Source organism: Thamnophis elegans, chromosome 16 (assembly GCF_009769535.1).
Source record: "Thamnophis elegans isolate rThaEle1 chromosome 16, rThaEle1.pri, whole genome shotgun sequence".
NCBI lineage: Eukaryota > Metazoa > Chordata > Lepidosauria > Squamata > Colubridae > Thamnophis > Thamnophis elegans.
In genome coordinates, this window is record NC_045556.1 from 22908827 (window position 1) to 23050761 (window position 141935).

General features: G+C 44.6%; 1 protein-coding gene across 1 annotated transcript; it reads left to right on the forward strand.

Moving 5' to 3' along the window:
* The first annotated feature begins 9055 nt into the window (after positions 1-9055).
* SMAD6 (SMAD family member 6) lies at positions 9056-66155 on the forward strand. The gene is made up of 4 exons (XM_032233351.1): positions 9056-10541; positions 20148-20204; positions 25662-25739; positions 65223-66155. The coding sequence occupies exons 1-4, from the start codon at positions 9824-9826 to the stop codon at positions 65765-65767; spliced, it is 1398 nt and encodes a 465-aa protein (XP_032089242.1). The 5' UTR covers positions 9056-9823; the 3' UTR covers positions 65768-66155.
* The last annotated feature ends 75780 nt before the right edge of the window (positions 66156-141935 follow it).

The following is a 141935-nucleotide window of genomic DNA, read 5'->3' on the forward strand; positions in this document are numbered from 1 at the left end:
GTGTCTTTTCAAATAGTAGCATCTTGACTCCTGCAACAGTGTTTGACACAGGCCACCCTTCAAGAGTGCCTGGAAATTGCCCCCAGGGGAATATACAGGTAATCCTTGCACTGGAAAATCTGCAGAGATTCTCAATTCCTTAGGGCAGTGGTCTCCAACCTTGGCAACTTTAAGCCCGGTGGAAAGCTGCCTGGGGAATTCTGGGAGTTGAAGTCTGCCAGGCTTAAAGTTGCCAAGGTTGGAGACCCCTGCTTAGGGGACACAAAGAGGATGCTACCGACCTTCGGTGCACAGCATGCTGGCAGGGGAATTCTGGGAGCTGAAGTCCACAAGACTTAAATTCACTGAGCTTCAGAAACACTATTCTAGGTTACAGGATGTAGGGAGAAGTTATGATCCTCAGACCATTCGGAGAGTTTGCCCAAGGCTGCAACCGCACCACCCACCCTAGCAGAGAGCTCATGAAGAGTAAGGAAAGGTAGAAGGGAAAAGAGGGAGATGGATGGATAAACTCAATTGCAGCTGTGATGGGGGCATAGCTGGGAAACAGTTGGGAGATGAATCCGCCTGGGACAGGTGTATCTTTGTGGTCACTGACTTGCAAAAATGAGTCAGTGGCTTTTGTTTTTAATGAATGAGAGAGTTGGAAGGGACCTTAGAGGTCTTCTAGTCCAGCCCCCTGCTCAAGCTGAAGACGTATGCCTTTCCAGACAAGTGGCTGTCCAGTTCCTTCTTAAAAGCCTCCAGTGATGGAGCACCACAAGTTCTGGAGGGAAGCTTCAGGGGTCACCAACCTTTCAGACCTCAGGGACCACTACATTCATAATTTTAAATCCCACGGACCACTAATATGATTTTTTTAAAAAAGATAAACAATATTTACTGCAATATAAAAATGCAATGTTCTAAATTTTGGGAAGTTTCTCCTTAATTCCAGGCTGCTTCTTTCCTCGATTAGTTTCCATCCATTGTTCCTTGTCCTGCCTTCAGGTGTATAAAGTGGGCCCCCGCTTCTTTGGGGCAGCCCCTCAAATATTGAAAGACGGCTATCATGTCTCCCCTACTCCTTTTTTTCACTAGACTGTCCAGACCCAATTCCTGCAACGGCTCTTCATATGTTTTTTCTTTTGGTTGATCCTGTTGGAGATCTGCTCTCTAGACTCTAGATGAGTGTTTCTCAACCTTGACAACTTGAAGAAGTCCGGACATCTTCAAGTTACCAAGGTTGAGATAGATAGCAATAGCAATAGCAATAGCAGTTAGACTTATATACCGCTTCATAGGGCTTTCAGCCCTCTCTAAGCGGTTTACAGAGTCAGCATGTCGCCCCCAACAATCCGGGTCCTCATTTTACCCACCTCGGAAGGATGGAAGGCTGAGTCAACCCTGAGCCGGTGAGATTTGAACAGCCGAACTGCCGAACTAGCAGTCAGCTGAAGTAGCCTACAGTACAGCACTCTAACCACTGCGCCACCTCGGATAGATCATAGAGTAACGTTATTGCCACTTTGAATGTACACTAATTGGCATACATTAAAATGAAATTTTGTTGCATGCAGCTCTCCAAGGGTCACCGCCTGCAATATACACTACATAAACAGGATAAAATAAATAAATAGAAAATTATGCCTATGCCCAAATATATGAAACAGAGAAACACCACAGTCTAAGCGCTTTTATATATGCTCAGAGACTCTAACCCCTCTGCCTTTCGGGAGCCAACAGCCACAGGGCCCTGGGTTGTCTGGAGCAGGGGTCTCCAACCTTGGCAACTTTAAGACTTGTGGACTTCAATTCCCAGAATTCCTCAGCTGGCTGAAGAATTCTGGGAGTTGAAGTCCACAAGTCTTAAAGTTGCCAAGGTTGGAGACCCCTGGTCTGGAGGAAAGGGCATTCATAACCCTCCTTTGGGGATGTCACTTTGGGGCAGGGGTCTCTAACCTTGGCAACTTTAAGCCTGGAGGACTTCAACTCCCAGAATTTCCCTAACCAACTGGCTGGGGAATTCTGGGAGTTGAAGTCCTCAGGATTAAAATTGCCAAGGTTGAAGACCCCTGCTTTATCGGAGGCGGGCATACAAACCCAACCCTCCCTCCAGCCTTGCACAGTCGCTCAGCAGCCCAGCCAGGCTTGGAAGCCCAGCGCAGCTCTCGCGAGCAACTCCCGCCGGCTGCGGCTGCGCCTCCATTCAAAAGCCCGGCGGCTGGTTGCGCAATCGCTAGGGGCGGGGCGCCAGGATGCCTTTCTTTCATTCAGGAGCAATCCGCCTCCGCGAGGAGGAGTCTACTGGAACTCCCAAGCCAATCAGCACACACGAGGGGCGGGTCGGTCTCCTTCCGAAGGCCAATCGGAGCTTCCGGAACCTGAACTTTTGCTACCCTGAACAAGTTAATCAATCCCGGGGGCGTGGCCCAGCTTCTCGGACTTGGGCGGGGCGGTGGGGGGGAAAGAGGAGAATGTTAACTCTTGGCGCGCCGGAGGGATTTTTTTTAATTTGCAGAATTTATTTTCCGCTTTTTCTACGAGAGCTCAAGGCGGCTTCTGCAGAGGGCGAAATAGGGGGTCAAGTTTCAAAATGCAAAAGAATAGTTAAATAAGCACACGCACACGCACACACTTTTTAATGCAACCACACAGAAGCAACTTGAAATGGGTGTTTCTTTATTCTTTTGATTATCCAAGCCTGCTCACCTCAGGTCTCCTATCTAAGAACTACACTAACAATTTAGTATAAAAAGGTAAAGATTCCTCATGCATATATGTGTTAGCCGCTCCTGACTCTAGGGGGCAGTACTCATCTCCTTTCAAAGCCGAAGAATCAGCGCTGTCCCAAGACGTCTCTGTGGTCATGTGGCCGGCAGGACTCAAGGCTAAAGGCACACAGTACGCTGTTCCCTTCCCACCAAAGGTGGTCCCTATTTTTCTACTTGCATTTTTTTACGTGCTTTCAAACTGCTAGGTTGGCAGAAGCTGGGACAAGTAACAGGAGGTCACTCCGTTACGTGGCGCTAGGAAGTCGAACCGCCGAACTTCTGACCTTTCTGATCGACAAGCTCAGTCTCTTAGCCACTGTATCCTAAATATATACTAAATACCTATTTATTATAGTATAGCCTTTATTGTCGTTGTACATCATGTATACAACGAAATTGATTTTAGCCTTACTGGTGCAATCCATGACAAAACATGCAAACAACATAAATAGTATAAAGAATAATCCCTATGCAAGTAATTCAGGGGAGAAAAGAAAGAAAAACAAAATGATTTCCCTCACTTTAAGAGATCAATTAAGTCTGTCTGACCAAGGAGGGAGCATTTCAAGAATGACACGGTCAAGGACCCTCCAGACAGTGCTTGTCTGACACTCTTAGCAAACTGAAGGGGTGTGGAGTCTGATTCCCAGAATTCCCTAGCTGGCTGAGTCAAAAATCCACACATCTTAAAAAGTTGAGAGGTTGAGAAACATGTTTTGCAGCACCTCCCCAAAAGCCACCAATTAAAATCTGAATTTCACTGGCATTAACTGCAGGAGAGCTCCTTACAGGGAGTCCTTACAGGGGCTTATGACGATTGGGACCAGTATTCCATTGCTAGGCAAGGAGGTTGTTAAGGGAATTATGCCCAATTTTGTGAACTTTTTTACCAATGATTTTTAAACAAATTACTGGTTTTGTTAAGGGAATCAAACTCCCCCCTCCCCTCTTTACTCATTAAACGCCTGCTGGGAAGGTTGCAAATGGTGATCAAGTGCCCCAGGCAACCGTCATAAGTACATGCCAGTTGCCAAGCTACTGAATTTTGATCATGTGACCATGGAGATAGTCATAAGGGTGAGGAGTGGTTGTCAAGTTTTTTCATTGCTGTTGCAACTTTGTTAAATGAATGGTTGTTAATCAAGGATTATGTGTTTTTGTGAACAGTGAAGATTGCTATTAAACTATCTTGCCAAAACCTGTTTCAATCCCCCCATTTCACTCTACATTTACACATACATATAATAAATACTGAGGAAGAATCTGGGATAAAATCAAACATTTTGTTCTTGGAGGAAAAGATTCCACGGTCATTTGGCTAGTCACGTATAAGTGCTTTAGGCAAGGGGTTGGACTAGAAGATCTCCAAGGTCTCTTCCAGCCCTGTGATTTTATTATTTACTGTCCCATTAAGCATTTGTTTGGTTTTAGCTGCACACAATTAGTGCATGTGGGAATTGCACCTGTTGCAACTGACTCAGCATTCATGGTTAAACAAGCTACATCTTAGTACAAGGGGCACATCTTATTTATTTTTGCACATTGCACTAAACGTTTGGGTTTTATGACCCTACTCTGTGAACCTAATCAATTGTGGTTGCTTGCAAAATCATGGTAAAGCAGACCTGGTTAGAAATAAGGATTAGAAATTTATATTACGAGTACTGTATTTTTTCAGGGTTCAAGATAATTTAGTAACAGTAAAGTGACTTGATACTTCTCTGTAATTTTGGACCCAATTTGGTTAGATTTGAGTTTCCATCCAAATAAGAGATTTTTAAACATACAGACCCACACAGAGAGAACACTTAAACACACTATTCCACCAAGAGAAACAACTCCCAAACCACGCAAGATCCAAAATTTGCATGTTAGGTTATTTTAAAATCCGTCTCTCTGTATTCCTGTCTGTGGGCAACCAGAGGGCCCTTTTCAGCCCTGCTTTCCAAGGTCAGACGCTTCCAAGCTGTTGCTTCCTTATTAAGTCAGGCCTGGTGTCACCACCTTTGTTGACAGTGCAGAGTTTGTAATGAGATGTTATGGAGGCTATAAAAAAACAGCCAGCTGAGCTGAAACAGAGAGAATGTCTGCAAAGATTATAGGCTGCGCCTGCCATGGGGTGAAGAATCAGGACAGGAGTGTCAGAATTTCCAAGAGATCTTGGGATCTTTTGCAGAAAAAGAAGACTCCTCCAGTCTGGTGAGCCTGAGATTAGAAATGTCACTCCTTTAAAACCAAGCAACTGTACAGATAGTCCTCAATTTGCAACAGTTCATTTCGTGACCATTCAAAGTTGTAACGGCACGGAAAAAAAGTTACTTATGACTGTTTTTTACACGGCTGTTGCAGCATCCCTATGGCCAGGTGATCAAAATTCAGACACTGAGCAACTGACTCCTATTTATGACGGTTGCGGTGTCCCCACGTCACGTGATCACATTTTGTGACCTTCTGACGCACAAAGTCAATGGGGGAAAGCCAGATTCACTTAGCGACTATGTTATGAACTTAACATTTGCAGTGATTCACTTAAATGAAGAAGAAGCTGAAGAAGCTTCTTGGATAAGAAGTGAAGCATCTTCACAGAAAAACAAGAAAGTCCAGTTGCCTCTTGAAAAAGCACCTTTGGGAATCTCCCGCTTTGGAGAAAGATCTGAATCTCCTCCAGGCTGACCTTTGTAAGGGAATTCTGGGGGGAAAGCCTGGAGTGAGTTCAGGGCAAGGGTGGGCAACTACGGCCCCTTTACAACCTGTGGACTTCAACTCCCAGAATGGCTGGCTCAGGAATTTTATACAATACAATACAATACAATAGGAGAGTTGGAAGGGACCTTTGAGGTCCTCTAGTCCAACCCCCTGCCTAGACAAGAAACCCTATACCGTTTCAGACAAATGGCTATCCAACATATTCTTAAAGACTTCCAGTGTTGGGGCATTCACAACTTGTGGAGGCAAGCTGTTCCACTGATTTTGGGACTTGAAGCCTACATGTTGTAAAGGAGTTGTATTTTTTCCCCCTAAGGCAGCTGGAATGTATTTCCTTGAGAAGTTTCGCTTCTCACCCAGGAAGCTCCGTAGGTTGTGACTGCGCTCCAGACAGAACTGGTGAAGTTTCCTGGATGAGAAGCGAAACATCTTCCTCCTCCTTTTCTTCAGAGTAAAAAAGAACAGCCTACTTGCCTTTTGAAAAAGCACCTTTCAGACAACTATGACTTGGATGACTGAGAATCTCCCTAGACCAGGAGTGTGCAAACTGGGGAACTTTAAGACTTGTGGGCTTCAACTTCCAGAATTCCTCAGCCAGCCATGCTGGCTGGGAAATTCTGGGAGTTGAAGCCCACAAGTTTTAAAGTTCCTCAGTTTGGACACCCCTGCCCTAGTCATAAAGTAGCCATGAGCTGCCCACCTCAGCCCAGGATGTTTACAAAATGTATTTTGTGGATCATCGGAGTTGGGTGAGAGAACTTGTCCGCTTCCATGAGAGACCAAGGGCAGAAACAACAAGGATTCACTTTAAGAAAGCTGCTTACTACTATGAGTAGAGCTTTGTCTCTTGAAGGTTTTTTTTTTTGCAGAGCCTAAAAAAGTTTTAAAACCCTCCTGCAGAATGACCAAACGCTTAGGATGCAAAGTACGTGTCCCTCTAGATTAGAACTTGGATGTTCCTGACTCATGCTTTTCACTGGAAGAAGTTACGCCATGTTAGGGAGGGTGTGTAACCTCCCCCAATTTGGATCCATCCAGATGTGCTACCTGGAGGGCAGCTGGTTGGGGAAAACTGGACAGAGGTGTTAAACAGGCCTAACCCTAAACTCTGGAGCCAATGGAGTATATCCTTTGTTGTTTTTACCCTTCAGTTATTCCTATCTGGCAGGACTACTTGGAGATTAAACTTGAGAAAGCGAATTCCAACAGTATATCACAGAAGTGAGTACACCCCCTCACATTTTGTAAATATTTAAGTATATCTTTTCATATCACAACACTGAAGAAATGACACTTGGCTACAATGTAAAGTAGTGAGTATACATGATCACTTAGGGGTGTACTCCCTTTTGTTGCCAGCGGTTTAGACATTAATGGCTGTGTGTTGCGTTATTTAGAAGGGACAGCCCATTTACACTGTTATACAAGCTGAATACTCACTACTATACATTGTAGCCAAGTGTCTTCACAACAAGTGTCTTCAGTCTTGTCACATGAAAAGATATACTTAAATATTTACAAAATCTGAGAGGGTGTACTTCTGTGAAATACTGTGATATTTACACAGAGAGGGGGGGGGAGAGGGAGAGGGAGAAGGGGAGACTTTAAAAATGCTGGCCAGGGAATTCTGAAAGCTGAAATACACCTCATAAAGTTGTCAAATTTGAAAAAGACTGACTTGCAACAATGCAAATTCTTGTATGCACAATGAAACCCAAATGAAAGCAGATTCCTTGAAGGTGGAATGATAAATAGCAGTTAATTATGTTTATGAACAGGGAATATGTTGCTAATTCTGTAACGCATCATGCAACGTTCCAGAGAGCAACAGCAATTTTTCTCCCAAGTCTCCCCTTACTCCAATATCATTTCCCCACCCGCCCTCCATTGTAACTCGGTTCAAACAAAAGGAAAACTCCAATTGCTGTTGCTTGCAGGTTTAACTTGTTGTTCAACGAATCCATTCTAAAGGTTGCACAATACAGCAAATGGACTACGTGGGCTGGATTCATGCTATGCGATAAGCCAGAAACTAACCAACATTAAAACTTGCCTAAATGAATATTATACATGAATGCAAGAATTAGGTTTGCAACAAAACTGGTTGATGTGTGAATACAGGCTCTCTGACTCTAGAAAATGGGGTTCAAGGGGCTATCTCCATGTTGAACTTCACAAGTTGCTGATTTTTTTTACTCTGGTTCCACCTGCCTAAACTGGGAATCAGAAGCCTTGTGTCACAAGGTGGTTGTGAACTGGAATAGCTGTGGCTATTGGTATGTGTATGTGGGGTGTGTGAGAATGAGCCCCAAGCTCCTGCAAACAAATTGCAAGATGCACATGCAAGAAACATCTCTTAGGAACTACACACCTACAGTTTTGAGGCTAATCTGAAGGGCTGCCTATTCCCACAGACTGTGCGACCTGGTTGGTCCACATTTACTCCAGAGTGATTCCCTGTGAGATTTCCATTCAGTGGGGAAAGTGGGTTTCTGTTTGGGGCCAGGAGGTGTGTCCTCGACTCTGCTTCAAAAGTGGAAATAAAGTTTTATCCCACCCTGAGTGGGATCCCCCATAATGTCATCACCTATTTGCCCCCTTCTAAAAAGTGTTTTCAACTCCCCGAGTCTAGGCTGCAGCTCTGGGATTTCCTGGTTGTCTCCCACCTCAATAACCACCGCATTGGACTCTTTTCTGATCAGCACGGCTTGCTAGCTAAAGAAGCTGACTGGTCATTTCTTCTTCCAAGGCAACCCACCTTGCAGGATTGTTGTGAGCATCAAAAGACGGGACCCTAACTACTTCTGGGATCTTGGGGGGGGAGAGAGTTAGGCCACAAACAGCTGAAAAAAATGGGGTTGTTCAAATTCCTGCCTCGACTTCCCTTATTGCCCCTCCAGTGACCAGTCACACACACACACCTGCAGGACTCAGGACCATGCTGGTGCTCTGAGTAAGTCCGGCAAAACACCAGAAGGCCGTATAAGAAGATGGAAACTAATCAAGGGGAGAAGCAACCTGGAAGTAAGGAGAAATTTCCTAACACAGAGAGCAATTAACTAGTGGAGCAGTTTACCACTAGAAGTTGTGGGTGCTCCATCTTGGAGGCTTTAAAAAAGAAAGTGGACAATCACTTGTCTGAAATGGTATAGGATCTCCTGCTTGACCAGGGGGCTGGACTAGAAGACCCCCACGGCCCCTTCCAGCTCTCTTATTCTGTTAACCAATAGTGCAACGGCTTGCCTCCAGAAGTCACGGGTGCTCCGCCAGGGAAAGTTTTCCAGAAGGGAACTGGACAAACCCCCTTTTTCTGGAACGGTGCATGGTCTCCTGACTGAGCAGGGTGGGGTGGGGGGTGGGGTTGGACTAGAAGACCTCCGAGACCCCTTCCAACTCTTCCCATCCCGCCTCCCTGCCCTTCGCCGCTGGGGCGCCTTCCCCGGGGCCGGAGGACCAAGCGGGCTGCCTTGGGCCGAAGCGACGGGAGGCGTTTTCCTTTAAGAGGGAAGAAACCCGAGCGCTTGTTTGCGCAACCCTCCCGCGCCGCCAAAGTGTCTAGACTGGCACATGATGGGAGGGAGCCAATGACTCCGCGCTCGCCGAGGGGGCCCCGAGCGCTCCGTGCGGGAGAACAAAAAAGGCAGCGCCAGCGAGGACGGCCAGGCTCGGCGCCGCGATCGCCCGCCCGCCTCTCCCGCTCGCGTCTCCGGGGAAGCCCCGCGGCCCAAAGTAGCCGCAGCAGCAGCCGCAGCAGCAGCGCCGGCGCCGCCCCGCCGGGCTCCACTCCGCGCGTGGACGGGACCACTCCGGCCCCGGGACGGGGATCGCTGCTGCGGCCGAGACAGCTATGCCGGGCTCCTCCGGCCCGCCTCCGAGCCCGGGAGGCGGCCTGCTGCTGCCGTTGCTGCTCCCTGGCCAAGTCCGTCCAACTTCGTGAGCTGTGCGGGCGGCCGAGGAAGAGCCCGTCGTCGAGGGAGCCGAGCGGGAGCGCAGACGCCGCGTGGAGGCGGGTGGCCTCCGGGCAGGAGCCGTCTCGGGCTCGGCGTCTTCCCGCAGAGAGAGCCGAGGGGGCGGGCGGCGGCGACTCCGGCCGGCGGGCGCTTTGCCTGCCCCTCCCGCGCCGTCGGCCTTCGGGGCTGCCGCTCTATGCCGTTGCTGCGTTTCCTGATGCGGCAGCGCGGCTGCCGACCCTCGGCGAGTGGCTGGACCGGCCGTGCGAGCCCTTGGTCCGGGCGCCGACGCCGGCGACGCCGCGGCGGTAGCAGCAGCAGCAGCAGCCTCAGCCCCCGCTGGCTCCCCTGCATGCGGCGCCCGTCCGGGAGGGTCTGACCCGGAGCCAGCGAAGGGCAGCCCGGGCGAAGCGCATGTTCAGGTCCAAACGGGCAGGGCTTGTGCGGCGCCTTTGGAGAAGCCGGGTGCTCCCCGACGGCGGCGGCGGAGGAGGATCGGGCGGAGGAGATGCGGGGAGCAGCAGCCTCAGGAAGAACGAGGAGGCCGGCGGCAGCGAGGGGAGGCGCCCGGTGACCTGCGGAGGCGCCGTCGAGGAGCCGGCCGCTCCGGAGGGCTCCATGATGCGCGGAGACGGCGACCCCCTACCGGAGGAGGCCGAGGAAGCGGCGGCGCAGGAGGCCGGGGGCGGCGGCCAGAAGGAAGGAGGCTTGTGGGCTCAGGAGAGCGACGGCCGGACGGTGAGCTGCTGCCTCTTCAAGGAGCGGGGCTTGGACGGCGCCGCCTGCCCCGACGGCCGCTCCCGCCTGACGCTGCTAGAGCAGGAGCTGAAGAGCGTCACTTACTCGCTCCTGAAGCGCCTCAAGGAGCGCTCCCTCGACAGTCTGCTGGAGGCCGTCGAGTCCCGCGGAGGGATGCCCAGCGGCTGCGTCCTGGTCTCCCGGGCCGAGCTGGAAGGACGTCTGGGCGGCCAGGCGGCCCCGCCGCAGCTGCTCCTGGGCAAACTCTTCCGATGGCCGGACCTCCAGTGCCCTGCCGAGCTGAAGCCGCTGTGCGAGTGCCGGAGCTTCGGCCTCCCCGAAGGGCCCACCGTCTGCTGCAACCCCTACCACTTCAGCCGTCTGTGCGGGCCAGGTAAGGCGAGACTGCCTTTCCCAACCTGTTTGTTTGTGTGTGTGTGTGTGTGTGTTTGTTTGTTTGTTTGTTCCTTGGACGGGTCGGCTGCACTCGCCCATGGGAAGGGGTAGAGCTCGGGTTGTGGGTCGGCATTCCTTAGGGTGAAGTTGTGATGCTGCCTGGCCAGACTAAACAACTCTTGCTGGGAGCAGCCACCTCTGCTTTCCCAACAGAAGGGCTGTTGTGTCGGAAAGCAGGACTGGACAGATTCTGCCTGAACTTAGTCAACAACTGAGCTCCATTGTAGGGGTCCAACCTTGGGCACTTTAAGCCTGGCGGACTTCAACTCCCAGAATTCCCCAGCCAGCGTGGAATTGTGGAAAATGAATTCCTCATACCTTAAGGTTGCCATATTTGGGTGGGTGGGTGGGTGGGGGAATGGTCTAAGACAGGGGTCTCCAATCTTGGCCACTTTAAGCCTGGCAGACTTCAACTCCCCAGGCTGGGGAATTCTGGGAGTTGAAGTCCTCCAGGCTTAAAGAGGCTAAGGTTGGAGACCCCTGCTCAAATGTGTGTCAGAGCCCTTCCAGGGATACACTGAAAAAGTTATGAGTCCCACAAAAAGCCATTTGAGGAAATACAAGTAAGGGCAGCAAAACCTCTGGAGACTCAGCTGCCGATAGGCCTGTCTGGACTCTGTTGGGCCATAACACCCCCTCCCCTCATTCCTCAATTATTTGTGCTGTTTAACATCCATCCCCCTTTTGGCTCTGGGCTGGCTCCAAACCAGAAGGGGACTGACTCACCCCACCGGGGAGGGGAGAGGGTGGTCTGGAAGCAAATGTCTCCCTCACCTCCTCTTGCACTCTGAACCAGAAGGAGAGACCCCCCCCTTCCCTCGGTAGCCCCACCTCCCTGGTCTCCAGACCCACCCACTTTGGGAATGCAGACCCCAACAGGCCTGGACAGGAGGAAGATTCTGCAGTCCTGCCTTGAGGGGGCCCCAAGTACGTGGGTGATGTGGGGGGGGTTTGCCCACAACATGATTTCCCTCTTGGGTGGATGAAGGGATGCAGTGTTGGAGCTTCAGCCCAAACCCTTGATAATGAGCTGGGCACCTGACCCGGTAGGGATTTCATTGTGTTCTGAAAGTTGACAAAGTGCCTCTTTTGAGGTCCTTGTGTGTCTTAATAACCTCAAAGCATCTGCTGAGGATTCTTCCTGGAAGCCTTTGAGCTTCTTCACCATCTTCCTTGTGGCATTTGGCAGCTTCCTTTTCTATCCTTCCTTCAGCTGGAAATGTTAGCTTAAATTTACTGTTGCCCACTGGGTGAAAATGAGAAGTTATGGTTTCTGGCAAGTGGCATTTAAGCATAGTAGTTTTGGAAATCTCTTGTAAAGACTCCGAGATGCCTGGAGCAATATGCCTATCTTCTCAAATTCCCTTTAAAGAGGATTTTCGGGGGCAAATGCATTCCTTCAGAAAACATTTGCCCTGACAGCCCCCTTGGGTGGCACCATCTGAGTCCTGAGTTCAATTTTGCACCCAACAAAGACTTCTTCATATGTCACTTTGAGAACTGGAACATCCAGGGGTGCCTTGCCGGTGGAAACTTCCATCCTTCCCTGCAGGCGGATAACTTCTCCTTTGCCAAGCATGCTGGAAGCATTCAACCCCATAACATTTGTCTGCTGTCATCTTCTGGTACTATTGGTGGCATTATACAGGTTCTCCTCAACTTCCAACCGTTCCTTTAATGACCATCCAAAGTTACTCCTGAGAAAAGTGACTTGTGACAGTTTTTCACACTTAATGATCATTGCAACATCCCTATGGCCACAGGATCAAAATCCAGACACTTGGCCACTAGTTCAGCTTTATGACGGTTGCTGTGTCCCAGGGTCACGTGATCCACTTTTGTGGCCTTCTAAAAATCAAAAGTCAGTGGGGTAGCCAAATTCACTTAACGACCGTGTTATGAATTTAACAACGGAAGTGATTCACTTAACAAGAGAGGTTGTAAAAATGGGATGAAATTCATTTAACAACTGTCTCGTTGAGCAATAGAAATTCTGGGCTCTGGTGGTCGTAAGTCGAGGATTACCCGTGCCTGTGGTTTCTTTTAAGCAAGGTTTGTTGAATGATGATATTTTATATGTCTATATATTATTTTTTTGACTTTCAAAAAACTGTTGTAGGTGAGATGGGCAGCCGTGCAAATGAAATCCGTAAATAAACCAAGATCCAGTTTTACCCTTTGAACTAAGCTTGGAAAAGGCAGATTTTAAGAAACCACATTGTGGCTTGATCCTAACATGCAGCCATGGTTTGGATGTGTGGAAAATCCCGTATCTAGAGAACTTTGAAACCCCAAATCCCAAACCTGTGATCTTCTCAAGGCTTTCAACACTCTGAGAGTCACCGAATTCTTGTGAAATCAAGAACGAACATGCATAATCCCAAACAGAGTCCTTAGTCATGACACTGCTTGTGGCAACTGTTTGGTTTTATTCCTTCACTGAACTGAGGTCCTGCCTTTTCCCTAAGTTTATTTCCCCCAACAACAGTCTTGTGAGACGGATTAAGGGGAAATGATATGATTGGCCTCAAGTCACCTACCTGAGTTTCTGGGTCTAAGGTTGATGACCTAAGTCCCAGGTCAATGTTTCTCAACTTTGGCCAACTTGAGGATGGGTGAACTTCAACTCCCAGAATTCCTCAGCCAGCATAATTGGCTCAGTGTAATGAGCATAGTTGGCTGGGGAATTCTGGGAATTGAAGTTCATCTTCAAGTTGCCAAGGTTGAGAAACACTGTCCCAGGTCATTACCATCCCAGCAACTGACAGCATCTTCATAGCATTGCTCAGCCACTGTTGGTGATACAAAGGTGTCTACAATGAAACCAGCTGGCCAAGGTTGAGAAACTGCTCCAGAAGATTCTCTAAAGTCACTAGTACATGAATGATCTTCATCCAAGAATTGCAGCAGTGCTAAACTTGACTCTTTGGCTGTGCTTTGCTATTAAGACTGGATAATGTTTGTGTACATTTTTTAGGAACTGAGCACCAATTTGTGTTGTGTTAAAGAAATCACCCCCAAATCTGCCATGTTCACACCTGAAGAACATGAGGGCCCTAAGAGGTCTATGCAGTCTGCATCTCTCCTGAAGTTGCCACCCAATTGATATTTTTAATGTGAGATAAGAACATTGCTCAGTGTAATGAGAATTTAATTGCAAAAAATAGTTTTACCAAGCCTCTTCAGTTTTTGGAATGCATCTTAACTCTTCCCCCATGGGGAGGAGAGGGAAGGGAGGACGGAAAGATGGAGAAAGGGGAGGGAATGGGAAGGAAGGAAGGAGAGAAGGAAGGAGAGGGGAGGCAGAGAGGAAGGATGGAGAAGGGGGAGGGAATGGGAAGGAAGGAAGGAAGGAGGGAAGGAAGGAGAGGGTAGGCAGAGAGGAAGGATAAGTGGGAGGGAATAGGAAGGAAGGAAGATGTTATTGGTACCATCCAAAAAGTCCTACAGCAAATGGAATACAGTATCTTTCTATTCTCTGTGTGAGCTCAGGGAGTGATTTTGGATGGATATTTCATCCTGTAGATTTTTTATCTGAAGTATGGCAGAATCTGATTTGCTTTCTCATTTGCTGTTTCTGGCTATTAAAACATCATCATCATCAATTTGGATAAATATTTGGAGCCTGCAAACATTGCCTGAAACCCACCTCCCTCCCCAAAACGATTAGGTGTAATTCTGTTCTAGCTCTCCCCAAATAGGGGAAGCACTTTTCCTTCCAGCTCCTCTTTCTGTTCTGTTTTTTTTTTTTTTTTTTGCTTCTGGATTCATGAATTCTGCTTCCATCAAGAATTTTGACATTGTTTTGTGCAGGGCCCAGAACACACAGTTTATGCTGGGAAGTCTTTAACAGCTGAGGGGGGGATTCCATTCCGTCCCCCTCTGGCTGCAGACAATACTTTACATGAGGACCAACAACCTGGAGCTTTGCAGATGTTGCTGAACCACAATTGCTGGGATCCCTCCTCACTGGTCCAGCTGGTCTGGCCCCTGTGCCTCTGACTCAGCACCCCTTGGGTGGCCACCCCTCCCCCTCTCCCCTTTTGCACAATCCACAGGCTTTGAATCTGGTGGAACCTGGTGGGTGAAGTGTGACCATCTCCCCGATGAACTTTGCTGGCCAACTCTTTAACAGAATAACAGGGTTGGAAGAGGGACCTTGGAGGTCTTCCAGTCCAACCCCCTCCCCCCCCACGCAGGAGACCTGGAAGTGGCTGTCAGTCTCTTTTGAAAAGCCTCCAGTGATGGTGGAGCCATTACACCTTCTACTGGTAAATTGCCCTCCCTGTGAGGAAGTTTCTCCTTAATTCCAGGTTGCTTCTCTCCTTGATTAGTTCAGTCAATCAATCAACCAATCAAACAAACAAAACAAAGAATCAGAATGGAGCTGGAAGGGACCTTGAAGGTCTTCTAGTCCAAACCCCTTTATCAAGCAGGAGATACTATACCATTTCAGGCCAATGGCTCCCAAGTGTCTTTTTAACAGCCTCCAGTGATGAAGCACCCACAATTTCTGAAGGCAACTTCTGTTCCACTGGTTAATTGTTCTCCCTGTTAGAAAGTTTCTCCCTTAATTCCAGGTTGCTTCTTCTTGATCAGTTTCCATCTGTTACTTCTTGTCTTGCCTTCAGCTGCTTTGGAGAATAGGTTGCCCCCCCCACCCTCTTCTTGGTGGCAGCCCTTCAAATATTGGAACTCAACCATTATATCATGCATAGTCCTGCTTTTTATCAGACCAGACACACCCTGTTCCTGCAACCGTTCCTCATGTGTTTTATCCTCCAGCCATCATGTCTGTTGCGGGGTCCATGCATGAAATGGACTTTGAGCCTTTGAACGATCCATTGAAATGCAAAGTAAAGAATTGTGTTTATTTGCATTTGACTTAAAGGATGGTCAGTGCCGATGGTCCCCTCCCTGGAAACCTTTTTTTCCCCAAATTCCTGAAGGAAAAGAATCCAAAACCTGCAGCCACGGCTGGATTCCAGCCAGCAAAGAGTTAACTTTTCTACCAGGGTCTGGTATTAACAGCAAGAAAGCAACCGATTTCCCGAGAAGAGGGTGAGGGGAAAGTTTTGCGGGAATGGGATCTGTTAGATTCCAGGCTGGCTGGGTAAGAGGAGACCCATAATAAAGGGCCGGAAGCCAGAAGGATCGCAGCTCCTACTTATGTGCAATTAGATTCTTTTCTTGGTGCTGAACAACAACAACAACAAAAATCTTGTTTGGCTTGCTTGGCTGAAAGTTTCTGCAGGGCCTTGCAGAAGGGGCAAGTCAAATGAGGGAGGGGAAAGCAGAAGGCAATTTTTGCAAAAAGGTGCTTTCCCCTTTTCCTGATTTGGGTCACCCTGGGAACAGCTCCCCCCCCCTCCCCAGGAGCCCCTGCACAGGCGGCTGAAGCAGAATAGCTGCTGCTCACTGGAGCAGGGCTAAATCCGAGGGAGGGGAAGGGGAGGCAGGCTGCGCTTTTCTGAATCCCTTCCTTGCTTTGGCAACAAGGAGTCCTTAACCTGGATTGGCAGGTTTTCAAAAGGTGGCATCAGAGAGAGAATCAGTAAATGAGAATAATGCTGGAAGGGACCTTAGAGGTCTTCTAGTCCAGCCCCCTACTCAAGCAGGAGAACCTGTAGCACTTCAGTTAAGTGATTGTCTAGACTCTTCTTCAAAACCTCCAGTGATGGAGTGCCCACAATTTCTGGAGGCAAGCTGTTCCACTGGTTAATTGTCCTCACTGTTAGAAAGTTTCTCCTTGATTTAAGGTTAGTTCTCCGACAAGTTTCCATCCATTGTTTCTTGTCCGGCCTTCTGGTGCTTTGGATAATAATTTGCCCCTCTCTTCTTTGTGGCAGCCCCTCAAATATTGGAAGACTGATATCACGTCACCCCTAATTTTTATTTTCTTTAGACTAGCCAAACTCAAATCCCGCAAAGATTCTTCCTATGTTTTAGTCTCCAGGCCCTTGATCATCTTAGTTGTTCTTCTCTGAACTTTTTCCAAAGTCTCAACATCTTTTTTGTAACATGGTGACCAAAACTGGTTGCAGGATTCCAGGTGTGGCCTAACTAAGGATGTATAAAGTGGTACTAATACTTCTCGTGGTTTTTATTCCATGCCTCTGTTTAAAAAATAAAGAATTAGTTTTTTTGGCTGTTCCCAAACCCTTGATGGCAGCTTGAGTTTGAGAGACGGATGTCCCTTGCTTTTTTCTCAGCCTTTTCAAACTTTTTAAAACTTTGGAGAATAACTCGCGGAAAACACATACACAAACCCCGTGGTAAAATTGTAGCCTGTCTTGCTTTGCTTTCTTTCTTACCTGTGGCAATTGTATCCCCAAAATTACAGGTAGTCCTAGACTTGAAATAGTTGGTTTAGTGACTATTCAAGGTTACAGTGGCACTTTTAAAAAGTGACTTATGACCATTTTCCCCACTTAACGACTGTTGCAGCATCCCATGGTCATGTGATCAAAATGCACTTGGCAACTGACTCGTATTTATGACAACTGCGGTGTCCCGGGGTCAGGTGATGATCCCTTTTTGCGATCTTCCGACAAGCAAAGTCAATAGGGAAGGCAGATTCACTTAACAACTGTGTTATTAATTTAACAATGGCAGTGATTCACTTAACAACCATGTTATTAACAACTGCAGTGATTCACTTAACAACTGTGTTATTAATTTAACAACAGCAGTGATTCACTTAACAAGGGTCGGCAAGAAAGGTTGTAAAAATGGGACAAAATTCATTTAACAACTTTCTCATTTAGTAGCAGAAATTTTGGGTTCGATTGTAGTTGTAAGGCGAGAACTACCTGTGCTCTTTTATTATTATTATTATACTTTATTCATTAAACATGAATCTCAGCCAACTGAACATTCAAAAATGCATCACAAGTACCATTGACTGGTGCTAATGGTTGATAGGGGTTGCTGCCAGCGTCCTAGGTATCAACCAAGGACCTTCTCAAAATATAAGATGTTCTGAGTAGCACAGTTTTTTGCAGTTCTGCTGGTGTTATTGCAGGAAGCTGCAATTTGTTGTTGTATCTTGTAAAATTCTTCTTCTTCTTCTTCTTCTTCTTCTTCTTATTATTATTATTATTATTATTATTATTATTACAACAACAACAACAACAACAACAACAACAACAAGGATGTCCAACCGTGGCAACTTCCAAGACCTGTGGGCTTCAACTCCCAGAATCCCCCTGGTTGGGGAAGTTGAAGTTCACCGGTCTTAAAAGTTGCCAAGATTGGAAATCCCTGGATTATAACCAAAGGGAAGAAAAGAGGGGCTTTTTTTTGTGGTGGTGGGGAGGTAGAGGAAAATAACTGGTTTCTTCAGGCAAAAACAGATGGAGAGAAACCCCACGTAGGCAAATCCCCCCCCCCTTTTCTCTTCTTTTGGCCTGGTGTTTATTATCCCCCTTTCAGTGGAGATCATTTTCAGGTTGTGCTTAGAAAGAAATCTTCCCCCTTCCTTTCTTTCTGAAGGAGTTTCTCCTCCGCCCCCCCCCTAAACCCACTATTTAGGTGAAGAAGTGGTGATAATATGCAGTTTGCATTTGGCTGGCGCCAGCTTGACTGGCCCTTCTATCTGACCGCCTGTCTTAAAGCAACAGCGCCTCTTATTTTTAAAAGCGGATCTTTATGGCAAGCGAGGGTTTTTTGTGTTTTTTTTTTTTTAAATTAAAAAAACCTCCTTTTGCAAACGTGTTTTTCAAACTTGCCAAACCTGTACGGGAGAAGAAGAACCAGCTACCTGAGCCTGAATGTCTTGGGTTTTTTATGATTTTTTTCTCTTGCTCCAGTAATATAATGCAATTAGATGTGGAACTGAGTAAGAATCCAGGAAAATGTTCCTTGGATGCAGCTTGGGATGGCCTCCATCTCATACGCATGTTAGCGAAAGGGGCATGGAGCTGCTTTCTGTCTCCCTTTTTTTTAATGTCATTTAAAGAGGGGAGGATGGACCCTCGGAGACCCTAACATCGCTATTAGCTATTTTCCTTTTTCTTGGTGCTGCAGTCGAATTAGGAGATGAGTTTTTCCTTCATTTTACAATTTGTTTGTTTTGCAATACCAATTTTCCCCCTGTTATGCTCTGAATTCAGTCTTTTGTATCTTTCCTATCGGGAGTGATGGAATTCTGTCCATTAACTATTTACTGGGACATCAAATACCGTCTTCCTTGTAATAGAGGCACAGAAATTTAAAAGAGGAAAGGTTTGGGTGTCTTGAGCATGGCTGGACATATCCGGAGGAAGTTTGGCTTTTGCCAAAAAAGTGACAGTATCGTTAGGAATTTTTCAGCTCCAGAGTTAAACCAGTTTTGTTTGGTAGCCAGTTTTGACTCTTTTAGTTCCCTGCTGAGATCTCGGCTGGTGTTTACCCAATGCAAAATAATATGTGGTTTGCTGAATTAACTCAGTCAGGCAAATTTTTAAAACACCTGAACCATCCATCAAACCTTCTGGTTGGATTTGCACAACACGCTGATCCTTTAACCCAGTGGATTTTAGGCTGTGTGTTGTGCAAAAGCCAGCTCTTTTGTTGTACTCCTTTGAATTAGCTCAAGGTTTTGGGAACCCCTGGACCATAATTAAAGTCCCTTTGAGGTCTTGAAAGGAGGGGAAATGGCACTTACTGGATTCACACGTTGTCCTAAAAACCAGGATTCCATTTATTTGGTCTGGATTTAGTGCATTGTCCAAACAAAGACTCTGTCTCTAATGAACCAGGCCTTAGTATGGCATGTGAATATGCCATTATTTGGTTGAAAACTGTCCTGGCATTAAGAGGCTCTGCATTCTTGTATTGCTGGAACTAATAGAATAGAATAACAGAGTTGTGAGGGACTTTGGAGGTCTTCTAGTCCAACCCACTGCCTAGACAGGAAAACTGTGAGGAAGATACTTTGAGTTCAAGCAAAAGATGGTAGTTTTCCAGGGGGACAAAGTTCTAAATTTGGGGGCTGCCTCTCCAACTGACATGGAGAAAACTAACTATAGGTAGTCCTTGACTTCCAACAGCTCATTTAGTGACTGTTCAAAGTTTACAATGAAAAAAAAAGATCACGTGATTACCTTTTAAGACTTTCTGACAAGCAAAATTAATGGGAAGCCGGGTTCACTTCACAACCAAGTTACTAACTGAACACCTGCAGTGGTTCACTTCTGGGAGTTGAAGCCCAGACACATCTTCAAACAACCAAGGTTGAGAAAACTATGCTAAGAAAGTCTTAGCGTTCCTAGGAAACGCCGACCCATAGACTACCCTATCCCTATTTAGTCACATGTTGGGTCAGCCAAGCAAGGGAACTTTGATGGAGGGTTATTTGTGGACCATGGAAGTCTTCTACTCATAAGAATTGCATGCATCTAAGCCCTGAAGCTTGGCAAAGGAAGTTGAGTTGGTTATTCTACTTTTTGTCAATTGAAGTATCTTTTCATACAATATCCTATCCTTTGTTAACTACAAGTGACTTCGTTGAGATAGAAACCAACTTTGATGATAGTTCATTTGCCTCCTTTTTCTTTTTCAGAATCGCCACCCCCTCCTTATTCCCGGCTGTCTCCAAAGGATGAGCAAAAGCCATTGAGTAAGTATGTTCTCCACCCAGACTTCCCTCCTGCAGTTTTCTAAGCATTAGTAAGAGTGGCCCACTTGTGATATTCACAACTGGAGATCTGTATTTTTATTCTTTTCCAAATGGAAGATGGCCACTTTTGACTTTTCTCTGTGTGTGTAATGCAAGGTGATAGCAATAGCACTCAGACTTATATACTGCTTCACAGTGCTTCACAGCCCCTCTATGTGGTTTACAGAGTCAGCCTCTTGTCCCCAACAATCTGGGTCCTCATTTTACCGACCCTGGAAGGACGGAAGTCTCAGTCAACCTTGAGCTTGGTGAGATTCGAACTGCCAAATTGCAGTCAGTGGGCAGTCAGCAGAAGTAGCCTACAGTACTGCACTCTAACCACTGCGCCACCATGGCTCATAATGTAGACATCAAACAGAATAGCAGAGTTGTAAGGGACCTTGGAGGACTTCTGGTCCAGCCCCCTGCTCCAGTAGGAGACCCTAGACAGGTGGTTCTCAATCTTCCCAATGCCACAACCCTTTAATACAGTTCCACATGTTGTGGTGACCCCCAACCATAAAATTGGTATCTCGGTTCCCAAGACCATAAAAAATATGTGTTTTCCGATGGTCTTAGGTGACCCCTGTGAAAGGATTGTTTGATCCCCAAAGGGGTCCCGACCCACAGGTTGAGAACCACTGCCCTAGACCGTTTCAAACAAATGGCTGTCCAATCTCTTTTTGAAAGCCTCCAGTGATGAAGCACCTACAACTTCTGAAGGCAACTTCTGTTCCACTGGTTAATTGTCCTCACTGTTAGGAAGTTTCTCCTTAATTCCAAGTTGCTTCTCTCCTTGATTAGTTTCCACCCATGGTTTCTTGTCCTGCATTTTTGGTGCTTTGGAGAAAAGTTTGACCTCCTCCCCTCTCCCCATCTTGAATGGCTTGTACAGTGAAGTAAATGGAAGGCTTGGTAGAGTGCTGATATGGATTATGCAAAGGATAGAGAACTATCCTTGGATGAAACTCAGTGTTACACATTGCAGAGTGAGTAAGAAGATTCTTCCATCTGGTGCTTACACGAGTCCTGGCGCAGGTAGAATTATCCAAGCCAACATAGCAAAGGTGGTTTCAAGAAAGGAGGTTTTGTTTCAGCGTTAGAAGAGGCTCAGGCAACACAGGCAGTCCTTGACTTGCAACTATTCATTTAGTGACCATTCAGAATTTCAGTGGCATTGAAAAAAGTGACTTACAGCCATTTTTCGCACTAGGACTATTGCAGCGTTCCCATGATCAGAATTCGGTTGATTGGCAACTGGCGTGTATTTATGATGGTCACAGGTTCCCTTTTTGTGACCTTCTGACAAGCAAAGTCAAGGGGGAAGCCTGATTCACTTAACAACCGGGTTACTAACTTAATGACTGCAGCGATTCCTTTAACAACTGTGGCATGAAAGGTTGTAAAATGGGGCAAAACTCACTTAACAGTGGTCTTGCTGAGCAATGGAAATTTTGGGCTCAATTGTAGTAATAAGTCAAGGACTACCTGTATACCTTTTACCCAGAAGCTCAAGACCAGAGAGAGCAAGAGAGAGAAGGAGGGAGGGAGGAATAACTTGCTAAGCCATGGTTTAGCCAACTGGTTTACCGAATGAACTGCAATTGGTTGTGTTCACACAGCACACAGAATTAGGTGTGGGTGGGTGTTTTTCTGAAGCAAGGGCCTTTAAATAGTGTGTCTGAAAATTAATGGCTGAGACCAGGAGAGTGAAGTTTACGGTAAACTACTATGAAGCTGGAATTACGGCAGGCACTTAGTGTCCCAATGAAAGGATGTAAGTTGTAGAATATTGATATTGTCATGAACATTTCATTATTTCTCCTCATGGCAATTCTGATGGTGCAATTAAACTTCATCTGGTTTTTATGTGTATCACTGTAGAAGCCAGACAAAATGTCAGTTGCCCTCTTATGACTGCTACCTTGATGTTTTTTGACCATCCCAATGGACATCTCTATACTTTTGCGGTTCTACTCCCCCGCCCCCCCAGGCTTTAAGATGCAGGAAAGGAGAAAAGACGAAGGGAGAATTTGAATTTGAATTTCCTTTATTTGTATGCCGCCCTTTTCCCTGGGGGGACTCAGGGTGGCTCACAATTCAAAAAGGGAGGGGGGGAAAGACAAACAGTATTCCAATATGGAAACAATACAACATATTAAAAGAGAGCACAACAGTCACACAATTTGGGTGGGGTTGGAATCTTAACCCCAGGCCAGCCGGGACAGCCAGATCTTCAAAGCGGCGCGGAAGGATTGGAGGGTGGTGAGGGTCCGAATCTCCACGGGGAGTTCCAGAGGGTCGGAGCAGCCACCAAGAAGGCTCTCCTCCGGGTAGTTGCCAGTTTGCACTGGCTAGTAGTTGGAATTCGGAGGAGGCCTAATCGATGCGATCGTATCGGTCTAGTGGAGGTAATTGGCAGTAGGTGGTCTCTCTGATGGTGCATCAGTTGAGGGGACAAATGCAGGAAGTGCCTTGGAGAAATGGTGGCAACCTTATTTTAAATGTTGTCCTGCAAGAGGAATTCCATTTCTCCCCCGGCGACTCTTCTGTTTTGTTTTCTTAAGCATCAAAGAAAACGTGGTCAAAGAAACAAAGGATAAAAATGTGACCTACTTAAAAATTGATATGCGCCAAAGACAGTAGCCTTCTAAAATATATATCAGAAAAAAGGACTAGGGGTGACGCTATGGAAGTCTTCCAATATTTGAGGAGCTGCTATGAAAAAAAGGAGGGGGGGGCAGCCTATTCTCCAGAGCACCAGAAGGCAGGACGAGAAGCAACGGCTAGAAATGTCTATAGAGATTCTTTATAGACTTTTAGCTACGCAATTTGGGTTGAAGGCCCTTTGAATGGTGTGGGGAGAGGAATAGATTACCAGAGGAAAAAACTGCAGACTAGAAGATTCAGGAGCTCCACTCAGGTAACCCCGAGGACACAGAAAAACCTTCATGTGGCCTCAAGGACCCTCTAAAAGGAGTATAAATCCTTCCCTTTCCCACCATCCTCAGAGCTGAAGAAGCTTCTTGGATGAGAAGTAAAAAGCAAGAAAGCCCAATTGCCTCCTGAAAAAGCACCTTTGGGGCTGCTGTGTTTGTAATTGCTGCAAAGAAAAAGTTGTTCAAGGAAAAAACAAGAAAATGGATAGAAACGCATCAAGGAGAGAAGCAGCCTGGAATCAAGGAGAAACTTTTTAACAGGGAGAACAATCAACCAGTGGAACAGAGATTGCCTTCAGAGGTTGTGGGTGCTCCATCACGGGAGGCTTTCAAGAAGAGACTGGGCAGCCCTGAAGAAGGATTAGCAGTGGCATGATAGCAGTGTCCTAGTACTTGAGGGGCTGCCACAAAGAAGAAAGGGCCAACCTATTTTCCAAAGCACCAGAAGGCAGGACAAGACGCAACGGATGGAAACTAATCAAGAAGAGAAGCAACCTAGACGTAAGTAGATGATGAGAACAATCAATCAGTGGAACAGAAGTTGCCTTCGGTGCTCCATTGTTGGAGGCTTTTAAGAAGATACCAGACAGCCACCAGGCAGGTCTCCTGGTTGAGAGGGGGTTGGACTAGAAAACCTCCAAGGTTCCTTCCAGCTCTGGTGATTAGTTCTGTATTTTATTGAAGCACTTAACCCTTTGCATCAATAGAAAGCCTTGCCTCTGCCATCGGCTCTTTGCATGGAAGAATTTTCAGGGGTGGGTGGGAATTAAGTTGGATTCAAGCAAAATGATGCCCAAGGAAGACAGACCCTGAGTGCTCTGGAGTTTTTTTGGTCCTTCCCCAGGAAGAAGGAGGACGCATTCATTCATGGGTTGCACTGATTCTTTGGCTGGAAAAATGTGACTCTTCCGGACTGCATGGAATTTTGTTTGTACAATTTTGCAGATAAATTTTTATTTGCAAAATAAGAAATCAACTACAGATAGCCTTCGACTTGCAATGGTTTATTTAGTGGTCGTTCAAAGTTATGACGACACGGAAAAAGTGACTGAAGGCCATTTTGTTTGTTTACAACTGCTGCAGTATCCCTGTGATCACGTGATCAAAATTCAGACGCTTGGAAACTGTCATGTACTTATAATGTTGCAATGTCCTGGGGTCATGTGATCCCCTTTTGTGACTTTATGACAAGCAAAGTCAATGGGGAAGCCAGAAGCCAGATTCACTTAACAACCGGGTTACTAACTTGACAGCTGCAGTGACTCACTTCACAACTCTGGCAAGAAAAGTCATAAAATGGGGCAAAACTCACTTAACAATTGTCCCGCTTAGCATCATAAATTTGGGGGTCAATTATGGTCCTCAGTTGAGTATTGTGTCCACCCTGGATAATAATGGTATTCTTGGTAGACAGGAAACTCTGAGTTCATGTAATGGAACTTTGCTTTTTCAACCAGCAGGATTGAGAAGAAAAGTGAAAACCAGCAAAATAATTAATTGATTTTGGACCCGGCTTTTGGAGCACATTTTTAAATAAAGTGGCACAAGTGAAGGAGAGAGAGAGAGAGAGGGAGACACTTAACAAAAGACTTTTAACTTGTTAAAACAAAGTTTTCTTGGTCTCTGGCGGGGAGGAAGGAAGGAAGGAAACAAGAATAAACAGCTTCAAGAATTTTAATAGCGATAATTAAGTTATAGTAACAATGAGGAGTTTGGTGTAACCTTAGCTATGGCGCTCCAAGTTCCTACTTGTTCAATCCACTCAACCCTGGTTATTTTGGAGGTCCAAATCCTGCCAGTGTTTGTGCATTTGGAAAAGAGAACTCCTGCTCTTCATTTGTATTCGCCGTTGGCGTCTCTTGGTTAGGTTAAGAGAAAACTTTTGGTGACTAATTAGTAGGAACTCTTGACTTCAGAAATTGTGGGTGCTCCATCACTGGAGGTGTTCAAGAATAGCAATAGCAATAGCAGTTAGACTTATATACCCCTTCATAGGGCTTTCAGCCCTCTCTAAGCGGTTTACAGAGTCAGCATGTCGCCCCCAACAATCCGGGTCCTCACTTTACCCACCTCGGAAGGATGGAAGGCTGAGTCAACTCTGAGCCAGTGAGATTTGAACAGCCGAACTGCAGAACTGCAGTCAGCTGAAGTAGCCTGCACTGCTGCATTTAACCACTGCGCCGCCTTGGCTCATTCAGAAGAGTCACTTGTCTGAAATAGTATAGGTTCTCCTGCTTGAGCAGGGGGCTGGACTAGAAAACCTCCAAGGTCCATCCCAGCTTGTTCTATTCTATTCTATTCTATTTTCTGCTTCCAAGTAGATAAGTCACATGAGTGCTCCCTCCCACAGCTGTGAAAGCCCCTTTGGGAAAGTGAATGAGAACCGTTGCGCAGCCCTTGTGGGAATGCTTCTTGGGATGGTAAAATTATTGGCCCGCTAGGAAATAACACGTGCCTCTTTTTTCCCTCTGCTTCCCAGACCTTTCAAATTCCACGTTGTCCTACACTGAAACGGAGGCTACAAATTCACCCAATGTCATCGCTGGAGACTTTTCTGGTAGGTAGATCTTTTAATGTGTGGGATACAATGTTGGTTGTAGTAAGCCTTTCCGGAGAAAAATAACACTAAATGTCTATGGAGGTTCTCAGTCCTTCAGATCAGTGTTTCTCAACCTTGGCAACTTGAAGATGTCTGGACTTCAACTCCCAGAATTCCCCAGCCAGCGAATGCTCCAGATCATGGTTGTCCCTAAGTTGCTTTTTTAAAAAAAAAGAAAAAACCCCAAAACTGGGCTGTCTTTGTTTCTGCTTGAAGACATTTTGCTTCTCATCTAAGAAGCTTCTTCAGTTCTTGAGAACTGAAGAAACTTCTTGGATGAGAAGCGAAACGTCTTCAAGCAAAACCGCAAGCAAAAATCAAGAAAGTCAAGTTGCCTTCTAAAAAAAAAAAGTGCCTTTGGGACTTTGCATACTAACAAGCTTTGTGTACCAACAAAAGTGTTCCCAATGTTAAATGACAGGAATCAAAATAATTTCACAAGAAAAAGCTAGTTAATATACAGGTAAGTCCTTGATCTACAAGTAGTCGATTTAGTGACAATTCAGAGTTACAACAGCACTGAAAAAAGGGACCATTTGTTCCAGTTATGAGCGTGGTAGCATCCTCATGATCACGTGGTCAAAATCCAGATGCTTAGCAGCTGGTTCATATTTATGACGGTCGCAGTTTCTCAGAGTCACGTGATCCCTTTTGTGATCTGCTGACAAGCAAAGGAAATGAGGAAGCCAGATTCACTTAACAGCTGTGTTACTAACTTAGTAAGTGCAGTGACTCACTTAGCAACCAAGGCAAGAAAAGTCATAAAATGGGGCAAGGATCTTGGTTAGCGGCAGAAATTTTGGGCTCAATTGTGGTCGTAAGTCAAGGACTACCTGTACTTCCTCTCTCGCAGGATCGCTTGACGTGGACTTGGCACTGTGGATCACTGACTGATCCCAGTAAAAGGTCCCCATGTTTCTATGCCTTCAGCACCGGGATGGTTAAAATGTGCAAAGGAATGCATTTTATCAGTACAGGGAAAGCATGAAAGACATTCTAACAAACACTCAGTTCCAGAAATCTGCATTTGTCAAATTCGTTAAGAATTGATAAGGAAAGAAAAGAAACAGATTCAATGTATTTGATGGTGGTACTGAAAATCAGTAAGCAAACTTTATCTTTCATGGCCAAAGTCTGCTCCTCAAATAGACTGCAGATGTATTTTGTGTAAATATTTCTATTTGTCTGAATAATTGTTTCTCCAAAAATTGCTTGAATGCTCATATTTAAAAGTAAGCTTCACCTGTTTTCTATTTATAACCTGAACCTTGATGCTTGAGAAGTTTCTCTCAAATATTAATGATTTGTTTACTTTTTGCAAGAAAAAACAATTCCCCAAACCCCTGTTATATCACTTAAATTGCTAGCAGATTTTCCTACTGAATATAGTAGTTAGTGAGTTTACTGTATTGATTTATAGGCCATATCAAAGTGCAGAGTTCCAAACACAAATTATTACTAAAATCCAATAAAAACAATGTAAAATGAAATTGGAATAAAATACAATTTAAAACGAAACTGCAATAAAATGCAATTTAAAATGAAATGGGAGTAAAATACAATAATTTAATTTGTAGATAAATAATATAGAACATTCCTGCTTTGAAATGCATGCAAATTGCATATGTGTGTGTGTGCATGTAACTTCTATAGGTGCAAATATCCATGTTGCCCTGTTTCAAAAAGTATTTCTGCCCTGTTTAGCAAGGAGTCCAGTAGCGGTTTTCCTGTTTTGCAGGACTTTTGTTGCTCAGGAACTTTGATAACCTCATTCTCACCCTTTTCTTGTTATTGTTTGTGAAACTGCTAGGGTAGGAAAGTGGGGGGGAAATTAACGTTACTGATTGTAGGTTCTTTTTTTTTTTTTTAAAGGACTTTGCATTGGTTTAGATGTAGAGTTTTCACAAAATAGTTTGTTGCCCCAGAATACGGTTCTTGGTGATTTGCATTTAGAGTCCTCCTGCAGGGAAGGAGGAAAAGGAACTGTTGAACAAGCCCAGCTGAGGCTTACCGTATATACTCGAGTATAGGCCGACCCGAATATAAGCCGAGGCACCTAATTTTACCACAAAAAACTGGAAAAGTTATTGACTCGAGTATAAGCCTAGGGTGGGAAATGCAGCAGCTACCGGTAAATTTCAAAAATAAAAATAGATACCAATAATGTTTTTGAATATTTATTTCAAAGAAAAACAGTAAACTAGCGGTGTATTCAATGAAATACTTCACTCACCTCATGATGCTGATGTCCCGCTGTGATGATGATGTCCCGTGCAGCCGCGGGAGCGATGTCCCGCCTCCTATGACACACGGCACAGTGATTCCTATCATTGGATCACTGTACCAGAGGAGGTGGGACATCGCTATGTGGCTGCTTGCCATAACAAGGAGGAGGTGGGACATCGTTGCAGAGCGGCAGGAGGGGGAGGAAGGGGAATCGTAAGACAGCCCTGCATTACATTAGAACGTGAGGAGGGGGGATGGTGCGGTGCGCGCTGCGCGGCAAACTGACACAGAGGGAGGGGAAACTCACAGGGGCACTGGGCCATTCACGAGTGTCACCCAGCGGCATGGCCCCGCCCCTTTTTCTCCTCCATTTCGGGCAAATTTTTCACTGACTCGAGTATAAGCCGAGGCGGCTTTTTTCAGCCCAAAAAGTGGGCTGAAAAACTAGGCTTATACTCGAGTATATACAGTAGTTCTCAGGGAGGCTAGCGGTGTTTATGGGGTGGCCAGAGCAGAGGAGAAGGTGATGAGATCCATCCAGGCCTCATGATTGATGGCTGTCCTTTAGGGCAGAGGTCTCCAACCTTGGCAACTTTTAAGATTTGTGGACCTCAACTCCCAGAATTCCTCAGCCAGCAAAACTTGTGGACCTCAACTCCCAGAATTCCCCAGCCAGCAAAACTTGTGGACCTCAACTCCCAGAATTCCTCAGCCAGCAAAACTGGCTGAGGAATTCTAGGAGTTGAGGTCCACAAGTCTTAAAGTTGCCCAGGTTGGAGACCCCTGCTTTAGGGGCACTTTGGCACATTGAACACAGACGACTCGCAGCTTCTGATGTTGGAAATGAAGTTCAGAATCTGCCTTTAACTTAAGGGCTACCATTGAGCCCAGAATATCTGTTGCTAAGGAACCGTTGCTAAGGGAACTTTGCCCTGTTTTACAACCTTCCTTGCCAGGGTTGTTAAATGAATTGCTTCAGTTATGAAGTCAGTAACACGGTTGTCAGGTGGATCTGGCTTCTCCATTGACTTCACTTGTCAAAAGTTCACCAAAGGGGATCGTGTGACCCCGAGGGGCTGCAAACGCCATAAATATGAACCTGTTGGTGAGCATCTGGATTTTGATCATGTGATCGTTAGGATGCTTCAAAAGTCCTAATTGAAAAATGGTCATAATTTAAACATTGAAAAAAAGTCCCTCTTTTGGTGCCGTTGTAACTTTGGTCACTAACCAAACTGTTACAACTCAAGGACTACCTGTATCCCTTTTGTATTTCCCAAGCATAGGAATATGGTATTCCATTAAATTATATCTCAGCAATTTTCAGAGGCTTCTCTGTGGCTGAACTTTAATTTATCCACCCTGGAATGTTTCCTGCTTAACTACAATTGCTCCTAAAAGCTAATGAAGTTCTGCAAATGTGTTACTTACTCTAAAGAGCGTAGAAATTTAAGGTCCAAAAACGGAGCGGGGCCATTCCCACAGCTTCGTGGGCAGGAAACCGTAAGGCTCGTGCTTTCTTTCAAGATGGATTGTATGCCAACTCGGAGCGGAAAGGTTGAGAAAGCTTCCAGAAATTTGATTCCAATGTGTAGGAATGTGAGATATTTTTTGGGCCTCAGGAAGGGACATGTGCTTGCGTGGTAGAACTCGGCCTGTCTTGGCTTCTGACTCAGCTCTCAAGCTCAAGTAAATACAGTTTCTGACCACTGGCCTAGAAGGAGGGGAATATAAGGTGCTTTTACTATCAACTTTTGGGTGGTGAGCTCTGAAACACTTGGTGTGACCCAGCATCTGATTTTCTGTCTCTTTTTTTAAATGAGCTGTGGATGAGCGGCCCAGATGTCCTTGCAGCGCGAAAGGTGATGGGTTCCCGTGGCACCTTACCTCTGCATAACCATCAGAAGCACGCACACACAAAAAAAAGTGGGCTTAAAACTTTTCTGCTAGAACAAAATAACGATCACTTGGTAACCAAAATGGTAGTGTAATTGGATATTCCCATCTCCTACTGTGGAATTTCAAGCGGCTCAGCTTTTCATAAGAGTCTAATGTGGGTTATTTATCTTCCCCCAGTGGGCAGAGCTGCATCTATAGGATAAGAGCCTGGCTGCGGTTTAACCCTTCAGTGGCCAGACTAAAGCAACAGTTGGGATCCGCAAAACGGTGGCCGAAATTGGTAAGCAGGAACTGGCTGTAAAATGGGGGGGAGCATAACTCCCCCCCCGTTCCCTAGATGGTTGCCAGGGGTGGGTTCTGGCAGGCACTACTGCTGGTTCGCTCATGTGGACGTGCTTGATGTCTGCTGCGCACACATGCGCAGTGTAATTAAAATTGTTCTGCGCATGTGCAGAACAGCCTGGGGAACCAGTTTGGGGGCGTGGCAAGCCTGGGTCACTGCCGGTTCCAGTGACCTTTGCCGCCAAACCGCTACCGGATCAGCCGAACCAGTGCAAACCGGTAGGAACCCACCGGTGGCTGGAAAGTGGCTGCCCTTTAGGGAATGAGTCTGATGAAGAACTGGGGTCGGTCGCTTAAGTTAGGAACGTGGTCATTCAGTGAATCTGGCTTCCCCCTTGACTTTGCTTGTCAGAAGTTCGCAAAAAGGGGACCTTCTGCAGCCGTCATAAGTATGAGTCAATTGCCAATTGTTTTAATTTTGATCATGTGACCAGGGGGACGCTGCAAAGGGTGTAAGTGTGAAAAATGGATCACAAGTCACTTTTTCAGTGCTGTTGTAACTTTGAATGGTCACCAAACAAACTGTTGCAAGTTGAGTAACACCTGTACATGTACAAATACTGGTGTGTGTGTGTGTGTGTGTGTGTATGTAATAACGCAGTTCTCCTGCCTAAGAATGTCAGTTTCTTGTCACTTCACATTTTCATCCTATGAAAACCTGTACATATAAGGTTTAACTTTTAAATTGGGCTGCATTCACCCTGTGGAGTTGGAGAATACATATATTCATTCTCCATATACTAACACTAATATGTTCAGGTTTTCATAAGTGGTGCGGTGGCCTTGGGGATGGAGCTCTCGCCTCCATGAGCTGTGAGTTCGATCCTAGGTAGAGGAGGCTGGTATTTCTCTCTCTGGGCACAATGAGAATATATTGGCTGAATAAAACTCAGCATTGGTGACAGGAAGGGCATCTGGCCATTACAACACTCTGCTAGCTCCATTCAGTTGCCCAGACTCCATCCCATAATGGTTTATGGGGTCAATGAAAGAAGAGGATGTACAGGTTTTCATAGGGTGAAAATATGAGGTGAGAAGAAATTGGCATTCTCAGGTGGGAGAACCCGTGTTAAACATTCAATTTAATCTACCAGCAATCTACTAAAAATGCAAGTCAAGGAGACTCAGGGCAGAAGACCCTCCTGGTGGCTTTGTGGTCTTCCACCCTATCACCTTCTTCAGTATGATGAGGAGAAAGCTGTTGTCTTTTATGCGTTGACCCATCGTTTTGGCTGGGCCTGATGCATCTTGGACCCTGGAAACCTCCTTCCCTCCCTCCCACCCCCAAATAATGCCCCACTTGAAAGAAGAGCTAAAGCAGTGTTTCTCAACCTTGGCAACTTGAAGATGTCTGGACTTCAACTCCCAGAATTCCCCAGCCAGCGACTGCTGGTTGGGGAATTCTGGGAGTTGAAGTCCAGACATCTTCAAGTTGCCAAGGTTGAGAAACACTGAGCTAAAGAACGCAAATTTGAGAGAAAGTTGGAGATTCCCTTTGTGAACCTCACTCTGTCCTTCACACAATGTTTGGGTTGCTTCGTTTGCACCAAGTGTACATGGCCAGTGCAAAAGATATCCTCGGGTTTCCACTTGACGGACAATCTATGAAGATTGCCCAGTTCTAACTGGGACATCTGGCAGGTGTTGGACTGAGTCCAGAAGATCCTCCTTCTCTGCTTACAGCCCATCCTGGTTTTTCAGTTCAGCTTATCTTGCAAATTTGCTATTATGGGTAGTCCTTAACTTGTTGTTGTTAGTTGCAAAGTCGTGTCCCACCCATCACGACCCCATGGACAATGTTCCTCCAGGCTTTCCTGTCCTCTACCATCCTCTGGAGTCCATTTAACTCACGCCAACTGCTTCAGTGACTCAATTCAACCACCTCCTCCTTCTTTTGCCCTCCCATCTTTCCCAGCATGAGGCTCTTCTCCAGGGAGTCCTTCCTCCTTCTCATTAGGTGGCCAAAGTACTTGAGTTTCCTCTTCAGGATCTGGCCTTCTAAAGAGCAGCCAGGGTTGATCTCCTCTAGGACTGACCGGTTGGATGGCCTTGCAGTCCAAGGGACTCGCAGGAGTCTTCTCCAGCCCCAGAGTTCAAAGGCCTCCATTCTTTGGCGGTAGTCCTTGACTTACAACCAATCAATTAGAAACTGTTTGAAGTTACCACAGATCCTCCCCAAAATACTTACAAGCTGGTTCCAAAGTAGCAATGCATCTACTCACAACTCACAAGACTGCATTTTGGAGATTTGGTAGCTGGCCTGAATTTATGAGCATGATTTACAATGTTTTTCCTGAAAAACTAGCATTTACCTCAAGGGGGGGATGTTTGTGAAAAAACACCCCCTAGCAAGCTATGGGGTTCTCTTAATGATTGCAAACAGTCACTTTACGACTGCATCAAAACAAGGTCATAAAATTGGGTTGGTCCCACGATGACCTGCTTTACGACCAACTCGTCATAATGGGCGGTCTCCATTATGGTCGTAAATTTAGGAATACCTGTGCAAAGATGAAATGCAGATCAAATTGGAGTTCTTATATTTTCAGATGAAAGGTAGTATTTAAAGGAAGAAAAGCGCCTTCTATTTTTCCTCTCTGGTGCCATCTGATCTTCTCAGGAAAAAAAATATTTTGTATTCCTTATGAAAACAATATAGTTTGATGGGCAGGATTGTTGGTGCCATAAATTAGCTAACTTTTTAAATTGAAGCTTTTTGCAGTCTCCTTGAAGGGATTATAATTTGTGAATTTCCACTATCGTTACATTAAGTTTACTTACTTTCATCTTGGAAGTAGAAACAAAATCAGTAAGCTACATCGGGTGTAGTTGGACAGAATCCTTCACCAGGCAAGACACATTTTCAGATGGAAAGACTGTTTGTATGGTGATTGTGTCTTCAAATGTGTTTCTGGGCTGCCAAATTAGGAAATGCAGAACTAAGTACAGGGAGTCCTTGATTTACAACGGTTCAAAGTTACAACGGCACTGGAAAAAAAAAGAGACTGATGATCGTTTTTCACACAACCATTGTGTCTACAACTATTCAGTCTACATCAGGGGTGCCCAGCCTTGGTAGATTTGCCTTCAGAAATCATGAGCTCAGTGGAGGTTTTTAAGAAGGGACTAGACAGCCACTTTTCTGAAATAGTATAGGTTCTCCTGCTTGAGCAGGGGGCCGGATTAGAAGACCTCCAAGGTCCCTTCCAGATTCTACTCTACTCTAACCAACTCTACCCTACCCGCAGACTTCAACTCCCAGAATTCCCCAGCCAGCCATGCTAACTGGGGAATTCTGGGAATTGAAGTCCTTAGGTCTTAAAGTTGGCAAAGTTAGACATCCCAGTCTAAAAAGAAGAAACGGGGAATCAGAAGTTGGAAGGATCCTTTTTGGAAAAAAACTGGAAGAGGAGAAAGATGAGAAAGTGTAAATTTTCCAAGTCAAGCAGACAAGAGAGACTCCAAAAAAAGGACGTTTTCTGGTTTCCCCAAACCTTCTGACCTGAACAGAGGCTGTTTGTGAGGATTGAGTCCTGGGAAATGGCACCTACGGCTTCTGGTTAAGCTCTCAAAGCCTTGGAACAGCTGAGGGACTTGAGGGTAGATTCCTGGCCGAGCCTTTTAGCTGTTCCAACCTTGCCCGGCACTCTCCACCCGTTCCCCTTTCAGGTTTTTTTCTTTTTTTTGCAAACCAAAGAAGCCAAAATATTTGGAAGGCGAAAAGGAGCTTTTTTAAAGGCGGAAATATATTACTCAAATTAATGCCCTGGATGCCAGCATCCCTCTCTTGGGCCTTTGCTGTGAGACTGTGGTGGCGAGAGCCAGCCGGTTTGGGCAGGGGAGGGGCGGGTTAAGTAGGAAAGAACATCAAAGGCTCTGAATAAACCTTTGAACATTTTCACTCCCCCCTCAAGCCTGGTTTTCGTAGCCTTCACACTTGCTGGCTCTCCTCATTTCAGTTTTCACAAAACTTCCCTTAGTTGTCCAGGATAAGGCAATGAAATAGGTAATCCATGACAGTGGCATTAAAAATAGTGACTTATGACCCCTCTTCACATGTTATGTATGAAGGCGTGATGATGCAGGAGCCATGGTGGTGCAGTGGTTAGAGTCCAGTATTGCAGGCCAATCCTGCCAAATGCCAGCAGTTTGATTCTCACCGGCTGAAGGTTGACACAGCCTTCTGTCTTTATGAGGTCGGTAAAATGAGGAGCTAGATTGTTGGGGGCAAAAGGCTGACTCTAAACCTCTTAGATGGCTGTAAAGCACTGTGAAGCAGTATATAAATCTAAGTGCTATTGCTCGCTCTGTCTGTCTATCTATATCTATCAACATCCTCTGTCTGTCTGTCTGTCTGTCTATCTATCTATCTATCTATCTATCTATCTATCTATCTATCTATCTATCATCTATTATCTATCTATCTATCTATTTATCTATCTATCATCTATCTATCTATCTATCTATCTATCTATCTATCTATCTATCTATCTATCTATCTATCATCTATCTATCTATCGGAGTTGGCCTTCAACCAACGGGTGAAATCTAATTCTCTCCCCCACGCCGTTCTGTGGGCGTGGCTTGGTGGTGGTGGGTCATGTGACTGGGTGGGCATGGCCAACTTTTTTTTTCACTTTCAGCTATATTTTTTTTAGATTTTTAAAGCATTTTTTCCCCTGTCGGTTCACCGGAACCAGCTGGGGAAAATGCTTTAAAAATCTATAAAGATAGCTTCCGATGATGAGCCACGTGATCCTCGGAAGCTTTTTTTTTTAAACTACTAGTCGAACCGGGAGGATTTCACCTCTGCCCTCAACCCTCTAACATTTCCAATGAAGTGTGTGTGTGTGTGTGTGTGTGTCCATCCATGTGTGTCCTGTTAACTGTGGGACTTGAAGCCTGAAGGTCCCACATTGGCTGTTACAAGGGAAGCATCCAAATTCTTTGCTTCCCATAGTTGAGCCTTCCAGTATGAATTTGCCAAACTCTGCCACTTTGTTTGGTTTTTGGGGAAGATCTTATGGCGAGAAGGGTAGGTAATCTGACAAGCATTTTGAAAGCCTGTGGAAGCAATTCTCCAAATTGACTTCTACCTTGAGTAATTAAGGTGGAGTTACTCCCTTTCTCACGCTTCCCCCACTTTCACGGACTCCCGAATCTCTTTTGTGATGGGTTCCCTGTTTCCTCCCCGCCTAACCAGGATCTTTAGATGGGCCATCATCACCCTGGAGGCCACCTGCTTGCTCTTTTGGGCCAACGTGTTGTCATTTTAGGACTAGAATAAACAGATGAACAGTTGGAAGGGAACTTGGAGATCATCTAGTCCAGTGTTTCTCAACCGTGTCAACTTGAAGATGTCTGGACTTCAACTCCCAGAATTCCCCAGCCAGCATTTGCTGGCTGGGGAATTCTGGGAGTTGAAGTCCAGACATTTTCAAGTTGACATGGTTGAGAAACACTGATCTAGTTCAACCCATTGTGGAGGATAGTCTAAAACAGAGTTCCCCAAACTTGGCAACTTTAAGACTTGTGGACTTCTACTCCCAGAATTGTGCGCGTTGAAGTCTACAAGTCTTAAAAGTTTGTTTGTTTGTTTGTTTGTTTGTTGGATTTATATGCCGCCCTTCTCCCAAGGACTCAGGGTGGTGTACAACATTAAAAAAAAAATATTACATTTTTTTTATTAAAAAAATTAGATAGAGTATCCAAAAAACAAACCCAATTAAGATTAACAATAACATTTAAATTTTTTTGATTAAAATTAACAATAATCAATCATTTATTTTATTTTGTTCAGGCCAGGCCAGCTTGCTGGAAAAGCCAACTTTTTGCCAGGATTGGGGACCTCTGGTCTAAAATAAATGTCTTGGATCCCTTGGAGAGGTTGAGGCAGAAATGAAAGAATTAAATAACCAGTGAAGGATCAGAAAAGTTTGCTCTTGAAAGCCTTGCAGATTGTTATATTGTTTACCCTCGTTTGTGAGATATTCCAAAAAATATGAGATAGGTTTGGCCTGTGCAATAGGGGAATGGGGCTGTTCTTAATTTATGGGGAGAGAATAACACTATCCTTAACCTTCTCTTTCTAAGTTAATAACCCAGACTGGAAAAGTAGGGGAAGATTATGTGTTTAAATGGCAGCAATTTAAGATTCTCACTCTTTTTCAAGCTTTTTTTTTTTTTTTTTTGCCTGTGGAAAACCATGCCCAAGATGGAATTCTGCATTTGTGCCTTGTGTGTGTGGGGGGGGGGGGGGGGGCTACATTTGACTGGCTTTGCTACTTCCCTGGGAAGGGGATGAATGGAGATCAAAGAAACCAGCAAGATTTATATTCAGAGCGAGCCCAGGGGAGAGTTTTGCTCCAGAATTGCTGCCTAAGACAAAGAATTTAAGGTGGAACAGATTCTCCATGTTGTATGAATTCTACGCGAAGGTAGTAATTTCTGCATGCCTTGAGCAAGGATTCCTCAGACGACATGACTTTGCTTCTCACATATGAAGGCAAATATTTATGTCCCAGGATAATATTGCAGGAGCCAATCTGGGTCAGTCACTGGGACCGGAGGTTTTGCCTTTCAGCTTTTGGACTCTTGCTGGAGCCCATCTATGTAGGACAGATGGGGGAGGGGAGAGCAAGCTGACCACCAGATTGCAAGAACACAAGTGAGCGGTCAGAGGAGGAGACCCGAACTCACTGGCAGCCTCACATTGCAATGAACAAGGACATAGAGTCAATTTTGCAACTACTAAGTTTGTTGGATGAGCAGGAACCAAAACAGCCAGGGAAGTGATTGAAGCCTGGGAAAGTTGCTCCACAATTCCACAAGTTGCCAAATTGAAAGACCCCCTGCTCTAGTGGGGTCTAGTTATGGATTGCACCAGTGGAGGTTAGACCAATTTCATTGTATACATGATGTACAATGACAATAAAGGCTATTATTATTATTAGTGGATGAGAATCAGATACAAGTGCAAATAAAAACAATATATTAATGCCTGTTTTCTAAAATTCTACAATTTTTATTCTGGGCTTTTTATTAAAACTTGCAATCTTTCTTTTGCTTAATTTGACCACTTTTCTCCCTGATCACCTAATCGCTCTTCTACAGAAGAAGGCTGGATTTTGTGAGTCTCCCAGAAGAAGACCTCATGTTCAGCTATAAATTTGGATCAGGCTCTCAGTTACACATCTGTGCATTATCCATCTGAAATGTAAACATGTGGGAATAGATGCGCTCCAAAAGCAGGTGGTCCTCGACTTACAACCACAATTGGGCCCAACATTTCTGTTGCTATGTGAGACATTCGTTAAGTGAGCTTTGCCCGATTTTACGACCTTTCTTGTTAAGTGAATCACTGCAGTTGTTAAGTTAGTAACATGAATCTGCTCCACCATTGACTTTGCTTGTCAGAGGTCAGAAAGGGGGATCACAAGACCCCAGGACACTGCAATGATCATAAATACATGCCAGTTGCCAAGTGCCTGAAATTTAATCACATAACCATGGGGATGCAGCAGTGATCATAAGCGTGAAAAATGACAAGTCACTTTTTTCAGTGACATTGCAACTTACAATGGTCACTACAATGGTCACTAAATGAACTGTTGTAGTTTTGAGGACTACCTCAATATGAATCCGAGATGCTTTACTGAATTTCTCTGTTAGCTCTTGCAGGAGCTGGAATCAAGTATAGTTGCCATGGGCTGGAAATCAGCTTTACGAGCAGAAAAGAGGGGTAGGTGGGTGATAACTGGAGGATGTAGAGTAGAATAGAACAGAACAGAACAAAATAACAGAGTTGGAAGGGACCTTGTAGGTCATCTAGTCCAGTGGTCCCCAACCTTTTTATCGCCGCGGACCAGTCAGCCTTTGATAATTTTACTGTGGCCCGCTGAGCGCGCGCAGGGGTGGGGGGGCGTCTCTTCCCTGGAGCCAGGGTAGAAACCATAATGTTCATTATGTGTTTATCAAGCACACATCCTAATTGGCTGTAATTTACTGTGTGACAATCAATCATGGCTTTTTTAGTCCACATTTTAAAAAGTAATGTTTAACATAAAAAGATCCTGAAATCCTTCATCATTGTATAGCATCTTATATACAGAATAGATTACAGACTGCTAAAGCTTATAATCACTTACTACCGTACATAGCGAAGAATACAACAAAGTATGCCAACAAAGTGTAGCTAAACTTTTAAAGAATACAATTGTACAAATTGAAGTTTAAGTCTCTGAGCTAGTGGTCTCCCTAATAATTTACACAATAACCAAATGGCAACAGTTATGAAATGCATTCACCACATGCAGCAGCAAATATTTCATAATCAATATACACTAAGAGTGCATATTAAGAGTATATAATACACACGCAGAGAGAGAATATACAATATGCATTAAGAGTGCTTGTCTGTCTCTCTTCCTTCATGCACACTTCTCTATTTCAAAGTTTGAAATCTAAACAGAAAAGGGCATTTCAAATGTTTCACACGTCCACACGGCCCCCTTAGGCAGCGCTCCTTTCTCACGGCGGGAGACAAAAACGGCGGCCGCAGACGAGCGAGGGGAAAGCCCGGCGCCGGCGAGAGCTCGCGGGGAAGAGGGGGGGAGGAAACAACCACCTGGGCTTCTCACATTCCTCGCGGTGAAACCTCGTGACGGCACACGCCCACCAACCGCCTCTGAGAGAGGCTCAGTCCGGTGGCCCCGCTCCGCACACCGTCCCAGGCACGCGCCCGGCCACCCCAGCCACCAATTTGCGTCCGCTGCTCAGCAACCGAACGCCCGGCCTTAATTCACGCCCCTTTAGCTTACCTCCCCTCCCTCGCCGACCAGCCAGAATACAGCTCCCGCCCCAAAAGCTAATGTCCATTGGCTACCCCTGCCCTTGTCCTTCTTCGGTTGGCTTATCCATCCCATCCGCCCGCCTACCGAAGCTTCCTCGCGCAACTGGAAAGGAACTGAACCGACACCCCTCCTTCATCCCACTTTACTTACTGATTGGACGACGTTGTCCCGTAGGCCTAGCGACTTTCCCTTAGGCCCCCGGCCGCTGCAGCGATCATGGCCCCCGGCCGCTGCGCGGCCCGGTGCCAGGTACTCCACGGCCCGGCACCGGTCCGCGGACCGGGGGTTGGGGACCACTGATCTAGTCTAACCCCCCCAAGCAGGAGACCCTGCACCATTTCTGACAAATGGCAGTCCAGTCTCTTCTTGAAAGCCTCCAGTGATGAAGCTCCTACAACTTCCGAAGGAAACTTCTGTTCCATGGGTTGATTGTTCTCACTGTCAGAAAAATTCCTCCTTATTTCCAGGTTGAATCTCTCCTTGTTCAGTTTCCACCCCTTTATTCTTTGTCTGGCCTTCAGGTGCCTTGGAAAATAGCTTGATAACCCTCCTCTCTGTGGCAGCCTCTCAAGTATTGGAAGGCTGCTATCTGGTCCTAGTGTGTGGAAGCCTATTTACTAATGTTTGAGGCCCACATATGTAAAAAGCTGGTTTTTAAGTTGATCGTACTGGTGCGGGGGAGATGCTAGCTTGTTTTCTGCTGCAATCAGTGAAGAAGAAAGCTTTTTTCGGGGGATTCATTTTCTCATAGAACATAGAATAATAGAGCTGGAAGGGACCTTGGAGGTCTTCTAGTCCAACCCCCTGCTCAAGCAGGAGACCCTATATCATTTCAGACAAATGCTTGTCCAGGCTCTTCTTTAAAAGCCTTCAGTGATGGAGCACCACAACTTCTGGAGGCAGGTTGCTTCATTTGGTTAATTGCTCTGTTAGTAAATTTCTCCTTCGCTCCATGTTGCTTAGTTCTAGGTTGGTTGGTTGGGAACTTGCTCAGGAAATACATCTTGAATTTTGAAGACTGTTTTATGGATCCTTCAGGGCTCCAATAACTAGTCCTTTTTAAGTTAAAGAGGGCAGAGAAGAGCTCTACATTCCACCCATTGCCAAATATTTATGGGACTGGCCCACTGCCGGCAGAGTGGCCAACCCTGGCAGGCGATATCTTTCCGTTTCTTCCTTTTGGAAGTAAATTATGTTTGCAAAATAATAAATAAAGCGGACCTTGTTTTACCGCTGGGAAATGTTGCTGGATGAAGCTTGCATTTTTTTCTTTTCCTGTAAAAAAAGTGTACTCCCTCCCCTTCCTTCTTGACTTTTTTTTTGCTATGCAAGAGATGAAGGAGATATTAAGGCAGTGTTTCTCAACCTTGGCAACTTTAAGTCCTGTGGACTTCAACTCCCAGAATCCCCCAGCCAGCTGTGCTGGCTGGGGAATTCTGGGAGTTGAAGTCCACAGGGCTTAAAAGTCGTCAAGGTTGAGAAACACTGTTTTAAAAGACCGTCTCTAAGCGGTTTACAGAGTCAGCATATCGCCCCCACAGTCTGGGTCCTCATTTCACCCACCTCAGAAGGATGGAAGGCTGAGTCAACCTTGAGCCGGTGAGATTAGAACCACTGAACTGCAGATAACAGTCAGCTGAAGTGGCCTGCAGTACTGCACCCTAACCTTGGCAATTTTAGACTTATGGAGTTCAACCCCCATACTGGCTGAGGAATTCTGGGAGTTAAAGTCCACAAATTGTAAAGTTGCCAAGGTTGGATGGCTGAGGAGTTCTGGGAGTTGAAGTCCATAAGTCTAAAGTTGCCAAGGTTGGAGATCCCTGCTATAGCTGGTTGATGGGCTATTCGTCTTCCCAGTGGTTGAACTTGGAACTGCCCTGAAGAAGTTATTTTACGCTGTTTGTCACTTTTAATGAATTGGGGCAAAGTTATTTTGTCCAGAGTAAGAGTTGACCAACATCAACACTAACAAGGATAGAAAATTGGCTATCCTGTTTTTTCAGTGAATTGAGGTCACAACATCTTTTAAGTGACAATATACTCACTATAGTGCCACAGTAGGGTGTGTGTTTGTTGTTTTGCAGAGGGATGCATTTGTCTTTTTTTATGATTGCTTCCAGTTGAGTTGCTTTTGTCTGAGCTACCCACGATATTATTTTCTGCTCTAATCTTCACTGGGCACCAGTCTTTCCCACAACCCTCCGCTGGTTCCTGCTTTCAATCCCCCAGTCCTTCTTTGGCGTGCTGTGAAAAAGGCACAATTGAAACCAGCTGGTAGCGAAAATTAGGTTTTCCCCTTGAAAGCTAAGCTGCAGGAAAGTTGCTGATAGAAAGTTCCTTAGACTACAGGGAACTCCAATCTCAAGACTTGCAAACTTCAATTCCCAGAATCCCATGCTAGCTGAGGAATTCTGGGAATTGAAGTCCACAAGTCTTAAAGCTGCCAAGGTGGGAGAGCCTGACCTAGAGTGTTGCTTATAGGGACTGGGATTACAGGGCAGCTTCCATATCCTCATTACTGCAGTCTTTCACTCCATGATCCCTTGCCTGGATGTGGCTGATGGGAGTTTTAGTCCTGCCTCATTGGGAAGATGACTGAATTGCTTTTGAAAAGAACTTGTCATTTTTTGTGTATCCGGCTACTCTAGTAGAATAAACACAGATTTGCTCTGTGAAGGAATTCCCAAAGCAGAGTCTTATGGGTAGGGAGATCTTTTGCAGATTGGGGTGGTGGTGGTGTCAATTTGCATAAGTTAAACAGGAATCGGTTCCGTGGGGGGAATATTGACGCAAGGCGTGGTTTCAGCAGAGTTCAGCAATTGTACATCAATTGGGCACAAGGAATGGTCTCCAAATTGGCTTTGTGAAGAAATGCAACTGCAGATAAATCAGTCACAGTAACTTGGAAGCAGTTTGCTATTTGTGGTCTTTGGCTGAATTTTGATTATTCGGAAGGGAGTATCAGAAGATGATGCATAGTGTGTGGTTTTAGGTAGGCGTGTTGCTTAGTGATTTCAGCCAGGGCTTGGAGATGCTCTGTCTATTGACAGGCAGGAGCAGATCTTGAGAAAGCAGCCAAGTTCCCGTGTCCTTCTGAGATGGAGAGCATGAAGGAAAAGCTGGAAGGATAAGAGATGATTTCTGCTAAGACATGCCTCGCACATGTGCATGTGGGTGGGTGCCCACGGACACATGTTGGCACTCCTTTAAAAAAAGGTTAGCCATCACTGCCATAGGGTTTGTCAAGCAAAAATGATACCCAATCTCAGTGAGATGAATTTCCAAGTGAAGAAATTATTTACTCATTTCTTTGCAAACCAAACGCCTTCAACCAGCACAGTGAGTGCTGTGTTTCTTCGAAGCCCTGAATCTTGGTGTATCAAACAAAATTGCAAAGCAAAATGGTGTAGATACCAGCAAATGCCAATTTGGCACTAAAACCACCAGATTGTGACTTGGGGAAGTAGGTCAAAGCGCAGTCACAAAGCTGGGTTGATCCAACACTGTCAGCACAACTACATTATAATTAAATCTGAATATACAGAAGAGAATTCGGGAGTTGTGTTTGTGTCTGCCTACAAGGAGAGAGAGCGGAGGATTAAGAGTTGTTTTATGTACTGCCTAGAGTGTAACATCTTGAGCCAAGATAAGAAAATTGTTTAGCAATTCTTCTATTGCTATTTTTTGCACCGGTAAGAAAAATATTGGTGCGAAAGGACCCTGAAGTTAGTCTGGCTGAATCCAGAACTATCAGCGGTTGCGTTTTAGAGACATAATAACATTTCCTTAAGTGTTTGTATAGTAAATATTTAAAGTACTTCTTAAAATATGTACAGTAGACTTAAGTTTTAAAACTTTTATCGGTCTCCTTCCTAGTAAGGCCAAATAATTTTGAGAATAACTCGAAGAGTTCTTCCCAAGGGCTAATTTTAGACCCCACTGATTGTATATTCTCCGTGCACCATGTCTGTTTATTGGCTCAAAAGGGGTTTTACTGGCTACAGGTAGTCCTCGATTTATGACCACAGTGGAGCCCAACATTCCCATTGGTAAGCAAGGCAGTTGTTCAATGAGTTTCGCCCATTTTACAACTTTTTTTTGCCAAAGTTGTTAAGTGAATCACCACAGTTGTTAAGTGAATCACGGGGTTATTAAGTGAACATGGCTTCCTCCATTGACTTTGGAAGTCGACTGGGGAGGTTACAAAGGGTGATCACATGACCCCAGGACACTGCAACTGTTGTAAGTACATGCCAGTTGCCAAGCATTCAAATTTGGATCCCTTGACCTTGGAGATGTTACAGCGGCAGAGGTGGGATTCAGCCGGTTTAGAAATTGTTTATAGCCCCCCCCCCGCTCTATGCTGTTTTATTTAGGCATGTTTTCAAGCCCAAGTGCATGTGCTGAAGGCCAAGTGCATGCACGGATGGGGGTGCCTGTGAGCGAAGCAAGCACACACTGAAATTTGCGACCCCGTAGGAAAGTAAGTGACTACCACCCCTGTACAGCTGTCATTAAGAGTGAAAAACGGTCATACCTCACATTTTTCAGTGCTGCTGTAACTTCAAAAGGTCACTAAGCTAAAGGCTAAAGAGGAATCGGAGTCCTTCAAGACATGGGGAAGATTCTATGATTGACTAGAGAAAGGAAACCAGAAAAGAAAATAGGGAGAAGATAGAGAACCCAGACGAGGCACTGTTAAATGGAAAAGGGGGGGAGGGAAGAAGGGGAAAACAGAAAAGAAAATATTAAATATATAAGTATACAGCCAAAAGCAAGATATAAAGGGGAGGAAAATATAGCTAGGATAGATTAGCGAAGGTAAGGGAATAAGAAATGATACCAAATTATATTTGGGTCTGCGGAAATACCATCCCAAGGAAATATAAACTGAGGCTGGAACAAGACACCTACAGTAATAGAAAAGAAAGAGAGGAAGGAGGAGAACATGAAAGGAAGACTGGGGAAAGAAGAAAGAGGTAAGGAGAGGAGGATGGAAGGGAGAGGAAGAGAAGGAGAGAGGGTAGGAAGGGGAAGAGGAGGAGCAGGAGAAAGGCAAGGGAAGTAGGAAGGGGAAAGAGGAAGAAGGAAGAAAGTAGAGGAGGGAGGGAGAAAAGAAAGGGAAAATGAGGTGGTGTTACAACAGGAAGAAGGGATGGTGAATAAAGTAACCCAAATTGTATAATAACCTATTAAATGAAATAATAAATGTATAAGAATGATAAATGTATTGAAGAATAACAACTATGTGAATGTATACTTAAAATGCTATGTAAGAGAATAAAAAATAAAAAATTTCTGGGGAAAAAAGAAATTTAAAAAGGTCACTAAGCGAACTGTTATAAGTCGAGGACTACCTGTATAAACACCTTCCTCTGTAGGCCGTTTCCAGTAACCATCCGTGATCATACAGGGAACACCTTAAAAGCTCAGTTTGAGTGTGAGAAGCCAATGGATCTGAAGTGGTCTCCAGACTGCTAAAACTAATGTGATAATCATAAGTACACATGTATGCCTCGGCAGGTTAAGAAGCTGACCTGGGGCTCTGGAAAAGTGATTTTCCCCTAACCAAAAAGCAGGCAAAGTTGCAAAAATATTGTGTTTGATCAACACCTCTGACTAAATGAAGTACCTTTTATTTCAACCGTAAAACTGTGAAGCAAGACAGGCTGCATATTTTATTTTTTTGTCTTTTAATGACCCCCTAATCCCTGGCATCGGGATGCATTCGGGGCAACTGAATGGAGCTCAGAGTTTACTGGCTGGATGCCCTTCCTGTCGCCAGTGTGGAGTTCGCAGCTGATATTTGCACATTGTGCCCAGAGAGAGAAATATCTGCCGCTACCTAGGATCGAACTCACAACCTCTCAGGCTGGATATTTCCTTATGCTTTCATTTGGAGCAAAGTGAAAAGCCATGGAGATGCGGCAGTTCCATGCCTGGTCATCTCATGCCAACTGAACAAGAGAATAACACAGTTGGAAGGGACCTTTGAAGGTCTTCTAATCCAACCTCCTTCATAAGCGGAAGATCCTATCCCAGGGATGGCAAACCTTTTCAGCACCTAGTGCCCAAATTGTGACGTATGCCCATGTATGTGTGTGCCAGAGCACCAGAAATCTGAAGACCAGCTGGCCGGTATGTGCCTGCCTGTTTTGGGGCAATTTTCAGGGCCAAAAACAGCCTGAATATGCCCGAAAAATGGCCTGTTTTTTTTGGTCATTTTGGCCATTTTTCAGGCTGCTTTCAGGCCATTTACCTGTGCTCTGGTGCCCGCCAAGACCAGCTGGTGATGGCGTGGGTGCCCACAGAAAGGGCTCTGCGTGCCACTTTGCCATCACAGTCCTATCCCATTCCAGACAAATGTGATGGCACCTCTTCTAGGCAGTGGCTTCTTGGTTGCAGAGAGGAGCCAAGGGAAAAAGTGGAAATAGAGGGGCGGGGGGGAGAAAAAGGAAGAACAGGCAGGTGGAGGATACAGCCTTGGTCCCTGTCAGATGGCGAAGGGCCCGGCATGCTTGAGGGCTCTGTAGAGGGAGAACGTCTTCTCCTGCCCTGTTTTCTCTTTCCTCCCATATTCCTTGCAATTGGGGGGGGGGGGTGTTTCTTTGCTGCATTTACAATGAGATTGTGGCCACATTTTTGATGATAGAGGAACCTCTACTATGTTTCCAACTGCTAGCAACAACCACATTGGCACTTTTGCTAATTAGACCCGCTAGAAGTTCTCAGTTGTAGCTCTGGCTTTATCTTCTTTTAATTTCTTGTATCTAATTGATTTTTTTAAGTAAAAAGTTTTTTATTAGATAAACATTAAAAACATTGGACATAGGGCGACATTTCTGTCATAAATGTTTCCATGTAGTGATTAGATCTTACAACAATTACATTTTATATCCATTACATAAGTGCATGTAGTCAGTCAGATTACCTCTCCTTTGATCCTTTCTTTTATACAATTACTAATCATACAAATACATATCCAATTCCTACCTATCCCATATTCTTAATACCATATTTTCCAATTCTTAACTTGTCTGTGTTTTTCAGGTGGCACACAGAGCCATTTGTCAGGGTATGCGAGGCGTTGCCCTGTCAGCTGGCTATGTGCATGTGCGTGCTGGCCAGCTGACTTAGGCCTTCTTTTGAGGCCATTTTTCGCTCTCCGGAGGCATCCTGAAGACTCTGGAGTGCAAAAAAACGGCCCTATGGGCAAACCAGAAATTCATCTGTTTTGTTGTAGGGAACCTGTTTGCTCATAGGACTGTCCTTCGCCCTCCGGAGCCTTCAGGGACCTTGAGGAGGCTTCCCTGAAGGCTCTGGAGGAAGAAAAACGGACCTACAGGGAACCCAGAAGTTTGGGAATGGTGACTTCCAGTTTGTCCGTAGGACCAATTTTCGACCTCCGGAGCCTTCAGGGAAGCTCCTGAGGCCTCTGTTAAATACTAATGTAAGTCCTCGACTTGTGACCGGCCCTAAGTCCTCGACTTGCGGCTGATCGACAGCTCCTGTATAAATGGCTGTCAAGCAGGGTAAGGAGGTGAACTCTGTATATAGTTACCTGTTAGCTGGTTCTTTTAAATAAAGCTGTTCTTCATTACCTCAGGCGTTCTAGAAGGCCTCTGGAGCCTGGGGAGGGCAAAAAAATGGGGCAAAATTGGGGGGGGGGGGATCTGCTGGTCGCAAATGCATGCACGCACAGGGAGGTTATTGTGCGCATAGAATTATGGGTGTGGCACGCCGATGCACATCTCCCCTGTGCTCCCCCCGCTTTTGGCACAGGAGCCAAAAAAAGGTTCGCCATCACTGTTATAGCCTGTGATTAAAAGAAAAAATCTGCTAGGGGCCCCTGTTGTTTCTAACATGTGGAAGGAAAAGGATTTCTCAGAGCATGGGGGGGGGGTCTCTTGAGGGTGGATGCCAGAGGTATTGAGGTGTTGCTCTTCTCAAATAGGCTCTAATGTTTTCTAGCTCTCCTGGGATGGGTGCAAGTTATGGAGCCAGTTTTTCTGCCTTCATAAGACGCGTGCTTTGATAAATCTCAAATGGGGGAGACACAGATAAATTCTGTGGGCCCTATAGCTTTGTTGCCCCGATTAGCAGTCCATTTTAGCATCAGATAAGCCAATTTGGGAGCCGAAGTCCTCACATCTTCATATGTTGCCAAGGTTGAAAAATCCTTTTAGAGGGTATAAATAGTGTCATCTAGTGACAGGACATGGTATTATCAAGGCGATGAGCTTTTGTAAAAAAAACAACCCTAGAATAATTCTTTGTGCTCCTTGTTTTTTATTAGGTAATTTTCAAGCTGGTGAGCTCTGAAAGTACTTAAGAAATTAATCAGTAAAGTACTACATTCAAATATTTATTTTACAAAAGGGATTATTTCTTTAGTTTTCTTAATTTTTTCGCCCCTAGCTCAGAGGTCTTAAAACCTGGCAACTTTGGACTCTGGGAGTTGAAGTCACAAGTCTTAATGTTGCCAAGTTTGGGGACCCCTGCCAGTGGAATAAGGGGAATTTCTGAAGGATCACTCAAGCTACTTAGTGCTCTTTACGTGCACTGTATTTTGCACGCTCAGATTAGGAGGCAAAAAACTTGTTTCTCTTTATGGGGTAGGCTCACCCACCTGCCCCCTATCAATGTCACTGTCCTGCATTCATTTTACCAAAGTCAGTTGCAAATTTCCCTCCTGAATAATTCACAAGGCATGAAACACAATTCCAACCAATTTTTTAGGAGATGATCAGAGTGCGATCAAACATATCAATCTCAGGTTCCTATGACCCCCCCCAAAAGAGACCTATGTCCAGCCCCCTTGAAGTCAGCTGACTCTTTAAAAGGTAAAGGTTCCCCTTGCACATATGTGCTACTCGTTCCTGACTCTAGGGGGCAGTGCTCATCCCCGTTTCTAAGCCGAAGAGCCAGCGCTGTCCGAAGACGTCTCCGTGGTCATGTGGCCGGCATGACTCAACGCCGAAGGTGCACAGAACGCTGTTCCCTTCCCACCAAAGGTGGTCCCTATTTTTCTACTTGCATTTTTTATATGCTTTCGAACTGCTAGGTTGGCAGAAGCTGGGACAAGTAACAGTAGCTCACTGCATTATGCAGCGCTAGGGATTCGAACCGCTGAACTGCCGACCTTTCTGATCAACAAGCTCAGCATCTTAGCCACTGAGCCACTGTGTCCCTAGTTGACTCTTATCTGGCACCAGTTTGCCTTGACCATTAGTAGATCAGATTATTTGTATATAGCTTGTATGGAATAAACTTTTAAGAGCCTTGAACTCTATCCTGCCGCCTGGTTCTTTGCCCATGATTATAATTGCAGGTAATCCTTGACTTAGCGCAAAATTTCAGTTGCTAAGTGAGACGTTGATTAAGTGAACTTTGCCCCATTTTATGACCTTTCTTGCCATAGCTGTTAAGTGAATCACTGCAGCTGTTAAGTTAGTCACTCAGTTGTTAAGTGAATCTGGCTTCCCCATTGACTTTGCTTGACAGAAGGTTGCAAAAGGGGATTACATCACCCCGGGACACTGCAACCGTCATAAATATGAATCAGCTGCCAAGAGTCCAAATTTTCATCATGTGACCATGGGGAAGCTGCAACGGTCGTAAGTGTGGAAAATAATTTCAAGTCCCTTTTTTCTGTGCTGTGGTAACTTGGAACAGTCACTAGATGTACTGGTTTGAGGACTACCTATGTATAGAGAAGGCTTAGCAAATTATTAGGCCTTCATAGATTTGTTAGGATTCTGAAGGAAGATTCTGGTTGCCTTAGTGGGACTGAGCCAAAGGGGAAAGGAAGGGAAGGCGGGAGGGGAACAAGGGGTTGAGTTGAACCTTAAATCTAGGGATGAATGAAGCTACTCAAAGAGAAGATTATCCGGCTTCATTTGCATCTCTTGGGCTGCTTTTCCTACAGAGATTAATCTGTAACACATCAGTTTTGTCTACTTTTCCAAAAGTAACACAACACGTTGTCTTTTTGGCATTTTATAGCAAGAGAAAATTATTATTATTTTAAATGTAGATTTAGAAATTGTCAAGTATTGTTCAATATCTGATGAATATCTAATAAGGATATATCGTTTCCCTCCTTGCTTTCTTTCAGTTTTTTTTTTTTTTTTGGTGAAATTGGATTTTTGTTGTTTTTTAGGTGTGTGTGTGTGTAGTTTTTGTAAAACTTGTTAAGATCAATAGGATGTAATATTTTAAAAAGCAGAGAAGCTCTCCTTGTATGAATAGGCCTTTTCTGTTGCTTGTGGTTTGGAAGAGTTTGCCTGTGACTTAACACAGAGGCCAGCAGTCCAGGCTCAAACCTCCATTCTCCTCTTCAGCCCCTTTTATGTGGGTCCTCTGAAGTCTTCTCCAATCCCGCTTACTGGCACTGGGGACTCCAGTTTTCACTCTCAAATGGTAAACATCTTAAAGTCACACAGCTAGTCCTGAGATCGGTGTAACCTACTTTACTTTTTAAAGAAAGAAAACAGCAAAGAGATTGGTATCATCGTTGTTCTAACCTAGGCTTCCCAAAAGCACAAAGCCGACTCCTTATCCCGATAAAACCCCTTTTATTTAGGTTAAAGGGAATTCCTCTCCAGCAAAGTCCCGGGAAACAGTCTTTCAAGAGATTTTACAACGGCAGACCTTTATCAGGCTTGGAGAGCGGCCAGGCCGATATCTTTCAAACACCACTCTGTAGCAGCAATTACTTGGCAAGAAGTCAGGAACAGATCTTCACACTAATGAATTGAACTACCGTATTTTTCAGACTATAAGACACACCAGAGTATAAGATGCACCAAGGTTTTGAAGAAGCAAATAAAAAAAAGTTTTTGCACACTGCAAACCTCCCCAAAACAGCCTGTTTTTCACAAAAATGGGCCCATTTCCCCCCCAAAAGGCATAAATAGCCTTTAGGGGGCTTGCAGAGTGCCCGGCGGGGGCAAAAACAAGCAAAAAATGGCCAGTTTTTGTGAAAAACATGCCCGTATTTCGTAAAAAAAGCGGGGGGGGCATTGGTATCCTTTAGGAAGCTTATAGAGTGTTCCTGGCGGGTTGGGGGGGCGGTAAAATTGAGCAAAAAATGCCCCATTTTTTGCTCATTTCTGCCCTCACCAGCCCACAGGAGCTCTCTCAAAGCTTCCTAGAGGCTATTCATGCCCTGCACGGCTATTTTGGTGATGGGGGCGGGGTTTCAGGAGGCAAAAAATGCTGTATTATACACTGAATACACCCCGACGCACCTTGATTTTCAGCCTCTTTTTTGAGGGAAAAAGGTGCATCTTATACTCCGAAAAATACGGTGATTGACTCCTACAACTCCCCTCCCCTTTCGCTCCTATGGGAGAGGGCCTTCATTGTCTACCTGTGGCCTTACTTCCAAATTGACCCCTGTTCCTTAGCTGTTCCCTTCGTCTGGCAACTGTGTATGCGCACACTGGGAACAGGCTCCAGCTGTTTGTCTGCTTCACTGATGTGTGACTCAGAAGGTAGGTGATAACTGTCAGATGGCCTTGGCCCCCTTTCTGCCTCCGACATAGAGCCCTCATCAGAGCCTTCCCCAGATTCCAGGAATGGCCCACCTTCCTCCCCAAACTCCTCACTGTCTGAGTCTGCCGCCAGCAGAGTCACAACAGTCGTGTCCACAACAGTCGTGTCCTTTCCTTCCCAAAAAAGGGGGGGGGATACAGAAAATGCTAGCTTAGAGTACCACAGTCCCCCTCATCACCCCCTTATCTAGTAGAACCATTTTTCTCCTCCAAAACTGGAAGCCATCAAAGGGTTGACAGTCCTTGCCAGCTTAACATGATTATGAAGCAAACCATTTGCTTGTTGTGCAAACCATGGTTTAAATAAACCATGGATTTGTATGATGTCTTTGGCTTTCTAACATGGTATAATCCAGTGTTTGTCAACCTCAACAACTTTGAGGTGTGGTGGACTCCAACTCCCAGAATTCTCCAGCTGAGGAATTTTGGGAGTTGAAGTCCACTCACATTTTCAAGTTGCTAAGGTTGGAGAACGCTGATCTAATCTGAGTGGGTTATACTCTGACAGACATCCTTCCCTTCCCCTGTTTTTAGGGGGGTCTTGAATACCTTGTCATTCTGACCTATCCACTTCTTGGGGGTGGGTGGGGGTGGAAAGAAGGGTGAGATTCTCAGATGTTGTAAAAGGAGAGGCGTATCAGTTTATGGTAGCCAAACATCAGAGGGGGGTTGATATCCTCTTTTCCAATTAACTAATTTAATTGAGAAGAAGTATGACTCTTCCCTGAGCTACAAGCACATGCTTTTTAATCAAATGCATCAGTTGGACAAGGGACTGCTAGCCGCTGGATAGGTGAATGAATTCCTTGACTGAGCACCAGAAAGGTTGTCGTTGTGTCTTTTCTTTTCTTCCTCCTTTGTGGGGCCAGTTGGTTCTGCACATGTGGAAGCACCTTGAGAAGGGCGGTTTCTTCAAAGTGCATGAATATGTCTACTAAGAGGCAGTGCATGGTTATGTGGTCGGCTTTCTAGTTTCCTGGCTCTCTATACAGTGACGAGAATAACATATTTAGAACAGTGTTTCTCAACCTTAGGGACTTTAAGATGTGTGGACTTCAACTCCCAGAAGTCCACACATCTTAAAGTCCCTAAGGTTGAGAAACAGTGCGCTGGAAACTTAAGTGCCAGGGAAATTGCAGGAAGCAGGCCCCATATTGGCTGCTGCGTTTCTTTCTCTGCATTCAGAACTTCCTGCCTTCTGGGTACAACCCAGTGGATGGAAAGCCTTATTCAGCTGAACTCAAAGCTTTGAAGCAAGTGGATTTTCTTTGACCTGAGATTGGAAGGAAATAATTTGAGCAGGACTAGTGGTGGGATTCAACCGGTTCGCACTGGTTCAGGCAAACCTGTTGTTAAATCTCCCCCTGCTATCCAAGTGGATCCTGGGCACTGCGCTGCAATGGAGAAATGGGCAGCGGAGCGGCCAGTGCGAGGGAATGAGAAGGCGGCTTTCCCTCTTTCTTCTCCCTGCTTCTCCTCCTTCCCTTGTGCCGGCCACTCCGTTATCGGTTTCTCCATTGCAGCGCAGTGCCCAGGATCCACTTGGATAGTGTGTGTGTGTGTGTGTAATTTAGCAACTGGTTCGGCTAGGGTCAGGTTGGCCGTCACGCGAGGCGTGTTCCACATATGCAGTGGAGCTGGAGGATGGGGATAGACCACGCCTCCACAACAGCCAACCAGCTGACCCTGGCCGAACCGGTTGTTAAATGATTTGACTTCCACTGAGCAGGACTTAGGAGTCTGCCTGGCCAAGTGGACAATACCTGCCTGAAGATTCTGTTCTGGCAGTTCCTGCCCATCTTTTGCCTACATTGGCACTTACAAGTCTGTCTTGGACCCAAAGAATTGGGACCACTCATTAAGTTCTAGTGAGGTTGGTTTTTTTCCCCAAGGCTACACACAAGAATCAAGTCAACTAAAGGTCAGCAAGAGTTAACGGCATTCAGTAGGGGCTGGGCTTGGAGTCTTTGTGAATATGTCAGGATTCTAGGCTGAGTCCTCTCTTGACTCCACCTCCTACAAGCTGGTTGCTTTGCACATCGCATTACTCTGGAGGCTTCCGAGAAGATTTGCCCCCCCCCCTCCTCCTCCTCCTCCCTCTCTTTTTCTCCCTAACAGGAAAAGTCTCTGACTGTTGTAATTGCCTGAAAAGCTTGTGGTTCTCTGAATGTGGCAGCGGGAGCCAGGGCATGGATTTAAAAAATAAAAATAAATAAAAGCCATGGAATTGCAGTCCCTTGCATTCAGGCTGGTGCTCCTAAAACACGGCTTAAATTACAGGCCTGACTGTGGCTTCCCCTTTTCCCTCTTCAGAATTTTTGCCAAGTTGCAATTGACTTAATGAAGTCCTGCTATTTTGTTCAGTGGGGATATCTTTGGCAGATGTTGATTTAACCCGAGTTTGGATCTTATTTTTCTCCTTTTTCTTTAAAAGTGAGCCTTCGGGGAAGAAGGAGGAAAGAAAGTGGGGGCAGCCTGTTTCTGTTTGTGGCACACAATCTTTGCAGCCAGTTTGCCTCCTTTGCCTTCTCCAGTTGGGAGGCACCTCAGAGAGGGACCTTGGCGCTGCCCTCCCTCTCGTTCCCTCCCCAAAACACTGTCGGAAACCTTAGGAAAATAAACTGAACCTTACAAAAATAAACCATAGTAAACAGAACTTGCAGCGTGTGCCTTTGCTGGGATCCCTCACAGGTTCCCTACAACAAAACAGATCAGATATCCTTGTCTTCCTTTGTTATTATTCTCTGACTCTGGTTTCAGTGCCCCGAGGCTTATTTTATTTGGAGCTGCTCCTTCCCCTTTTCTTCTGGTGCTCTCCTGGGATTACAGAGATAAAGCGCTGCTCAGATCTTTATCAGGCTGTCCACTTATCATTGGAAAGAAGTTCAAGTCAAGAATTTAGGCACTCGGCAGAGATGTCCTTTGGCCTTCTACGCTGACCGGAATATTGGCTCTGCCGTGTCTGTGCACTTTGCCTCTTTCTGGCCTGGTGGTGGGCATCCATTCATGATCTAGAAGGGGTTTGCTCTTCTCCATGTTATCTTGGTCAACCTCCTTCCACCTGTTGCCATCTGGATGGTCATTAGCTGGGTTGGCTGGAGATTATGAAGAGGTAGCCTATCTCATGTCAGGTTGGGGAAGACAAGACTGGTCTCTGAGGTCATCATCTGGGTGTCGCATAGGAGATATGTTAGTAAATGCTTGCCAGTTACTTGAAATTCCAACTCTCACTCTAGTAAGGAAGAATCAAAAGATATGATAACTGTCCCATTTGCACATCTCAATTTTACATTTATGATAAGTTATGAGAAGTTTATGAGAAGTTCCCATTATACATACCAACATTTCCCAACGTGGCTATTCTCAGTCCACTTGTTTGGAGAATAGCCAAGTTGGGGAAGTCCAACTTGAGCCCTGAATGCTACCCACTGACATCTGGATCTACAGTTGACATCTGCATTTCCGGAAGCATACCCAGATCTGAGGGTTCAGATTGATGGAGATGAAAGATTGTCATATAAGTTCTTCTATTATTATTATTATACAATTGTATCACAGCGGCCAGTTGTTTCGCCGGATTTGGCATTGGTTACTAGTCGGGCCCCACCCAGGGGCCTAGGACGTCGTAACGTATTTTCGTAATATGCGTGCAGATCCAAGCAGTGCGGCTTTTTGCATTTGATTGATGGTGATTTTGTCAATTTTTAACTGTTTTAAATGTAATTCCAGTGCTTTTGGAATAGCACCCAGTGTGCCAATTACCACTGAAATTACCACTGCTGGTTTGTGCCATAGTCGTTGAATTTTGATTTTTAAGTCCTGGTATTTTGCGATTTTTTTTTCATGTTTCTTCTCGGCAACCCTGCTATCACCTGGTATTGCGATGTCTATGATTGTGACCTTATTTTTCTCAACCAGTGTGATGTCTGGTGTATTATGCGCCAGTATTTTGTCTGTTTGTATACGGAAATCCCACAAGATCTTGATTAATAATAATAATAATAATAATAATAATAATAATAATAGCAAAGATAGTACCAATAATAGTAGATTTTTGGGGTGTAACCAAAATCCCCCTTGGTCGATTGCAAAAGGCAGCTGAATTTGAAACATCATAGATCCTGCCGTGATATCTTTAACATCATCAAATTCCCCAGGTCCTTGGGAAAGACTCGATAGGTTGATAACAATGCCAGATCCAGTCTAAAACATCTGGCTCAGTGCACCACAAACTATAATAGTAAGTTCTGGATAGATGGCTACTTCCCTAACTCAGAAGATACTCTACACACACATGGCATCTGATCTCTGCGCTTCTGTGTCTTTGTCCTGTGCTTTGACATTCTCTTCATCGACTTCTTGTCTCTTTAAATTCTTCCATTTTAAAAACTTGAACGGTCTGGATGGCCTTTAAAGCGTGTGCCTCCCTAGGATTGTGTTTTCTAACCTGTTTGGCCACACCTCCACCCTCAGTGTCTGAAGGAAGTGGTCAGCTAGACTAGAAAGGTCCTTGCATCCACAGAACCAATTAATAACAACAATAGGCAAGAGTTGCTGGCAGCTCGCCCTGGGTCTCCTAGGAGCAGGGAGATAAAAGTGGCCGGAGGGGCAAGGGAGGCTGTTTTGAAATGGGTTGATTTATTATGGTGAGTCTCTTGGGCCTTTATGAAAACCTTTCTTGGTTGTGCTGAGTTAGCTGTTACAGAATCTGAAAATTGTCTGCATGACACCAGCTAAACCAGAGATCTGAGGCTGTAGAGCTATAACGGGCTGCCATTAGTCATGTTGGACCGCATGGAGCTGTGGAGATGACCTTCCATCAACTGGTGCCCTCCAGATGTGTTAGAGTTTCTCCCTCCATAGACATGCTGGCAGGGACATCCTGGGAACTGCAGAAGTGCCGTCCCAACACTTCTGGAAGACTTTGAGTTGGGTGTGATGGCTCAGGAAGCTTTGGTGGCACCTGGTGAAGGAGGCCAAGATTGCACAGTGAGGTTGTTTGATTCTCCTTAACTTAATGCTCATCTTTGAGACGTTTAGAGCCAGCAGCCCTAATACCTCATCGGTAGTACCACATCCATCATGATCATATAGCTCGGAATGTGCTTGCTGCCCAAAGAAATGCTCCCTGTGGCTTCTTGGAAGCTCCTTGGTTGTTAGGACCTTCTCAAGCCCCATTGACCCAGAAAGCCCTGATTTAGAGATGCCCTCCTGCTAACCGCAGTCACAGCTGGAGAGCTCCCCCTCCCATGTGCCAGACGCAAAGGTGCGCCTGTGTTTTTCCCTCTCCCTTCCAGGCAACCTTTTAAAAAATTTGAGGAAGGGTCTTGAAAGAAGGAGCGGGGGAAAGAGAGTGAGCTTATGGCTGCCGCCCTGGATGACTTCACTCTGAAGGTATGCGTCTGAAGAGCTGGCTTGTACAAACAAGCAGATTTGAGGCTGTGAAAAGGCAACTCCAGCCTTGCCCCCCCCCCCCCCCGAGGTGGCATGGCGTGGATTGGCGTGTCACGGATCATTTGCCCCAGAGACCTGCCAGTCTCACCTGGCGGTAATGAAATAGTGCAGAGGGAAGAGTTTGAAGGAGAGAGCAAGTTGGTTGCAGGCCATGCCTCTTGCAAAAGTTTCCATCACCAGATAATTCACTCGTGCTCCATTGGAGGGTTTTGATGTAATGGGCACCTGAGGGGTTGGGCTAGTTCCATTTCACCCGATGCATTCCAGCTGCAGCTTGTAATCCTAAAGAACCTTTAAGTCTCCTGGCTTCATGAAAGTGATTGGGCCAGGATGTCTGGTGCTGGGATGGCTGTTTCCCTCCTTTCTGAGGAGCAGTTTCTGCAAGGGAATTTTAACCTGTTCCTCATTTGGGCCGCTTGTTCCAAAGGACGTGGATTGGAGGCCATGACTGCTGGACTCCAAAGCAGCGGATGAAGATAAAAGGGTAATGGTTTTAGCAAGCCTCTTTCATAAGATTGCGGTTGAGGTTTTAATAAAGGAGAATATTTCTAGCTCGGGTTGACATGAGGGGTCCTTGGTGCTCTCTGAGCTTGCAGGTGATTCATGACCAAACTAGGTAACACCATCAGTTGAGTAGCACTGATGGTGTTGCCTAGTTTAGGTAGTGAAACGTCTGCAAGAAAACAACCAAGCTCAGAGAGCACCAAGGACCCAACCACCACCTCCTCCTCCTCCTCCTCCTTCTTCATCTTCTACTTCTTCTCCTTCGCCTTCTTCTGCTTCTGCTTCTTCTGTTTCTTCTTCTTCTCCTCCTTCTACTTCTTCTTTTTCTACTACTACTACTACTTCTCCTTCTTCTTCTCCTACTACTTCTTCTTTGCTTCTGCTTCTTCTGTTTCTTCTTCTCCTCCTCCTCCTCCTTCTACTGCTTCTTCTTCTGCTTCTTTCTTCTTCTTCTTCTTCTTTTTCTTTTTCTTCTTCTGTTTCTTCTTCCTCTTCTCCTCCTCCTTTTACTGCTTCTTCTTCTTTTCCTCCTCCTCCTCCTCCTCCTCCTCCTCCTCCTTCTTCTTCTGTTTCTTCTTCTTCTCCTCCTCCTTCTCCTGCTTCTTCTGCTTCTTCTTCTCCTCCTCCTCCTCCTCCTCCTCCTCCTCCTCCTCCTCCTCCTCCTCCTCCTCCTTCTTCTTCTACTTTTGCTACTTCTGCTACTACTTCTGCTACTATTTCTACTTCCACTTCTCCTCCTCCTCTTCCCAGTAAACCCCATTCCTTTGTAACACTGATGATGTTATCTAGTGTGGGTGATGAAACATCTGCAAGAAAACAACCAAGTTCAGAGAGCACCAAGAACCTCTGACGGGGTTTTTGTTCCTTCACGACGTTCTTAAGACCTGACAACTGCTGGGGATAATCTTAGGATGGGACTGGAACTCGCAGCTTTCCCATTCCTAGCCTGGTAACTTTAACCATTCATCCAACTGGTTGTCTAATATCCAGGACTGGGCTAAATCCAAATGTAGGTAGTTTGATTTTAGCAGAATGAGGTCTGTGAACCCAAGCATAGTAGTTTGTAAACTGGTTTATGGCCGAACAGGTTGGTTAAATTGCGGCTTATTGAATAAATCATGGTTAAAGAAACAGCTAGATCTGTGACTGTGAAGCTGGTCGAAGGAAATGTGGGGATTCACGCCTGGTGGGATCTCCAGAAGAAGATGGATTGGCAAGCAGGTCTTTGGAGTGATCAGGCTTACGACTTCTGTGCCTCGCAGATGTGTGTGTGTGTGTCTGTGTGTACTTTCCAGGTTGTAACAAATTAGAAAGGTCTGGTTTACTTTCTGTCTAAAGTTTGGTTTTTCTGGATGCATTCTTTTTAATTTGTGTGACTAAAGGTAAAGATTCCCCTTGCACATATGTGCTATTCGTTCCCGACTCTAGGGGGCAGTGCTCATCTCCGTTTCAAAGCCGAAGAGCCAGCACTGTCCGAAGACATCTCTGTGGTCATGTGGTCAACCGAACTGCTAGGTTGGCAGAAGCTGCGACAAGGAACGGGAGCTCACTCCATTACGTGATGCTAGGGATTCGAACTGCTGACCTTGCCTCTTAGCCACTGAGCCACGGTGTCCCTTAATTTGTGTGAATAGAAGCCCTCAAATCTGCAGGGCCCTGGTTTTGGACGGTCGATCAGCTAGAGGACACTTTGGCTGGCTGGCCTTCACTGCAAGAGGCTCCTTTCTTCAGCTGTGATTTCCAAAAACCAGCACCCACAGTCGTTTAACAGAGAAATATTCTTTATGCAAAAAGGATCTGTGGAATTACTTGTAAAGTTCTGAGAATTGCAAGTGCGCAACCCCCCCCCCCCCATTTTGCTGGTGTGAATGAGGCACAGCAATGCCATTGGAGTGAGGGGGTTCCTCAGGTAGCCTGGACACATGCCATTAAGGGCTTTAAAGGTGATAGAATAGAATGGAATTCTTTATTGGCCAAGTGTGATTGGGCACACAAGGGATTTGTCTTTAGTGCAGAAGCTCTCAGGGTACATAAAGAAAAATAGAATAGAAAACATTCCTCAAGAATCATGATATTTAGAGATAGTCATAGGTTACTAATAAGCAATCAAATCATACTAGGAAGCAAATAAAACAATATAGTTTGTAAAAATACAAGCAATATGGTTATAGCCATAAGTGGGAAGAGATAGGTACTTGGAAGGATGAGAAGAATAATAGTAATGCAGTCTTAGTAAATAATTTGACAGAATTAGTTGTTTAGCAGAGTGATGGCATTTAGGGAAAAAACTGTCCTTGTGTCTTCTTGTTCTGATGTGCAGTGCCCTATAGCATCAAACAATTTATGTCCAGGATGCGACATAAATATTGTAAATATTTAAAATGTTTTGTAAATATTTTCATGGCCAAATGCTAGATGACCAGGCATGACTGACTTAAGTGTGGGGACTCAGGATCCAGGAAAGGGCACAACTGGTGCACAACACAAAGTTGCACAAAGCCTCCTAGCCATAATGGCTACCTATCCTTCAAACAAAGAGTTATGAGTCTAGGAGAATCCTCCCAAGTCGTGCATGTAGTTTCTCTGGGGCAGTGCGACCCCATCCAGAAGATGCTAAAACTCTCAAATCCATGCATCCGTAGCCATTCGGTTTTAACCAGGATTCAGCTTTTGCTTGTAATATTCTCTGCTTTCCCCCGCCTCTGGATGCTTAACGTGTGCCAAGCCAGCAGAACATTAGCTGCCAAACGTTTGGATGGAATCAGGAAAACCGTGCGAAATTGGGTATTTGCTGTAGTAAGGAAATCCAGCAATATTCTGTAAATCATTGATCAAGTGCAAAAGGATACTTGAGCCCTGAGATCACTGTAGGCTACAGATGGATGGATGGAATATGTGTGTGTGTGTGTGTGTGTGTGTGTGTGTGTGTGTGTGTGTGTGTGAGTGAGAGAGAGAGAGAGAGAGAGAGAGAGAGAGAGAGAGAGAGAGCGAGCGAGAGAGCTCTATCTTATGAAATATTTTAAGAAACGTGGTCCTTGGTGGTCAGCAAGGGTTTCTGGGGAAAGCCTTTTGATGTCATTTAGCTGCTTCCATCCTCATGGTTTGAATGATGATGTCCTTGTCTTCAGAAAGGAATTTTCTCAACCTGACCCAATATGAATTGTCCATTGGTTGTTATTTCTCCTGGGCCGATAGTGATGGACTGTACCTCTTAAATGCTTCCAGAGATTGAATAGGCTGCTTCATTTCTCCAGACTCTTATCAGCTCTTTCCCTTCCAAATAGATTTTGCAAGGAATCTATTTCCTTCCAAAATCTATTTGCAAGAAAATACGGTTACAGGATTTATCTATAGTGAAAAGAAGGACCGGGGTGTGCGTGTGTGTGTGTGACATAGCAGTGTTGCAGTATTTGAGGGGCTGCCATAAAGAAGAGGGGACAACCTATTTTCCAAAGCACCAGAGGGCAGGACAAGAAGCAATGGATGGAAACTAATCTAGGAGAGAAGCAACCTATAACTAAGGAGGAATTTTCTGACAGTGAGAGCAATCAACCCATGAAACAGAAGTTGCCTTCAGAAGTTGTGGGTGCTTCATCACTGGAGGCTTTTAAGAAGAGGCTGAACTGACACTGTCTGGAATGGTATAGGGTCTCCTGTTTCAGCAGGGGGCTGGACTAGAAGACCTCCAAGGTCCTTTCCAACACTGATATTTTATGTTCTAGATTTGGAGACATTTCATTTTTTTTAGAGGAAGAAAGCAATGGAATTTTGCATGACATTTTGTTGTTGTTTTGAGTCCAGCCCCGGAGTTTTGCATGACACCAGAGAATGACCTAGGACTTGAGTTGTATGATCTCCAGTCCTTCCTTTCCTCCAATTAATGCTGTTTTTCTTGACTGGCTTTCAGCAGGAACTGTTTCTTCCACCACAAAATCAGGCATTTCAGTAACCTTTTGAGTTTTTGAACCTTTCCTTCAGAGTCAAGGCTGAGTGCCAAGTCTCATGAATTTGGGAAACCTCAAAATGCTCTTTGTTTTCTATCACCAAGAATGAATACTTTCTTAGGTTTAGATCCCACAAACTTCTATAGTAAGATTAATGTGCCAGCAGCATTCTGTTACATGGCTTTTGGTTTAAAAAACAACAACAACATATATCCTCCTAAATATGCAAATGCTCAGAATCACAACATCCAAGAATTGCCTCGAAAATCATTAGATCAGATATCAGTAGATAGGTGACGGCCAAAATAGGATATAAATCTGGAAGATGAGCTGGAACAGTTATTTGCAAGAGCCTGAAAGACCAGCTATCCCTTGCTTTAGGATGTAAGTTCCGGTTCTTTCTTGGGGCCTAGTAAGTAGCTTCATCTTTTGTCCTTGCTTGATTGAGTAGCTCCTCTGAACCTGCCCATATTTCCCTGAACCTCCTCAGTTCAGAAGCTTCTCCTCGTATCTTATTCCTTAGTTGGATGATGATTAATTTAGCACTGTCATTTTCAGGCCAGGGCTTTATGCTCCTAACTTGGTTTTTCAGGAACTGTGTGGCAAGTGGTGTGATTTGTTTAGACATAAGTGAAAGTTGTGAAAGTTGGACCATAAGAAAGGCTGAGCACCAACAAATTGAGGTCTTTGAACTCAGGTGCTGGAGAAGACTCCTGCGAGTCCCTTGGACTGCAAGGCTATCAAACCGATCAGTCCCAGAGGAGATCAACCCTGAGTGATCTTTAGAAGGCTAGATCCTGAGGAGGAAACTCAAAAGACTTTGGCTACCTAATGAGAAGGAAGGGCTCCCTGGAGAAGAGCCTCATGCTGGGAATGATGGAGGGCAAAAGAAGAAGGGGACGACAGAGAATGAGGTGGCTGGATGGAGTCACTGAAGCAGTTGGCGTGAGCTTGAATGGACTCCAGAGGATGGTAGAGGACAGGAAAGCCTGGAGGGACGTTGTCCATGGGGTCGCGATGGGTGGGACTTCGCCACTAACAACAACAACAACTTTGGTAGACCTGAGGTTCCAATCACAAGGTTCAGGAGAACATGGTTTATCAATACATCAGCCAATTTGATAATACAAGGAGACAAATTTCAGAAGAACAATTCACACAGATACTTTTCCCTGTGACTGTTAATCTCGAACATTCTCACAAGCATACTTTTGAATGGTTAAAGTCGCCTAAAATCATTTCGAGGTTGTTGTTGTTTTTTGTCCAAACAAAATTCTTGGTCCAGAATTTTGCCTGGGGAAGAAGGGGGCATTCAGTTCTTCCCCTCCTCCTTTTCTCCTCTCCTTTCCCGGTTGAAAACTGCAGAGTTACAACTCAAGTTAATCTTTAGCAAAACAACAGCAGTTTAGGCTTGGTTCCCTGGGCAAGTAATGTCTATTTTTCCTGCCAGTGAAATTTGAGATTGAGAGAGGGGGGACCGGGTAGAGAGAAGAGAGAGAGAAAATAGGCCTCTGTTTTTGAAATCCAGCGAGTCCGTCTGCTCTTTCAAGCAAAATGATGGTATCGGTTTGACTTCAGAGTTAATTGGACTTGATGGCATGGAGGTACAAGGTCAGAAGGGCAAAGGCTTGAGATAGGTTTGTTGGAAAGCCTCTGAGCCAGGTTCAGGGTTTTCCCACAAACTAAGAATGCTTGGCTGATGCTCCACAGGACCCCGGGGGTGGTGGTGGTGGTGGTGACAGGGGACGGGACATTCAGCCAAAGATGGAAAAACTACTCCCGGCATGCAGACTGCAGAGAGGAGCAAAGGGAGAAAGTTCTAAGCCTCCATTTGCTTTGTTGTTTAAAGACGCATCTCTTAAACAACGTTGGGGCTGCTAGAAAGTATTTTCATGTGCCTCACCCCCCCCCCACTTCCCCAAAAGGCACAGAAGAAGGGGGGGCTCTGTCTTTGGGCTGTCCAGATTTGAAGGGTTCCAGATAAAGGTGAAATGAAAAGGTCAAAGCATCTTTCTCAGATTCTGGTTTTAAGGAAGAATGAAACAGCCAAGGGGAGGAGTGCTCAGTTTGACCTTGTTTTTATTCACCAAAGAATTAACACAGTAGGAGTCTCATCTTTGATTGATGTTCTTTGGAAATTCAGATCCCACCTAGGTATAACAGCCAGTAAGGTGCTATTTGTATGTAAAAACCTTTATTTTTTGCAAAAATGTATGTAATCTGTTACCCCACCTAATGCATCAAGGATGACTCTTCCATAATCCATCCATTTCAGTCTTTTCTTTTTATTTTCAAATCTGCCATCCATGCGGCGTAGCCATACCTGCAAAAATTGCTCTTTCCCTTCCAATTACGGCATTATTTGATATGTGATGTTTCGGATCCTAATCGGTTTGTTTGCAAAAAATCCCATAACAACATTTTCAGCAACTTTCTCAATTTGTGTTTGTCCTACATTTGGAAAACCAACAATTATTTTTTGCACAGATGCCAATCGATGATAGTGGCTGCTATGCCATTGTTTGTAATTAGTCAGAGTAATGTTGTTGTAATCACCCACTTCATGGTTTCAGGTTTTATCACTGTTATTTCATTTCAATTATAGAACAAAGAACAACAAAATACAAGGAATCTTCAACTTAAAACCATCATTGAGCCCAAAATTCTGATTGCCAAGTGAGACAGTTGTTAAGTGAATTTCGCCCCATTTTACGACCTTTCTTGCCATAGTTAAGTGAATCACTGAAGTTGTTAAGTTAGTAACATGGTTGTTAAGTGAATCTGTCTTCCCCATATGACTTTGCTTGTCAGAAGGTCGCAAAAGGGGATCACAAGACCCTGGGACACTGCAACCGTCATAAATATGAGGCAGTTGCCAAGTGTGTGAATTTTGATCACGTGACCATGGGGATGCTGCAACAGTCCGTGTGAAAAATGGTCAGACTTTTTCAGTGCCGTTGTAACTTTGAACAGTCACTAATGAACTGTTGTAAGTCGAGGACTACCCGCAGAACATTTTGTCCTGTCCTGTCCCCCAACTTCGGTTCTGAAGGCAGCCCTTGGCACAGAGTTCAGGGCAATGACAGAAATAGGTTGCCCAGGCCTGGGCAGTGTGGTTGAGGAGCAGGACAAAATTTCTGTGGTCCAAACTCAGGCCTGGCCAGTTCTTCCAGTCTCCTTTATGAGGCCTCCAGGCTGCAGGAAACAGGAAGGCATCCTGTGACAGGATTTTGTAGCTCATCCATGAGCATCAGTAGCTCTCCATGCGCTGGGAGGCTGCAAAATTCCTTTAGTTACGATCTGGGTGATGGGAAGGAAAAGCTCAAATGCACAATCACAACTCAGCAGAAACAATCCTGAAAAAAAAAAAGCTGGACTGGAGCTGAGCAGAGAGAAGGGGTACCTGGGGTGAAGGGTTTATGTAGTCAGTGGTCATCTTGAGAATCCCCCACTGTGTCTTCCTTTCTTGTAGGGAAAGAGCCTGCTATGTTTTCTGGATTACTTGCTTTGAAAGGTCCTGCTTCATCTTTGGGGGTTATTTCAGGATTGAGATTCCCAGATTCCAGAAGCTTCCATGCAAACCCCTTCCTCTGGGTTATTGCTCAGTCTGCTTCCTGTGTTCTGGAAGGGAAGGGCAGGTGCTAATATGTCTCCCCCTCCTCTCAAAGCCTCCATACTTGACTGGGGTCAGCAATCTTTGTCAAGCAGCCAGGTGAATCCTGGATGAAGCTCTCTATGCATAATGATGTTGTATGATGATATATTCACAGAGAGTTGTGGAAAGGAGCCGCTTGGTTAATGTCAGACCTGCCTCAGCTTGGGCATCTATGAAAAAACGATTCTTGACTCCTTTTGTTGAGAAAGGTATAGTTTACTAGACGTCAAGTGAATTACAGAGGTGAAAAGCCAGAACTGAGAGTTCATGCCAGATTTTTGCCAGTTCACTTTCTTCCCTTGGTCCCTTCCCATTCTTTGTCTCTCGTTGCCCAATCAAGTTTAAAAGAGATATTTTGGCAGAGTACTATCTAATTTGGGGGAAATGGTACAAATGGCTAAATGATAGAAATAGGAAATAAGAATCTAAAAAATATAGTTGTATTATAGAAGAAATAGGAATTAGCGATAAGAAGGTAGGAAAAATTAGGATTTAAGGAAGTAGAAAAAGGTATTTATTAGTAGAAGAGCAATAAAGACTGTCTGATACAAATAACCAAACATAGACTGATCAGCAAAAAAAAGTAAGAAATAATAGGATGATAAGTGTAAAAATGTATAGAGATGAAAATTTATAGGGGGAAATGTTTGTAAAAATGCACTGATAAATATCTGCAATAAGAATAAGAACATTCCAATGTTACTTGTAAGTGTTGCATATGTCTTTGTCAATATGTATAATTGTTTATAATAATTTTTTTTAAAAAAATGATGTTTTGGAAACAGTTTGACATTCTTCTCCCAGGGAAATGACCTTGAAGTCTTCATTCATTTTCCCCCAGGCCCTCAACCCCCCCCCCCTCCTTGCCGCCCTTCCAGCTTCCCCCCAGGGTTCATGGCAGACCGGCAGTGAGGTGGCCGTTCCGACCACTAGGCCTTGAGCAGCCATGTTTGTTCAAAGCTTCTCTTCCTTTGAGCTGACCTGTCCTGTCCTTCCTCTCTCCCCAGATGCCAGCACATCGCCTGATGCCATGAAACACAGCCACTGGTGCAGCGTTGCCTACTGGGAGCATCGGACACGCGTGGGGCGCCTCTACCCAGTGTACGAACAGTCTGTCAGTATATTTTATGACCTACCTCAAGGAAACGGCTTCTGCCTCGGACAGCTCAACCTGGAGAACAGAAACGAGACGGTCCAGAGGACTCGGAACAAGATCGGATATGGGATTTTGCTCAGCAAAGAAGCGGACGGCGTGTGGGCTTACAACCGGAGCGAACACCCGATCTTCGTCAATTCCCCTACCCTGGACATTCCCAGCTGTCGAACCTTAATCGTGCACAAAGTGATGCCAGGGTACTCGATCAAGGCCTTCGACTACGAGAAATCCTCTCTCTTGAAGCATGCCACTGACTTAGAGTACCCAGATGGACCCTACGACCCGAACAGTGTCCGGATCAGCTTTGCGAAAGGCTGGGGGCCCTGCTACTCCAGGCAGTTTATCACCTCTTGTCCGTGCTGGCTAGAAATTCTGCTCAACACAAACAATAGATAGCTGTTGGATGCTGAGGATCGAAGCCCCGGAGACCCCAAATATCATCTACCTAGATTTAATATAAAGTTTTATATATATATATATATAAATATATATATATTATATGAAAATATATATATATTATACTTGTAATTATGGAGTCATTTTTACAATGTCATTATTTATGTACGGTGCAATGTGTATATGGACAAAAAAATGGAAAATGCACTTTGGCTAAAAGTCTTTCAGTACTACAGTTGTGTTTTTTAAAAAAAATGATTGAAAAAATATACAGCAAATATTGGAGTATTGCCAGGATTTTGGCTGTATAGTTTTTTTTAAAAAAATAGTAATATCCAGGCCAAAAGCTAGTACCAGTTGCTCATTAATAATAAACTATTTGCATTTATAGGTGCCCCCATTGTCTGTTTTTTATTATTACTTTTTGAATAAAGAAAGAAAATGGCAAGAGGAACTATTTATGATTTCAAGAAAATATATTTCTGGAGTTGGCATGGAATGAAATAAGGAGTCTCTACCTGTGTTTCCTTTAAAACAGCAGTCTCCAAACTTGGCAACTTTAAGACTTGTGGACTTCCAGTCTCAGAATTCTGCTGTAAAACTACCATTAGTGCCTGCCTGGCTGAGGAATTCTGGGAGTTGAAGTCCACCAATCTTAAAAGTTGCCAAGCCTTGCATTTCTCAAAATGGAGTGCACAAATTCTCTGAGCAAAAGGCCATATAGAGCCATATGTCAGAGATCTAAAACATAACACTTGCACATCCAACTCAGCTTAAACATGTCCATCAGCAAGAAGTCTTCTCATCTCTTTGGCTAATTGCTCTTGAGTAACTGTGCTTCCGGTTAGGATTTTCCCTCCCTCTTTCCTGACTGGCATCAGAATCTGCCTTCCAGGAACTTGTGATAGCAATAGCACTTATATACCGCTTCCCAGTGCTTTCCAGCCCTCTCTAAGCAGTTTACAGACTCAGCCTCTTGCCCCCAACAATCTGGGTCCTAATTTTACAGACCTCAGAAGGATGGAAGGCTGAGTCAACCTTGAGCTGGTGAGACCCAAACTGCTGGCAGCCAGCAGTCAGCAGAAGTAGCCTGCAGTACTGCACTCTAACCACTGCCCCACAGTGGCTCTGATGCCCAGGTAGGCAATGAGACAGGCTGAAAAAAAATCTAGACATCCACAGTGCAACCTGTGCGCTTAAAATGGCATAAACTAAAACCTCGTGCTGCTCAGATTGTGGGATTTACTGTAATTGTTTTGTGAAATATTCTACCTTGGAAGTTCCGCCTTGGTGTTAATGTGCCATCTTTTTTAGAGCATGTTAGGAGTTCTGGAACAAAGCCAACAGAGAATAGTTGAACTGAGGATAAGAATGAAGAAGATAGTTGACATCAAATGCCCAGGTGGAAGATGGAGCAGACTTGAAGTCCAGGATGGTATTTGTGAGGAAGCAGATGTGGGAAAACATCAGGAGAAGCTTCCTTACAATGAAAGTTGTTTAACAATCCAAGCAACAACAACTGCAATTGTTTCTTTAATGATAGCTTTGAAGTAGAGTCTAGGATTCATGTGGTGCCTGACTGTCGAACTGGGGTGCCCACCAAATGTGTTGAGCCCCCATTATGGAAATTGTGATCCAGTGCAACTAGAAAGCCCCAGGTGTGGGAGTGGCTGATTAGATGGCCTCTAAGTTTCCTCTATGCCTCATAAACATGGGAACACATTTTGAGAGCACCAGGTTGAGCACAGTTGTTTTTGGTTTGGTAGAAGACCTGGTGCTCAGGAGTCCTAGAAAGTCCACAGATGGCTGTCCTCGGTTCCCCCCACCTGATTCAGTCAGTGCTTCTAAACTTCAGAGCTAAAAGGAAAAAGACAGAATAAAAAGTGGCAACTTTATTTACAGGAAAGGCCCTGGAAATGCAGTGGTATATCGGTACTTGACTGCCTTGAAAGTTGCTGAATTTGGTACTTGATGCACTTCAGCGTGAAAATGTCATCACTTGTTTGGTACTCGACACACAAGCTAGAATTTGTCAGTGTTGGCTCCCTCACTACTTTCCAGCCAAAACAAAGGGTCTCATGTTAGTCACGTGGTTTGTTTGGTACTCATTTTTAGTACTCAACGCGCTGCCAGGAACTAATTAATGATGAGTACCGGACAATGGTGAGTTGCACGTGGTACGCCCCAGTATGGACGTACCGGTGCCTGCCAGGAGCACCAGGTACCGTTCTGGTACAGTGCTCCAGAGGGCCCACCCGCTCGCCCTCGCTCCTTACCTATCTTTAAAGTCTTTGGTGCTTTGCGCATGTGCAAGGCGCATACAGCGCCTGCGCGATGCTCCACTGAGCAGCTGGAGTGTCACGAAGGCGTAGCTGAACAGTAAGATGCATGCGCCTGCTGCGTGCGTCCATGTGGACCATGCCGGGCTTGTTCCAACCGTACCGGATGGAACGCGATCCGGAACCCATCACTTGTACCGGGGTACCACTGTATTTTGCTAAACTGACATTATGGGACTAAAAGTCATCATGAGATCCTGTATGTGAATCGTGAGGTCCTTTGTGTGAATGCATTTCCTTGACTTTCATTTCAGCTGGTGCACTTTGAATGTGTCCTTTCTCTCAAAGCAATGAACCAAAGGACTCCGAAATGGGACTTCCCCTCTCCTAAGACAAGATGGGGGCCCAAGGCCTATAGTCAAGGGACAAGTCAAAGGAACCACATTGTGCAATCAAGGCAAATGTGCATCGCACACCAAAGCATTTGGAGGTTTGATTACTTCATTGTGCCTTTTTGGTCACACCCTGTGGCCACACCACAAACACACACAGAGAGAGGTGGAGGTTTTCTGCATTAATGCTCCAGCATCGAACCAAATTCTGCCTAGTTTGTAGCTGGCCCTATTCTTGGCAGCTCCCTCTCCCTTCAAAAAATGGTATCCCCCCACTTCTTCGCATTCTGGCTGGGATGTTCTTCTCGGTTTCCCTTCTGTCCTTCCTCCCAGGATGTTGGGAAACACCCAGCCAGGCAGGGGGAGGCATCAAGCAGGGAGTTAGCCTTGAATCCTTGCATAGACACAACAAATCCAGAACTGACCTCCTTTAAGCTCCATAGAGCCATCTGTCTCTTCCCAGGTGAAGGCTGGAAGTCTGGGGAGAATCCTGAATAATAGGTCAAAATATAATAAAGTAATAGTAAGCTTAAACTCTACACTTATGGATCTTGTTTGTTCCTGGCACAGGTAATCTCGAGTGGCTTCACCTTCTCCTCGAGTCCCTCCTGAGGAATCGGGCCTCATCGGGGTTTTGCCCTCCTCTCCCCAAAAGCTGCCTCTGTCCTGAGGTTGCTCTGGAAAAAAAAATGAAACAAAAACATAGCCTTGCAGTTTTATTGAATGCCATTAAATTAAAACAGCCACTCTATTACACAACCAACCTCAACTATTTCATAGCTCCCATTTGGACAACTTACAAGCATTCTTAAGAGCTGTTCCTTTGCAAACACAAGACTTTTAAAAAAACCCACAATAATCAAATGCATTTCTTTGGCAATCTCTTTTTAACATGTGTGTTCCCTATAAATGCCCAGGCTTGGTGATAATAAACCCATAATGGAGACACGGGCGCCTTCCACCCCGCAGCTTGCTTAATGGTCCCTCACTCGGGATGAAGGTAAATCGAGGCAGTTCTGTTTTTTCCACGTTCATCCAATCGGCTGATTGATTAAGGAAAAGAAGGTCTTTTTATTCCTCTGATGAGAAGAGAGCAGCAGCAGCGAAAACTTGCCTTTGTACAAAGCCAAGCTGGCTTCTCCCAGGATTCACAAACTGAAGTCTTTCTTGTTCCTTGCGCTATTTAAATAATAAAATTAAATCCCGGATATGTGGAGGGAGATTAACAAGAGCCCCGTCACAGCCAGGACATCATTGGAGTTTGCAGTGTGAGGCCAGCTCTGCTCTTCTTTCTACAAAGCTGTTTTATGATTTTAGGCAGACTTCCAGCTCATCTCTGGCAAAGGAGACTGAACCCATTTGAATGCATTGTCCTCCTGGGAGGGCTCCCACGTCTCCACAGAGGCCCACATTTTGGAGGGGGTGAGGGGGAGATGCGCTATCTACCAGAGGTTCCTCTAGTGCAGGGGTCTGCAACCTTAAACTCTCAAAAGTTTGGACCTGTTTCCCACAGAAAAGAAAACACTGGGAGCCACAGAACCTGGGTGGGCATGGCCAACTCAATGTTACTCCCCCCCAGTCACATGACCTGCCCCAGCCATGCCTACCCGGGTTCTCTCTCCCTCTCTCTCTCTCTCTCTCTCTCTCTCCTGGTTTTCTCTTTTCCTCTCCCTCTTTCTTTCTTTCTTTCTTTCTTTCTTTCTTTCTTTCTTTCTTTCTTTCTTTCTTTCTTTCTCTCCCCTTCCCTTATTTGTTTCCCTATTTTCGCTCTCTCTCATTTCTCTTTCTCTCCCCCTTCTCTCCCTCATGTTTCTCTTCTCAGGTTACACGAGGAGTGACTGGGAGGGGAGGATGAGGGGTGGGGCCAGCCAGCTGACAGGGAGCCAAAGCAGGAGGACGAAAGAGTTGCATGTGGCTCTGGGGCCACAAGTTGCCAACACCCGCTCTAGTGTGAGGGGCCAGGACAAGACACTATTAATCTAACTGTTGCTCAGTCAGGAATCTACCAGCCATTTTTAGAGGGCCATCAAGCTCCCTTTAAAGCCCTCTTCTGGATAGACATTTCTTCTGATGCTTCTACTCAGCCTCCATTCTTTTAGGTTCAGGTGACTGGACCTTCCCTTGCTCTTGGTTTCAATAGGTCTATCCTTCTTAGAGATGACAGCTTATTTCCAATCTAAGAGTTGGATGATGATAGTTGACATTGTTAAATTTAGAGAAATGTCTACATTTGGAATGTCTACAGGTTTACCAATGGAGGAGGCCTCAAAAAAAACAACCCAGGATTCATCACCATTGGGCCTACTGATGGTACCAGTCTAGATGACCGGGGAGCTGGATGAGTCATGGGGGAAAGTGGATTTAACATTGAGAGTTGCTTTGTGAATCAGAAACAGCTTCCAGAAAACATCTGGAAGGTCACAAGGAGATCCAGAAGAGTAGACAATGTCTTTTGGTTCTTATTTCCAATGATTACTCTAGAACAGTGGTTCCCAAACTTGGCAACTTTAAGACTTGTGGACTTCAACAGCTCTGCTGGCTGGAGAATTCTGGGAGTTGAAGTCCACAAGTCTTAAAGTTGCCAAGTTTGGGAACCACTGCTCTAGAATCTAGATCATAGGTTTCTAGACTTCACAATTTTAAGACTTGTGGACTTCAACTCCCAGATTTCCCCAGCCAGCCATGTCTTAAAGTTGCCAGGTTTGGAGACCTCTGCTCTAGATTCAAGGTCTACTCTAGGCCACGTTCTTCTGCTACTCCTAGGCAAGACAAGAATCCTCGGAGAGCAAAGCAGCAAAGTCTCTCTCAAATTAAGCTCACTTACCAATACCTACACATCCTAATTGCCTATATACAATTAAACATTTGCTTAAAGAATAATCCCCTTTGCCTTTCTTTTGGGCTGAAATTTGAAGTGTTTTTGGCCAGAATAGGTTGACCCCTTCTTTGCCAAGAGGGGGACAATCTATTCTCCAAAGTGCTTGAAGGCAGAGCGAGAAGCAAACTCATCAAGGAGAGAACCAAGGAGAAATTTCCTCTCAGTGAGAACAATTAACCAGTGGGAAAGCTTGCCTCCAGAAGTTGTGGGTGTTCCAACATTGAAGATTTTCAAGAAGAGGCTGGATAGTCATTTGTCGGAAATGCATAGGATCTCCTACTTGAGCAGGGGTTGGACTAGAACAATGGTCCCCAACCATTGCAGCTTGGTGGCCCACCTGGGAGGGGGGAGGGGGCAACTGCGCCACACAAGTGGCAGGCTGCCAGACACAACCTGTCAGCCTCTGCTTCGCTATTCGCTTTCGGCTGCCAGTGAAACGGGGAGGGGGGATTTGGGAGGGGAAGATTTGGTACAGGAGAGATTGTTAAAAGGGAGTTTTGTTCTCACCATCTACTGCGCAGGCTGACGGCTGGTGTTTAGAGTTGGTCAAGGCCAACTGTTCTGCATACCAACCTGATGATGCTCCTTGGAGATGAAACCCACATGACACCTAAGGGATTTGCAGATTGGACAGTGGGATGGGGATTGCTGGGGGGGGGGGGTTGGACACATATTAATATGTATGATTTTGCACACTTTTGCCTCGTACCTTTGCCTCATACCTTGCTTTGCTTAGCTGCTATCTTTTCATAACCAGTAAAAGCACTCTTAATTATGCCAAATGGAGTTGCTGAGGGAGGCCGGCTTGACACAACCCTTGCGTGAGTGTGGGCCACATGCACACTTCCAGCTTGACAAATGGTGGGCCAGTGTGTGCGAGTGCCTGCCCGCCCATCACTCACTCGTGTTGAGTTTTGTGCACACGCATGCGCGCATGCTCCAGCCAGCCACTCTCGCGGACCAATTCCAAATAGGCCACGGGGTTGAGGACCCCTGGACTAGAAGACCTCCAAGGTCCCTTCCAACTCTGTTATTCTGTTATTCAGAACAGGCTTCTTATTTTTATGTTTAAAGCTCTTCCATTGGGTGAGATGCATTCGTAAAAGGTGACATTAAAAAGCCAGGAGGGTGAGGGAACGGTTATGGAGGGGTAAATGTATCACAGTCGAAATGCAGCCATCGGCCTCTAGTAGCCCAGAGGGAAGTTTTAGGGTTGCCTGATTAGTATGTGGCATGCACCGCTCCTAACTGCATCTCAAAGAGGTGGGCTGGGAATCCTCTCTGCCCGCTGACTGCAAAATGCTGAGCTGCTTAATGTGTGACATCTGAAACCTTTCGGGCTGTTCTTCAGCAAACACGCACATCCTGTCCTTTGTGGCATTTGTGGGTTATTCGATACTGTTGTAAAACTCTGCTTTGGTGTGGCAGACAATGAAGCCCCAGATCAGAATGTTTGAGTCTTTCTGAGTCTTTCAGGATTTATCCAATGGTGGAAAGGGGGGGGGGAACGGACCCATTTGTCTCCATCGTCCTCCTCTCTCTTTTCCCCCTCCAATCGCTCTCAAATGCAGCCTTTATACAAAATGAGTGTTGCGGAACAATTATCTCCTACTCCACCCCTAGCAAAATGTTGCTTTTGCTCTGGGAAGTCACCTCTTCTCTAAACGATGGATGGCTGTTTACTTGAGTTGGGGAACAAACAAAGAGACATATCTTTGCAGGCTGGTCCTGCGAAATCCAGCGTCTTCTTTCCCAAACCAAGCGGGAGCCTTCATCTTAAAACCTGCTGAAGGGATCCTGCCTGGAGAACCCAGGAGTCTCCACTGGGTCAGTTCACACATTACTTGGGGACCGGATGGTTTCTGTGGTAGGAATCCAGTCCTTAATTCAGCAAATAGTCATATTATGTTTCCTTTCTTTGTTTCTATCTTTGTGTGTCACCTGAAGCCATCAAAAGAGCCAGTGTGTTCTAGGAGGGAGTCCTGAAGGTGTCTTCTATTGGGGCAAAGCTAAGGTGACCAGACGTCCCGCTTTTGGCGGGACACACCCGCTTTCCAATGCATTTTCCCGTGTCCCGCCCGCTTTTTTAAAAAGCACGCTTTTTTTGGCGCTCGCAGCTCCCGCCCATCAGCTGCTAGCTTGCTGGGCTAGCTCATCGTTCTGTTCTCTATCCTACCAGATGAGCCAGCCCAGCAAGCTAGCAGCTGATGGGCGGGAGCTGCGAGCGCCAAAAAAAGCGTGCTTTTAGCCTTTTACCTACTACCTACAAATTTAAGCCAGCCCAGCCTGCCGCTCACTGATTGGATTGGCCTGGACTCCAGCCAATCAGTGAGCTGGCTGGGATGGGAAATTTTCAGCACGCTTGCGCGAGTCTCCATTTCCTTTCGACAAAAGACGAAAGAGGTTGCAGCTGCGCTGTCTGGTGAGTAATCTAATTCTAATCAAATTTTCCGCTCGCCGCGGCAGGAGGAGAGGGGGGGGCAGCTGCAGCCTCCAGCGGCAGAGAAGTTCCACGCGGTTCAGGGGCTCTCGCCGCCCGGCAGAAGCCCCTGAAGCGCCTGGAAGTTGTCTGCGGGGCGGCTGCCAGCGCACCCACCTCTCCTCCTGCCTCTTCGTGAATGGGATCGCCGCCTCCGAGAGTGTGGGAGCGGCCGCGGGGAGTCCGTTTGTGCAGCGCCCCCACCTCTCCTCCTGCCTCTTTGTGAATGGGATCGCCGCCTCCGAGAGCGTGGGAGCGGCCGCGGGGAGTCCGTTCATGCAGCGCCCCCACCTCTCCTCCTGCCTCTTTGTGAATGGGATCGCCGCCTCCGAGAGTGTGGGAGCGGCCGCGGGGAGTCAGTTCGTGCAGCGCCCCCACCTCTCCTCCTGCCTCTTCGTGAATGGGATCGCCGCCTCCGAGAGCGTGGGAGCGGCCGCGGGGAGTCCGTTCGTGCAGTGCCCCCACCTCTCCTCCTGCCTCTTTGTGAATGGGATCGCCGCCTCCGAGAGTGTGGGCGCAGCGGCAGCTGCCCGCAGACAACTTCCATGCGCTTCCGGGGCTCCTGCCGCTCGGCAGAAGCCCCTGAAGCGCCTGGAAGTTGTCTGCGGGGCGGCTGCCAGCGCACCCACCTCTCCTCCTGCCTCTTCGTGAATGGGATCGCCACCTCCGAGAGCGTGGGCGCAGCGGCAGCTGCCCGCAGACAACTTCCACGCGCTTCCGGGGCTCCCGCCGCTCGGCAGAAGCCCCTGAAGCGCCTGGAAGTTGTCTGCCGGCGGTAGCCGCTGCGCCCACCTCTCCGCCTGCCTCTTCGTCAATGGGATCGCCGCCTCCGAGAGCGTGGGCGCAGCGGCTCCTGCTTCTGCCAGGCGATGGGAGCCCCGGAAGCGTGTGGAAGTTGTTTGCGGGCGGTAGCCGCTGCGCCCACCTCTCCGCCTGCCTCTTCGTCAATGGGATCGCTGCCTCCGAGAGCGTGGGCGCAGCCGCTGCCGCCCGCAAACAACTTTCACGCGCTTCCGGGGCTCCCGTCGCCTGGCAGAAGCAGGAGCCACTGCGCCCACTTCTCCTCCTGCCTCTTCGTCAATGGGATCGACGCCTCCGAGAGCGTCTCTTTGGTTCCCTTCTCCTCCTCCTCCTCCTCCTCCTTTCTGGAGCCCCTTCCTCAAAGATTTGGTACCAAAGCAATGGCGGTGAGGTCGTGAGGAAGTTGTGTCTTTTGGATTTTGCTGCACTGTTGTCTTTTCAATGGTTCTCAGACTGGTTGAACCTTTAGCAGCTGGGGTGATATTCTTTACTGTTAAGGTTACAATTGGATGTGTTGGACGAATCTTAAAAGATGAAACTTTTATTAAAACGTTTGACTTAACTAAAAACGTCTTCCTTTTTCTTCTTCTTCTTAAATATGATTTATTTATTTATTTTTACTTCAGAAGTTTGATGACTGTTGTACAAACTAATCCAACCTAAATGTAGAGGAGGAGAAGAAGGGGGGGGATTTAAAAAGAGCAGAGGAAAAAGAAAAGAAAGCATGAAGAAAACATAAAGAAAACATAAAGAAAGGGATGGGAGGGAGGGAAGGAAGGAAGGCACTTTATGTTGAAACAGAAAATATTATATAAGGAAGAAAATGGAAATAACTTAGGAAGGAAGGAAGGAAGGAAGGAAGGAAGGAAGGAAGGAAGGAAGGAAGGAAGGAATTGCACTTAATATTGAAGGAAAAGAGAATGAAGGAAAAAGTATTGGAAGGATTGAAAGAAGGAAGGAGGAACAAAGAATTACACTTAATATTGAAATGGAAAAGAAAATATAATGAATGAAAGAAGAAGTATAGGAAGGAAGGGAAGGAAGGAAGGAGGGAAGGAAGGAAGAAACAAAGACTGTTGAAACAGAAAAGATAATATAAGGAAGAAAATGGAAAAAATTATAGGAAGAAAGGAAGAAATGTACTTAATATTGAAACAGACAAGGGAATGAAGGAAAAAATATTGGAAGGATTGAAAGAACAAGGTTTTCCTTGTATGGGATTGATAGTGTCATTCTTAAATTTATTCCCCAAATTTTTTCCCATTTGTCTAGTTCAATGTTATAGCCAAAGTTCTGTGCCCATTTTATCATTGGTTCTTTTTCAGTTTCCAATTTCCTCTTCCATTTGATACTTCAAGAGGAATTTGTATATTTTCCCTATCATCTTTCTGTCCAGACTTTGAATAATTTTATTCAATTCGTGTGGTTCTGTTTCAATACCATATATTTTAGTGTCTTTATTGTATTTAGTTTTAATTTGGAGGTAGGTTAGCCAATCACCTTTCATATTCTGATCTGCCAATTCTTCAATTGTTTTTAAATTTCCCTGTCTGTCAATTAGATCTCTGTATCTTAGAATTTTGTTCCAATCTGTAAAATTTGGGTGTGTCGTTCTTTCTGTTGGTGATAGCCAATTTGGGGTTTTCACATAGTGGATTTTTTTGATTTTGAGCCATTGTTGCAGTAAAGTTCTAATTAAATGATTTTGAAAGTATTTGTGCGTTTTATGTTTGTCATTCATTCCATAAGAAATTATGCCAGCCTGCCTGCAGGTCATGGCCTTCTAAGATCAGAATTCTTTTATTCTTTAACTCAATCCAATCCTTCATCATTGTCATTGTTACTGCAGTTGCGTATATATAGGCTCCCTGTGTGCTTCCATCCATTGCTACGAAGATCTGCTGACTCTGCCTGCCTGCTGGTAAGTGAGCCGGGTTTTTTCTTTTATTTTTTTAATGTATTTTAAAATAATATGTTATTTATTGTGCATATGATTTTTTAAAATAGTGGTATTCTGTGTTGATTCTTTTTTTAAATTGTCTTAGACTATTTAAAAAAAGATTCTATCCAAAATAAATTGAAACAAGCCATTTTTAAAATTTCTATGCACAATACTTTGAAATGGACTCAGGAGTCATTGACACTGAGTGAATTTGCACTTTTAATAATCAGGAAGATACAATGGCATTGAAAAAAGTGACCGATGACCATTTTTCACACTTAGCGACCGTTGCGACCATTTTTCACACTTAGCGACCGTTGCAGCATCCTCATGGTCACGTGATCAAAATTTTGTTTGGCAACAGATTCGTATTTATGCTGGTTTCAGTGTCCTGGGGTGACCTTTTGACAAAAAAATTTTTTTTTAATAAAGCCCCCCCCCCCCAACCCCCCCCCCCCCCCCCAGTCAAGGGCGTCCCTCTTTTCCAATCTGAAAATCTGGTCACCTTAGGCAAAGCTTAAATTAGGACAGTTGGTCAGAAAGCTGAGGATTCCCCTGAAAGGTACCCTCTTTATCAAACATTTTGTGAACTGGCAGAATTTAACCCCTGGAAGTCTGATGTTGGCCACTCGCTGCAAAGACTGCAAAATTATGGAGAAAGAAACTACTGGACAGAGAAAGGAACGAGGGGAAAAAAAGATCCAGAGTTAAACAAGTGCTTTCAGATATAGCAAAACAAGTTGACTTCTGGTTTGGTGATGTTAATCTTAACAAAGACAAAATTTCTCAGAGAACAAATCGAAAAATCTAGAGATGGATATGTTGACATATCACTTCTGATTTCTTTCAACAAACTGAAAAAAATTAACCACTGACAGAAAATGAATAGCACAAGCAGTTAAAGTTCATCTGCTGTAGAATTGGATTTAGAAGTAATCAGGATCAGGAGGCCTTTGGGTGATCAACCAAAAGATGTGGATAGTCGTACTGTATATGTGGAATTGCTTCCTAAAAATGTCAATCATAGTTGGATTGAACAAGTATTTGGAAAATGTGGCAACGTAGTTTACGTCAGCATTTCTCGCTATAAGACCTCCAAAGACCCTTCCCGCTCATGGAGAAGAAACCTGTCGAGGGCCCAACTCTGAAACTCCAGAGGCAGATACTGTATAGCTTTCAATGCCAGTGGTTGGATAGAAACTGCGGAGAAAAATTCATAGTTTTCTTGCCCCCCCCCCTTTTTTTTTGCATCTACGTAAACAAATTAAGAGGCTCCACAGAGTCTTCTCCAGCCTGGGTATCTGCCAGATGTCCCAGCATTGTCAACATTGGCTCTGCTAAGTTGAGGGAACTCTGGAAGAGAGATCCACACGGGGCGGGTGTGTGTGTGTGTCCCAGTCCCCTCCACAAAGGAAAAGCATACAATGCCTTAAATCTGTTCATAGCAGACAGAAGTTCAACAGGGTTGGCCTGTTGTACGGGGGCAATGAAGTCTTTGCCAAATTCAGGCCAAATGTTCAAGTCTGATAAATTTAGAATTTCCAAATAGTGAGGTAGCCTTTTAAGTATTGCTCCAAGGGCTCCAATTACAATCGGGACAACACACAATATTCCAATATTTCATATGTCTCCAGCCCCCTAATCATTCTTGTTGCTCTTCTCTGCATTCTTTCCAGAGTCTCAACACCTTTTTTATATTGTGGTGACCAGAACTGGATGCAGGATTCCAAGTGCGGTCTTACTAAGGTTTTGCAAAGCAATATTAGAACCTCAAAGGATTAACTATTCTCACTGTCAGGAAATTTCTCCTTAGTTCTAGGTTGGATCTCTCTTTAATAATCTTCCATCTGCTGCTTCTTTTCCTGCCTTCTGGTACTTTGAAGAATAGTTCGACCTCGTCTTCTCTGCAACATCCCTTCAAATACTGGAAGACTGCTAGTGGAAATCTACCAGGACACCTAAATCCCTCTCTCTTGCTACTGTTAAGCTGGTAGCACCTATTCTCTACCTGTGCATTTGGTTCTTCTTGCCTATGTGAACTGCTTCATTTACCTCATTCTCCCACCCAAAGCCAGATGTTCTTCAACCAGGATAGGCAACCAGAAGTAACATATTTCTTCTAGCTCTTTTTCAAAGATTGTGCCTGCCAAGATAGTGAGTGACCTCTTGTGGCTCATGTAAGACAGGGGTGTCCAAACCTGAGAACTTTAAGACTTGCTGGCTGGGGACCTCTGGGGGTTGAAGTCCACAAGTCTTAAAGTTCCCAAGTTTGGACACCCCTGATGTAAGACAAATTTTGTAATGGTTTTCTAAGCTGGAGAAGTCTTTCCTTTGCTTCAGTTGCTGAATTATTGGAAGATGAGCTGGGAAACAAAGGGCCAGACCCCTTAGGAGCCTCTTTGTGTTGACATTCATGGACCTGAAGGGACGTGTGGAACTCCATTTAAATCTGGACTCTCCCATGCAATGCAGGGACCACAGAAATCAGAAACAGGCCTCTCTATATTGTCTGTTTTATCCCGACAGTTGCTGATCCCACAGCTGATTAAATTTCCTGGCCACCCTGACCAGTTTTTACTCTCAGGTTCAAAGGACACGATTTCCTTAAGCGTGGCTCAATTCTGTCACGTAAAAAGTAAAACACGGAGCATTTGGATTGACAGATCTGCTACTTGACTAGCTAATCAATATCAATTTGATGGGTTTGGGTGTTTTATGTTGGTGTTAAGTACAGTAACGATTCTGTTCTGTTTTGCTGCAGAGGGAGCAGCGTTGTTCCTAAGTTTTTGATGAATATCAATCTTATTGACAACTTTTCTCTCTTATCCAGCATGAAAGATCAGGACTACACAGGAAATTCCAATTAAATAGATTTATTACTAATCATGTCTATGCACAGGAATCTATTCAACCAAGGGTTAGTTCTATCTTGGTGCTGGATAATTCAACAGAATTCAGGAAGAGTTGGGTTTAGTCCGTTTGTGACTATGTAGAGCAGAGGCTTGGCAACTTTGGGAGTTGAAGTCCACAAGCCTTAAAGTTGCTAAGTTTGGGATCCCATGATGTAGAGACTCTAGGCCAATTCCTCTTTTGACTCCACCTCCAGTTCTGTCACTCCTTCTGTCAGCTCTGTAATCTGAATTCTAAGTGGGTTGTCTAAGTGGGAGCCCAACCTTTGGCTAAAACCCCCAGGCAGCTTGGCACATAGGCTAACATTCGGCACAAGATGGGACAGTGCACTATAAAACTGCTGGAACACCAAGATATCCTGGCTACGTTCTCCTTGTTCTAATAAAGTTTCAAAATATTGACATGGGCATCTCTGAGATTCTAATTAGGAATGGATAAAACAGCAAAGTGGAAAATGTAACTGCTTTGCTCTCCACAAGGAGGTGAAAAGTTCAGCAAATAGCTTGTCTTGGGTCTTTCCCTGCCCAGTTCCAGCATTTTGTTGTGGCCAAAACACACACACACACACACACACACACACACACACACACACCACACACACACTTCCCACAAATCCGACTGCAACGTTTTTTGCAGCCCTTTTAATTCTACCCCAGCTCGATAGAAGGCAACCAGATGCAAAAGAAAGGCTGTGGTGTCTTCTTTAAAAACTTTCTATTCTGCTTCTCCAATCCAAAATTATTAATACCGACATTTTTAAAGCTGTCCAGATAGAAACGAATGAGAAATAATCAGAGAAAAAGTGGCATCAAGCAGAATAACAGATTCGGAAAGGGACCCCGGAGGTCTTTAAGTCCAACCCCCTGCTCAAGCAGGAGACTCTATCCCTGTGATGGCAAACCTATGGCATGCATGCCAGAGGTGGCATACAGAGCCCTCTCTGTGGGCATGCGGGCCATCGCCAGCTGCTTTTTTGGTTTCTGGTGCGCACATGTGCGCTGGCCAGCTGGTCTTCGCAAGTGCTGGAGCTCCTGAAAACGGCCCCAAAAATGCCCAAAAAACATGCATGCATGTGCCGGCCAGCTGGTCTTTGGGTTTCTGGCACTTCCATGCACACATACATGCACGCACATTCCTGTTTGGGCACTTGGTGCCCAAAAGGTTTGCCATCATGGCTCTATCCTATCCCAGACATCTGGCTGCCCAGTCTCTTCTTAAAAACCTTCAGTGCTGACGTATTCACAACTCCTGGAGGCACATCGTTCCACTGATCGATTGTTCTGACTGTCAGGCCGCAGTCATCAAGATTCACCCATTCAATATGAACAAAAAACTGGAGCGCAAAGTCCAGGATTGTCTCAAAATGAAATTGCATGGATGATTTTCCAGAATTTTTTCCAGAGGAAGGAGAAATGATCTAAGCCCATTTTAAGGGCAGGAGTCTTCCTTAGTGGTCACACAGAAGGAGTGAAGCAAAATCACAGTGGATGTCTTCCCTCGGGATTGAACCAAAGTGTGGGAAATGATGGAGGCCCCGTGACAGAAGCGAGGACTAATTGCTCCCTCTGTCCCCCCCCCCCATGCTCACTCAAAAATACAAGGAGGGCACACTGAATCCAGGAGAAAGTTTTCTCCATCTTTGAAAGAAAATTTGCACACAATTGGAAAGCAGACAAAATCCCTACAGAAGGAGAGATAATAAAGAAAATTTTAGACTGCAGAAATGAATACGTTAACTTTGAGAATAAAGGATAAAGAGGAATTGGTGTACTACAAGACATGGGGAAGATTTTATGATTGGTTAGAAAAAGAATATGAATAAGAATATAGAAAAAAAGGAAATAAAGACCCAGACAACACGCTATTAAATGAAGGAGGGTGAAAGAGGGGAGAAATAGAAAAGTATCAATATACAAATATATATTTAAAGGATGAAGTATGTGTAAATGTATGGAAGGGTGTGGCCAGCGTCGTGGCAACGATGTGTCTTCGGGCCTCCAAAGGATCATCGAGATCTCTGCCGTTTTGGGGGTCTCCCGGAGGACCGAAACTGTCTTGCAGGGACGGTGAAGAATGGAGGCATGAGCAGGCTTGAACAGGGAAGCGCAAATCCCCCGAAATGTCTGCAATAGCCTCTGACCCAACGGCCGGGAAGACAGCCATTGTGTGCTGAAGAGACCCTCCCTAACTTCTTAGGTTGTAAAGGAGACAGTGAGAGATTCATACGTTTGGACTTGCAAGTTTCTGTTAATGTAACCTTACAATAAAATAGAGTACAAATTCCTTGTGTATCTATCACACTTGGCCAAATAAAGTGTTCAATTCAATTCAAAAGCAGAATTAGTTCAATTGTTCATGTTTCCTGGTTATGTTTCCTGTCTGATCTAGGGGGGGGGGGGAGGGCTAAAAGAATCTTGCTAGTCTGAAAGTACATGTCTCCCACCGTCTCTTTTACAGCCCAAGAAACTAGGGAGGGTCCCTTCTGAGAGCCTTTCTCTCTCTCCATCCATTATACAGCTACTGGCTATGCCCTCTCTTATGTGACCGTTCCCTAGGCACATTTCTTCACCCATCTCTCAAGGTTTTTCTCATATGCCATTGCAGCACCAGAGGGAAAGGGATGAGATGATGTTTCTGATTCATTGCATTAAAAACCCCTTAAGATCCCAAAAGCATTTCAAAAGGAGAGACAATAATTGCAATCAGTGGAGTCAGAACCAGTACATTCCTCACAGCCAGAGGTGGTATTCAGCCCGTTCAGACTGGTTCACTCAAACCAGTAGCGGGCTAACAGCAGGTGGGCCTGATTTTCAGGGCACACTTGTGATGTGATCAGGGAGAAGTGGAGAAAGATCCTCACTGCCTGTTACTGGTCATATCCAGAGATGGTATTCAGCCAGTTCGGACCAGTTCGGGTGGACCAGTAGTGGAAATTTTGAGTAATTCAGAGAACCACTTCTGGTTGGCCCTGCCCTCCCACCCCCGTCGTTCCCTGTCATATATTCCCTTGTTTTTTAGCTCAGCTGATTCGCATGGCAAAAACAGCTCAGTTCACTAGCGCTGACACCGAGGGCGGTCTTTGAGTGCTGCGCATGCATGAAAAATGCGCTGTCATAGAACCAGTAGGAAAAGATTTAGAATCTCACCACTGGTTGTATCCAATCTATATACTGGCCCTGCCGTATGAGCTTTGTCGTTAGCTTTGCTGCTGATGCTTATTGCCTGAGTCTCAGTTTTTGCGTTACCTGCTGCATTCATGTGAAAAGATATGAAAATAAATCCCACTGCATCCAATGGGGCTTATTCTTTGCAACTGGCACAAGGCAGCATCCTTAGACAAAGACTTAGGCATCAGATTAGACCAGAGTTTAGATTCAGCTGATTTCCCAGAGGTATTTGATTAGCTAATGTAAAATCAAGATTCTTGATTGATTCAGAAACCATAAAGAACATAATACAATACTCTATGGCTCACATGAACCTTCCCTTATCTGCTGCCTTCTCCATGGATTAAAATTACCTCTGGAATCTCAGTTTGTTCAGAGGAAACCAGAAAGGCTGCTATAAAATCTAAGATGTTTGGCATTTAGATAAAAGAATTATGGGGTCTATATCAATGGACAGTCTGGAAAAACAGAAAGTGCAATGTCTGGATATCTTCCATTTGGCGGATATTTTATTAAATTGGAAATTGGCTTATCCGCACAGTTTCAAAGAATAACAACGGGTAAAGCCATTAAGAATGATGCTTTGTTTATTTGATCTGTATTCTAAGTGACACAACAGAGAATAAATAATGGAAAACATGTAGGAAAAGAATATTAGATTCATAATTCTGGATGTAACATGGACAGAAGATTACTTGAAAATTCATAAAAATAGGTCTGGGTTTTACAAAGTAAGTTTTGGATTTCTCATAGTAAGAGAATGATATAACATATAGAATTTTTCCAAAAGTTCCCCTAGAACTTTTGATTATGGATCTGCAAACACCTAGAAACAAGCAAAGCTATTATTAGAAGCCAACATGGGTTTGTCAGAAACAAATCATGCCAGACCAGCTTATTTCATTCTTCAACAAAGTGATTAAATTAGTGAACCAGAGAAATGCTGTGGACATAGTATTCTTGGAATTCAGTAAGGCATTTGACAAAGTAGACCTATTGATAAGATAGAAAAAATTGGGATAAATAGTATCACCACTAGATGTAAACCGCCTCAACTTGATTGCAGAAAATATGACTTCAGCAACAGAGTGGTCAATGCCTGGAATGCTCTACCTGACTCCATTGTTACATCCTCAAGCCCCCCCCCCACTTCAATCTTAAACTGTGATCTTACCCCATTCCTAAGAGGTCCGTAAAGGGGGCGTGCATAAGTGCATCAGCATGCCTACCATCCCTGTCCTACTGTCCCCATCTATTTGTATTCATTTTTTTCGTTCATATCCATGTTTATATTTATATCTGCTATCTTGTACATGTTTGACAAACTAATAAATACAAATACAAATGCAGATGGATTCATAACTGGCTGACCAATCGAACTCAACGTGCAGTCCTCAATGCGACTACATCTGCATGGAGGGAAGTAAGCACGGGGGGACCACAAGGTTCCTATCTTAGGCCCAGTACTCTTTCAATATCTTCATAAGCAATTTAGATGAGGGAATAGAAGGAGAATTCATCAAATTTGCAGATAACAAGCTAGGGAGTGGGTGGGAAAGCCAACACTTTAGATTAGAAGACAGGCTAAAGACCCAGAGGGATCTTGACAGATTTGAACACTGGATCTTAACCAACAAAATGTAATTCGGTGGTGAGAAAAATAAAGTTCTACCCTTAGCCAAGAAAAACCAAATGCACAGGTATAGAATAGATGGTCCTTGCCTCAACAGCACTAACGGTATGAGAGATCTAGGAGTCCTAGTGGACAACCATTGAGATATGAGCCAACAGTGTGCTGCAGCTGCCAAAAATGCCAAAACAGTCTTAGGCTGCATCAACAGGCATGTATGAAGATCATGTGAAGTGTTAATATCACTTTATACTGCACTGGTAACATGACAGTGGTGGGTGGCAGGCGGTACGCCCTGGTACAGTGCCTGCCAGGAGCACTGCATACCGTTCCAGTACGGTGCTCCGGAGGGTCCGCCCACTCATCCTCCTTACCTGTATTTGAGCTCTTTGGCGCTTCTATGCATGCGAGAGGCGTGTACAGTGCCTGCGTGACAATCCGATGAGCAGCTGGAACATTGAGGAGGCGTCGCAAGAGGTAAGGACACATGTGCGCGCACTGTGCATGTTCATGTGGTGGACCCTGGGCCCCGTTGCACAGTACCAGTTGCAACCCACCACTGTAACATGATACTTAGAATACTGCATCCAGTTTTGCTCACTAGAAGCAAAGATCCTAGAAAGAGTATAGAGAAGAGCAACAAAGATTATCAGGGGACTGGAGGCTAAACTATATGCGGAAACTGGGAAGTATAATCTAACAAAGAGAAAATTAGTACTAGGGTGACATGATAGCAGTCTTCCAATATCTGTGGAGCTGTTACAGAGAGGAGGGGTCAACCTATTCTCCAAAGCAATTGAGGAATGGACAAAAAATAATGGAGGGAAATTTATCAAAAAGATATCCAATCTAATGTCCTGACTGAGAATAATTAATCAGTGGAACAGCCTGCCTCCAGAAGTTGTGAGTACTTCGTCACTGAAGGCTTTCAAGAAGAGACTAGACTGCCATTTGTCTAGAATGCTAGAACAGGGGGTTGGGATAGAAGACCTCCAAGGTCCCGTCCATCTCTGTTATTATTCTATATTCAATACTTTAATCTCATTTTCCCAGTTTACAAAGCAAAAAACAGTGAATTTGATTCAACCAATGTTGTATCCCTGGGAACCAAGAGAAAGGAGGGGGGGGGGAGATAGTGAGAGTAGAATAACAGGGCTGATCTTCCTGAAAGGAATTAATGAATTGCATGCCTGGAAATGAAAGTGTCATTTTAATTATGAATGAAAGGACTAAAATGTATCTTAGAAAGCCCGAATTGGGGCTTTCTGAGTTGGTGATAGAACTTTACGGTAAATAATGATAATGAAAGAAACAGACAGTTTCAGGGAGAAACTGTACAATATTCTAAATTAATAAGATTCCGGTAAAAATTTACAAAAAAAAAAAAAGAGGGAGTGGGTCTTACAAAGATCCATGAATGAAAGACAAAGGGGTTACAGATACAGATTAACGGAGTTGGAAGGGACCTTGTGGGTCATCTAGACCAATCCCCTGCCGAGCAGAATCTACCGTACACCATTTCTGACAGATGGCAATCCAGTCTCTTCTTGAAAGTCTCCAGTGAGGAAGCTCCCACAACTTCTGGAGGCAACTTTGGTTCCATGGGTTGATTGTTCTCACTGTCAGAAAACTTCACCTTATTTCCAGGTGGAATCTCTCCTTGGTCATTTTCCATCCATTATTCCTTGTCTGGCCCCCCCTCCTCTCTGTGGCAGCCCCTCAAATATTGGGAGACTGCTCTCCTGTCTCCCCTGGTCCTTCTCTTCCCTAGACTAGTGAAGTTCATGCAACTGTTCATTGTATGTTTGAACCTCCAGTCTCCTCATCATCCTGGTTGCTCTTCTCTGCACTTTTTCTAGAGCAGGAGTAGTCAACGTTTTTATACCTACCGCCCACTTTTGTATCTCTGTTAGGAGTAAAATTTTCTAATCGCTCACCGGTTCCACAGTAATGGTGATTTATAAAGTAGAGAAGTCAATTAAATCTTAAAAAGGAAAGTGCTTCAATATCGGACAAAATCCGTACCGCCCACCATGAAAGCTGGAACACCTACTAGTGGGTGGTAGGGACCAGGTTGACTACCACTGTTCTAGAGTCTCAACATCCTTTTTATAGTGTGATGACCAAAACTGGATGTAATACTCTAGGTGTGGTCTTACTAAGGCTTTATGGAGTGGTATTAGTACCTCACTTGATCTTGATTGTATCCCTCTGTTACTGCAACTTAGGATTGTGTTGGCTTTTTTGGCTGCTGCCACCCACTGCTGGCTGGATTGCAATTTTTCGCCTTGTGGGATAATTGACAACTTTGCACCAGGGAAAAACCAATCCAGCATTTGACTGGCCCAGTTCATGGTTTGGCCATCAGGAGGTCATAGAATCATTGATCAAAAGGGACCTTTGATGTCTTCTAGTCCAATCCCCTGCCCAAGACACCATTTTGGACAAATGGCTGTCCAATCTTTTCTTGAAGACCTCCGGGATGGAACACCCACCACTCTGGGAAGCAAGCTGTTCTATTGATTAATCATTCTCATTATCAGGACATTCCTACTTAAGAGGTTGAAGATTCGTTCTCCGAACTTGTGGGTTGGTTTACAAATGTTTCGTTACTAGGCAAGGTAACATCTTCAGTGGAGTTTAGGAGATGTCAGTGTCAGTGTCCCTCTGTTTATAAGGGCTGTGTGGACAGAGGAAAACCAACACGGACATCTCCTAAACTCCGCTGAAGATGTTACCTAACCTGGTAACAAAACATTCAAAAACCAACCCACAAGCTTGGAGAATACACCTTCAGCAAAAATTTTCAGGCACCAAAGAGGTAGTAATGCTGGCAGGATCCCACCCCTGAGTGTGAGGATTGATTGTAGGTCACTTTATTCCGTGTTGTTGTATCTTCAAATGGCCGTTAAACAAATGATTGTAAGTCAAGGATTCCCTGTACAGTTATTCCTAAGTGGGTCCTCTTGGGGAAATCTGGCAAACCACAAACCAGATTGTCCTTCAGGAAGGGGTTGAGGGGGTGAAAGCGAAAGGTCCTACTCACCCCCCACCCAGCCCCAATTGCAATAGCACTGAGAATTATATACTGCTTCACAGTGTTTTTACAGCTCTCTCTAAGCGGTTTACAGAGTCAGTCTATTGTTCCCAACAATTTGGGTCCTCATTTGACTGACCTCAGAAGGATGGAAGGCTGAGTCAAACTTGAGCCGGTTGGGATCGAACTGCTGGCAGTCAGCATTATTAGCCTGTAATATGGCATTCTAACCACTGCACCACCAAGGCTCTTGTAAAGATGACTGGCTTATCACATGTCAAGAAGATCTGCTCCCAGGAAAAGGGAAGTCTCTGTAAGACCATCGGTCTAAATTTACCTTCGTTCATCAGCAGTGCAGCAGAGGTGAATACAGAAAAAAACAGAAAGTAGAATTCTTTATTGGCCAAGTGTGATTGGACACACAAGGAATTTGTCTCCGGTGCATAAGCTCTCAGTGTACATACAAGCAACAAAGTGATAAGGCATACATCATAAATCGTAAGATATAAACAACAATTGATAAATCATAATATATCAACAGGAGAAGATAGTAGGAAAGATGAGAAGATGAGAAATGAGACGATGAGAAAGCTGAGAAAGGAAATATCAATGAGACTACTACATACGTAGGTATCATAAGTCTCGCTGGCTCAGTGGTTAGAGTGCAATGCTGCAGGCTACGTCTGCTGTCTGCCAGCTGCCTGCAATTTGGCAGTTCGAATCTCACCAGGCTCAAGGTTGACTCAGCCTTCTATCCAAATTGTTGGGGGCATGAGGCTGACTCTGTAAACCGCTTACAGAGGGCTGTAAAGCCCTGTAAAGCGGTATATACCGGTACTTTTTTTAAACAATGCCTCTTCAAAACATGGGTGTGTCTTATACTCCAGTGCGTCTTATACTCCGACAAATATGGTAAGTCTAAGTGCTATTGCTATATAAATTGCTTAGGCATAAGATGATGTTGTGGGGATTAGATGTTTAGTAGAGTGATGGCAAGAGGGGAAAAACTGTCTCTGTGTCTTGTTGCTTTGGCATGCAATGCCCTATAGCGAGGGGAAGAGTTGCAACAGTCTATGTCCAGGATGTGAGGGATTTGTAGATATTTTCTCAGCCCTCTTTCTGACCCATACAGTATACAATACAGGTCCTCAGTGGAAGATAGGCTGGCTGCTAACTGTCTGTTGAGGTCTGTACCTGTTCTGTTTCAGCTGTAGAATCGAAAACCAGGCAGTTATAGAGGAACAAATGGCAGATTTAATCATTCCTCTGTAGAACTGTGTCAGCAGATCCTTGAATATAGAATATAAATGAATCTAGAATGGGAAGCATTTTCTCTGTGTGCGTCTGTGAGTTTCAGGAAGGAGACAAATTGTGGTGGTTTTTTTCCAGCAGGCTCAAGGTCAGCTTTTCTTGAGATGACATCCTGGAAGTGCACTTCTCAGAAAACCCAAGCAGAGCAGGCATGGCGCGCCACTGAGTTGTTTAGAGCCCAGCAATAAAATAAAATAAAATAAAGATATGTTTTTTTAAATCAAACCTCAGTGTGAAATGCCCAATGAAGCATCATAGAGTCTAAATCTTTGATCCACAGTCCCAGGTTTGATTTGGTGCAGGCCTGGCAGCATTTTATCAACTTATTTCTTTGATTTTGATGCCACCCACTTGTGACTGACTGATTCCAGCAAAGGCCCCCAGCCGAAATTCCAGCCAGCTGGGAGATCCCTCCTTAAAAGAAACAAAGGCATGGTGCAAATGCCCTGTGACCGATTGACTGAAAAAAACTACAGTTGGGTGAATTCACACAACACAATACCCATAAAGAAAAGAGAGATAAATTCTGACAAATAGTTTGGTGGGGGTCCAAGTTTGGATACAGGCAGTCCTCAGCTTATGATGACAATTGAGCCCAAAATTTCTGTTGTTATGTGAGACTTTCATCAATTGAGCTTTGCCCCCTTTTATGAACCTTTCTTGCCATGTTGTTAAGTGAAGCACAGCAGTTGATAAGTTAGTAACCCGGTTGTTAAGTGAATCTGGCTTCCCCATTGACTTTGCTTGTCAGACGGTCGCAAAAGGTGATCACGTGACCCCAGGACACTGCGACCGTCATAATTATGAACCATCTGCATTTTGATCATGTGGTCATGGGCATGCTGTAAAGGTCGTAACTGTGGAGGACGGCCATAAATCACTTTTTTCAGTGCCGTTCTAACTTTAAATGGTCACTAAATGAACTGTTGTAAGTCGAGGACTATCTGTATCTTAGCCCAGCCCTGATCCTCTGACACGCTGCTTTCTATCGGCTCTGCAAGGAAAACAACAGCGGTTAGAGGATTAAAAGTTACACAGGGAAGTATTTCCTTGACGGCTGCCCAGCTCAGTGGTGGCTTCACTGCATCTTCTTTGGAATTGTCCGAAGGGTGAAATGCAACTGCACCCCTTTTTTTCAACTTTAAAGTTTTTTTATTTTTCCATTTTCATAACATATAATCACGCGTATACTATTACATAGCCAATATAGTATTGTATTATTAAATGTTTACATCAAGTCACCTTACCATCAACTCCCCAAAACCAATTATTGGCTCTTCTTCTCTCCATACACCGTATTTGTACCTTATCCATCACTTTCTTCTCCCTCTCTCCTCCGCCTCCTTTCTTCCCTCTGTTGTCCTTCTCTTCTCTACTTCCCATTCCTCTCTCCTTTTCCTCTCTCCCCTTTCCACTCCTCCTTTCTCTCCTCATCTCCCCCCATTGCCCTCTCTAATCACCCTCTCTTCTTCCCTTACCTCTCTCCTCTACTTCACACTCTTCATCTCATTTACTTGGCAACTGCACCGCTTTTGAATGAGTTTCTTGGACATGTAAATGTTGGCCTGGCAATCCTGTTGACCCAACTCTTCTCCAACAGGATGTGGTGCTTTAGCTCCCAAGGTAAATAGAGATCGTTTGGAAAGGAAACTGAAAAGGGTTCCCATTTCCCAGGGACTGATTCACAATGCCCGGCTGTCCCGGGCAGTTCTTGGCTGAAGGGTTTCCCTTCACTCTCCTTTCTTCTAGGGCAGTGTTTCTCAACCTTGGCAGCTTTCGGATGGGTGGACCTCAACTCCCAGAATCCCCCAGCCTGCATAGCATAGCTGGCTAGGGAATTCTGGGAACTGAGGTCCACCTATTGAAAACTGCCAAGGTTGAGAAACACTGTTTTAGGGCAGAGGTCAGCAACTCCATGGCTCTGGAGCCGCATGTGTCTCTTTCATCTCTCGACTGTGGCTCCCTGTTGCCGGTTGGCACCACAATTTTGAGAGGAGCTTCCAGTTAGGAGGGGAGAAAACACAGCGCACCAGGAGGAGATTCTTTGGCAAGGGGGAGGTTTTCTGGTCAGCTCCAGGGGTCTCGGTTAGGACAGGTACAGGAAAAAGGATGCCATGCTAGGAGGAGACTCTATGGTGGGGGCAACCGGACTTCTGGTTGGCTCCAGAATTGAACTGGGGGCTTCCAGTTAGGGGGGCTTTGTGGCTCTTTGAGTCTTTAAGGTTGCTGATCCCTGTTCTAGGGTAAGATTTGGGGTGAGGGTGGAGCAAAATGCCCAGTTTTGATATTTCTAAAGCTCGCTTGACTGGTTTGGAAATTTCACAACTATATTTTTGCATTTTTTTTTAAGTACTGCTGGTGCTATGCTTGTATCTCCATCCCCTGGGGGTGGAAGACCCTTCACTCCTTGCTAGGGGTGCAGCTCTTGAAGAGCCAGAGGGAAAAAATGAGGGTGCCCCACCTTTTATAAAGCTATTTCTCTTCAGGGCAAATGATCCTTCGCTGTAACCAGAGAGCTTAAGTGTTTTTTCCCCAGTGAGGCCAGTCTATCAGGGCAATCTGGTCTACCCAACTATGAGCCGGAGTCTACTACTTCTGCTTTCACCTTTCAGCCCCAGTCCAGGAGCCTCCGCAGGCAGCCGCTTTCACGACAAACTATTTTTTTTCAAAGAATTTTTTATTTTTTTATTCTCTTACATACCCTTTTAAGTATACATTCACATAATTGTTATTCTTCTTTACGTTTATCATTCTTATACATTTATTATTTCATTTAATAAGTTATAAGGTATAGTTTGGGTTGCTTTATTTACCATCCCTTCCTCCTCTTGTAACACCTCCTTCTTTTCCCTTTCTTTTCTCCCTCCCTCCCTTCTCTACTTTCTTCCTTCCTCCTCTCCCCCTTCCTTCTTCCCCTACCTTTCTCCTACTCCTGCTCTTTCTCTTCCCCTTCCTACCCTCTCTCCTTCTCTTTCTCTCCTTTTCATCCTCCTCTCCTTGCCTCTTTCTTCTTTCTCCCATCTTCCTTTCATTCTCTCCTCCTCTCTCCCTTTCTTTTTCTATTGTTGTTGGTGTATATTTCAAAACTCAGTTTATGTTTCCTTGGGATGGTATTTCCGCCAACCCAAATATAATTTAGTATCATTTCTTATTCCCTTATCTTTGCTAGTCTACCCTAGTTATAGAACTAACCATTTTTGTGTTGAATTCCTATTTTACCGACAAATATAATTTTACCCTTTATTTCTTTGTCTGTAAAATATAAATTCAAAACTAAAGCGCTTGCCTCCATCATGGGAGGCTTTCTAGAAGAGATTGGATGGCCATTTGTCCAGAATGGTTCAGAATCTCCTGCTTGAGCAAGGGGTTGGACTAGAAGACCTCTGAGGTCCCTTTCTATTCTACCCTGCTATTCTATGTTCCATGCATCTCCCATTCCGTGGGCATCCTTTCTGTTCCGTAGGTGTTTCCCTGACCTTGCATAAAGGCAGAGATACTATGGAATAAAACACCCACAAGTTCCACCCATTCAAGTTCAGCGTTCAGGTTTACAGCCCATCTGCCTGGCGAGCTCTGGCTCTGGATTGAATTAGACCAAAGTTAGCCCAGAAGTCAAAAATAAGGACTTCGAAGTGAAATCATGGAGAGGGCAGCGGCAGCCTTGCTTGTTTTGACAGCCATTTGAAAAAGCGACTTTATTTAATTTCCTGTGGGTAAGAGATACTAGCACAGGGGAGCGAAATCCAACAAAGCTTTCTTCTGTGCCTTAAACGCCAGTGAAAAGCACAATTAGAACCCGGGCGCATGGGGAAGAAGCAGATTTTGACACTAATGGGTTCCATATTGGAAGCCAAAACATCCCCTCAGGAAATGCTTTCACCCTATTATAGTTTCTTTCTTTCTTCCTCTTTCTTCCTTTCTTCCTTTTTCTTTCTTTCTTTTTCTTTCCTCTCTCTCTCTTTTTCTTTTTTCTCCCTACCCTTCCCTTCATTTACCCTTTTCTTTTCCTTCCCTTCCCTCCTTTCCTTTCCTTTGTTTACCCTCTTCCTTCCCCTTCTCCCCTGTGTGTGTGTCCGTGTCCGTGTCCCTTTTCTTGCCTGCTTTTTACAGTGTTCTGTTAAACAGAGTTAAATTACACACCCTTAAACGCAACCGGCTAAGCAGGGGTGTCTGCAGGGTTTCCATTTTGCCCCCACTTTTGACTTTTTTTTGACCATATCCCATGGACACCTCTGAGTATGGAAAACAGAATAAGAATGCAAGCCAAGAGGAGCTGCTTGTTTCATTCTCTGAAGGTTTTCCAGAATTTTCCATATTCAGCCTTCAGAAAGTGCTCAGCGTGAGAGATAGCTGGGTCCGTGGATGGGGGGCAGAGGGCAGACAATTCTGTTCAAAGGAGGTAGTTCTGAAGACACTTCCGTTTCTGCAAGTTGAAACCCACACCTGTAATTGCGTCCAGAAATACAAGGACAGCCAACGTAGAGTCCACAGCACCATCCGTGTTATGTGAGCAGTGCCAGCCTTCGCAGCTGGCATGCATGAAGTCTTCAAAGACAGACCCAGGGAAAATATATTGCAGTAACCTAGATGCTAGTAGCCTCAAGGGACGCGGTGGCTCAGTGGATAAGACGCTGAGCTTGTTGATCAGAAAGGTCGGCAGTTCAGCAGTTCGAATCCCTAGCGCTGCGTAATGGAGTGAGCTCCCATTCCTTATCCCAGCTTCTGGCAACCTAGCAGTTTGAAAGCATGTAAAAAATGCAAGTAGAAAAATAGGAACCACCTTTGGCAGGAAGGAAACAGCGTCCTGTGCGCCTTCAGCGTTGAGTCATACCGGCCACATGATCATGGAGATGTCTTTGGACAGCGCTGGCTTTTCGGCTTTGAAACAGAGATGAGCACCGCCCCCTAGAGTCGGGAATGAATAGCACATATGTGCAAGGAGAACCTTTATCTTTACCTTTAGCCTAGATGCATGGTGAGGAGGGCATGAGTTGCCATCCAAAGACCTTTTTGGGTGGTGAGACTTGGAATGCTAGAGAGCTGCCATAGACAGGTGCTGTGCCTTTCCTAACCAGGATTAGATTTCCCATGCTGTCTAAATGTGGCCACTTCACTTTGTTCAGTAAACCGAGATGAAACAAATCCTTTCTGCTAATGAAAAGGACTTCAATGCAGCCATTTGGAAGAGAGCATGTGTCTGCTGTTATTGGACTTTACGAAATTAAATGCCTTATTTAACAGGAGGCAGAAACATTTCCCTTCCTCCTGGCTTCCATCACAGGCGAACTTGTTCTATATTTCTATATTTGGTTTTCTTTACTAGAGAGATTTTTTAATGGCTGATTTTCGTGGCTATTGTCATTTGCAAAGATTGTTTTGGGCCTGGGTTGACTTGGCAGGATGCAAGTAGAATGAATAAATAAATAAATAGGCAAGCGATTTTAGAAAAAGTAAAAGGACAAGATTTTGCAAAGAAGCACAAGTAAGTAAACCACAGACTTAAGCCTCTGATGTGATGCTTTTAGCTCTGACTGCGCAAAGAGATGGCGCTTTATCCCGTTGTTGCTTTGGGGGACCACGGCTGAAGTCCTGGGCATCTCCTTTAGCTTCAGAGAGTTGAACTGCTATGCAAAGAGCATCTAATGTGGATGTTGCATCACTGGAAGTTTTTAAGAAAAGACTGGGCAGTCACTTGTCTGAAATGGTATTGGGTCTCCTGCTTGAACAGGGGGCTGGACTAGAAGACCTCCAAGGTCCTTTCCAGCTCTATTCTGATATAAGAAGGTGAGAGACGGCTACCATGGTCTATATACCAAACGAGTGAGCCATTGGGATCCCCATATCCAAACCACTTACCTTATGTGCAGCCAGAATCTTAAAATAACATTTAACACAGCACAGTACTTAAGCAAAATGGTTTGGTTGAGATCTGCCTATGTGGAGCTGATTGGGGTACATTGTAGGGGTGACACTGAAATATAATTTTGTCATATTTTATCTCGATCTTAAATTATTGTCTTTTATTCCAATTTCATGTTAAATTGTTTTTATTCCAATTTCATTTAAATTGTATTTTATTCAATTCCATTTTAAATTGCTTTAATCAAATTTTAGTTTGTTTCTGGAACTCTGCACTTTGATATGGCCCAAGGGCTAATCAATGTAATGGAAGCATGGCTGAATTGGTTAGCCCTTGAATGGGAGACCACTAAGAAGTCCCAGAGCTGGAATCTACACTGGGAAGTTTAATTTTTAAAAAAACAAAACCTCCTTCTCTATCATAGCTAGTCAAGGAAACTACCTATAATCACCAGGAATCAAATCTGACTTTTGGCTTCTTTTGAGTTTACTCAAATGTCCCTTTTTGATAGGAGGAGAAAAGGTGAGCTATACATCTAGTCCCTGACTTATGACATAATTGGGATCAGAATTCCTGTTGTTAAGCAAGGTGGTTGTTAAATAGCCATGCCCAATTTTGCAACCTAACATAGTTAAGTGAATCACAGCAATTGTTAAGTGAGTCTCCATTGATTTTGCTGGCCAGAAATCTGGTGGGAAGATCTCAAATGATGATCACATGAACAAAAGATGCTGAAACCATTGTAAATGCATGCCAGTTGCACTCCAATTTTCATTATGTAACCTTGGGATGCTATGATGACGGTCATAAGTACGAGGACATACATCACTTTTTTCAGTGCCATGGTAATGTTGAGCAGTTGGTAAATGAACGGCTGTAAGCATTACCCATGTTCTCTATTGGCCCTGGCAACCTAGGATTTTAAAAAGCCTTTTTTGAAATACAGGGAGTCCTCGGCTTACAACAGTTCATTTAGTGACCGGTGAAAGTTACAACGGCACTGGAAAAAGTGACTTATGACCATCTTTCACATTTATGACCGTCGTAGCCTTTCCATGGACACATGATCAAAATTCTTGGCAACTGGTTCATATTTATGACAGTTGCAATTCCCTGGGGATGATGTGATCCCCTTTTGCAACCTTCTGACAAGCAAAGTCAATGGGGAAGACAGATTTATTTAACAACCATGTTACTAACGGCAAATGCAATGATTCCCTTAAACAACTGTGGCAAGGAAAGTCGTAAAATGGGGCAAAACTCACTTAACAAATGTTTCACTTAGCAACATAAATTTGGGCTCAATTGTGGTCGTAACTCAAGGACGTCCTGTATACGGTAAGATAGCACTTAGTACTTACACTTATATACTGCTTCACTGTTTACAGAGTCAGCCTGTTGCTCCCCAAAATCTGGATCCACATTTCACCAACCTTGGAAGGATGGAAGGCTGAGTCAACCTTGAATCGGTCAGGATCGAACTGCTGGCAGTGGGCAGAGTCAGCCTGCAATGCTGCATTCTAATCACTGAGCTACCGGGGCTCAGCTCATCAATGATCAGCCTGCTTCTCCCTGCCCAAATCAGGACTTGAAAAAACTAACACCCAGAAAAACACACAACCCTCTTTTCTTTTCTTGCACAGGCTGAGTGAAAGGCAGAGGGAGGCAGCCGATTCTGGCCAAAGGCAGATCCTGAAGGGCAGCCAGAGGGGGGCTCCCCACAATCGGAGGGGAGCAGACAGCAGATTGGGAAGCTGAGCTCTGGAACAGAAGGCCAATGGGAAGGAAAAGGCGCAAGAGGACAGATCAGCCCATGCTGCGACGTTCTGGCCAGAGGTCAGAGATCAGAGGGCATGAAATCATCTCGTAGCCAAAACCAGGAAGGAAGGAAGGACAGATGGATGGAGAAGGGTGGGTGGTAGGTCAGTTGGATCGGGAAATAGGAAGAGAGCAAGCCAAAGTCAAGACTGCGAGTATCCCAAAAGGAAATCCAGGGTGAATTGCCAAGGTTGAGGCAGCCACAGAAAGCAGAGCTGCAGCCAGGCTCCATCCATGAACAGATTCCAGGGAAAATCTCTCTTGGCTCAGGATTCGGGGCTCTGGCGGTTGGTCCAGCCAGGGGAAGCAAGGTGAGCCCCTCAGGCACCCATGTCTCCACAGGCCATCCCCCTTCCTTGGGACTCGCAAGGGACTTCTGCTTGGCAACGATGAATAATTCAAAAATATCTATGGAGCGGCAAGCGGTTCTTTGCAAAGCAAGATCCAACATCTGGCTCCATCTGTATTCTGCTTTGCCTAAGAGCCCTTGCACAAGAAGCACAGAGATGGAGCCCTAGGAAAATGGAATAGCCACAGCTAACAGCCCAGGGATTTCAAGCATGTCTACGAAGTATGATATTTAAAGCCATGGAAGTGGCCATGGCACATGATGAAAATTCCTCTGAAGGGAATTTCAGAAAGTCTGAAATAATATAGGGTCTCCTGCTTGAGCAGGGGGTTGAACTAGAAGACCTCCAAGGTCCCTTCCTTCTCTTCTCCTCTCTTCTCTTCTCTTCCCTTCCCTTCCCTTCCCTTCCCTTCCCTTCCCTTCCCTTCCATTCCATTCCATTCCATTCCATTCTGTATGCTATGTTTTGCTATTCCAATTGTGGCCACCATCTTAACTTTTGACCACCACACCCAATGACCACCTCTGTATACATCTAAAGCAGGGGTCTCCAACCTTGGCAACTTTAAGACTTGTGGATATCCACATCTCTTCATGGCATGTCTTGGGACACTGCTCAGACTTCTTTACGCTAAATCAGGGGTGCCTAAACTTGGGCACTTTAAGACTTGTGGACTTCAACTCCCAGAATTCCCCAGCCAGCCATGAGGACCCATGAATTCTGGGAGTTGAAGTCCACAAGTCTTAAAGTGCCCAAGTTTGGACACCTCTGGGCTAAATCAACCAAGTTCTTTTAACTGAGTTTTGTAGGATTTTCCCTCTAAGGCCCTTTGCACCTTGGTTACACTTCTGGGCCATTTCTGGTTCCCCTTTGGTGTTTTGTTGACCAAAACAGGACACCCTATTCCAGGCTTGGCCTGACCTGTCCAGCCCACAGGGGAGTTCATCCTGACACTCCTCAGTGAATGCAAGCCAAAACTGCTGAGTTAGCTTTCTGTGGTTCTGGTTTGCATTTTGTGATGTTTCCTTGACTTACATTAATGACAGTATAAAACAGAACATTAAAAGCATTAAACATGTTAATCATTAAAAGTTTAAAACATTGAAATGAACAACAAACTTGGCGAAAGGGGGACCGAGGCAGAGGTGGGGGTCCTGCTTTGCCCACTTTGGGGAGTCCAGCCCTCATTAGGCTGCCTAAATCCTGGCACGGCTTTGGGCACCTGTGAGGGCATCTCCTGTGTCCTGACAAGAAACTATTTTTGCAAACTGCTAGGGATTTCTAGGAGGGCCGAAGCTGTCAGCCAGCCTTCCCTGTGGAGGGACGAGAACCAGCTTTGCCAGCTTCCCACCAACCGATTCCCCCGAGAACAACAAACGGCTGATTGTTCCCAGGCATTTCCAAGCAGGCTTGACCTTCCCTGGGAGGCACGGACAGTCTCGGGGTGGCATTCAGGGCTGGGTGGCACCAGAGTGGTCAGATGGCAAGCGGCATTGTGGTGGGTGGCAAGGCAGCCTGGTGGGTGAGGAACGTGCTGCCCTTTGGGGTCCGTGTCGGGCTGCAGACCACCTGTCGCCAAGCTGGGCATGCCTGGAGTGTGGGCAGGGTCTGGCCAGGCCTGTTGGTCCTGGGAGAAACAGGCCCACGACTGAAAGCAGCCTGGCTGGGTTGGCGCCTGGAGAGACTCTTGTTCCCAGGCGCAAGAAGGCTTTGCACAAGAGAGGCTGTCTCTGCAACCAGAGCCCCTGCCCCCCCCCCCAGGGCTCCAATTAACAGATTAAGCCATTCCTTTCTCCTCCTCCTCCTCTTCTCTTTCTTTTCTTTTTCCTGCTTGCTGTTATTATGCACCCCGATAAAACTGGCGACAGCTGTTGATAAAGCGTCTGGCACCATCTTTTGGTGCTTGGCAGCGGCTTCTGTCTAAAGCAATTCCCCACGGGGCGCACATGACCCCAGACGTGAAAGAGAAAACATTCTCTAGATATTTGCATCTTGCGAGGCTGGGGTGGTGGGCTTGAGGAGTGACGCCCCCCCCCTCTTTCTTTTAGCTGCTGAATCTCAAATCCTGGGTTTGTTCGGCAGGAAGTGGGTGGGAACGGGGCAACAGACAGCTCCCATCAGCTCAGACATTCCCGGCAGAATTCAAAGCATCTGAGAAGGACTCCGGAGCCCATCGCAGCATCTCTCCACAATCCTCTTGGGCCTCTGGGCCTTGGCCAGCTATACTCCCCCCCCCCCAAATAACCTCTGCAGCCCTGAGAGTAGCAAAGGAGCCAGGGCACCAACCAAGGCATGGTGTCTCAAATCTGGGAAAACTAGGCAAAATTGGGTCCAGCTTGGTAGAAGGAGAGATCTAGTGCAGCTTGGTATCCAGAAGATCCTTCCCCTTATCCAGGTCGGCAGGCCGACCGAGGTTTCTCAGCCATCCCATCTCATGCTCAAACCAGCAAGCTCTTTGATTTTTTCAGAATAGGCAGGTAGTATAGAGTATATACAGGTAGTCCCCAAATTACAACAGTTCATTTAGTGACCATCCAAAGTTACAACAGGACTGAAAAAAGTGAGTTATGGCTGTTTTTTACACTTATGACCCAGTGGTGGGATTCACATTTTTTTACTATCAGTTCTGTGGGTATGGCTTAGTGGACATGGCTTGGTGAGCATGGCATGGCATGGTGGGGGTGGCTTGGTGGGGGTGGCTTGGTGGGCATGGCATGGCATGGCGGGGGTGGCTTGGTGGGGGTGGCTTGGTGGAGGTGGTATGGCTTGGTGGGCGTGGCTTGGTGGGCATGGCAGGGGAAGGTTACTGCAAAATCTCCATTTCCTCCCGATCAGCTGGGACTTGGGAGGCAGAGAATAGATGGGGGCAGGGCCAGCCAGAGGTGCTATTTTCCGGTTCTCCGAACTACTCAAAATTTCTGCTATCAGTTCTCCAGAACTGTTCAGAACCTGCTGAATAATCCCTCTGTTATGACCGTTGCAGCATCCCCATGGTCATGTGATCAAAATTCAGACGCTTGGCAACGGGTTCATATTTATGACGGTTGCAGTGTCTGGGGGTCATGTGATCAATTTTTGGGACCTTCTGAGAAGGTCAATGTGGAAGCCAGATTCACTTAACAATTGTGTTCCTAACTTAACAACTACACTGATTCACTTAACAACTGTGGCAAGAAAGGTTGTAAAGTGGGGCAAAGCTCACTTAACAGATGTCTCACTTAGCAGCAGAAATTTGGGGCTAAATTGTGGTCGTAAGTCTAGGACTTTCTGTACTCTTGCAACAGAGGAAGGACAAGAAATGTTTTCCAGTGGTGGGGAGCTAAATTTGTTTTCTTTAAAGAGGGTGAAATTCGGCAACAGGATATTGTTGGGTGAGGAAGGAAAAACAGCTCTATAAACTCAGGAAGGGATGGCAAATATCTCCATTTTGTTACTTCTAGATTTTTAAACACACTACTTTAGCAAATGCGTACAAATTTTCAAAGAGTGTGTGTTTTTTTGCACTGCTCTGAATAATGAACGTCCTTTGATTTTTCTAAATACATACATTTCTTTGCAGGCCTTCTTTGTTTTGTTTTGTTGTTTTTATTGGCATGTGCAAAATTTAGTGGAAATTTAGAATGACTGAGCCTGAGGTTGTAATCTGTTCAAAAACATGGAAATTCACAGTTGGTAAACAAACTAGACAAGTATTCCATTCATCACTGACCTAGGTCCTTTGGTTGTCCCCAAGGATTGGATTTCTCGGCCTTTCAAGCTGTCTCCAACAATCCAGGAGATCTTTTCCAGCTTCTGCTTTTGAGCCACACCTTTGAAATGTCCCTCCTTATTTTGTATCTCCAGCAGCTTCTGTTAAAGAAACAGACTGGCTGGAAAGTCATAGCAGCAAAGAGAGTGGTGATGGAAACAATTATGGTTGATGGAACCTCTACAAAACAAAGAGAGAACTTGATTCTTTTTTCATCCCACCTCCAGACTCCTTCCTGCAGTTCATTTGAGGTCCCTCTCAAGAGGACTTCCTAAAGAGAGACGAGCTGTTGCCCTCTCACTGCAGCTCTTCTGAGTTGATAAATCCCAGGATTAATGTTGTTTTACGTCTGCCTTCTGAGAAGTGACTTCAGCTATTTTTACAGTTCAGATAAGAAGAAGAAGTAACAGTTAGCGTTTGAGTTTATGTCCAGCTGGTTGTCTTCCTGATCAAGAACGCCTGGGAGTTGTGCGTCAGGGGTGAAATCCAGCAGGTTCTGACGGGTTCTGGAGAACCGGTAGCGGAAATTTTAAGTAGTTCGGAGAAGCGGCAAATCCCATCTCTGGCTGGCCCTGCCCCCATCTATTCTCTGCCTCCTGAGTCCCAGCTGATCGGGAGGAAATGGAGATTTTGCAGTATCCCTGCCACTCCCACCAAGCCACGCCCACAGAACCAGTAGTAAAAAAAAATGAATTTCACCACTGGTGTGCAAGCTCTCAGATTAGCTAACATTGTTTACATGGACCATGTTTTCAAGAGATAAAGCTACATCATGGAGACCCAAAGAAAATCCATATATTGGCCACTGTCATCTTGTGGGAAGTTTTCAACTCACCATCTAGCATACAGACCTGGGAATTCTGTTTTTTTTTTTAATTGAAACAATTTGCTTTAAAGATAAAACAATCAGGCTGGCTAAAAGTGTTGTCTTGTTATACTGAGTGCTAGGAACATGGAAGATAGCAGCAGGACAAATATTATAAATGGGTAAAATGAACCTCATCTTACTGCATGAGTCAAAAAGAGGGCTGTGAAAATATCTACAGACTCCTCACATCCTGGACATAAATTGTTTCAACTTCTACCCTCAAAATGAGGTTATGGAGCACACCAGGAAAACTGGACACAGGGACACTTTTTCCCAAAATGTCATCACTCTGCTAAACAACTAATCCCCACAACATTCTCAAATTATTTACTAAAACTGTATTACTATTATTTTTCTCATTCTTCCTAGTACCTCTCTCTTCCCATTTATGGCTAGAACCATGTTGCTTGTATCTTTACCATTTATTTTCTTTCATTTGTTTCCTAGTACGATTTGATTGCTTATTAGTAACCCATGACTATCGCTAACTGTTGTATCTTATGATTTTTGATGAATGTATTCTATTTTATTTTTCTTTAAGTACACTGGGAGCATCTGCACCAAAGAGAAATTCCTTGAGTGTCCAATCACACTTGGCCAATAAAGAAATCTATTCTGTTCTGTTCTATTCTATTCAGAAGGAAAGGTTCTCTGTTCCAGATGTTTCTCTCCAATGTAACCAGACAATTGTGGCAGATCTGCAGCAGCACAGACTGTGGTCTTTATTGTTTTGGGAAAGCAAAGTCCATCTTAGACCTGGGGTTTCTGATGGCCTCCCCTACAGGTACTAACTAAGTGAGTCCCGCTTTCCTTCTCTTGAGATCAGGTATAGGCAGCTTGGTATGGGGTCCCGGTATTTTAAGGTTCAAAGCTTCAACGTTTTAGTTGAATATCTAAAACCATAGAGATCAGGGGTATCAAAACTTTATTTCTTTGAGGGCCACATCAGGGTTGTGTTTGACTTAGGGCCAGGGAAGAGAAATCTTTGCTACCCTGTTTCCCTGAAAATAAGAGCTCCCCAAATAATAACCCAATTGGGCTTTGGAGCACATGCGCTAAAATAAGCCTCCCCTGAAAATATTGCAACAGAGCAGCAGCCCTGAGGCGACCACGCTCACTGCCTCCTGCACCTCAAAAATAATAAGACCTCCCTGAAAATAAGGCCAAGCGCTTAATTCAGGGGTCGAAAGAAAATAAGACACTGTCTTATTTTGGGGGGGACACGGTACCAGTTCGGAACTGTGAGCGTGCGTGCGGTGCACGATTGCTTTGCTCGCATGCAGCATTCTGCACATGCCCAGAACATCTGTGATGACATCTGGGTAGGTGGACGGAGCCTCCCGCCGCTGCTACTACCGGTTTCTCTGAACCGGGGTGAACTGGCCGAATACCACCTCTGTTCTTGTTGCTCTGAATTTATTGCCTCCCCCTCCTCCCCCTCCTCTTCCTCCTCCTCCCATTATGTACTTGAATAATCTCAGCTTTTCTTTTCCCCAAAATCAGGAACCCAGCTTTACATGGACATTTCCCTCGATGTCTCTGCTACATCCGCCTTCCACATAAAGCCTTCTGTGGATGGCTATCAAGTCACGGCCAGCTGATCTGCTTCCTCTACCATCCCAAGAAGACAATTATCAGTAAGACAAGCCAGGAATTTCCTGAAGGGTCCAAGTTTCTTTGGTCTGTCATTCCTGTGGAGCTTCTCTGCTATCTCTCCCTCTTCACTCCTCCAGTGACCTCACTTCCCAGAATCTGTTTCTCTCCCAGCCTCTGCTTATTTGTGAAGCTTTTCTCCCCCCTTTTTGAAGCTCTTTGCCACTTTAAAAACCATTTGTATGACAGGCTAATGCCACTGAATAGGCTAGGAATTGTGCTGCGGACAATTAGGAAGAGGCAGCTTCTAGTAGGTTGGGATCCATGCCCTGTGATTTAGAGTTTTTAAATTCCTTCATAATTATAACATGCCTTCATGCTTTTTACTGAATACCATTTTTAACTTGTGGTAAATGTGGTTCTTAATCATTGCCCATTCTCTGGGTGTTCTTTTGAAATATGAAAAATTGGGATAGAAAAGCTAATAAATAAATAAGGAAATAAGGAAGGAGTAAACAGCTATTAGTCTGTCTCCCAGGTTCTGCATTTACTAACAATCTATGGCAGCTTCTGCTCAAGAACTGGGCTCCATACCATTGCTGATGGTCCTCCATTGGTCTCCTTCTAGGTAGATTTCTCATGCAGCACTGTGAACCGGCCGCTTCTGATATTTGGGAAAGAATAAAAGAAATTGGTCTTGAGAATGAGAGTTAAAGTTATGACAACACTTGAAAGGATGTCATAGAGAAGATGCACATGAATTATTTTCTAAAGTCTGGAATACAGAATTTGGAGAAATTTGTTCGCCCAATGAAGTAGACAAGGATAAGAGAATAACAGAATTGGAAGGGACTTTGGAGATCTTCTATGTTGTCCAACCCCCGTCAAGCAGGAGACCCTATCTATACCCTTTCAGACAAATGGCTGTCCAGTCTCTTCTTAAAAACTTCCAGTGATGGAGCACCCAGAACTTCTGGTGGCAAGCTGTTCCACTGGTTAATTGTTCTCACTTAATTCCAGGTTGCTTCTTTCCTTGATTAGTTTACAACCATTATTTCTTGTCCGGCCTTCAGGTGCTTTGGAGAATAGCTTGACACCCCTTCTTGTGGCTACCTCTTAGATATTGGAACACTGCTACAACCCCTACTCCTTCTTTTCAGTAGACTAGCCATATTCAATGCCAGCGACCATTCTTCATATGTTTTATCCTCCAGTCCCCTAGTCATCTCTGCACTTTTTCTAGCGTCTCAGCATCTTTTTAAAAAAAACAAGATTGTATCAGGGCTACTTTCATGGTAAAAGGAGTAGTAAGAGAATCTTGCAAGTCTGAATTCGCTTCCTCCCCCTTTCCTTTACCTTTGGGTGAACTGAGGCGGGGCTTGTCTGAAACTTTTTCTCAAACTATTCTCTTGGCACTGGCTCAAGACCCGTTGCTTTGGTAGCCCCTCTTTCTGCCTTCAAGGATGCTTCCTATTCTCTCTACAGCATTTTACGTTACAGGAATGAAGACTTCAGTTGAAACATTCCACAGTGTGACCAGTCTTTTTAGATTAGATTCACATTTCATTTACCTTTGGCATCCTTTCTGTAATGATTCTATTCCACCATTTCTTTGTTATTAGTTTAACTCTTATCCCACAACAAGTTGGAGAATTGTTATGGTGAGTGGGCTCTTATGTCATGTAACTTCCAGCAGACACGTCAAAGGAAACCACCAATTGTAAATTTGAATGGTCACTAAACAATTGGGTGTAAGTCTACCTGTTATCTATAACAGATATAACAGATTCACAGAGTTGGAAGGGACCTTGTAGGTCATCTACTCCAACCCCCTCAAGCAGGAGACCCTACACCATTTCTGACAGATGGCAGCTCAATCTCTTCTTGAAAGCCTCCAGTGATGAAGCTCCCGCAACTTCCAAAGGCAACTTCTGTTCCATGGGTTGATTGTTCTTGCTGTCAGACAATTTATCCTTATTTCCAGGTTGAATTTTCTAGAAGGATCCTGAACAACTTTCACTGGAAGTGTTCACACACAGCCTGATAGCAGCTGGAGATTTTAATTTAGGACATAGAGTAACAAGTTGGAAGGGACCTTTGGTCTTTGAGTCCAACCTTCTGCCCAAGGCAGGAGAACTTATATCATTCTGGACAAATGTCTGTGCAATCTCTTCTTAAAATCATCCAGTCATGGAGCACTGTAACTTCTGGAGGCAACCCATTCCACTGGTTAATTGTTCTCACCTTCAGGAAATTTCTCCTGACTTACCAGCTTAGAGCTCTCTTTAGAGCTCTTCCACCTCTTACTTCTTGTCCTGCCCTCAGGTGCTTTGGAGAATAGGCAGAGCCCCTCTTCTCTTCGACAGTCCTTCAATCCCTGGAAGATTCCTGTGTTAGAAGGAGTCATAATAATATTTTCCTGCATCAGAAGGGGATTGGAGTCCAGCGTCTCAGAGCTCTGCTTATATAATTAGCACAACCTTGGGTGTGTCCACAATAGGCATAGAGCAGACAATGAATAACAGAGGCATGTTTGGGTAGAGAAAACCTTGTGGAAATCATTTGGATGGCAGCCAACTCTGGACTTCAAACAGATGGTGAGAGACCAATAAGGAAGTCATTGGGCAATTCCCTGACAGGTGTGAATGAGTCTGGTTTCCTGCCCTTCTCATTCTTCTCTTCCGATGCTGGAATCAGCTCCTGGCTCCTGGCAAGGCTGCCTAAAACATCTGACCAATTTACCTGGGAAGATGCTTCCATGGAAGGAAAGAGTTGGGATCCTGCCTGCAGACTTTGGCTGGATACAGAAATATGACCCTTCTTGGCCATTAGAAGGTTGCAAACCAGAAAACGGCTCAAGAGTGACTGTCCCTGCTGTATCCCCTTCCATTGTCCAAAGATACTTTCCCAAAAGGCAACTGGTCATTCTTGGGTTTTTTTTCCTTACAAAATGTTTCACTTCTCACACAAGAAGCTTCTTCAGTTCCCTTCTTGGATAAGAAGCACAATGGTTTCAAGGTCCAGTTGTCTTTTGGAAAAGTGCCTTTGGGACCACCGTGACCTGGATGATAGAGAATCTCCATAGACATACCTTCTTCCATCATTTAGAAAAGGCTCCAGGGGGCACCCAAGAGGGAACCCAGGCTGCCCAGCCTTGAATTAGAGAGATGTTTGGTTTGGGCACTTCCATCATCATACTTCACCAGAGGCATTGCCCGTAGGGCAGTCCAGGAATACTACAACTGATAAAAACAGTGGAGTTTTTTGAACATCTTCTGGAAGTGTCTCATCTCCCTCAGAAGGACCCAAAAGGGCTGACATTAAGAAAAGTGGAAGCAGGCAAGAGACACTGAGCAGCTTCTGACTTGAGAACATCAAGCCTACCTTTTTTGAAGCAGGTGGTGGATCAGTTCAGCACTGACTTCAGTCTGCAGAAGAATGGCCCAGAAATCCCCATGTTTCCCTCCTGCTTTCTTGTTTTGTTAAGTAGTAAAATTCCTCCCCAGCTACTGCCTTAATCTGAAAGCCTTGTAGTCCGTCTGCTTGAAGAAATTGACCGGGACAATCAGGAACTCATCTTAGGCAGCTGGTCAAAGAAAGCAACTTCAGGCTGACCTTGGTCATGGCCAAGAAAGAAAAATCCATTGTCAGATGGGTGAAGGAAACAAGCAGGATTATTCCTGGGTGGGATGGCCAGTTTGCTGAAGTCCATGCATAAATTCCCCTTCAACACAAACATAACTGGTGGGGACTTCACAAACATGTCCGTGTTGTTTTCTTGGCAAAAGTATGGAGGAGGTTGGCTTTTGCTATCTCCAAGATGTTTTCTGCACTTTCCAGACCAACCTTCAGGCCTGGGTTACAAACCTGATCTCCTACCTAGGACACAGGCCCCACTTGGAAATCAGCCAAGGTCAGCTACGTCCTGCCTCACTCACTTCCTGATGAGGTCAGGCTTATTTAAATGGTGCTGAGATCATTTTTTCTCCCATTTCACCCTGTGAGGATGTGGGCACCTTTTAAAAAAATGTGTTCATGTTTTCAAAGTTCTCCAAATTGGGTTTATGAGTTGGTTTACCTTTGAGTGCTATAAGGAGACCAAGGGACATCTTACCTCATCCCATATAAACAATGTCCCATCTGTTATAGGTGGTCAACAACATTGCTGAACTTCCACTCTGCAGTTCTGAGCTGGAAGAATTCTTGGGAATAGGAGGACCCTTGAAGCTGAGACTGTCTGTAAGGTCTTCTGAAGCAGTGAGTTGGGGGCTTTCCTCACTCAGACAGAGAAGGGGCGGCCCCCTCCTCATGAAAATGTCAGAACCAGATAATGCCATCTGAGCTTCCCAAGCATTCTCCAGGGGATCTAGGACAACTTGCTCATCTTGCCATGCCCAACTCACCATGGCCATGTTGCCATCGCCAACTTGCCACAGGACAATTCGCTATGGCCAATTTGCTGCAGAACAACTCACAATGGACAATTTCATGCAGGATAACTCAATATGATAAATGTTATCCATCGCTGTTTCTTCGACACTATTTCCATTTTTGTCAATGGAAATAATGTCAAAGAAACAGTGATGGACATTTATTCCATTGAGTTATCAGGTGTGGAATTGTGCTGCGGTGAATTGTCCCAAGGCAAGTTGGCTGTGGTCAGGTGGCTGCGGTCAGCTGGCCGTGGTGAATTGTCCCATTCGGCTCTAAGAGCTTTCAGAATGGCGCAACTCCAAGAGAAAATTGGATTTGCCTTGCATTACAAGAATCACTTGGGAGCAACAATGGGCAGAAAACTCTTGACTCCCTCTTAAAACCAGAAATATGCTACGTAGCTTTCCAAATCCTTGTTCTGGCACGCCTGTTTTTGAGTGTTTCTTTCCTTCCTCCTTCGCAGCAGAGTCCAGCGGATCCAAAAATTCCAGCCCAGCTCTACATTGGACGGATGGCTGCCTGTTTTGATCCTGCAGGAGGCGATGGGCAGTATTTTCCAGTATGAGGAACTGGATTGCAAGGGAATAAATGTGGCCAGGAAAACCTTTATGAAATTGTATATATGTATATATCTCAAAGATTATCAGTTCTTCTAAGTATGGCATTCTTATATGAGCTCATCCAAGATCTTGTGGGTGAGATAGTTGAAACTGCATGGGATCTGACAATCTTGCAAAATTTTAATGTTTTTAATTTTCACAGGGAGTGTCTGAAGAAATTGCTGATCTGTAAACTTACTTCTAAATCTTTCTGCAGTTCCTTTTTAACAAAATCTAAGTAGGTGCATGATCCAGCATCTCTTCTGCACCACTTTGACTACAGTTGTGTCAGACAAGGAGTAGGTTTTTAATGGGTGTTGTATTCTATCTACTCTCTCACTGACGAACGCGCATACTCAACGTGTCCTCTTGATACCGTTTCCCCTCAAAAATCCATTTCTCCCCTCATTGCTTTTATGGGACTCTTTGGGGCACTAATCTCTTCTGTAAGCTGATTATGTTGCAGGTTAGATTTCAAAGCCACAACACAATCAGTTTTGCTGGTGGGAAGTGGCTACTTCGAGAACTGAAATATCAAATCGGATATTCTCTAGGAAACTGACAAAGAGATTATGAAATGGTCAAGATCAGGATCTTCCAGAAGTTGATTCTGAAATTGACTATGGGGTGGGGACCATGAGAAATGGGAGAGAGAAGAGAAAAAATGTCTAATAAGCAAAAGCAACGGAAGAATGCAGTTCCCACTGTTACACAAAGGAAAGAATTTAAAAACTAGGCTAAACCCAAGCATAGAATTGCAACTGCAGTAGCACTGACTGCCCAAAACATGTACTCTCCAAGCACAAGGCATGTGCTTCATGCTTCCATTTGAAGCATGGCAGAGACACATTCTTCTGCCTCTCAGAATAACAGAAAAACAGAATTGGAAGGGACTTTGGAGGTCTTCTAGTCCAACCCCTTGCTCAAGGAAGAAATCCTATACCATTTTAAACAAATGGCTGTCCAATCTCTTTTTGAAAGCCTCCAGTGATGAAGCACCCACAACTTCTGGAGGCAACTTCTGTTCCCTTGATTAATTGTCCTCACTTTTAGGAAGTTTCTCCTTAATTCCAAGTTGCTTCTCTCCTTGATTAGTTTCCACCCATTGCTTCTTGTGCTGCCCTCAGGTGCTTTGGAGAATAGCTTGACTCCCTCTTCTTTGTGGCAGCCCCTCAAATATTGAAAGACTGCTATCATGTCTCCCCTAGTCCTTCTCTTCACTAGACTAGACATACCCCATTCCTGCAACTCTTCTTCATATGTTTTAAATGCAAATAAAAAATTAAGCAGCCCTGCTTTCTCCCTACTGCCCATCACCTCCGTGACATCATCTCTCATTAATGGACTGGTTGTTTCTTTGCCTTTTTTTTCTGGTTTTTTAATATGTTGAATTTTTTAAATTATTTTTTTACATTTGCAGCGAATCTTAGTTCATCCTGGGTCTTAGTTTCCCTCACTTCATCTTTGCAATTTTGAGCTATCTGCTGGTATTCTGCCTTAGTGATGTGTCCCTCTTCCATTTTTGTAATTATTCTTTTTGTCTTTCAATTTACCAGAGAGTTCCATGTGCAACCATGCTGTTTTCTTATTTTTCTTTTTCCGTGGTATTATGCTGGACTGGGCTTTTATAATTATATTTTTTTCAGAGTTTCTCAAACTTCTTGAATTGTTTTCCTCTTTTATGATTTTCATCCATGGAATCCTTCCCGAGCTCTCTCTAAGTTTGTTGAAATTATCTCTTTTAAAATCTAAGACACAAATCTGATTATGTTCTATCACTGGTGTTTCTGCTGTGCCTCCTGAATTCCAGAGATGTGCAGTGATACACAGGAGAATCCCATGCAGCCCCTGCTAATTCTTGGGTGTTGTGCCTCAACATGAGTGACTAGATCACTTCCTAGGGCTCCCTGTGGGTTTGGGGTTTCTGCAACACGCTTGGGGTGTGAATTACACTCCAGTGGCATAGCTGAACCATTTAAGGTACAGAAGGATTTGAAAAGCCTACCGCTGAGTCAATGTAGTTTTCACTAAGAGGGGTGGTTGTTTCAAGTAATAGAGCTGCAACTTCAAAATCAGAATCAGAATAGAGCTAGAAGGTACCTTGGAGGTCTTCTAGTCCAGCCCCCTACTCAAGCAGGAGACCCTGTACCATTTCAAACAGGTCTTTTCTTCAAATCATCCAGGGATGAAGCACCCACAACTTCTGGAAGCAACTTCTCTTCCACTTCTTGTCTTCATTGTTAGAAAATTTCCCCTTAACTCCAGGTTGCTTCTGTCCTTAATTACTCAATTTTTAGACAAGGTTGAGAAATATCGTCATACCTCAGGGGTGGGCAACTATAGCAATTTTATGACCTGTGGACTTCAACTCATGCTGGCTCAAGAATTCTGGGAGTTGAAGTCCACCTAGAGTTGTGTTTCTCAACCTTCTCAACCAAGCAAGCTGGCTGGGAGCTGAAGTCCACATATATTAAAGCTGCCAAACTTACACTCACAGAATTATAGTGCTGGAAGGGTCCTCAGAGGTCTTCTAGTCTAACCCTCTGCTCAAGACAGGAGATCTTATACCATCCTGATCCAGTCTATAGGTAAAGGTAACAGTTCCCCTCCCACATATGTGCTAATTGTTCCCGACTCTAGGGGGGGCAGGGCTCATCTCCGTTTCAAAGCCGAAGAGACAGCGCTGTCCAAAGACGTCTCCGTGATCATGTGGCTGGCATGACTCAACGCTGAAGGCACATGGAGCGCTGTCCAGTCTATAAAGTGACTGGTCTAATGAAGGCAAGGACTAGGGCTGACATGATATCAGTCCTCCAAAGTTTTAGGCGTTGTCACAGAGAAGAGTGGGACAACCTATTCTCCTAAGGGCAGGACAAGAAGAAGTGAGATGGAAACTTATCCCAGAGAGATCCAACTTAGAACTAATGAGAAATTTCCAGGCATTGAGAACAATTAATCACTTTCCTGTTTGAGCAGTGGGTTGGACTAGAGAACCTCCAAGGTCCCTTCCTAATCTGTTCCGTTATTTCAGCGATGGAGCACCACAACTCCAAGAAGCTGCCTTTTCCATTCATTGTTCTCACAGTCAAGAAATGTCTCCTTCGTTCTAGATTGGATCTCTCTTGAATGAGCTTGAGAAACACTGACTAGTAGGGAGTGAAGAGGTGAAGAACCTCTTCTCTTAAACATATTCAACTGAGGCTGCCCAGCTGTCTCTGCATTGGGATCCGACTGACACACTTGCTCTGAATCGCAATTCGGCTGGCAGCATGAAGCTCAATCCGGGCAGCCGTTGAGAGGGACTAACTTCAAACTGGCAAAGTATTTTGCAATGGCCTCTGCCATCTAGTGGCTTCATGGAGGTGGAGCAAAGACGCTCACCACTACAGGAGTAGTTCTACCAAGAAAGGAAGCCACAAACGCCTTGCTCTTGAACTTCCCTCTCTCCCTATTGTAGGAAGTTAGCACCCACCCCTCTCCTAGGAAAATGAAATCTCCTAGGAAATATTGAAAAAGGCAGAATATTATATTTCCCCAGATAAGAAATGGAGAAACATGTTTTTAGACAGGAAGCAGACTTTAGACTTAATAGGCCCCATTTTGTCAGTGGGCCATTAAAAAAGCCTGGGTCAGTCTATTCTACATAACAAAGATCTCCCCCTTTGGCTCCAGGGTAATGGAATTAAGGCATGATAGTATTAGCTCTTTACCCACCTCACCACAGGGCACCTGGGAAGAAGCGATGCTCAACCAAACCTGGACTCAAAACACAGCTTAGATAGTTTCCCCTGCATGACCCCATGGGAGTTTGACCACCAATCAGAATACAGGCTCAAGATCAAAGGCCAGAGGGGGGGGCATAAAACCAGGGACTTTCAGCATTCAGCCCTTCCCCTCTCTTCTTCTTCACCCCACATTGAAGCATCTGATCCCCCTTTTCTGTTCAGGAGCTCAAGCCATGTGATCCTGTCCACCATTAAACCATCGTTCCAAGCAGCCTCCATCTTTCTAGTATCTTTTCCCCCACTTGGAGCTGAACCCAGAGGGACGTTTCTTCCAACACTATTATTGGACTTTGTTTTTTTCCTAGCTAAAGTAGACGTCTTTTTGCCATGTTTAAAGGACTCCTCCTCTTCCTCCTTCCCTTTCATCTCCTCCTCCTTGTCCTAGACTACCAAAAAAGCCAAAATAACAGCCACAACTACACAATTAAACTTTGCCCTTTTAAACACATTTGCATGAAAATTACTACATTTGCTTCATTTTGTGCACTTGCTGGTTACATTCTTCCGTAGAGTTCATTTTCCCTGAAGGTATGTGAGCGAGGAAAGAACCTGATTCAAATTATTTATTAAAGTCATATGAGTTCGGATTTGCATTCAGATTTGATTCTGTTTTCAGTCTGATTCAGCAAATGAATCTGATTTTGTTTGGTTTTTTTGAATTATACTAATCAAATCAATTCAGTTTGAATGTCCAAACCGATTCTCCCCAAAAAACACCTGGGAATAATCATTCAACAGTCCACATTAAGTTTGAAGCCGGTTTCCAATCACTTGCCAATAATCTAAAATTTTGATTCTATTTGGGTTGAATTGCCTTAGAATCAGATCTCCACACTGAATATTTACACACCCCTAAATACACAAAATGTCCTTTGTACCATGAAGATAGGGTACAAAAATATAAATAGCAGATTCATAAGTAAGCAAGAGACCTACTTTGCAGTTGTGTAGTGAAAAGTTTATTCCAAAAGATAAATAACAACAGGTGTAACCTCCATTTATTCCTATGCTCTCTGAATAGTAATATGCGGGGTCCCTTTGTGGGACTTGGGAGCATGAAGAGTGGAGGGATGGTTCTCCATAGGTAGATGCCTTCCTCATTTCCCCTCCAGGTAGAACATCTGCAGCAGGCAGGTGGATTCCATGGGACAGCTGTGGTTGCACCCCAGTTCCTGGGCTGGTGAAGGGAGGTGGCTCCCCTTTCCACCAAATAAATTTAAATAAGCTTGAAGTCCTCTCTCTGGAGCAAGCAAGTAGCACCCTGACTGGCTCTATTGTCGCTACTTTTAGCTGTTCTTCTGAGGTCCAGAATGAAGTTTTAGTTAGAAGTACTTTCCCACTCTTCTCTTCCAGATTTAATCAGACCCGCCACCAAAAAAAGCTTCTAATCTATCCCCTTTAGGAGATTGGCTGATTCCGCCTGGAGAAATCCAAAACCTGTTGCATTTTTTCATAAAGACTGGGCAGATTTAAGAGCAGAAAAGCAGGTCATGTCCAAAAAGAGAGACGTATGGCAAGCTCAAGCAAGCGGTTGCATTATCAGCTGGCCTGAAGTCCTCCGTGGGTATTTTAGCTCCAGAGATTCACCAAGATGTGTGCAGCATGAGAAGAACTGGGTTTTTATTATAAGACTCAGCTATAAACACTTTGATATGTTTGAAGCCCGTGGAGCAGATGGACTAAATTACACCTTCTGCTGGACCCAGAGGCATCTACCAACTGTTTAAATTACAGCCCCTCTGAGCGTCTAAAGAAGGGGTTGCAATTCCTGAAACCATATCCCTCCTCAGAAATTTTGAAGGCAGAATCAATCCTTTCCGAGCCTAAACCACAACCGTCCACTCCTTCAATAGAGGGTGTACGTAGCCAAGCGGGGCTTCCTTGTGGGTGGGGCCCCTCATTTTGATACGACATGCTCAAGCTGTAAGCGGAGACCTTGAAAAGAATAAAAGTATCAACAGCTGCAGATAATGGCAGGATTTCTCCTTCCAAGAAATCCCCATTTTCAGCAGTTGAAGGAGCCAGAGTTGCATATCTAGATGTTGCCTGTTAGATACCCCCCCGCCCCCGCTGACAGAGGTTTCCACCAAGGTCCTCTGTTCCGGCGGGAACAGAGGTTGAATCCCATTGATCAAGAGGTCTGACAGATCCCTTTAAAAGGGGATGCTGCCTGACCATTCCCCAGCCAGATGTTCACTTGACTTGCAATAAAGATCTGTTGTTACTGAAGCCTTTGTGTGCCTCCTTTACCCGATCTAACATTGCCCATTTGAGTTGCACAGAGTTGCACATCTGAGCTTCCTGCACATCTGAATGTTGAGAACGTTCTCTGAAAGACAACAGACTGAGATGCATTCTCTGCCCCAAGAACCACTGGGAGTTTGTTTCTCTCACTGGCTTAAGTAGAAGAGCCCACGCTGGCATCAGGAGACACGGCAATTTTGCCAGCTGAGAGCCAGCTTGGCTTCTGCCTTCAACACATAGTGGAGGTGGGATAAAGAGATGCCAAAACTAAGTTTGATTTAAAGTAAAATTTAAATTTACTCAAATTTGAAGCAATTATGGGTAGATTATAATTACTTCCCTAATCATTTTCCCCTTCTGGCCCATGGAAATTTATAATTTAGTGGCAACTTTAGGAGCAACCAAATCCAAGTTTTCAGAGGTTCTCAGCCAGCTCTCAGTGGTGTGGAGCTGAACTCTCCCAAAAGGCAGATGAAAACACCTTCCCTGCATCCCTTCACACACTCCCCACCTAATCCAAAACTCAAATCTTTTATCCTCAATATTTTGGGGAAGTGGACATAGATAACTTCTCTAAGATTTTAAATCCCACTTTAATGCATGTTTGATATCTGTATTTTCTGTTGATTGTTTTTAAACTATTCTTTGATAGCCTTTTTTAAAATCATCTCCATTATGTCTCCATGAACTTTTCTTGGAACATATGAAAGGTTGTCACACATACATCATCAATTTAATGAATGTAGAGTTGGCCTCCCTTCCTGGGTAATTTTAAACTTTGAATCTTTATCGATGTTCAGGTTTAACACCATAACTTTTTCTGTTGCCTTCAGGAGTTCAAAGAACCACAACGTTCTTAACTTCTTCTCATCTCAAGAAGCCAAATGTGCAGTCAGTTGCTCTTTGGGCCAACCAAGGTCTCTAAGCTTCTGAGCTGGATTCTCCCACTGGTCAGAATAGAAAGGTCTGAAGGTCCAAGCCTGGGAAACAGAGCTGGTCGTGGTCTATAACAGCTGGTAGGTATCTAATGGTTCTCATCCTTTTAGGATTATCAGACTGAATTGACCAGAAAATGGTCTATGGATCCAGGAAAATATTTCACACCTGTTCAGGTGGGGAGAATTTAAGGCTGTTTGAGTTATGGGCTGGGAGCAGATGAAGGGAACATCATGAGGACATAGCTAAAGAAGAAGGAAGAAAATAAGCCTGTGTCAGAGATGGGTGGATGTATGTGTAACCTGGCACCCTTCTCCCTCTGTTGATTCTGATGGGGAGGCAAAGTCAGATGCTGCCAGATTCAGGGTGAACAGAGGTTGCTAAGCAACAGGGCTCTCTGGTCCACGGGGCTTTCTCCATCACCCCCAAGCTTGCACAAGATCCCATCTTGTCCTTCGTTTGACTCAGCAGGACCATTGTCATCTAAGGAGCACCCAGAATCCAGCACAAGATGAGATTCGATGCAACATATGGGGCCCCAAGAGTAATGGGGAAACAAGAGGGATCTAGGCCAGATCAGGCAGCCCTCAGAGCAGTGTTTCAACCTTGTCAACCTTAAGATGCCTGGACTTCAACTCCCAGAATTCCCTAGCCGGTCCAGACATCTCGAAGTTGCTACGGTTGAGGCACACTGCCTTAGTATGGGAGAGAGGGAAGTGATCCCTTCTTGCTGCGATTTGCATGGTAATTAATAGAGGTTTTACATTTCTCTGCAGTAGCTGAAGAGCAAATGCCTCTCTTTCCCTCTGGGGGCTAATGGGGCCCCACTGGAGTCTTCAGGAAGCCCCTATCAAAGGCGGAAGCCGATGGCGAAGTGCCTATCAAGCCACTGAATGACTTGATTTCCTCCAGGAGCCTCGACTTGACAGACGGGATAAAATGATGATAAATATTCCCTTGGTGGAAAATAATATAATGAGGTCTGGATCACAGAAAGAGATAAGTGGCTTGGGGAAGTGGGCCTCAGAAGGGAGGGGCGGGGGGTTTAAAGAGGAAAGAAAGTGCTAACAAGCCAACAAATCCCATCTAGGATCCTGATTTGCCTTGGCAGAAGAGATCATAGCTAGCCACGGAGCCAATTTGTATGGGGCGAACGTGGCACAGGAGGAGAAGTCAGGGTTGTGTTGTGAGGCCCTCTCTTCAGCATCTTTGTTCTCCTCTGTATTTGGTGGCTGGCTGATGGCACCAAAGAGACCAGGAGAAGCTGAAATCAAAGCCTACAAACAAGATCAGCCATTCGGGGAGCAGGATTCACATTGGACTTGCTAGGTCGCTTCAGTCCAAAATATCAAAAGAAGGCAGGGGTCTTGAATCACACGGCCAAAAGGGATGTGCAAAACCAGGTTGAGAACTGCTTGCCAGCCTATTGACTAAATGTTCTGATGAGGGTCTTGGAGTTCTCAGAAAATAAAAAAGGTTCAAATTCATTTTAAGATACGTATTTTAGGAGGCAATGAAGAGCGTATTTGGGTTAAAGGATGTTGCAAATTAATATCTGATAGGGCAGATAAGACCACACCTAGAATACTGCATCCAGTTTTGGTCACCACACTATAAAAAAGATGTTAAGACATATTAAGAGTGCAGAGAAGAGCAACCAAGATGATGAGGGGACTGGAGGCTAAAACATCTGAAGAACGGTTGCAGGAACTGGGCATGGCCAGTCTAGGGAAGAGAAGGACCAGGGGAGACATTATAGCAGTCTCCCAATATTTGAGGGGCTGCCACAGAGAAGAAAAGGTCAAACTATTTTCTAAAGCACCCGAAGGCCAGACAAGGAATAATGGATGGAAACTGACCAAGGAGAGATTCAACCTGGAAATAAGGAGGAATTTTCTGAGAGTGAGAACAATCAACCCATGGAACATAGGTTGCCTTTGGAAGTCGTGGGAGCTTCATCACTGAAGGCTTTCAGGAAGAGACTGGACTGCCCTCTGTCAGAAATGGTGTAGGGTTTGCTTGAGCAAGGGGTTGGATTAGATGACCTACCAAGTCCCTTCCAACTCTGTTAATCTAATCTAATGTTTAATCTGCTATAGATAACAGGTAGATTTACATCCAATTGTTTAGTGACCATTCAAATTTCAGTTTCCTTCGAAGTGTCTGCTGGAAGTTGCATGACAAAAGAGCCCACTCACCATGACAATTGACCAATTTGTCGTGGATCAAGAGTTACACTAATAACAAAGAAATGGTGGAATAGAATCATTACAGAAAGGATGCCAAAGGAAAATGAAATGTGAATGACAATCATTACAGTATCATTTTAATTATTGTAAATACTTAAATGGAATTGTTGGAATTGTTCCCGCAGTGAGTTGTCCCATGGTGCGTTGGGAGTGGAGAGTTGGTCACACAAGTTGGCTACAGGGAATTGTTCAGTTCCACCACTCATTCTTCTTCAGGACCATTTACCACCTGGAAAGGCAGATGGAGACGAAGGAAGGGAGAAATGAGGGTCAGTGTGTGTGTGTGTGTGTGTGCGCGCGCGCGAGCACAAGCAAAAGAAAGCCCGTCTTGGCAGTGTGCACTGCTACCATGGGTGGAGGACATGATTAGAACACTTCCAAGGTCCCTTCCAAACCTAAAATTCTAAGTGTGTGTGTATATATATATATATATATATATATATATATATATATATATATATATATATATATATATATATATATATATATATATATATATATATATATATATATATAGCATAAAGATTCAGCGGTGTCCTAGGAGAATGCCAAACTCATGTTCAAAAGCAGCCAGGAAAAGAGTTGAAAGGGTTGGAAGGGTTGGGACATAACACAACCAAGAAAGATTGTGTGATGTGTGTGTGAGAGAGAGAGAGGAGGAGAGATTCTGTTTGTCTGTCTGTCTCTCTCTGTCTTTGCCTCTGTCTCTCTCTGTGTCTATTTATCTGTCTGTCTTTCTCTCTGTGTGTTTCTGCTTTTGTCTGTCTGTCTGTAGAGCTAGTGGAGAGACTGGATTCTCCTTTGCCACAACCAAAACAGCAAGGGAGATGGGACCTAGGGTTACAGAGAGAGAGAGAGTTAGGTTTTAACTGGCCAACAGCTACCATTAAAATGGTGAGCAAGATGGTTCCTAGTCTGATCCAATTTCTTAGGGGATGTCCTGAGCTTGTCACCAACAAACCATCAGTGCCGTGTGTCTAACTTTATCAATGGGAAATCTGGCGTCAGGAGGTGCAGGGGCCCACACTTAGTTCATGGCTGACAGTGGCCACCATTACAGGCTAGAGATCAAAGGAAGGCAACCTGGCGGATACTTGGCAGCCAAAAGAGATGGGCAGAGCAGAAAGGCTGCCCCAGAGAGTCCACGGTTGAGTCTTCCTGCAAAGGAAACGGCTGAGGACACTTACAGTCCAGGGAAGGAGAGACACACCTCATATGTTTCCCTGCAATGCTTGGAGAATCAGGTGCTTGATGGGAAACAGGGTTATTATTGCAAAGGATCCCTGCGTCTAGATTACAGGAAGGGTGAATGTAGTCTAAACAATTCCCTACTAAAATTACCTCTCAACGTTCAAAATCCACGTGTAGAAAGTTAGCATCCACCCCTCTCCTAGAAGAATGAAATATGTTGAGAAATATTAAAAAGGCAGAATATTATATTTCCCTGGGTGAGAAATGGAGAAAAACATGCTCTTGTAAAGCAACCCCCACCTTCCTTAATAGCCCTCAGCAGATGTCAGCACTTAAGAGATAAAGAGATAGCTAGTTCTATTCGTAAGCAAATTCCCGGCAGCAAGTTCTGAACAAAAGTAGGATTAGCTCTCAGCCACAATAGGAATCGCCCAACAAGCCCTTTCATTGCATCAGCCAAACTTCAACCAAACTTAGCTCAGTCATACTCCTAGGATTTGTACACCCACAAGTCCACCCCATGGTGCAATCTCCCACTGCCATGCTAGCAGTTCCACCCATCCAATTCCAGTCAGGTGCAGAGGTGCAAAGACAAAGGATGACCTTGGCTTTCTAAAAAGAATTTTGTTATGACTACATAGCATCTAACTCCGTACAATCCCCCCTCCCATTCTCCCGCAATAGAAAATGCATAGCAGAATAATAGAAAGTGTGGCAGGCCAAAGACCCAAAAGAAATGATGGCTGCAGGCCTGACACAGGAAACTCAAGTTCAAAGCCCAAGAGAAGGTATAAATACCCCCCACTCTCAATTCCATGTGGTCAGCTGTCCAGAACCCATGTGGTTCTGCCTCTCTCTCTCTCTCTCTCTCTCTCTCTCTCTCTCTCTCTCTCTCTCTCTCTGTGTGTGTGTGTGTGTGTGTGTGTGTGTGTGTGTGTGTGTGTAGGATACTTCTGCCAGATTTGTTACTTTATACTGGGGTTCACTAATATTCCTAAAACAAACTCTAATCTTTAGATTTGTGGCATAAAAGCATTTGGAAGGAATTAAGAAAATGATTGCTGAAATTGCCGAAGTTGTGTATTATTTAAAACATGCTGCCTTGAACATCCACAGTGAAATCCACAGTTGTGTCCAGTAACTGTGTATGTATCTTTATTACCTATTTATGTAGCACAGTAGAATAATAAAGGTCGTTTAACCAGAAACACTAGAAATAAAAGGAGTCTCGGGAGCTTTGAACTTGTTAGCAAGTTACAAAATCCTTACAGATTTATTTGATGCGGCCCTCTTCCCCCAGGAATTTCATACTCCCTAGAAGTTTCAGAGTCAAAAACATCTGGAAACACCAGGTCACCTGTCCCTCTGGAAGCCGGTTGCCAGCATGGTCTTTCCATGCATGAACAGGTTCCTGCATGCAGGTGCCAGGAAAGGCCTCTTCTCTTCAAATCGACAGGGTCCCTGCTAGAAGACACCACCAGGGAAGCGGTAAAAGAGGAAACTGCTTTTCCTGTACATCTTGTGGTATTTATTTTACTTTCCTAAGGGAAGTACAGGTGGTCCTCCATTTATGACCACAACTGAGCCCAAAATTTCTGTTGCTAAGTGTGATAGTTGTTAAGCAAGTTTTAAAGTGACTTTTGTTCCATTTTACGACTTTTCTTGCCACAGTTGTTAAGTGAATCATTGCAGTTGTTAAGTTAGTAACATGGTTGTTAAGTGAATCGAGCTTCCCTCATTGACTTTGCTTGCCAAGAGCAATCAACGGTCCCCGTCATAAGTACATGTCAGTTGCCAAGCATCTGAATCTTGATCATGTGACCACAAGGATGCTGCAATAGTCATAAAGTGTGAAAAACGGCCCTAAGTCACATTTTTCAGCACCGTTTTAACTTTCAATGGTTGATAAATGAATTGTTATAAATTGAGGACTATTTATACTGACCTCAGGCCCAAACCTGGAAAGGACCCTATTCAAAATATAATTCCTTATTTTCCACCTTCAACATTTTTCACACCGAAACAAAATCAATTAACCAATAGTTCTCTTAGTGCAGGATATTGGCTCCTTCCACATCTTGGCAGTAACTTGGCAATTGAGGTCAAAAACAGCAGAGAGAAACATCCCAGGGACAATGAAAAGAGAAAAAATTTTAACTTTTCAGAATGCCTGCCTTCCACTGAGGACTTGTATCTACAGACCCCTCACATCCTGGATGAAAATTGTAGGAGAGATGCAACCTTGAAATAAGGAGGAACTTTCTGATAGTGAGAACAATCCACCAACGGAACAGAAGTTGTCTTCGGAGGTTGTGGGAGCTTCATCCCTGGAGGCTTTCAAGAAGAGACTGGACTGCCATCTTTTGAAAATGGTGTAGGGTCTCCTGCTTGGGAGGAGGGTTGGATTAGATGACCTAGAAGGTCCCTTCCAACTCTGTTAATCTAATGTTTCAACTCCTCGGGATGGCACTGTGTACTAAAACAACCAGACAGAGGCAGATTTCCACCCCCACCCATGCCATCACTCTGCTAAGCACCTAATTCCCACAGCAATGTCTTATGCGTAAGGATATTTACCCATGTAGTAGGGCTATATTACTAGTATCCTTCTCATCTTTCCTGCTACCTTCTTCTATTGGTATCTTATGATTTAGCACTTTATTGTTTGTATGTTATGATTTAGCTCTCGGTTGTTTGTATGTACACTGAGAACTTACACACCGGAGACAAATTCCCTATGTGTTCAATCACACTTGGCCAATAAAGAATATTGAATGGAATTGAATTTCATTCTCTTAGCTGCTCTCCCAAAAAATCTTCAACAAAGAGATGGCAACATTGTGGGGTAAATTTGGCATTTCAGAACATCTTCTGGAAGTTCTCAAAAAACAGAAACATGACCCATCACATAACACCTGCTTCCCAAAACAATATGGGCCTCACCTCATGCTGGCTGGAGAATTCTGGAGGTTGAAGTTCAGACGCCTTAAAGTTGCTGAGGTTGAGACAACATAGAATCATGATGGCAAACCTATAGCATGCATGCCAGGGTTGGCGCACAGAGCCCTTTCTGTGGGCGGGCACGCCATCACCAGCTGCTCTCCTGGTTTTCAGGGCACACATGCACAGCTGGTCTTTGGGGGCATCAGAGCACCGGAAAACGGCCTGAAAACAACCCCAAAACCAGCCAAAAAACAGGCCATTTTCCAGGTCATTTCCAGGCTAAAATCACCCCCCAAAAATGGCCTTAAAACAGCCCCCAAAACAGGCATGTGCACGCCAGACAGCTGGTCTTCAAGTTTCTGGTGCATGTTCCAGTTTGGGCACTCAGTGCCTAAAAGGTTCACCATCATTGACCTAGAAGGTAAATTATAACCTCGATCCATCCTCGAGAAGACCTGAAGCCAAATGTTTACCACCAGATACTCCTTACTGCTGCTTTTCTCTTCTGGGCAGCCAGGCATATGTCCAAGTAACACTGAGCTGGCATAGAGAACCACCAGGGAGGTCAAAAAAGTCAAGATGGCAGCTCCTTTTTATGCATGCTATGTAAAAATTCCAGACTCAGTTAAGGCAGCCTTTCTCCATCGGGCACCGTTCCTAGTCTCTTTGGTTTTACAAAATCCTGCCAGCAACTGCCCTCTTGCTTGGGAATGATGGGCTTTTGAAGTCCAACTGATCAAGGGAGGCTGAATTGTTCATGTTTGGTGCACGCATCTAAAATGGGGTGCACCAAACATTTGGGGTAACATTAGCTGGGCGAAGACAAGGGTCCTTTAGCCGATCTCATAGCTCTGCCATGGGCCATAAGGCAGTCCTGTGTCTTTCCCTCTGCTTTCATTTGGACTGAATACAAACCAGCCTTGCAATGTCGCTGCTGCTGCTTTTTTAAACTTATATTTGCGCAGGTAATGACGATGCGGTCTCATTTATGCAAGATTATCCTTTTATCACATTTGCAGACTCATTTATGAGGCTCCTGCTTTGCTCCTGGGGGCATCATCAAGTGAGTTAAGTTGCACTATTTGTTTCCTGCAGAGAACTGGCAGGGCCTGTCTCCCCTGAGTGATGAGGCGCGGCTGCCTTTGCCAAATAGGATCTGTGTGATGGATATGGCACGCATGAATATGATCGCGAGAAATTAACATGTTTATTGAGTAAACGCGTGTGTGTTTACTTTGTGCTACCCATGGCATTACCTTTTACACATTCTTTTTTTTTAGCAAGAAATGTACACAAATGACTTCCATTTTGGTTCACAGGAGGAGAAACGAAAATTGGAAAAAAATTAATGAATTTGCAGAAATATTTTTTTTTCTTTAAATAACACTCAGAGAGAGAAAGAGAATTGCAGGTTTGCTTGTTATATTTTGGTAAAGTTAAGTCCTGACAATCGGTGGAATAATGATTCCCTTTTCCAGATCTTAATTTCTCAGAAAACTGAGAATAACAATAGCACTTAGACTTATATGGTGTAAGGGTTTTCAGCCCTCTCTAAGGGGTTTACAGAGTCAGCCTATGGCCCCTAACAACGTGGGTCCTCATTTTATCGACTTTGGAAGAACGGAAGGCTGAGTCAACCTTGAACCAGTCAGGATCGAACTGCTGGCAATCAGCAGAATTAGCCTGCAATACTAAATTCTAAGCACTGCACTGCCATGCCTTATGCGAAAGGATCAGATCTGGTAGTATTTGAGTGGGAGGCCAGCAGGAAAGGAACGCACAAGATAGAGCTTTGATTGCATCACCATAGCCATCATCTTGACTTCCCCCCTCCCTCAAGGGAGGGTGACAAAGAAGATCTTCCCCTAGGATGCAGAACCAATGTTGGGAAATATTGTGGGGTTTTTTTTTTTACTTATGTGCGAAGAACCTACAAATTATAGAAGTATAAATGTCTATGTAGATTCGCAATCATCCAGGTCATGGTTGCCCCAAAGATGCTTTTCCAAAAGGCAACTGGACTTCCTTGGTTTTTTTTCCCTTGAAAACATTTCACTTCTCATCCAAGAAGCTTCTTCGGATCTGATTGACTATCAAGAATCTCTATAAACATGTAGACATGAAACATTCAACATGAGCAAGTAAAATATGTCACAAAAATACATGATGTTTAAAAACTATGTAGAATGAATAGGATTAAAACTAAATGATATTTGCCCAATATTAGGCCATGTCAACAGCACTTTTGCTCAGCAACATGAGGTCTTCCTCTGTACATGTTGTTGAAGAGCATTGTTTGCACTATAGCATATGAAGATAGATTGTTCTTCTCCACCCATAGAGCTCCTGCAATAAGGAAGCCCCATTTTCTTAGCTTGCCCTTTGATCTTCCTCCCTCTACAATATTATGGCTGATCAGCATGGGGGAGTGTATGTGGGGAGGGAGGGAGGGAGCAGTTGAGAACAACTGAGCTCAGTTCTCCCTCCTGCAGGAAGGATAGAGAACATAGAATAAGGAAAGGACCTTGAAGATCTTCTAGTCGAACCCCCTGCTTGAGTAGGAGACTGTATAACAGGGCTCCCCAAACTTGGCAACTTTAAAATTTGTGGGCTCTCTGCTGGGTGGAGAATTCCACAAGTCTTAAAGTTGCCAAGTTTGGGGATCCCTGCCCTATACCATTTCAGACAAATGGTTATCCAATCTCTTCTTTAAAAGTCTCCAGTGATGAGACACCCACAACTTCTGAAGGCAAGTTGTTGGTTGATTGCTCTCACCATTAGGAAATTTTTCCTTAGTTCTAGGTTGCTTCTCTCCTTGGTTAATTTCCATCCATTGTTTCTTGCCTTCCTTTGTGGGGCTTTGGAGAATAGCTTGACCCCCCCCTCTTCTTTGTGCCTCCCCTCAAATCCTGGAACACTGTTATCATGTCTCCTCTAGTCCTTCTCTTTGCTAGACATACGCAATTCCTGTAACCGTTCTTCATATGTTTTAGCCTCCAGCTTTCTAATCATCTTTGTTGCTCTTCTCATATGATGGTCTTCTTCATACAATGACGCTCAAACGAATGACTAAGAAGTCCAATTCTAACCTGGTAGGAGGTGGCGGCTGCATATGCCGGCTGGAGTCTTGCAATTGTGACTGGCCCTGGGGAACAATGTCATCAGACTTCTTCTTGTTGCCAAGGATGGACGAATCAGGCAAAGATTGCTGCTGTCCCAAAGGATGGAAAAGGCAGTCATAGCGCTCTGGACAAGGTCTTGGTTCCATCGTGATCATGGATCCATGGATTCAAGTGCCTTCTTTTTCTTTTTCCTATTTTTGTAATTATTGTATCTTTTCTTCAGAGCATTTTCTTTTACTATTCTAGTAACTTTCCCCAGGGTTTTCCCTGTTCCCCTCCTTTCCTTACTATTTCGTGGTTTCTTTTTTGGGAGAACTCCTTTATCTGTCATTGTCTCACTCCTTATTCAGGGAGGAGAAGAAAAGCTGAGGAAACTAAACCAATATCCCTTTCATGTAGCCCAATAAGTAACTAAATAGTAGGTAGTCCTCAACTCATGACCATAACTGAGCCCAACATTCCTATTGCTAAGGGAGACAGTTGTTAAGTAAGTTTTGCCCCGTTTTACAACCTTTCCTGCCACAGTGGTGAAGTGAATTGCTGCTGTTGTTAAGTTAGTATCACGGTTGTTAAGTGAATGGCTTCCCCATTGCCTTTGCTTATCGGGAGGTCTCAAAATGGGACACTCTGGGGCAGGGCAACCGTCATAACAGTGCAATGGGTTTTAAATTTTGATCACATGACTGGGGGGGATGCCTCAAGATTTATAAGTGTGAAAAACAGCAATAACCACTTTTTAAAGTGCTGTTGCAACTTTGAACGGTCACTAAATGAACTATTGTAAGTTGAGGACTACCTGTACAGCATTATTTTGCTGTTATTATGAGGCCAAAATAGATATCGCCAAAGGTTTCTGCTGGCAAACTTCAACTCAGACATAAGGAAGAGGCTTCAACCAGGCTGGATTTTTTTTTTTTTTTAAAGCCTGCATCTTGAATCTTATCCGATCTCCACGGGATGCTTCTTGAGCATGGATGTACATCAGCCTCCGTCTCCCTCACTCTTGTTCTCTTTGCTTATCATGCTAATTTGATGCCACGTTATTCTCTTGGGTGACATGGAGATAAATTTGACTCCAGAGTTACAATAACTAGTCGTAAAAATTATGATTGCCAATATCTTGGAGGCACTTTCCCTGCGAATAGTAAGATGAAGTGAATTAACAGCGTGAAAAATTGTTGGCAACGGCAAGAGAGCGACATTGTAAATGTCCCAATTATTTCTCCTGTGACACAGGATTGCTGTGGGCAAGGAAACACACAAAAGGCGAAGGCTCATTGACACGCCGAAAGAAAGGCGGGCTTCTACCGCCACCAAGGATAACCTTTGGCAAACACACTTCCGATCAGAACTCTTGGCAGGAATCCAGGGAAAACGTTTCTAAAAATGTTAACTGGGACTGTCTGTTTCCCTAGGAATGACAGTTTTTTAAAAGATAGTGAAGACTTCCACACTCTGGAACCTTCTAAAAGTCTTAAACCTCAACTCCTCGAATTCTCAGTCACACCCATAATTGAAAAGTATCTGGATTTGAAACTAGCAACAGGGAATATCACCATCCACATCATAGTTAAGATCTAGCTATAGCTACAGGGAGTCCTAGACTTTTGAACATAATTTTGAGCAGAATTTCCCTTGCTTAAGCAAGGCAGTTGTTCGGTAAGTCACACCTTTTTTGCTACAGTTGTTAAGTGAATCACTGTGATTCTTAAGTGAATCCACCTTCTGTTGATTTTGCTTGTCAGAAGACCGTTGGGAAGGTTGCCAAGGGTGATCATGTGATCCCAGGATGCTAGAACCATTGTAAATACACACCAGTTGCCAAGTGCATGAATTTTGATCACATGACCATGCAGATGCTACAATGGTCATGAATGCGAGGACCAGTTGCCAGTAACTTAAATGAAATGAAATGAAATAAAATAAATAAAATAAAATAAATAGATAAACTTCAAACAGCTGCTCAACAAATGGTTGTAAATTGAGGACTACCTGTAAGTCCATTTCAGTGTTGTTTTAGTGGGGGTCTATCTAGTGGGACGTGGTGGCTCAGGGGCTAAGACACTGACTTGTCGATCAGAAAGGTTGGCAGTTCGGTGGTTCGAATCCCTAGCACCGTGTAACGGAGTGAGCTCCCATTACTTATCCCAGCTTCTGCCAACCCAGCAGTTCAAAAGCACGTAAAAAATGCAAGTAGAAAAATAGGAACCACCTTTGGTGGGAAGGAAACAGCATTCTGTGCGCCTTCACCGTTGAGTCATGCCGGCCACATGACCACAGAGACATCTTCGGACAGTGCTGGCTCTGAAAGCGCTAGCTTTGAAACGGAAATGAGCACCGCCCCCTAGAGTCGGGAACGACTAGCACATATGTGCGAGGGGAACCTTTACCTTTATCTTTGTCATAGACTAGTAAAAAAGGGAAGAGGAAGAACGTGCTGTTGGAACAATTAATGATTGTGTAATAAGATTCTTCTTATTAATGCAGCGTTTCTTCACCCCATCAACTTTAAGATGTGTGGATTTCAGCTCCCAGAATTCCCCACGCTGGCTGTTGGTAATGTAACATATATAGGCCTTGTAAAATAACACACACACCCCAACAAATATTGCTTCAAAGTACATTTTTTGCATGTCCCATTTATCATGGCTCAAGGCTAGATTAATTATCAATTAGACATAGAACATAGAAAAGCAGCATTGGAAGGGACCTTGGAAGTCTTCTAGTCGAACCCCCTGCTCAAACAGGAGACCCTGTACCATTTCAGACAAATGTCTGTCCAAGCTCTTCTTGAAAGCCTCCAGTGATGGAGCACTCACAACTTCTGGAGGCAAGTCATTCCACTGATTAACTGTTCTCACTGTCAGGAATTCCTCCTTAGTTCCAGGTTGGATCTCAAATGATCGTCTGCCCATTAATAGGTTGGAAGGGTCCTGGAAGTCTTCTAGTCCAACCTTTTGCCCAAGGCAGAAGAACCCTGTACTATCCCAGTAAAATGACTCACAACCTCTAAAGGCTAGCCATTCCGCTGGTTTATTGTTCTCACTACCAGGAAATTCCTCCTTAGTTCTAGGTTGTGTCTCTCTTTGATAATCTTCCACCCGTTATTCCTTGTCTTTCCCTCAGGTGCTTTAGAGCAGGGGTCTCCAACCTTGGCCACTTGAAGACTTGTGGACTTCAATTCCTAGAATTCCTCAGCCAGCTCTGCTGGAGACCCCTGCTTTAGAGCACAGACCCCTGCTTTAGAGCACAGGTCTTAAAACTTGACAACTTTAAGACTGTGGACTTCAACTCCCAGCAGAACTGGCTGGAGAATTTTGAGAGCTGAAGTCCACAAGTCTTAAAGTTGCCAAGTTTGGGGACCCCTGCTTTAGAGAATAGGTCATCCCTGTCTTCTCTCTGACAGCCCCTCAAGTAGTGGAAGTTTGCTAATGATTCAGAGAATTGTCTTTCAGATATTTGGGCCCATAGCCTCCTAGTCTACCCAACCTCCTTATGGTCAGAATGGATAACCTTGAGCTTGTGCTTAGGTTGAGAGCCAATTAGGAGAACCTGTTTGCCTGGATGTGAATTCATCTCCAAGAATATCGCCAAAAGCCACCCTGTGTTGGAAGAACATTATGCATCCACGGAGCTGAAGCAAACAGCTTGAAAATAGGGGTACAATATAAGGCCATGAAATATTCAGTGAGCAATTACAGATGGCCGTAAATCGTTCCCTTTTTTAATATGGTGGAACCAACCTTCGCCATACTTCAGTTATGAAGTTAATGCTCACAGTAAGGGGTCGAGACAGGTAGCTTGGAAGCAGCTCAATGCACAGGACTCATGATCTCCTGCCTAGTGTTACCAATTTAGTTATTTATGTGCTTTATTCCATGTCCTTAAGATTATCCTGGCATTTTCCCCTGGTCTAAAAGGAATGACAGATTTCCTTGCTTGGTTACATGGAAAGGAAAAGCAGAGTGACTTTTAAAAGAACAAGCCTTCTGTTTCCATCTGATGACCAGGCCATTCTTGTGTGAATTGGGTCCAGGAGTGCCCAGACCTATCAGAAAAGTCAAGATGGCTGTCACAACCATATGATCATAAGCGTTGCTGCCTGGGGCATTCTGGGAATTGAAGTCCACGCACCTTTAAAGTTGCCAAGGTTGAGAAACACTTCCCTACTCCTTTTTAACGTGCAAAAGAGGAGCGGGGCTCGGATTGCAAAGCAGAGACTGCCATTTTGACTTTTCTGCCCCCCTTGGCAGATGCCCCTCATTGAGTCTACGTTGTGCTGAGATAAGTGCATTCGCAGGGTGACTTCAGGAATCAGGAGGTCTCTCTGCAGTCCACTAAAAGATCTGCTTGCAATTTTGGTGCCCTCTTAATGGCTCCTGCTGGTTAATTCCTGGAGCTGAGTCAGCTTCTCTGCAGTCACACCTGTGCAACTTTGCAGTGACTTGAAAATTCTTCCTTGCAGCAAATGACTCCAGCAAGAGCCATAGAAAATACAGTTAATGTGGGAAAAATCGAGTTTCCCTTAATTAAGTAGTTTTGTAATTAGCACTTGAGAGATGAGTTATGCGACAATGGCAGAGTTGGCATCCAGCCATTGTGGAGAATCACCAGCAATGGGGAAATTGTAACAAGCCGAGCTGGATTGAATGTGCACTATCTTCGAGCAGACATTCCCATTCTATACTAGCCATGTGGAAGGTTATGGGACAATTCACTACAGCCAACCCACCACAACCATCTTGCCATAGCCATCTCACGCTGTGGCCAACGCACCACGAGGCCAACTTGTCATGGGACAATTCCTCTCAGGATAACTCAGTGGGATACATGTTATCTGCCACTATGTTGAAGAAACAGTGGTGGATAACATTTATTGTATTGAGTTATCCTGCGTGGAATTGTCCCTGGTGAGTTGTCCTATGGGGAACTGTCTGTGACAAGATGGCTGCAGCGGGTTGGCTGCAGTGAAATGACCATGGCAAGTTGGCCATGGCGAATTGTCCCATTCCACACAAGGAATGACTTCACCCTCTGCCTGCTACTTCTCCCATGGCTGACTGCCCTGAGCAGACGGTCCAGACATTGAAAGTCCAGGAATGGACTCTTGGTGGGAGTCCATCAGGGAATTGCGCAGTGGGTGTCCAAATGAAGTCAGAGACTCTGACATGAACTTTTATTTTTATAGAAATAAATACCGTATGTTTGACACCTGTATTTACATTAGACAAGATAGTCAAGCACATCACTACATCATGAAGTAAATCATGAGGTAAATCACAGAACAGCATTCAGAACACACACAAAAGAACAAAAAGGGGGGGAGGGAAACTCCCCTTTTGCACCCAGCATCCAATCATAGATTGCCTCACGCCGGAGTCCGCACTATCCAACCAATCAACTACCACTGTGTGTTCTGGCCCGTTGTAATTTTAAGCGCCTACTAAACAAATGGCTAAGGTCTCCCTGTACTTGTTCCTACCTGAAGGTGGCAGAGAGAGGTCACTTGAAACCAGGGTCTCTGTGAAGGTATTTAATTTAACAGCTGGAACACATTAAACTAAATGCCTGGTTTTAAATGACCTCTTCAAAGAGACACCACCCTCAAGTAGGAACAAATACAGGTAGACCTCAGCCATTTGTTTGGTGACCGCTCAAAATCACAAAGGCTCTGAAATAGGTGATGATGATCAATCCTCACACTTACGACTGTCACAGCATCCCCATGGCCAAATGACTGAAATTCAGGCATTTGGCAACAAAAGCACGCACTTACGATGAGCGTGGCATCCCGGGTTCACATAATGACCATTTCCAATCTTCCCTGCCAGTTTCCAACCAGCAAAGTCAGTGAAGGAAGCCAGATTGGCTTAACGGCTGATATGCTTAACAACCATGGCAAAAAAAGGTTGCAAAATTGAGTGCGACTCCCTGAATAACTGCCTTGCTTAGGAATGGAAATTGTGATGATGCTTGTGGTCATAAGTCAAGGGCAACCTGTATCCTTCCATAGTCTCAGAATTAATTTCTCTCTCTGCAAATGCTCTCTTTGGCTTTACTTTGGAAAAGAGACACACTTCCAATGCAGGTTGATGCTCAACATCCAGGAGAAAAGTGTGCAACGTGAGTCACACATGTGCCTGCAGAGCTTTGGCTCCGGTGCCCAATTGCAAGGCTTCTGCTGACTGAAGATTTATTTTAAAACGATAGAAGAAGGAAGGATACCTCCAGATCATCACACGTCAGTCTTTAATCCATTTAATGTAATTATTATTGCATTTCACGTTCTACTAAAGCACATTTTGTGTTTCCCTGGCTGCATCTGTTCTAAAGAACATATCTCCAACGTGACACATTAGGGAAGTGTACTGGGCCGCTTCCTCCTTGGAAATATTGTGCTTTGTTGCACAGTTGTGAATGTGAATTTCTCTCATTCTTAACAAGCAGTGTGAGGAGTAGAATAGAACAGAACAGAACAGAGAAAATAAATAGAATAGAAATATTCTTTATTATCCAAGTGTGATTGAACACACAAAGAATTTGTCTCCAGTGCAAAGGCTCTTGGTGTATATTCAAGTAGCAAATTGATAAATCATAAATCATAAAATATAACCAGGGGTGGGTTCCTGCCAGTTCTAACCTCTTCTATAGAAGAGGTTCCACAAATCTACAGTGCCGTTTAGAACCGGTTCCAGCTCCCTCTCCCCACCCATCTGCACATCATCAAGATGAAGAGCAAAAGGAGGAATTCTGGGAGTTGAAGTCCACAAGTCTTAAAGCTGTCAAGTTTGAACACCCCTGGGGTTTTTTTTCCTAAAGGGTTAGGGGTGCAAGGGTCTTGTAACTTGACAGCTTTAAGACTTGCGTGCTTCAAATGCCAGAGTTCCTGAGCCAACATTTTGGTTGCTAAGCAAGAGCGTTGTTAACTGAGTTTCACCATATTTTACAAGTTGGCCACGCCCACCCGGTCAAATGACTGCCAAGCCACTCCCACCGGTCACATGGCTGGCAAGCCACTCCCACTCGGTCACATGGCCAGCAAGCCACTCCCACAAAGCAGGCCACACCTACAGAAGAGGTTCTAAAAAATTTTGAAACCTACCACTGGATATAACCATATATCATAACATTCAACTAACAAAGTGATAGTCATAAGATACCAACAGGAGCAGATAATATGAAAGATAAAAGAATAATAATACAGTCCTGCTACATGGTTACGTATCCTTTGGTATAAGACAGTGCTGTGGGAATTAGCTGTTTAGCAGAGTGATGGCATGGAATGGGCGTGGGGGGGGCTCTCTTTATGCCTAGTTCTCCTTCTCCCTCTTCCTTTCCTCTTTCCTCTGCACACGTATCCTTTTACAATGAAACAGTCTCTGCAGAGTCTCTCTAAAAAGTCCATAACGCCATCAAATTTGTTGGCTAGAGGTTAAAGTTTTCATTAGGCCAGGATCGGTTTTCTAAACTACTGTTGTTGTTGTCGTCATCATCATTAAACAATGGCTGTCTCTGATTCTTTGCATTCTGATCATCTGCCAGTTTCCACGTTGGCAACGTTTGGCTTCGGCTCTGCTCCTGGGAGCGAGACAGCATCACTCATCAGTGTTCTGGATTTTGTACAACCTTAACGTTACTTAAACGAATGCTGAATGTTTGTGTGCATTGTTAGCAATTGGTGATAGATGCCTTTGGGGGAACCACACATTCAATAACAACACTTCCCAATCTCTCTCTCCCTCTCTCCCTGCCCCCCACCTCCCCCCAAAATAGACGAAAGAGGTTTTTTTAATGGGAGGCGACATAACTGCTTGCAATTTGGCTATTCATTGTGTCTTTGGCATTTTATGTACTGCATTAGCTCAGGCAATTTCATGCATATGGATATAATGCATTAAGTGGAGGCATTTAAATATAGTGAAACTAATTTTATGATGATTAGTTGAAGGAAATCATTGCACTGCTATCATCTATATAGGAGCCAATTTGCATGAAAATGCCCAAAGTTGCTATGCCAACATTTTCGGGGCTGCCGGTCGGGGTCGTCTTCGTGTCAGGACTTTGTATTAAAAATCGGTCTCCAGTGCCGAGTCTTTTAATTCATTGCAGGCTTTAGGCCATTTGCTCACAAAACGCTTGCAGTAAAACAAATGAATAGCTAAGATACTCATTTGCATGATTCCCATTTCCAAACCGTTCCCCTGAAATTAAAGGAAGCCTGCGACTTTGGTGGAGAAGACGGATGGGCAGATGAACCAGGCAATTAATATTTTTTTCGGCACTCTCTTTTAAAGCCCTCCAAAGACGGGAGCAACACATGCTGCCTTCCAGACAAATTGGGTCCCACCACACTTGCAGCCCTTGCCGTGGCAGCAGCTCGCTCCCCCTCTCTTCCCCTTTATTGTCTCACTTACATTATCCAGTAATTAAAACTATTTACCATTCCTACTTATCTGCCATCTGCTGCTATTGAGGCGTCCTGCTCTCTATAAAGCCATCTTCAAAGCAACAAGGAAAAGAGCAGATTCAAACACAATTGGGACAGGATGGGAAGGATGGGGAGGATGGAAGGGGAGGGGGTCAGAAAGAGGCAGCCCCCTTCCTGCAGAGGCTGGGAAGGGGAGGCAGGAGGCCAGCTGGCTGACGCAGCCAAAGGACAAGGATGACGGACGCCAGAGGCCTCTGTTGGCTCCGGGCGGCTGAGCAACATCCTTTGACTCCCACTTTAATGGGAGTCTGTCAAGGGACAGAAACCCAGAAATCTCTTTTGCAACTTGTGTTTATCTCCCCCGCCCCTCCCTGTGACACACTCTGCCAAGAAGGTTCAGAAAGGCTGACTCCAATTCAACAAATCGTTCCATCTAATGTTGTGTAGGCATTTCTTCTGGGCATCCTCTCAACAATGCAACATGGTATGAGCATGCAAAATAGGGATCCTTGCAAATGCCATGCATCGGAAGAAGGTAAGTGAAGAAAAGCTGGATTGGGTCAGTCCCAATTTAGTCTCTTCCTTTTAGTGCCAATTTGGTAATAGAGTCATATTCTACAGAGCTATATAAAACTCCCTTTTACAACCCTGTAATCCCATAATTTAGGGGTAGACTAGAGTCAGGGTGACTGAGCATTTACAGGCCGGATGCCCTTCCTGATGCCTACATGGAGTTCACAGCAGGTTTTTTTTTCTTTGTACTCTGAGAAACATCTGCCACTACCTAGGATTAAACCACCATCCTGCTCATCATGGTGTTTCAAGTAGCTGCCATTCAGGTATATATGATAGAGTCATATTTTATTATTCTATTCATATTCAGTTCTCTTCTTTGGATAGAGTCAGAATACACTGCTAGTTCTTCTGTGACAGGGTCTTCAACACGGAGCACTTTAGGGTCTTTTTAAATACACCTTTGGATTAATTCCGCCCCTCTTTGCCAGTCTGGAATTGGGACTGCAAGCATAGGAGCTACAACTCCCAGAATTCCCAGGTTGAGCTGTGTATTCTAGGAATTGCAGTCTTGAGACTTCTGGCTAGAGAGGGCTAGATGGATAAGGCTACAGTAGATACTTGCACACCCAGAAGTACTTGCACACCCAGAAGCACCTATGCACAAAGAGCATTGGTTTTCAAAAGGACTCACAGGAGGCGTTTAGTGGTGGGAAACTAAATGTTGGAATTTTGCTCAGATTTTACAAGAGCCGGGCAGACGATGTTCTTTCCTGCTCCAGGAAGAAGCTCAGAACTGCAGTCCTGATGGCCCCTGTCTTTGGATTGCCACCTCTAGGTTGCAAAAATCCCATCCAGAAGTGATGGCTCTAAGTATTGCATCTGATGGTCTCCTGGACTTTAGCAATCCAGAGTTGGATGCCCTGCAATGCCATCTTTTATTACAGAGATCAAAGCACCCTCAGGTGATCTGTTTCAGGTAGTTGTTGCATGCAAGTAAGGTGGCTTCACCTCTGCTTTCCCCAAAAGTTCATGATAGAAAGACCCGGCATCCTTTGACAAGCCAGTGGCTGATCGTTGGGTTGCCTCATCTGCCCGAACAATTTTCATTCTCTCTCTTTTCATCAAGGAGCCAGGAAAGTAATCCTGGATTTGGGTCCCCTTTTCCATTTTGGGTTGAGATGCTATTTCACAATGGAGGACCAAGGAGAGCAAGTGGACATTTACAGGGCTGTAAAAATGACCAATGAGTGGTGAAAGTTAGTCTTTGGTTGAAATGACACCTTGGTCTTTGTTTAATTCTTAATTCCTCCCTCATTGATCACTGGAAAGAGAACAAGGGTTGTGCAGAACTTTCTAAGTCCTCCAGAAGTCTGGAAACATTTTTACCTGCACTCCAAGCTTCATCAGCAGCCCTCAGAAGGCCTAGGGTGCTGCTGACTTTTTCACTCCTTGCCATTTACGGGGGTCTTCCTGATGTAAACATTTGAAGAAAACATTTAAGGGAAGGGAAAACATTCTCCAGAAGATGTTTTTGCTGTCAGTCATGCAGTAACGTAAACTAGATGCAGCTAGTTGGGTTACGACCATAATTGAGCCTGGAAATTACAGTCATAAGTCATTAGGGTTGTAGTGAGTAATCATGTGGCCAGACCCAATTTTACTACCTTTTTTCACAGTGGTGGTTAAGTGAACCCCGTGGACATTAAGCGAATGCCATGGTCCTTAAGCAAACCCATTGTTCATTATGGTCTGGTCATGGCCAGAAACTGGAAGCAAACACCGGTTTCTGGGGAAACCATTGTAAATCGCAGCCATGTGACCATAGGGCACTGAAATAACTATAAATGGGCAGTCAAAATGCAGCCACGTGACTATGGGACAGAGGCATCATTGGAACTACAAAATTGGGGTCGCAAGTCCCCAATTGGGGGGGGGGACATCGTAACTTTAAATGGTCACTAAGCTAGCAGTCATAAGTTGATGATTGCCAATACTGCAATGTTCTTTTCTCTGCTTTTGAAAATGGGCAACAATAAATTTATCTATTGTTTGATAAATTCAGATTTATCAACAAATCATAAATTCAGATTCTCTCTATGTTGCAGAGAGAATCTGAAAAGCCCCTGGTTGACGGCCAGTGACGATTCTCAGCCATCCAGGTAAAGTTGCCTAAAAAAGGTTAACAACTGGACTTCTTTTTACTTAAAAGAATACAGAAGTGGAAGGGACCTTGGAGATCTTCTAGTCTAACCTCCTGCACAAGCAGGAGATCCCCAATCAATCAGAATAGAACAGAGCTAAAGAAGCTTCTTAGATGAGAAGCGAAATACCTTCAAAGAAAAAACAGAAAGTCCAGTTGCCTCTGGAAAAAGCACCTTTGGGGCAACCATGACCTGGATGACTGAGAATCTTCATAGACAATCAGAATAGAGTTGGAAGGGACTTTGGAGGTCTTCTAGTCCAACCCCCTGCACAAGCAGGAGATCCTATATCATTTCAGACAGACTGGTTGTCCACTTTCTTCTTAAAAGTCTCCAGTAACGGAACACCCACAACTTCTGAAGGCAAGCCATAACACTGGTTGATTGTTCTCTCTTTTGGAAAATTTCTCCTTAGTTCTAGGTTGCTTCTCTCCATTCGCTGTTTCTTGTCTTGCCTTCTGGTGCTTTGGAAAATAGATTGACAATCCCTCCCCCTCTTCTCTGTGGCAGCCCTTCAAATATTGGTTATTAATATATTATATGTCGATAACCCGGCATTCCCCAGTATTTATTATAGGGAGTAAATGTCCAGACCAAATGTAATTTCTAATGTTGAATTTTCCCCCTTGCCAGTGGGAGCCCCCTTGTGGAGGACTGTGAAGCCCTTACCATGGCAACTCCACTGTGCTGTACAGTAGAAGCCATTTTACGGCACAACAGGCTGTATCCTAACAGAACACATACCCCAAGAGGTGTTAGGGGCGTCTTACCCCACAGTATTTTTTTTTACAGAGAGTAAGTCATTTTTGTACCAAGTTTGGCTGAAATTGTTCGAGGCATTCCAGAGTTATGCTGGAACACACACACACACACACACACCTATATATATATAGATTAATCAACATAATATAATTAGTATAATAATATATTAATAATGTAAATATTTATTCTCTAGTGGAAGGTTGGGCAAGAAATAAAGGGTGAAAGCTCCACTTGTGGGTCTAATATCTCTTGGAGGCAGGTGGGATTTTCAGGAGAGCAACACCACTGTATGTTCTTTTTTAATTTGTGCCCCAAATGGAAAAAAAAATATTGGCCAGGATGTTGAGAGGCATTAAGCACCCCTTACGAGCTGCTTTGACAAACTGTAGCCACAGGGAGGGAAAACCTTAACCTAAGGGTCCCATTTAAAGTAAACTATGAGAATTATATATAAAAGAAGTCTTTTAGGTAGGAATTGAGGAGCAAATGATTTTTGGTCTCTGTGGGGACAAATGAGCCATAACAAGCGCTCAATTCTACATGCATGTAATATTACCCTATGGTTAAAAAAAAGCTTTTAAATCATACAAATGCAGCTATGGGCCATTGTACGAAATAAACATTTCCCTGTGCTCTGGACTGGGTGTTTTGGGGTTGTTGGGATTTTTTTTTTTTAGTTCTTTGATCGAAAGTGAGGTTAGTGGGTTTTATTGCTCTGTAAATTAAAGCTGTTTTTTTTATTTGATTGAACTAAATTAAGCCTTCTCCGTTTTGGAAAATGACAATTACCAGGATATATTTTTGGCTGTTCTGCAAATGGATTGGTAGCCTTTTAACAATCCGCCAAAGCTTCATTGAGGATTTCAATACCTATTTTAATTAAAACAAAAGCCTACGTAACAATAATGACTGCCTTTAAAGAGAGAGGAGAGAAAATGCTCGCTGTTTTAAATCAGCTTTAATATGTCTTAAGGAGTGGGTGATGGATACACCAAGCGCCGGATTCTGACAACGTATTTGGTGATTCTGGATGTTTTCAGAATTTCCTTATTACTTTGCTGACAGCCATTCAGTGAATCCCAGCTCTTTTTTTAGAAAAAAAATAACAATTCTCAGGCAGAAATTATTCTTTCATACATTACAGGGGCCCAACGGTTATTCTCCTTCGGTTGTAGCTTTTGGCCTTATTACAGGTAGTCCTCGACTTACAGTAGTTCATTTAGTGACCATTTGAAGTTTCAAAGGAACTGAAAAAAGTAACTCATGACCATTTTTCACACCTATGACCATTGCAGCATCCCCTCGGCCATGGGATCAAAATTCGGATGCTCGGCAACTGACTCATATTTATGACGGTTGCAGTGTCTCAGGGTCACGTGATCCCCTTTTGTGACCTTTTGACAAGGAAACTCAATGGAGAAGCCAGATTCTCTGAACCACCCTGTTACTAACTTAACAACTGCAGTGATTCACTTAACAACCTGGCAAGAAAGGTCATAAAGTGATGCAAAACTCACTTAACAACTGTCTAGCTTAGCAACAGAAATGTTTGGGCTCAATTGGGGTCGTAAGTCGAGGACTACCTGTATTCTTATGGTTGGTCACACCATCAGCCAGATGTTTAGACTGGATTCGGCACTTTTGTCTGCCGATTGAGTTCTTTCCCAGGACCTGGAATAGGGAGATATTGTTGTGTGATGGTGTTCATAGAATTTTATGGCTGGAAGGGACCATGGAGGTCTTCTAGTCCAGCCCCTGCCCAAGTTAAAGGTATCACCACAGGATGTAAGTTGTTTTAAATAAAGCTGCCTTTTGCAATAGACCAAGGGTGGTTTTGTCAAAGTCGGTGGCCTTCAAGTGGTGCTTCAGAAGTTGGAGATGGCACTATTGGTACTACCTTATTATTATTATGGTTCATCACATGGTCAGCCAGATGTTTAGACTGGATGTGGCATTTTTGTACATCTTCCCAAGGCCCTGAAATAGGCAGATTTTTTGTTTGGTGATGTTAAAGGTGAATGCAAACTCTTCCAAGTAAAGCTGCCTTTTGTAACTGACCAATGGTGATTTTGTCAATGCCAAGGGAGTTTAAGTGGTGATCCAGATATTTGAGGATTGCACCCAAGGTGCCTATCACTATTGATGCTACTTTTATTTTCTTTTGCCACAGCCATTCTATTTGCAGGTCTTTGTTCTCCATTCCTTCTCTCCTCTTCTGCTGTCTCCAGATATTGTCACATTCCCCCATCCAGACTTTTGTCTTTCTTATCGACAGTTGTTGTGTCTGGGGCGTTGTGTGACAGGTGCTTGTCTGGTTGAAGTACAAAGTCCCAGAGCAATTTGGCTGCTTTGTCTGTTTATTATTGTTGTCGTCGTCATCATCATCATCATCATCATCATCATCATCATCATCATCATTATCACCACCCAGCAGATCAGATTGAGTTCCTCACATTACAATAAGAGAAAAATTTGAACCAGTGGCTTGTTTTCCTGTTAAAGATGGTAATTTGGTTGCAGGGACACCCACTGGAGCAGAGGCAAAAAAGCGACAATGATTGTCATCTTCATTTAATGACCCCATAATCCCTTTGTGGGGTGAAGTCTGGGCAGTTGAATGGAGCTTAGTGTTGTAATGGCCGGATGCTTTTCCTGTCACCACTGCAGAGTTTGGTTCAGCCGATATATTCTCATCGTTCCCAGAAAGAGACACTTCTGCCTCTACCTAGGATCGAACTCACAGCCTCCTCATTGTAAGGCAAGAACTCCACCTCTAGGCCACCGGACTACTCCCCAAAAAATGACAGTGATGCCACCTGTAAAAAGGAGCAGGGTTTTGTCCATTCTCTCATGACTGCCACGTTTACTTCTTGTGATACCTACACTTGCACACAAAACCACATGGCTCTTCCTGTTTAGTTGCCTGATGTTGCCATTCCCTTTGCCATAAAACTGACTGATGGGAAAGTTAACTCTTCCTCTCCCCTTGTTATCCTGCTGGGATCATACTTGGCGGCTCTTCTCTCTCCAACATGGACTCCTGTTAGCCACAGCGGCTTCGCCGACAACTGATGGTGCTCCATCTAAAGAGCATGAAACCGAGCAAGGTGTCCAGTGATACTGGCTGTGATACCTGGTTGATCTAGTTGTGCCTAGGATTTTTTCATATATTGACCAATGCAGCATCCCCATGGTCACCTGATCAAAATTTGGATGCATGGCAACTGGTTTAACAGATTAACAGAGTTGGAAGGGCTCTTGTAAGTCATCTAGTCCACCTCCCCGTCCAAGCAAGAGACCCTACACCATTTCTGACAGAGGGCAGTCCAGTCTCTTAAACGTCTCAAGTGATGAAACTCCCACAACTTCTGAAGGCAACTTCTGTTCCATTGGTTGATTGCTTGCCCTGTCAGAAAGTTCCTCCTTATTTCTAGGTTGAATCTCTCCTTTATCAATTTCCAACCATTATTCCTTGTCTGTCCTTCGGGTGTTTTGGACAATAGATTGAGCCCTTCATCTCTGTGGCAGCCCCTCAAACTTTGGCAAACTGCTATTTATGTCTCCCCTGGTCCTTCTCTTCACTAGACTAGCCATGCCCACTTCCTGCAACCGTTCTTCATATGTTTTCGTCTCTACTCCCCTAATCATCCTGGATAAAGTCCCTGTTAACCCAATGCACCAACTAAATGACCAGTGGTCTTGTCCAGCCACCACATCTTCCTCCTACCTCAGAAGTCCTTTGGGGCAATGAGAGTGCCAGGTTGGCCTGCAATTTTACTCTGCTGTGCACCTAAACTCTTTTAGAAGCCCAAGGAAAGAAGAATAAATGTTCTGAGGCAGAATTTCCCACCAGGCAAAAACTGAAAGGCCAGGAGTTGATCTCTTTCTGCTGACCCATTTCTCTCTCAGATGCAGTTAGAGCCAGATGGATTTTTTAGGGCAGGTGGGAGACCAGAGAGGAAGTGGGTGGAGGTGGATGTAGTCCAGGAGCACTCTAAGGCCCATCTGCCTTTCCACTTGCATAATCATGGCCTGGCTTCTCCTTTTCCTGCTGTTACTCAAACTCATAACAATTGCTTCAACAGACAAACAAGCTTCTATGAATCCTGGACTGTTGATGAGGACTGTTGATGGGAGAGGTGAGAAGATCGATATAGTTATCAACTGTCTCTTGCACCAAAAGCAGGATGCTTACCTCAAGGCATCCACCTGACACAGGTTGTCCATCAGCTTTCTCAAGTGCTTATCTCTTTGGCGATCTAATTGTAGATTCTGTTTCAGACTTACTGTCTTTTTTGGTTTCCCCTGAGCAATGCTACTGGAGGACAATGCATCTAAGGGAAATTAATCCATGGGATTTTCCCTGTAAAACAGGCTGGACATTAATAAAGCAGGCTAGAAAAGATTCAGATCACAAAATCATCTCGCACAGTTGGTCACAGTTGACCACCAATTAGCTAGGTGGGCCCCCAAAAAAGTCAAGATGGCAGCTACAAGGGTGCGATCAAATCTCCAGATATGCAATGTGCATCAAAAGGCAGAGCTTTGATCTTCCCCCAAGGGAGGTGTCCTCAGGAAACAATGTCCCTCAGAGGGAGGAAGATGGCAACGTCTTATTTGTGCCACTTCAAAAGACAGAAAGCATGCAGGAAGTAAAGTCTGCAGCCACTGGCATGTCCACAAAGGCTCTGGTCTTTGAGAGCGCCATCTTGATGTTTTTGACCTCCTGTTCCTGCCTCCTGCTTCTAGTGCAGCAAAAGGCCTAACTTTGTCTCTCAGGTTCTAAAACCACAGGTGTTGTGCACCCTGGGCTGCAGCTACAATGCTCAAAATCCTCAACCACTGCAAAGCTGTCCACAGTTATTGTGCATTTGGGGAGCTGTAGGCTTCACGGAGATCTCCAATGGGAGAAAACTGAACTGGAAGAGTGTTTTGTCAACCTCAGCACCTTTAAGCAGAGAGGACTTCAACTCCCAGGATTCCCCATCTGGCATGCTGCCTGGGGAATCCTGGGAGTTGAAGTCCAGCTGCCAAAGTTGAAGAACAGAGGTCTAATCTAAGTGGGTTAGATTCTTATGCATAGCTACCATAGAGTAACGTGCGTCTCCTCCCGCAATGTCTGTTTCGATGTCTAGGAATCCTACTTTTTTCTCTTCACTTTACCAGCAGAGGTGATATTCACTTACTTTCCCTACCGGTTCATAAATGTGAGCGCACGCACCCTGTCCACGCATGCCTTTTGCGCATGCGCTTTGTTGTACGCGGGGCTTGCACGCATGTGTGCGGCTTGAAAACATGCTTAAATAGGAGAACATAGAGCCGGGGCAGTTGGACGGGTCCACCTGTGATGTCCACTAGCAGTTCGGCCGAACCGGCTGAGTACCACCTCTGCTTAGCAGTCCTCCAAGAAGTGGAAGATTCAGAAAGACAAGATATTTTTAAAAAAACACCAAACATGGTTAAAAAGTAACCATGTCAGATACAATACTCCTGTAATAACCCTCTCAGATTAGCCCAGGAGTGTCCAAACTTGGGAACTTCAAGACTTGTGGACTTCAACTCCCAGAATTCCCCAGACAGCATGCTGTCTGGGGAATTCTGTGAGTTGAAATCCAGTCAGCTTAAAGGTGCCAAAGTTGACAAATGCTACTATAGAGCATGGTGACGATTCTCCCCCAATTGAAAGCCCAAAAGT

Coding starts and splice junctions, on each gene's coding strand:
- SMAD6 (XM_032233351.1), top strand. CDS start 9,824: ATGTTCAGGTCCAAACGGGCAGGGCTTGTGCGGCGCCTTTGGAGAAGC. Junction 20,205..25,661: donor GGATGAGCAAAAGCCATTGA/GTAAGTATGTTC, acceptor TCTGCTTCCCAG/ACCTTTCAAATTCCACGTTG. Junction 25,740..65,222: donor CATCGCTGGAGACTTTTCTG/GTAGGTAGATCT, acceptor CTCTCTCCCCAG/ATGCCAGCACATCGCCTGAT.